Raw genomic sequence first — 114,906 nt, 5'->3', positions numbered from 1 at the left:
TAAAGTTGAAGGAAATGGAGAAGCGAGCCTTGCCTAACCATCCTGCAAGTATAAAAAAAAAATCTAAATACATTTAATTGTTTACTCACCATTAACTCAGACAATGCGTGACAAATGTGCCAAGGATCTATACTGTGTAGGATAATGCGGTGCACATTCTTGTTTTTTTGTTTATTGCTGTTTTCACATTACTGTACTGAGCAGCCAGAACAGGAACATGTTTGTCGTTTTCACCACTCTACTTTCACTATGTCACAATAAGTTCTATTTCTGGTTCCAGCACACGCAGCACTTTTTTTTTCTTTCTTTTTTTTAATCACTGGCAACCCTTGTACCCATGGTGTGGCAATGGTCGCCAGTGAAGTTCCTCCACATTACTCGTGTAGGCCTATCTTAACCTGACCCACTTTCGTCCATTGCTATGTATTCCACATAGTGTTGTGTTTCATTCTAGATTTAATATACAGGTACATTAAATGCTAATTTTGTCAAACCATTTGATGTGTACGATTCACCTGAGGAATCTTCTAATTAATGTTTGAAGTTCTTTGATAGATATAGTAGTTTTCAAGTGTCACAAAGAAACACAAAAGGACTGATTTTATGTGTGTGTTAAAAATGCAGATTTTGATTACCTGTTAATCGCAAATTGGTCTCAAGGTTTCGTCCTCTTATGAACTGTACATAGTTCCATTAAAGCATTTAGTTTTGGCAGTAAGGCCAAACCAAACGTAAATAAAGACAAGACTGAGGATGAAAATAGCCGCCGCCTCAGGGGGAATTCCGACAGAGCGATTTAAAAGTCACTGTAAGAAGAAAACGTTGTAAAGTCATTGGCTGCCATTGTAGCGCAGGGGGGAGCAGGGAGGCCCTCGTTTGGCCAGGTCACCAACCCTTGACCTCTGTCCTCGACCCTGGAATCTGTGACATCTGTCAGCTTTTTCCCGCCTTCTTCCACACCCCTCCCCCCCTGCGCTGTCAAAGGAATTTGATTACGGCGGGGTTGAGGGGCGGGGGAAGAATGTGACTTCCTAAAGTAACAGAAAAAAAGCAGGGGTGGGGAGCCTTTTTTAAGTCCTCTGAAGGCTGTACTACTACATTTTGTTAATCTAATAACAGAATTGCCAAGGTCGTTTTTGACTTATTGTTCCGAAATCAATTTTTTTTTTGTTGTTGCTATAAATTGTTTGTTTTTTTTCATGTTTTCCAGAAACATTCAGATATGACGTTGCTATTAGGCCAATGATTTATGTTTTTTTTTTTTTTTTTTACAGGTATGTTCATCCCAAATTTAATGTGTCTGTTAATAAGCTCCATAAGCCGCACTTCCACTCATATGTAACAGTAGGGCAAATTGACCAAATAACCGCCCCCAAACTGAGCTAGGCTAGATGAAAATCTTGAACATTATAACGCAAAGGCACCATCATCCAGAAACACCCACATCAATATCATGTCAAAGCCAAAAGGTAAACAGAGCTGCACTGAATTATGTTGGATGCGTAGATAAGAGTTGGCTGACAGCATTAGCTTCTGATAAGCGGCACATACTCGATCGCTCACTGTTGAAACGGTGGCAGGCGAGGGGGAAATATTTATTTGGTCCATATGAATGCTATAATGATATGAAGTGCTTGAAAATGCTTTTATTGTCTTCATGGGCGCTGACGTTTTGTCCACTCTGAGCTCCGCTCTATAAGTAGAAGCCTCTGTCGTTAAAAGTAGTAGCGGCCGTTGTAGTCTACCCCTGGTTGTCATGGTAACAAAAACCATACTCGCCATTGGCTCGGCAGTACATGAGGTAGGGGGGTGTAGCGATGCTGACTTGTATGAGGCAGGGACAGTCCCTTCAAACAAAATATGATATATTTGACCAAGCAGCAAATGTGCTAACTTATAAATAGCATGCAGTTGAAAGCATAATGCCATATCACATGGTAGCAACACCATGTGCTTTGTTTTAATCCCTTTGCAGCAGCACAATATACAGTACACCCACTGGAACCCACGAGACATTTCAAAAGGTACGCTTGTACAATTTTATCAGGTCTAATACACCAATTTACTGCTTTTCTATAATAATGCTCATAGAGGTAGTAATTTCTCATATTAATATGGGTTGTTTTCTATTATTATTATAAGTAGTAGTATTAGTAGTAGCAGCAGCAGAGTTGTGCGAAAGTCCTCCGAAAATGACTTTTGCTACTTTGTCGTTATTATTCTTTGAGCTTTCCCGTAGTTAGGTTTTCCACACGTCTGCAAAATTTGGTGAATATTTACAGTATGTGCGATACGCCTTGGTAGAACCCACTGGGATTTTTTCCCCAAGCTCCTGAATCCAGTTTCACGTAATAACATGAAATCTGATAGACATGGTTATCATGTGTAAATCCACAAAAAAAAAAAAAAAGCCTCAAGAATTCATGCCTAGAAGAACAGAACAGGAAGTCTGCCATTTTGGTTTGACAGGGCCATTATTGACTTATTTTTGACATTTTTTGTGTGCTGTCCAAAAAAAGGATTTGGGCACAAGATTTTATCAGGTCAGTTTACAATGGTGGTCTGTTTCTACAGTGGCGACATAACTTTAACTTTCATGGAATAGTGCTGTTACTAATCTATGCTATTTGTGGGATATTATGAATAGCTGCCTCCAATAGCAAAAAAATAATAATAAAAAAATAAAACTACAAACGACCCCTCCCCACCAACAATTATAATGACCTAACAACCAAGAATAAATTTAGCTCTTAAAAATGATAGTTTCTCTACTCTATTGAGTCCCATTAAAAATCACCTTTTGCGTGCCAATAGATAGGCACAGAGGCTTAGTTCATTTGAATTTACAACGTCCATCAAGCGCTCTCTTTCGGGCCACATAAGGCCCACGAGCCGTACATTCCTTATACTTGAACAAAACAATGCAAATGAGCTCCCTTCAAAACAGCTCGTTATGTAAGAAGTGCGCTTGTTTGCCACAAACCTTTCTTCTTCCTTTGCTATTGTAAAATCATCCGGCTATTTTTTCCCCGCACTCGGCTTGGCTTTGTGTGGAAAACGAGCGCGTGTGCGCTATGACATAACAGTGCGCCACAGAAACCATGTCTAGCCGCTGGAGATGGGAGCAGCGGGGGGAGGGGAACTGTCGTACATTGTGTACACAAAGCTCACTCTCTGCTCATTCTCCAATGACTGTCGTACACGCACACACACACTGAATGTCGTACAGGCCCACTCTCATTGCACTCGAAATAGAGGCAACCCAACCCAATGTCAATGGACGCAATGAGGAACAGATATCCCCACACTGGATTTTCCCCATCTCCCCCCACGCCTTCCTGGCCTAATAGCTCCATAACTGCCAAGCACCTCCCTTCCCCCACCCTTACATATCACCATTGCTCCTCAGTGCTGTCTAGAGAGGTCATGTGACCTTCATCAGCTTCCCCTCGGTGGGGGAGGGGAGGCACATTGAACCTGTTCTTTGTTAAGAGGTCAGCCCCAGACTCTGGCAGGAAGTGCTCCAACCGTAAGCCACCTAATAGAGGCGCACGCCACATGTTTGTCGGATGGGGGAGGTGCGTCTAGGCTGATTCTCTAGCAAATGTGTCGATTTGGAGCAGTCATGCATGCAAGTGAAGTAATAAAAGTTTGATCGTTTCATAAAGCGAGTGTCAAAACAAAATGATGATGTAAAATGTCAAGCAAATGATTCATTTACTTTAGGAAAATTGGCATTTTCCAGAGGTCAAAGCACAGCAGAATGTGAATATTTAAATAATGATAATAATAATAAAATTGTCACATCAAGTGCAGCGCGGTGCTAAGAGGATGTCTGCTATGGTTTATGTAAGTGCTTTAAATTTAAATAACTATGACTTATTTATTGTAATGAGAATGAAACAAAAAAATATTGTCGACCCCCCCAATTTAATCAATTTAATTAAAAAATATATATTCAATTTAATTTATAAATACACGGACTGGACCTTTCAGAAAATCATTTCATAGAGCCTATAAATATACCTAATGAGGTGGCTGTTTTTAATTTCTATTTCCCCCATTGCTGGTGGCCACCAAACTCATCTATTTACTATATTTAGTGAATATTTTTGCTCCACTTAATGGAAAAATACAGGGTGTAACTCTTCAGCAGACATCAGTACGCTTGTATTCTGGAAACAGGAGGTCACAGAGTGCTAAAACGTGTGTGTGCATTTCCGTTTTAAGCGTGTGTGACACCAAAAGGCCCTTGAGTGAATGCCAGGCGGAATTATTGTAGGTCTTAGGTGGCATTGTCACCATGGTTGCCATCTCATATTTTGTATAGTGCTGTTGGTTGCAGAACTGCCTGTGGCTTAGTGCAAACAATAGAGAAGAGCTGTAATGTGTTCCACTCCCACTCAAGTTGACATAATGTCCCCCCCCCCACCCAGTTTTGTCATGTGACAACATTCCAGACTAAGATGACAATCCCCGTAGGATTAAGAAACTGAAGTTGATCTCTGCTTTTTGAGAAGATAGAAGTACATGTCCTCCAAAGCACACTGCCAGGCCCCTTGCAGTTTGGAGCGTGGACAAGAAACAACTTTATTGCCAAAGTACTACAATTAACCAGAGAATCAGTAACCACAAGACAATCTTCATTGAATTAAATAAATCGCTGGATAGGATTCATCAACAAACGACATCATTACATAAGATGTAAGACAAGTGTTTTGTCTGTACTCACAGCAGCCATTTTGAAGTTGGAATGTCCAATGTCACACACATTAACCACAAAGTAGGAGAAACCATTGCGAACTGGTGGTCAAAATATCATGTCTGACAACCCCCATCTCATTCCATTCGAGCTGCTCATCCTTCGAGGGAATTACAATTATGTCATGTGGTATTAAAACATTAGCATTGAGCATTTGTTGTAGAATGACTATAAATAGATCTGTGGATAAAAAAATCCATGCTATTGGACTGAAGCATGGGCTAGGAAAAATAACTCATCTGCCTCAAAACTGGCGTGTATATTGTCCTTAGAATGAGTTGTAATATGTTATGAAATAGCAATGCCATCACACTTTATTAGCATTTGTTGTTGTAAAATGAGCGTTGGGCCTTCACAAACAGGACCATATTTCAAATTGATTGAGAAATGAATGATGATTCAGATTCCGTTACACGTCAGAAAACAGACAAAATGTTGATAATTGTTTTTCAAAGTAAAAAGCAGACATCTGCTAATGTTATTTTTTCATTCAAAACGAAAATAATCAATATGCTTTTTAATGGACAACTACAGAAATCGGGCAATAGCTACTGATGAAAGGACAATTAAAATTTTAGTATTAAGTTAACACTTTATTTTACGTTTAGTTTGAAAGTGTTATTCACTATCTGCCAAACTGCATTCGTCTCAAATTATCGCTCGTGGACCAAGCAAAACCTTAAAATTGTCCTAACAGTGGTTCATATCTTGAAAAACGTATAAGGTTCTCGTCTTTCAAGGCACCACTGTATTTACAGCTTATATTTATACAGCAGCCATTTTGATATGATATGGGCAATGGCAAGAAAAACAAGACTTCTCGATGCGACATACAATGCAAATGTGGCGATCTTGTTGCGCCCGTATTGTCGTAATTACGGTAACCAAAGGAATGTGTCACACTAGTGTAGAGCCGTAATGATGTCAACTTGTTATTTACTTTCCAAATCTGAATGACTGGGCAAGGCGAAAGGAGAATTAATCAAGCGCCGGGTTGACCAGGCAGGCGAAAAAGAGGAGCCGCGCGCATGGGGGGAGGGGAACTTCGCCTCGCGGCCTGGTAACATGCTCGCTTGTACTGTATAGCCCGTGACACTGTAGCATTACACTCAACCCCAAATTTACACGGCGACATTTAACACTTTGGTCTATTTTGCGTGTGTGGAGCAGTAAATGCGAATGCCGTTTCGAGCCCACGTACGCACGAGTGTCTTTGTGGCGAAGTAAGCAGCCGCATTGAAAGCTTGAGGCTTGTTTCATAAAAAAAAACACAAGACGGCCAAAAATGGCCGCTGTGAGAGATAAGAGGTGTAAAATGGCAGACAGACGTAATTAATTAGCCTATTGGCTCCGTATATGCACGTTCAATATTCAGGTTTAAGGTCAGTTAGAAGCAAGCTCCCATCCCCCAACATCTCTCGCTCTCGCTCCCTCTCTTGTTGTATTCGAAGGTCTCTCTACCACTGGCGTTGAGCGCCTGCTTGCTGCTGTCTCTTTTCGAGTCCCCCCCTCCCCCCTGTCCTCAGTGAACGGCGAACTCCTCCGTAGTAGCCCGCAGTGGCGACACGCTAACTCGGCTTTTATTATTATTTTTTCTTTACGCCCCCCTCCCCCCCACCACCGGGGACGTAGCCGATTTGCCCCCCATCCCCCCCACCCCGAAAAAAAAAATACACCAGCGGTCGGAATTTGAAATATGACGCTGAGTAAAATGGGAGGAAAGTCGTCGCTAGCTTGTTGAAGTTGGAGAATCTCCTTGTGGAAGAGGAAGAGGCGGCGGCGGCGGTGGACACCACGAGTTCACTCTCGTAATATCGAAAGGTAGGCTTTCAAGTTGCTATTTAAAATAAAATACAAACTATAACGTGGGGTCACGTTTATTGTTGTTGTGAGGAAGAAACGGGTGCTTATGGCGCTGAACGTGTATGTGTGTGAGAAGGGGGGGGGGCTACCGGCTCATATCCCCATTGACTCCACACGTGTGTTGAAATTCCTGCCTGTCCCCCTTTAATTCCCCTAATTTTCCATCTTCATTAGCCCCGTGTTTCTCCATGTTTATAACTGTTTACCCGTGGGGATATTTACACATGTTTCTGATCCTCCCTTAAAGCACAAAAACAAGTTTATAACACTTTTTGGTCAACTGACAAGAATAAGTAATTATCTTAAAATTAACAACTCTACACCTTCTTTTTACTAGCCAACTGCTGCTTTCTTTGTTGTCCTATAATTTTGAAGTATAGTAAATATTTATATTGCGATGCAGACTTGGGAGACAGTTGAGTGGGGGAGGGGAATGCCATTCAACTGTACTATAGGTTGCTTCTCGGTTTTCAAGAAACTGTTCATGTTACTGTACATACATCTAATGTTACTCCTCCCAAATGACTGGGTGTAAAGGCACCAGTGGTTCCAGTTAAAATAAATAAACAAACACATTCTACGTATGAACCCTTAATCGGACCAATACGTCTCACTGGAGCCATACAAATCCTCTTATTTAACGTAAAACTGAGCTTATTATAATCTGCATTTCATATTTATGAGATCAAGTATGTGCAGAAGCAGTCAGTACATTCTGAGGCTCAGTCAATACATGGTAAGCAATATCACATAATGAAGGCAAATGATTTAAATGTAATGGATAAGTCTGATTGGGCCTTGCAACCATGTTAGCAGTAAAATAGTCACAAACAGTTGATATAGTCCATCTAACCCAAGCCTTCTTTCTACTACCAATCTCACCCAAGCCCCCAAAAAACATTGAATCAATTCGAAGGGAAATCGTGTTTACATGCAGTCAATAATTGGGTAAAGGTCAAAATTCCGGTTTCTGAAACAACACCCGTCTACATGCTTGAGCGGACAGAATAACTCCCGTATACATGGTCATTGTGCACAATTGGAATACCTCGTTCAAAAGCGCGACACGCGGACGTCATTGCGCAAAGAGATGTCACTTCCGCAAATAGACGTCATTTCCGCTTTTAACTCTCTATGTCCAATAAAAGACATATTTATGTCACTCATCACGCCAAATGAAGTAGCCTTTCCTCCTCGCTCCAAAAGTGTGGTTCTTTGTTGCATCATCTGTGGCATTTTTGCCATAAAGACAGAAAATAAAATGAAAATGCTCCAGAGAAAGCAATATATTCAAATGATGCTTGTTTAGCGGGTGGGATGGCGCTGCGCATACAAGTCGTTCCTGTACTCCGAAGACAAAGATTTCTTGCAAATCGAGCATGTGCAGATGCCCCCGTTCAATCGAGTTACTCTGAATGTGTTTGTATGAACAAATGCTCCGGTTACAAAAGGGGTTTTAAAAAACCCGCATAAGAGCATAATTGGGGTTTTGCGCGTTTTCCCCTGAAATATTGCCAATATTTAGGTTTTGAAATTATTGGCTGCATGTAAACGTACTCCGTGTGAATCCAGTTTAGCCAAACCACTGTCCTACTTTGCCATCGTGTTCACCAGCTTTCTCACCAAAGTTGAGCATTTGCCATGAACCCTCAATTGCGGTCATTTTAAGAAACTGTTTTAGTGCCAGCCGTTAAAAGAACAATAGTGTTTTACGACCAACTTGCCACTACTCTAATGTTCCCATTCACCAATTGTGTTAGTGTGTACATTGAATGTCATTAATGCCCTTCATTGAGGGATAGATGGGTTGTTCATGTTAATGTTGGCGTAGTGTCTTCAGCTTGTGTCATTTCCCCAAAATCATAGATTTAGAACTGCTTTGTTTGGATGTTTTTTTTCTGTGGACCCTTACATTTTGTACAGTTATATCAAAGTCTGAGCTGTGTGGCGATGATACCAAATATTACAATATACTTTAGTGTAGAAACAAACTGAAGACATCTTCTGATAGAATATAGACGCTTGTCATTTGGCCAAGCCATTCAAATCTGCTGGGAGACTATGAGCCAATTCACCTAAGAGACAGAAGCAAATCCATTGGTTCATTTTATAGGACTCCATGTTGAAAACAGCAATATATCCTGTGCAAAAATAGGGCAAGGAAGTCCCGAGAAAGCCAGCGATGACCCTCTGCTGCTGCAATGCCTGTATCAAGCTGTCCAAATATTTTTGTTGCAATATTTACTTATGATAGGCCATTGGGGGCGGGGGGGCTTTTTTCTCCCTCCAAAAGGGACATGCAGTGCGCATGGGCCTCCCGCCAACTGGCAGGCTCAGCGGTTACTCTGAAATAACGTCCTTACAAGTACTGGTCAGTGGAAGGCTATAATGATTATTTATTTACGCTTAATTTAGATTTAGTGTGGCTGTGTTTATAGTCTTTGAACCGTCCGTCTTTTACCTGGAGTAGATACTGTGTCGATGAAATGCAAATAATAATTTGCCGTATGGAGTAGTTGAGGTTGGTGGAAGAGAGTGAGTGATCCAGGCTTTGCTGTGGAATATCCAGAAGGTTGGATGCTGGCTTCTGTTTTTGATCTAATGTTCCTTAAAAGTTTGACATTTCCTCAACAGGTTTTAGTTGGTGATCATGTAGATATTGAGCTGTCCAGTGGAAACCTCTTAAGTCCAAATATGGTCATTTTCATATTTTTACACAAATCAATACTAATGGTCGGTCAGTCCCCACATGTCAATTATTGTTTAAAATTATTTATCAAACTAGAATGTTGAAAATGGCTTGAAGACATATTTGTTACTTTCTTGGACATTTCAACTGTCAAAAAAATGTTGTATCTTGTAACTCCACATTTCTTTGAGTTCATGGGATTCTTGCAGTATTAAAGCAGCACTAAGGAACTTTGTTAAGTATTAAAACCTTTTTTCTTGTCTTGCCATTGTAATAAATTTGCCATTTTTTGTAGTTAATTAAGTTAGCATTTCAATATGATGATGATGGAAGGCGTTATATTATTGTTGGTCCACAACAGCATATGTTAGCAATATATAATAGCAACTTTACCAATGCCATTTTTGGGCACTCAAGCAAGATGGCGTAATTTTGATTTCCTGATGAGTAGTTTTTTTTGTTTTGTTTTTTTAACTCTTTGACTGCCAGACGTTTTCAGAAACGGGTTGTCGCCAGTGCCAGCCGATTTAAGCATTTTGACTGATCTTTCAAGGTCCTCAGAAAATGTTGTGTTTGGACTATGGAAACACACATACTACCAAAGTTTGTTCGTTCTTCAGTAATCAACAATAGAAAATGGTTACTTTCACCGAAATTCTCTGTTTTGAAACAAAAAGCGGAGAAAAAGAGCTTTTTGTGAAACAATGTTATTTCATGCACTCTAGTGAATTGTACACTTCTTTTTGTCCATGAATGATGCCACAAACACCTAAATAGTGCTTTACTTCTGTAATACACCACCACCAACAATGAAAAAGTGTTTTTAGTTTGCAAAATACGTTTATTTCCATTCAACAGTGTAACAATTTGACAAAACAATTTCACAAACTATTTACAAATGTGTGCAACTGTGGTACTACTTACAATTATGTGGATGTTACAAATACAGTTTTTCTTTTTATAACCCTCTCCTGCGTGCAAGGAGAGGGAGCAGGATTCGCACAACAGATTAGTTTCACTTTCGCTTTGTCCGTTTCGCGTGCAGACGTTACACTTTCTTGACGGCCTTTTTTTCCGGGGAATAAATAGCAAGTAGCAGACTGTACACACTCCTCCGATGAATATGCATTGGACTCGGGGCACATAGCCGCCGCGTCAGCGCTTCCAACTTCGGCGTCAACCTCGGAGTCACCACCATCATCATCATCGATGATGATCATCGTCGTCATTAATGTGCTCTTTATCGTTGGTCGATGTCTTTGAAAAAACGGCTCGACCGTGAGCTGCTTTCAAGCGGCCGCCATTATGGCTTCTTCAGCCAATGTCCCCTCAACACTCTAGCCCCGCCTCACGTCTTCTACTGACGCCCACCCAATCTTGTCAAAAGAGAGTCATCGCTGCCCTCTAGGGGCCAAAAATAGTCATTAGGCAAAACAGACTTTCTGGAAACTTTCACCACAGATGCGGAAGGGTTCCCTCTACCCGTTTCAAAAAAAAAAAAAAATGGGTGGACGTCTTTTAACGTCTTTGGCGCTCCTCCGTAGGTTTTTGCAGAACGTCATTTAACGTCTTTGGCAGTAAAAGAGTTAAGAAATGAGGACTCCACCCAACAGTGACTGTTTTACCTATCATTTTCAGGGCATGCCAAAATGTATTTGATTACACATTTTACTTGAAATATCAAAACTCTATCGACTACCGACACCTAACAGGAGTTGATGAACTGTGCAGTTTGTTAAAGAAGAGTTGTTTTAAGGTTACGTGTATGCTATGATACAGATTGTCCTCTGTGGTTTTGGCAAGTCTCTTTTTTCAACACAAAGAATAACAGGCAATGCCCGCAATAAGCATGATTTGTGGGTTGTTGGCGTTGACACTTTGGAGAACAGTTCCGGCATGACTTTTACTCTTTGGCATGTCCTTCGACAGCTTATGTGTAATATGTAAATGAAGTGATTTGGTAATTTATGTATCGCTGCTGGACATGTTTTAGCGTTGGTTAATGTAAACTTTGCTGGTGAAGCATTACACCATAAACACTCGACTACAATGGTTAATCAATTAACTTGATTACAAAACAAGTTCAAAAGCAAAGTCTCTACCTCAGTTTCGTAGGGGTCGTTTTTCCCATGTGGAATAATCTTACCACAGTCTTACGCACCACCCCATTTAAAAATAAATTGGTGCAGTTGTGGTGAGTCAGGAGGAAAGAGTCTGTTAAAGACAGAATGTCCAAAGTTTTGAGATCCTTTCACACTTAACAAGAAACATAAGTGCAATGTGTGCCACAACAGCATGTCTACGATTGCCAACAGAAGGTAACAATTATCAAATTTAATATAGCTAGTTAAAACATACAGTAATGCCCCTGAAAGAGGTCAAGTATAGACACAGCCACTAGTGCACTGGCAATCACTTTATTGAAGCAACAGCAAGAAAACAAACATAACAAGAACATTCCTGAGCTTCTATGGCCACAACTCACATCTAGTAAGTCAGTTGCAGACCAACCCAGTTAACAGCTATCTGACTCACACTCATTTGCTGATGCCCACGTCACTCACCAGGACATGTGCCGCCTTTTAAAGCCATACACAATCAAAGTCACAGCTACTAGAGAAGAATGTGAGAATGATGACTCTTAGAGGACAAAAATAATACCTGCACCTTACATGCATATTATTATTTAATAATGCAAAATCAGTTTTTATTGGACTACTTGATTTAGTTATTGGTTTAATTGGTAGAATATTCGAGTCTAAAACGTCAATAGCTGCAGCCAGTTGCCGCCATTATTTTATCTGTGACATACTGGCACATACTCAGACGAACATTCATGCGCAGGGCTCTTTGTTTTCACAGAGCACCGTTCTCAGCTTTTACATGCACACATTCATACTACTACTGTCCAAAACCTTTCACTTCGTGACGCATTTTGAAATGTTTCCATTTGCTGTCCCCAGAAATATGTTCAGTTGTCATGTAACTGCTAAAGCAATGCCAAAACCGACACTGTGATTAATTTGTTTTCAAATTAAAACAGTGCCAAGAAATCGATAAAAGTAGTAGATTGTAAATAATACAGATTGTTGAGACGTTAACAATGAAGGTGTGGGCACAGATTGCTTTTAAGAAAGCAGTGGAATGATAAAAGAAAGCGATATGCAGGATATGGAAAAATTGTGGCTTAGGAACGAATTGAGTGATCTGAAGTGTACAGTAACTAGGGCAAAGCTTTGGCATGTGTTTTTTCCCCCCCAACATGTAATCAACAGGATCTTGTAGTGTATTCTGAGTCTTGTAGAAAAGCCACCGGATGTATTTCTGGGACCTGCATTTCTAACCAACTCTGACGCTGCCCTAACTTAGCCGTTAGAGGTTGGTTGATGGTTGATGCTGGGATTTAGACCTTGACAGTAACACTGGCCAATAATCCTACGACATCGATTCTCAGTGTTATGTTTGAATTGTACCTACAGGCAAAACTCCAGTTTCGTTTGTCACTGTCTAAAGAAATTTATGGTAAAGGATAAATAGATATCCAATTTTTGGTTGTGGACAAACAAGGCAATACACTTCGCAAAAATGTTTATGAAAATAATTCACTATCCCCTAACTTTCTCAAAATACAAAATCAGATAATTTATTTAAAATGTGTGTGTGTCTGTGTTGTAAAAAGCTGTTCTTGCACGCCACAAAGACATTTTTTTTAAACGTTATATCACTGGGGGAACAGCTGCATGACGATGACTGAACTAAAGTCCCAGAGAGAACTGGCCCAAGGGCAGGGCCCGTAAAGGACTCCACGGTGGAGAGCTGACTCATGATTACTGAAACAATCACTTAAATATGTATTAGCAAAGTAAGAATTTAACCAGTTATGAGCTGAAGCAGAGATGCCAAGACAGTTATGCAAGCTATTAAGTAAATTGGCATGGTTGATGGCTTGAGATGCAGCAGTTGAATGGAGTGGTAGAATGTAGGGGAGTTGCCGCTAATGGAGAGAAGGCTTGGATGCAGGATGAGGAAATATTTGTGAGTACAGTAATCCCCACTCCACTCCAGGGGTTACGGTCCAGACAAGCCCCCACACCCCACAACCAAAAAGAAGTGAAAATCCGCAAAATATGCATACCCTGTTTAAATACACCCCGGGGCATGTTTTTGTATCATTTACAGGGTTGGGTGTCTCTACCGTCTTCTTAAAACCCTGGTTTTCAACGACACTGTACATCCGAAAGCCCTTACATATGAACGCGGTCAGAGACTTGGCGGCAGTTTGCAGGCAAATTTACAGGAGAATCCAAAATGACCCCAAACAGATTTAAAAGTAAAAGGGCGGCACTCGTTTCATTCAAGCTGTTGCTGCTTGCTTTTTGTTGTCATGTTGTTGTTCGGTTGAATGCAAATTTTGTCCATACAACGCGAATAATATGCAAAGCGTCCCTCACTGGCCAGGAGGCGAATTGATCGAATCGATTCTGAGGTTTTGCTGAATTGTGGGGGGAATTTGCTGAATCAATATTGATTTGTAAGGGTGATGTTCCACAGCCTAGCGTGTTTGAAGATGGGACATCGTAGTCAGGCTCCGGAAAATTAAGCCTTTCTTTGTTTTATTGTTCCCATTTCCTTTGTGCTTTTATCGTATTTGTAGATGGACTTGCATGTTTTGCAAGTGACTGTGCTGCTCTTTTGTGTGTGTAAAATATTCCCACACATTTGTAACATAGAACAGCCATAGCCCTTCCTAAGTTCATACACAGGTGTTATGACGCCATGCCTGTGTTTATTTTCAGTTGTCTCGGCAAAATGTCTTGTAAGACAACCAACAGTCCCGTTGCAACACACATCATTGGTTCGTGCGTGTTGTGATATGGAAAAAGTTGCCATTATTACAAACCTGTTGCTCACGTATTATTGGACATAACATTTTGGCAACGACGATAGAGCTTTAATCGACACCACTACCCCCGATCCTCACCGCCAATGACGTGGTCCCGCTGGCATGAATATTTTAAGACTAGTGGCAACTGGCTATAGAAAAAAATAGCTGAAACCAGCTATTCTTCTCATCCACAACCAGCTTATTTTCATCTTACTTTTGGACCCGAACAGATGTAGGAAGATTGTGTGGCCTTTTTGGTTGGCTAGTTCGCTGCTTCACAGACTTTTGTAGTTCAGCAATGGCAGCTGATTGGCGAGTCGTAATTCTTTTGTATTTGGCCAATTGGAAGTTGAAATGCCAAAAGCGTGATCAAATAAATCCTGTGCAAAATGTTAAGACAACAATAATATATACTGATTTTAAATAAGTTTTAACGTAAACGTTACATTTATATGATACCTTGATTTCACAATTTAGCTTATTCTCAATGATTCTTTTTTTTTTTAATGATGAATTCATTGAATTAATTAGTTTTATTGTCCAGTCCTACTGTGCAGTTATCAGTCTTTGTCCTGTGGTTCACGTGGTTGAGTTGATGCTAGTAGCGTGGATTGCTACTCAACGACCTGGTAAAAACAATCCAGGGTGTCATCATCTACAATTCGCTCAAAGACATATCGAACATTATAAAAAAAAAAATCTAAAATAGATGGCTCTGTTATCAGTTTAAAAATGTACAGTATGACTTGAGATTTTCTCTTATGCCTTATTGAAAAATGCTAACTAATTTAAATAAATTCTTGTAGTGCCTTTACATGACTGTTTTGTGCTTTAGTTTTTTCATAAGATCCCAAATGAGATGTAATTTTGCAAGGATATTTTAACTGAGACGAGTACGGATAATTTTCAGCAGATAACCTCTACATGGAGTTTGACACGTCTTAGATCTTGGATGATCACTCCGTGTGCGATATTTGGTAACTGCTTCTCTAGAGGGAGAGAAGACAGACTGCTGTTAAAAAGTGACATGGAGGATTAATGTTGGTTGATTCCATTTTAGACTCAATTACAGTTCAGTCTTTACCATATGCGATTGTGCCTCGATAATCTCTTAGTATGAGTTGTAACATTCACTGTTTTTTCAGTAGCACATAGTCTGTGATTCTTATCTCGCAAACCTCTTCATACCAAAAATGTTCTTGCCCCACAAAGAGGTGACAGAACGTTACTGCTGTAACAATACCGGTTACAATACTGGATCAATGCTTGCCTAAAACAGAGTCCCAGAATAGAATGGAAAAGGGTAGCTCAAACACAACCTAGGCGGAGCTAACAAAGTTCTTTACAGCATGTTGTAGTAATTAATATACTGAATGGAATTATGTTGCCATTGGTGCTTTCTGTATAAACAAGCATAACAATGGGAGATATTGCAATATTACACCAAAGTCTCTGAGGCAAAAAATGTTCCCTTTTTTTAAAAGCCAGACAATATGTAGACATCTAATTTTCATTTTTGTCCTTGGCTGTCCTAAAAGTATATTTTCTGCCTATTTTTTCCTCCTCACACATCCAATCATCGATTGCATTCAAATGAGTAGAATGACCATGAGCATATCTCAAAATAATTGCTTTTTCTCTTCTTTTCAAATGAAACCATAGTTCAAAAAGAAATGAAGGCATAATTGTGGAAAATTGTTTGTGATTGTAGAAAGTTGAATATTTTATTTTTGGGAACAGCTGCTTGTAGTGACTTTTTTTACTGAATGGGATTAGATATCAATGGAAACACCAATTACATGATCACTATATAGCACATCATTATCTTTATAGCGATGCACTAAAAATGTGGTCACCGAAGCACCACAGCCAAAAATGCACTGTTCGAAAATGTGTTGACTGAAATTTTTTGTCAAAAGACTTTGTCAGTTACTACGTTCACTTACAGGCAATAACCCTCTTAAAACACGAATATTGGCAATATTCTGGTTTTATTAATATGCTCTTATTCAGGTTTTTAATAACCCGAATAAGAGCCCTGGGTTACTCCTTTTTATAACCGGAATTCTTGCTCATATAAACGCATTCGGAATTTCTCGAATGATTGGGACAATGTTTTTCCCTGTGCGCATGCTCGCTATTTTCTTCTGCGTGTTCTTTTCTTCTTCTTCTTTGCTGATTTAATTCGCAAGGAAAATTGGTCTATGTAGTCACAACTTGTATGCGCCGCTCCGTCCTACTTGCTAAAGGATACATTGATTTCTTCACTGCGTTTTCATTATTTTGGGTCTCTACGGCGAAAACGGCACAGTTTGTGCCTGTATACACATGCAGTAAATACAAGTATATAAGTCCGTGCTTCTGGCGTGTAACCCACCGGAAATACTCAATCTTCCTTGATATGACTACATAGTGAATATTACCGCAAAGGTGGTAGTGAGACTCTGTAGACAAGGTCGATTAGTCTATGTCAGGAAAAAAAATCTGATCAAGCTTACCTAGATGTGTAACAGAATTTCAGATGCAACAGAGGTGAAGTTTTAGTCTAATAGTGGGATGAGTACAAAGAAGGAAAAGCAAATGTTCTAAAGCACTGGTTCTCAGCCCCGGTCCTCAAGTACTGTACCCCTATCCAGCCTGTTTTCCATGACTCTCCAGCCAACACAGCTGAGGATCGTTATCAGGCTTCATGCAGAGCTTGCTGATTAGCTGACCGTTTGAAACACCTGTGTTGCTTGTAGGAGACATGGAAAACAGGCTGGATAGGGGGTACTCAAGAACTGCGGCTGAGAACCACTGTTCTAAAGAATACCACAACAGCTGTCAAACATGGTATACGTTGTGTTGTGTGATGGGTATGTCGAGCTGCCAACAGGCGGACTTGCTCGCCTTATAGTAACGACGTGACAACCGATAAAAGTGGTAAAATGGATTCTGAAGTGTCCTGGGTTTGCTATCTCCTCTGGTTAAGCAAAAGTAGGCAGCGTAGTGCTTCATTGTATGGATGAACAATGTCAAAATCTCAAAATGTACACGCTAAGCAACCCAAGACGACCTCCTCAAGAAACAAATTAAATAAATCTTGCTTTTCCTTTTGTGGAGACAAGATCTCAGTTTGCGCCTAGCAGTGCAGTTTGCCAAGCATGTTTTTATAAGCTGCCAAAAACCCCCACATCTATACTGTTTTTTGGCACCTGTTCATTGGCGTACAAAGCGCTTCTGATACGAGCTGCAGTCTGATGATTGGTTGACGGAGAATAACCTCTGTGCGACAATCGAAATGGAATAGGAAGAAAACAACTAACAGAGCTTGCCTTCTTCATGTTATAAATAGCCTCTTGCCAAGAGGAAATAACCAAAAATGTTGGATGTCTTCCATTGTTGTCCTCTGTTTACTGCCTTTTTTTTTTTTGATTGAATTTGTTGGCGGGTTCCACTGTGTTGAGCTGCTGTGATGTCACAATATTTTTGTGTCTAACCGACCCCACAATGGAAACGCAAGCCACATTGGAGTGTACCTTCTTAAGTGTGCAGTGGCTCGTTGAACTGCAGCACTAAGTGAGAACATGGCTAGAGGAGTCCCTTAATCATCAGCCTTTCAAGGAAGGAAAATACAGCAGTACCTTCACTTACAAGTTTTGGGAGGTACGAGACATAAAAAGTTGAGTTAAGAGAGCCAGATTGTGGCAGGTAACCATACAAAAACAACAGATGGTGAAGTTTTTTTTAAAGGCCAAGTACTTCACACTCTCTATTGCCACTACCAGATGAAGTTTATTGTAAATCAAAACAAAACTTAACTTTACCTCATGAAAGTCAGCTAGTTTCATGCTAAAACACAATGCAAAATGCCATAGAGGCTATTACAATTAGCGTTAATATTGCAGTAGTTATAAGCCTTTAAGCAATGGGTATTTGAACACAAACAGGGCAGTGTCGCATGTAGACAGAAAATATGGCAATACTCACAGGCATATCATCGCTGTCCTGTGAAAAACACTTATGTCCATAAATAAATAAAAAGGTTTTTGGGATGTCTGCATTCAGTTTCATCCCATAAATGTAAATATATAAATATATATTTAAAAAAAGACAAAAGCAAAACAAGTGTTTTTCACAGGACAGCGATATGTTCTTTATTCACCACGAACATTAAAACATTTTGTTGATCTGATCTGAGGCTGTGAGTGAAACAGTTGATTAGCATTTCCTTTAATTTCAATTGCTCAAGATGATTTGAGATGAGTTTTGAGTTATGAGCAATCGCTTAAACTCCTAAGTCGAGACGTACTTTTGTGAATTCCCTTTTTTTTTTATCAGCGAATTTACTTTTTTTTTTATGCATGTTTGTTTATTTACATTTGAGCTTATGAAACAGAGGGCTGTATCTCAAAATGTCTTTGACTTTGAAACAGTGAGCTGTTCTTTTAAGCCTCCTTGACTTTGGCAGAAACACTTAGCCTCTACACCCTGGTTTTGTTTGAATTTCATTGAATGCGGAAGATGGAGAAAAGTAGCCCAAATTGTAAAACTGTCCAAATACTTAGCGACCTGACAATATTCCTGTCTGTAGCTTATAGCAGGCTATATTAAATTGATAAAATGTCTTATGAGTGGGTAAAACTCAAACGCTCAACCCAAGGAGTAACTTAAGTTTTACAATAGGGCTGGACGATATCGGAAAATCATGCGATATAGTTGCCGAATATAACGATATTATTGGGATATTTAACATGTACCAAAATAAATTACATTTTTATTATCTAATTAAATAATTACATTATTTTATGCAGCAAAATAAGCAAACTCAATATATTCTTAGTTAATTAATTGTAATAACCTCTCGATAATGTTCAACTATTGGATGTCGGTGCACATTTTAGTTAGCGTCTGACTGGTCAAATTCAGATAGAAACATCAAATTCCATATGAAACTTATTGCATTACATATACTCAAGACGGTTTTTAATCACAAAGAAGTGCACACCAATCGGTGTTTGTTTAACATGACAACAGCTTTTTGGAGCATGAAAACTCATCTCCAAATCATAATTTTTGAAAACAATATTATTTCCGCTGCTATTTTCGTCCACAAAGACGAAAAGGCCATTGTTGTATAAAAGTACTGAGATATAAATAATTCATTTTTTAAATGTGCCATCTTCATTAATGATCATATAACGTACTTATTTTCTTTGAAGATTCCATTGGAATCGGTGCATTAATGTGAGGATTTTCTCCCACCCCCCGAGCAGCAATCGGAAAGTTCTGCTGCATTTGTTGCATGCACCAAAAGTGAGATTATGTGGGTGTAGTATTAGCATCGCACTGTACGAATACCAGGCATGATTGAATGAAGATGATTATTTCAGTTTGACCTCGATGTCCGATGGAAGTGAAGCTCGAGGAGTGCGGGGGCTGCTTCGGGTGGCATGAGCAGCTGTTGACAGAGAAGCGAGATCTTCCGGTTGCCATAGTAACATTTGTAATGCCCACACTGCTGTGCGTGTCGCCGTGTTTATAGCTTATTTGTGCAGCCCTCATGATGCCGAAAAAAAAAATAATTGCCCGGCCCAAGCTTTTGTGTTGACGACTTGCCACCTCAAGGACAGTGTTTTTTTCTTTTTTGCTTTGCACTTGGGAATATGTGTGTACTAAAAGACATGGCTGCAAGGAACTCATGTTTTCCGTCATATAGAGAAAACCTTGCTTGCGACAGACCCATTTATAACATTTCCTTTTGAAAAAGTGATGGTTTCACTTCCTGTCAGTAGTGAGGTTTGCATCATCACTGTCGGTTCTCTACATACGCTTGCCGTATCACAGATGCGCCTTCTTCTTTGGTACATTACACAACATAAAGAAACTGTCATATTGTCTTACGGCAGCCTAGATTTGATGCTACCTTATGTTTCCTCTACTATCTTGTCCATGTACAAAAAGCAAGTGATGGCTACCATGTTGAGCTAGAATCTGCTCTATTCGGCTTGTATTGTCATTAAGATGGAAGATGATGTATTGTATTATGTATTGCGTTGCACGGAGGCGCTGTCTGTGTCCCGCAATCTCCCCCACACACACCACACGCACAATATATTCATTGCCACCCACCCCCACGCTGTCGTACACACTTGCAGGGCCTCCCTTATCTTACTCCCAACAGCATCCATATCAGGCTGTTTGACTAATAGATGGGATAAGGTTGGAAATGGGGGAGCTGGACAACTCATGCAATATATTGTTTAAGCTTAGTTTTGTACATTGGTACCTTGAAGGTTGAACACCCTTAAGGTCGTTTTGAGTTGAACCCAAATTTTCTGGAAAATTACGCTCTTAACGTCATACACATTTTGGACATTGATCACTCATAATGCGTGACCTCCGCGGATCTCAATCGACTTAATATCAGCCAGAATTAAACGATTAATTTTGCATGTGTTTTTTTTTTTTCTTCAGAAAATAATAGAACAGATCAGAAATGAGCAGAAAGTGATAATGAAAGAAGTTATTATCGGAAGTTACCTTTTTTAAAGATTGTTTCGATGCCATGCCAATCAGAGATTGTTGTGGGTGGTTGACCAAAATTGTTGTATTTTGTTAGGCATTGTTTAGCGCTGTTACTTGGGCCTTAACAACAACCTCACAATGCAATACATATCGTGATACAGCGGTCGTGATATGATACATATCACGATACTCATGTATCCCGAAACATGCCCTTCAAGGCGATACGTATCTTGATTATTTTTATTTTTTTAAATCTTACATGACATACATTTTTATGAAAACAGTCATATAAATGATATTTTATTATGCTGGATGGCAAACATTTTGTCTTCTTTTATTGCTAGCAGCGTTTCCGTCTTAGCACCAGCACACCATGCCTGGTGGAAGTGTGTGCACACTGCATTGCAAGGAGCAGCTTTCAGAGACATGCCGCAAAACGAATGAATAAATGTGCAATATTGATTGTGACACCTCCGTAGCAATACGAGTATTGTCAAGAGACCCGCAATGACATACACCACTATGAATTTTTTGAGCACACCTTTTGAGCTACTTGTCTTGGTTTTTGTTTTCTACTTCCTGTTTTTGTTCTCCTCCCTTTTGGCTTCTTGAAAACAAAGGACCTTTGTTTTGCAATTCTTCAGCTACGACTTGGTTTGAATCCTATTTGTTTGACATTGTAAAAGAAGGCACACTTGAGTTGTAATGTAGACTGTAATGTTGGCTAGTGACTGCTCACACCAGCCTTGGAATGGTAAAATGTCATATGCTTGTGGTTGATTTCTTTTTATACCAGCGTAACAATGTTTAAAAATGAGATGTGTAAGCACCATACACATCTTTATTAACCCTCCTCATTAGTCATAAAAATTAATGTGTATAGTGTTCGACCTTTTTGAGGTACTACTACTACTGAGTCAGAGCACTATAACTGAGAACTTGCTGGCGATTAATCCCCCGGGGCCATTTGCTCAATGTCAAAACATTTTTATGCATTGCCCCCCCCCATTTGAGTGAGAGAAATGGTGTAGGTGTCTGACATGGAAATGAGTCGTTATACTATGGATGTATGTATCTGCAACAGAAGTTTGTCTCTGAAGTCTGGTTTGTTAAAGGAAAAAAAGCAATGTCGACATGAGTCAGGTTGAAGGCAATTTAAAGTTAGGCACTCTGCAATACGACTGTTGAAATGAGGCAACCATAATGGCTCCTTGCTTGATAGCACTGCACCACACAAAACTAGTCTAGAGCTGCACTGTATGTTAATGTTTTATTTTATTTTTTTATTGTTATTATTATTTAAACAGTGTTCTTTCATATAGACCAGCGTTTCCCACAGAATTGGATTCGCCCATTGGTGACGGCATAGGCTCTTTTTGTGTGACCATACCATATCCTCATTTACAGGCATATCATTCATCAGAGAAAGCTATCTCATGTTCAAATCTGTCCTACTGTCGCTTCTTTGCAAGCTTGTTTCCGACCAGCGGCATAAGCGAATCACATGATCTTTTGCATTGCTAATCGGGTGTGAGATACTTGGCACATTTGAAGTCATTAATGTGGTCGTTTGGAACACAGCTTCCAAGAGGGGTGCTGATTTGTGAATGTAGTCCATAGATCAGGATCCAAGTATGGAGTGAATTGATGAATAGCAGCCATGTTTTCAACGCATCAACAATCTTTTTTTTTTTTGCTTTTTATGTTCAACAGGCAATCAACTGAACTACCAGCTTGTATCCTCTTTAAAATATTCTCGTATGTTTAAAAAAATACTTATTTTCCTGTTTCCATCAAGCGTTACAGTTCTGATCAGTAGTCATGCAGTGAGTGCTCTATGCATTTTTTTTCAACGTAAATAGTCCTAAGAATGTTCAATTTGTTTGCCGTCTTACCAGTGTCGTACGGATGGAAGCGCAAGCCTGATCAGGGGTTACCAAAACGAACTATAATGTGGCAAACTAAACTGTACTGTAGAGCTTTGTGTGGCTTTGTATTTTTGGGCTGTATGGCACTGAATCAGGGATACAGAGAATTCACGAGGAGTCTTTGAACAGCACTAGGCTATTGATGTTTGGTTTCTGCAGTGATTATCAAGCAACTCCAGTAAGCAAAGTGGAAGTTTGCTACTCTGCTAAAATGCTCCCATGCGATCGAGCCTTCCGTGATGAATCCTTTCAGCGATCCTAGTTGTTTGTCACCATCCCCCATTCGTTGAGCAGTAAGTACACACTCCCATACGCAACAACAGCATTTTCAGTTATTTGTTGAAAGAGAAAGGGCTCATCTAAGCTTTGTTTTACAGAAGATCTACTGAAAATGGGGCTTTGGATCACTATAACCTGGTTGACAAGCAGCTTGTGATGCCGGTGTTAGTGTGGTGATCTATTTCTTAAAGTAGCTCTAGGTTTGAGGGCCACTGGTTCGCCTGGGCGGGCGGCCAGGGAAAGATCTGTAGTCTGTAGCTTTGCAACTGATCATCAGCAGGTAATATCATTATCCGTCATGACTTAAAGGAATGTTAACCGGTGGGTAATTTGCTGACCTACATTGCTGGCGCTGAGTGACTCAGAGACAGACAGGCACACGTCAGATCAGGAAACACACCACAGAAATTGGCAGTGACAGTTGTGGCTGAAACCAGTTTTGTTTTTTGTTTTCAAATTCATGATCCGGAAATAGTGCAGTGTTTATCCTCCGGTCTTTGGATATAAATTGAATGGTCCTCAGTGTTATCAGTTTCCACCTGTGTTTTCCTGCCGTATGTCAGATGGGGGGAAAAACACACTATGAAGTGCACAAATTGTTGTTGTAATTACCTTTTTTAGGATCATTATTTATCACCCTGCCCCCATTCCACCATTCCTCTCTCGCTTCTGCTTCCCCTCCCCCACACTCCCCAGCCAACTCCCCCCTCCCCCGCTCAAGACTGCAGCCTAACCAGAAGCTTCAAAGGCGGGTTTTACTCAGCAGAGCAGTTCAAGAGAAAATGGCTGCTGTATCCAGGTCTTGTTTGCACATCTGTCAGGAGGTGACTGTTCAGGAGAAAATGGGGTCCCTGGTATGCTGGTTTTCAGCGGCATTCTTTTCACAGACCTGCATGTGCTGGAGATGGCTGCTTTTTGTTTTGTACATTTAAATCAACATCCCATTCGTTAAATGACTGATATTTTCCAGTGATTTTAAGTGACACTTGGAGCTGTTTTGTTTAATCTGAGAAGTCATACGGTTATATACAAGCCTTCATTTTGACAAATATGTGAATTAAATGAATGCTTGACTCTACATAATGTACAGCAATGCATAAATTTGGACCTTAAGCTACCTAATAGCCTATTGTCTATTTTTAGACTGCCATAAATGCAGCATTATTGAGGCTTCAGTGGCTTTATTGCAAAAGATGTCTTGGCATACAGCTCATTTTCCATAAATGTTAACGTTATGCCATTTTTAACACCTCGCCTTTCCGTACATGATTCATATAAAGCCAAAGGGAAAGTGGGGGGGATGGGAAATTGCAGTTATGCTCAAAACTGCAAAGAGCGCATCCTCATATCACACATTTGTCCAGAGATGTTTTTTGGTGGTGGGCAGTTGCGTGCCATGTGTTTATTTTGGGTTGCATATGCAGGATATCCTGTCATTTACGCTATCTATTTCACAGCTGTATTGGCTATTATGTGTGCATATTGGACCACAAATACTAGACATGAGCATTTGACTAAATTGATGAAATCTCCTGTGTGGATGCTGTGTTTTATGCCCAATTCACACTGACTGGAATGGAATGGATGCGGAGCGGCATCCGTACGGACGCCGCAAGGAATAGAAAGCATTTGAATCTGTGCGTCAATTCACACCAGCTGCAGTGCTGTGCGTATGCAGTGCGGATCTGATGCGAAGCTGCGTAAAGTTTCCGCAAGGTTTCTATTTTTTACGGATTACGCAAGCGGATTTTCATGAAGCTGAAGAAATTACACGAATCGAACAGGAAGTCAGGCGTCTGCAACAAGGTAGATCCGATATATTTCAAAATAAAACTGTTTGCCGTTTTTGGGACGGGTGTTGTGCAATTTAAAAGTACGCACAATTCTTTGGTGCATCATATGCTGTAATAACTGTCCTGCGGGTCTTGACAATATATCAAAAGTATTGGAATTAATTCAGACAAATTGTTATGGAAGTGAATTGCTGTAGGTCCAAGCTCTTTTTTTTTAGCCTGTCTGTCTGTTTATTCATTAATATGTCATCTTTAACCACATTTGAAAAAGGCTAACACTTCATTGTGGTCTAAGGATATCCGATTTCCTTGTATTGCTGCCATGACCATATCGGAATCGGAAAGAAAAAATAGGAATTGTGTCACTTGAATGTTTTCGTTTTGAATTTGAATTAGTAAAGATCGACATTTAAAAATGGGAAGCATGAGTGTGCGAGTATGTTGAAGTATAAAAAAAAATATCCAGCAGAAGTATCCTCATAGACACAGACAAAAGGAATCCAAAAGTGGATAATATTTGTGTACAATTATGTTTTTTTACGTTGTGCCATCTACATCAAACTCTTTCATTTTTTAAAGGTCATTTTAAAAGGCGATAGTTTTGGTTTTCTAACATTATGTTTTTGTAGAGAAAAATTTCAATAGAATAAATCGAAAATTTCCCTTCCAAATGTTCATGTACACATGAAACAACAACTTCAAGTTGGCGTGTTGGAAACGTACCTGAACGACAGTGAAGATAATGCTTTTGCTTCCTATGCTTACTCATGACACTGATGTTGTTTGGTGTGACTGAGCTTGAGTCCAGTATGGGCAGACATTAGCGTTCCCATGACAACAAGGTTAACAAGTTCTACGCGAGTGAGGAGTTACTTGCATAAAGATAACGTTTATAGGCGGTGGCAGTTTCACGAGCAGTGGTTTGGGTGTATCGTTCACTTAAAAAAAAAAAACATTTTTACCACAAATGAGGTGATTACCGTTAACTAAAAGTCACATTTTGCCCACACCTGCAACACCTTACTCTTGGCCAATTTTAAAAATAGCAACGAGAGAGAGCCACACACAGGACAGTGAAAGAGCTTGATGATAGATTTATAAGCTTCTAACTATCGCTTAAAAGGATTGCTCTTAAACTGGTGGAAACAGATCTGTATCTCTTTTTATTTTTTGCCCTGTAGACTGTTTCCGTCCTTTTTTTCCTCCGCAAGTTCAAGTGTTACCAGAACACTGACAAGCTAAGCAGAGAGCCTTTCATAGTCTACTCATCACTTGACTGTGGAGAAACCTTCAAGCTTTTTGTCAGCTACGGAGGCCCAGGTAGTAATGTAACAGATCAGAGCCCGTCTGATTGATGCTGATGCCCTTTCTCCATCTCTAGCGGGGACTAAACCCCTTCAGGCTTCCTGGGAATTAAGTGTGCAGTTTGGTTTGTTGTTGTTGCTGTTGTTGTGACTGCACTTTCATGAGGCTACCCCCTCAAGTGTAAGCTAATCGGTTGTATGGTCAAATCAGGACACAGTAGCTAAGGCTCATGAGTGTTTTTGTTTCCAAAGCAGAGGAGAGCAGAGACATTTTGGCTTTTTGAATTAATTTGTTCAAGCAAGTGACGAGTCTGTGAGAAGTGAGAGGTGTGGTGATAATACCGTCTTACAAATGCTGTAAGTCTCTTCTGCTTTTCTTCTTTTGTAATGTGCTGGACATTTTTAATCAGCTGCTTCCTTTTAGTAGCTCAATTTGTCCCACTGGGAGATAGGAGCAACAAAACACATTATGCCTGCATGAATTAAGAATGTTAGTTTAATTACAGAACCTCTGCTGTGGTACATTAAGGTGAAGTCCCATAACAAAGATTATAGCAAGGTGAAAGAGTTAATAATTCCTTTTGAGGAACTCTCTCACCCCTTCTGGCTGTGCGCTCTTTGGTAATTGGGACAACACTGTTGTCTGTATTTTGCTCCATCGCTCTTGTTGCTATGTTACCAAAGGGGAATTGAAGTGGCCAATTCAAGTTGGACAATCATACATGCCTCATACCTGATGCAACATTGATTCCTCTTTGTGAATACGCTTTGATTTCTCTATTTTGTAGCAAAAATCTGAGTGTTCCTGACTCATTCCGGGTGCTATGGACTTTGTGTCCCCCTCTCTTTTTAAAAAAACAAAACACAACCTACTTGTGTGCTTATAGTACAGTCAAATTCCACAGCCACTTGACCCACGTTGGTGTCAAGAAATCCAGCAGAAATTGTGTGTTGCTTCATATAAATATTTTAGTTATTTTTTCGATCTTGTGTTAGTCCTGGTATTTAGCGCCTTATCACGGCTCTTTTGCCTTCACGAGGTGCATCACGTGGATTTCTGTGTGGAAAACCAAGCATGTTTATTCCAGCAATGGTAAGAAAATATGAACCATGTCTGCACATGGTCATCTGGCAGATCGTTGACATTCTTTCTGTTTGTGTGGAAAAGATAAAGAGATGCGTTGCTGCAATGATGTGAGTGCTGAGACGTAATATTAATCCTGCGTCTATTTTTGTATCTCTCTCCAGGAGTGAGCCGAGCCTTCCAGCAGACCTCCACTGTTTCTTTGGGCTAAAATGAGTATTACCAGTGACGAAGTGAACTTCTTGGTCTACAGATACCTCCAAGAATCAGGTTGGACTTGAAAAGCATGGATTGATACAATTGCAAAATGCTGTCTTTACTGAACTGATTTTTTAAAAAAATGGTGTAATTTTGTCTCTATCGTTACATTAAAATGGGTCGCCAAACTATAGTTTTGAACACATCACTATCATCTTCTCTTTCAAGTGTCGTCAGGCTGGGGCACACCATAGCACGGTTGTAGCATGTGCGTTTACTACACCGCCACTGTGTACTGTGGAGTCGCATTACTTAGATATGAGAAACTCTACACGCACGCTGCAAAGTGATATCGCCAACTACTGGCCCAGCATGTGCATTAAAGCCTTTTCATTTATTACGAATCCATGGCAATACTGCTGCCTGCCTTTTTAAAAACAACACAAAAGGTGGTAGTTGTGTCAACCAAGGTAGTACGTAATACAGGAGGAAAGAGTCCATTAAAGAATATCCAAAGTTTGCGATCATTTCACAATGATTAAACAAGATAAGGCGTAATGTGGACCTCAACAGCTTTTCAATGATCAACAATACAGGGTAATGATCACAACACATACTGAGTTGCTCACCACGCAGACTGACTAACGGTTTAGGCTAAACCGTTTAGCCAACCAACTCTGCAATCATTCACTGACACCCATGTCACTCACCTGGCCAGGCCCCACCTTTTAAAGCAATACACACCTACAATCAAGGTCCTACAGTAGAATGTGAGGACACCAACCCTAAAGGGTTGAAAATATCTGCATATCACTTTCATATCCTAACACCCCACATAATATACTGTATAGCTTTATGCTATGTGACTTGTGTTGGATCACATAATATCTTTGGAGGGGATTTTATTGAAAGAAAAAATCATTTTGAAATGTCAGTATATGTGTCAATCATGCATAGGATATAGGCATATTATTAAATATTTGTTTTGAAATGTCAGTACACATTTCAGTCCTGCATACAATCTGGGCAGATGATTGAAATCTATGCTACTGTGTTTTATTATGAGCTTTTTGTGCAGATTCTGTGGGTAATTTTAGTTTAGTTTAGCAAATCAGTCCATTGGGGATGACATTTGCAGCAACAAAGGTGTCTTTAGACTCTTAACTAGGTTGTGTGGTGAGCATAGTGGGCTGATTCACAGCTGTCATAATAAGAATAATCTGCCGCATAAATTTTCATTAAAAAAATAACTTCTGAATAAAATCCCCTTGTTTGTCTGTAATGTAAACAGTTTTATAATGAAAGCAAAAGAGGAAGTGAACATGTCAGCGAGATTCAGTTAGCCTTCAGAGGTTGGCCTCGCTCAGCAGGACATGACTGCAGTGCACTTTAGCACCTCTCCAAATAAGGTTAATCTCTGGTGTGACTTGGCGTGAGAGGTGCCTTTTCAAATTTGTATGCCGTGCATAACAAAAATCTGTGTGCTTTGGTGTAGTCAAACACAAATGTTAAGAAAAAGCTCTGTTAGCCTTCATGACCGCAGCCCAAAAGAAATCTGTAAATGCTCTAAATAGGTCCATAGAAATTCACATTCTCAGTGACTGTGAGATGTCATATGTGTTATGTAACTAGGTCTGAAGGAGGACGGGACTGATATATGATTTTGTTTTCAGGTTTCTCCCACTCAGCATTCACCTTTGGCATCGAGAGCCACATAAGCCAGTCCAACATCAATGGAACGCTAGTGCCCCCTGCAGCTCTCATCTCCATCCTGCAGAAAGGGCTCCAGTATGTGGAGGCAGAGATTAGCATCAATGAGGTGAGGTGATCTTTGCTGTAGCTTCCTACTGGAAAGTCATGCAATGAGTCTCGCTCACAACGCTTTGCGGTATTCATTCACAGGACGGAACGGTCTTTGACGGCCGGCCGATCGAGTCGCTTTCGCTCATTGACGCCGTGATGCCCGACGTGGTGCAGACGCGGCAGCAGGCCTTCCGCGACAAGCTGGCCCAGCAACAGGCCACCTGCACCATGTCGGCATCCACCTCTGGCAACCAGTCCAACGCGCCAAAGAACGGTGATGCCACCGTCAACGGGGAGGAGAACGGCACCCACAACATGAGTATGTTGAAGACCCCCGAAAGCTGTGTTTCTACTCATCAGTTTGGTTGGTTGACAAAGAACGGCTATGACTGTCTCAATTGTGCAAGTATGGTGATTTACGGAGATGAATGCACTTTCGTTTTTGTTGCTTATGTATAAATGATGTTGTGTTTTAAGCTGTTGGCAAGCGACATGCGGTCATGCTATTTCTGTAGCTGACACAGCTAACAGCCATCTCGATTACACAGCAGAAATACAATCCTTATCAGGTGTACCGTGCCAATTCAACCATGCTGCCTGCTGGAAATATGTCGTTGTTTGACTTAATCGTGCTTTCGTCCTTATTTTAATGGACCGTATACAAAAAACCTTCCATTCAATCGTGCGCTAAGATAAAAGGAGATTGAGGTTACTCTCCTTATCTATATTTTTGGATGGATGCTGCGTTATCTACCGGCTCACCAGTTCCTCTGCTTCAGAAATACAAGAGTGGCGAATAATAAGATCCTCGCAGAAATGTGCTATAGTTGGCGCTTTGCAGCATATGATGTGTTAGTGAAACCTGAGAGGTGTGGATCAGATGGATTGCGAGGGAGAGAGAGGATGTTTGTGTCAACATGGACTCAGGGGATTTAATTTCAAGGTACAAAGGAAGTTTAGATGTAAGTGAGGCTTTACTGTCTTTGTGTTAAAACTCAGGTTGTTTTAAGGCTAAATCCTTCAAATCGACATGAAATGACAATTCCGTGCTGATGTGCCGGTACAAATAATATATATATTTATATAGTTTTAAAAAGCATGAACTTTAACCAAAAAATAAATAAATTGTATTTTTACGTTCCATGTGTTGACGTGTGTTCTCAGATAACCATTGTGAGCCGATGGAGATGGATGTGGACGTTGAGATACCCGCCAGCAAAGCCACAGTGCTGCGAGGTCACGAGTCAGAAGTGTTCATCTGTGCCTGGAACCCTGTCAGTGATCTGCTGGCCTCAGGGTAAGCTGTAAGGCCCTTGTGTGACAATGCGTATGTGTGTGTGTGTGACGAAGCTGACCTGAATTTGGGGGGGGGGGTAGCAGATGAATAACACGTATTCACTGTTTACACCAATAGTGTGAAACTTACAGCCTGGAGCTGCAAGAACATTTGATGTGACATTTCTAATAACTTTACAATGGCGTGATTACTGTGAGAAATTAATGAAAAAGAAGGTACTACGGATGAGGCACGAGTGACGTAAAGTCGAAACGACGTAGGTCGCGTGCAACGTAGATTGAGGACGCCCTGTATTTTATTGTGCATTTAGAACAGATATAATGTGTGGTTAGTTTACAATTTATCGCAAATAGTTATGGAAATCATGTGATTAATTATGATTGCAATTTGTAATCAAATGACAACCCTAAAAAAAAAAGTGTGTGTGTGATGTGGGCATTAAATTATTATTAAATTTATATTAAAAACAGCATTAAAAGGCATTAAACTTGACTTGCAGGAACTTGCAGAACGCCCCTTGATAGGAAAATGCTGGTTTACATGATGAACCCTTACAGTTTTGTTATTCCGTTCAGTTCGGGGGACTCCACCGCCAGAATCTGGAACCTCAACGAGAACAACAACTCCAACTCCACCCAGCTGGTGCTGCGCCATTGTATCCGAGAAGGTGGGCAGGACGTCCCCAGCAACAAAGACGTCACCTCACTAGACTGGAATGTAGGTTCCTGCTCCTACACACACACACACACACATCTGTCATCCTCTTCTTCTTTCTAAACAGATTTCTGTATTAACCACTTCATCTTTCCATCCGACAGAGCGACGGGACGCTCCTGGCGACGGGCTCGTATGACGGTTTTGCCAGGATATGGACGAAGGACGGTGTGTGCGCTACTGCTGGGCCATTAACCCTGCTATTAAGTTGCTGGTGGTATTAGGAATGATGTTTCTGAAATAACACAACATTGCTGCCATCCATTAGGAAATCTGGCGAGCACCTTGGGACAGCACAAGGGGCCCATATTTGCACTCAAGTGGAACAAGAAGGGGAACTCCATTCTCAGTGCTGGTGTAGATAAGGTATTGAATGATGATAATTGGGTTTCACTAGTTCTAAAGCATAAGCATGTTTTATGTAGGGATGCACCGGTACCTCTTTTTTTCAAAAGAACAAATACTCAGATTAGAATATGCTGCTGATAGTTGATAACGGCATCACATTTTGCATCAGCAATGAAAATGTTTTATTTCAATGATCACCAGCTATTTTTTCTTGAACATGGCGTAGTCCAGTACATGTTTTACTTAAATGAAGCCTGTCTGTATAAGGTTTTTGCAGGTCTTTAAAAAGTCTTAAAAGTCATTGAATCTAAAAACAAGACCTTAATTGGCCATAAAATGTGTTAAATCAATATATCAAAAATGTTTAAAAAACAAACACATAAGTAGGATTTTATTATTGTAAATGGTTTCACATCTCAAAAAATAAATTAAAATTCTAATTATTATTTTTTTTTTACGTTTACATGGTAAGGCTTTGAGGACCATACAGTGTATTGTAGACGAAAAGTACTTTATAAGTGCACTCCATTTACCACTTAATTCCTCTTGTGGTAACATTACGCAATCCCAACAGCGGAACCAACAAAACAGTGATGTGGTTTTAGTCAAGACTCTTAAGAGCAAATGCACATTATTTATGTACAGTAGCAACTTTGGACAACATCGGACAGTGGAAAGTTCATCTTTATTATTATGTTGTTTTGTTTTTTTAGTCTTACAAAGTCTTAAATCTAACTTGCCTTAAAGTGTAGGAAACCTGCTGTAACACAAGGGCTGTGTCCGAATGTCCACCCTCGTCCCCTAAACCCTCAGTAGAGCACTATATAGGGAGTAGGGTGCACATTCCGACACAGCCAAGGTGTTTATGTGGTGTCTCAGTCTGACCACTAGGGGCACTATTTGAAGGAGTACAGAGACATGCTTGTGAAATATCAACTGAATGGTTCGAGCATATTTACTAGGGATGTAACGATAACAATAGCAATATCGTGATATCGCAATATTAAAACTGTCACAATATATCGTCGTCGTCATGTCACGATATTAAAAGCAGCACATCTGTTAAAAAAGTCGGGTTGGATTCCATTTGTGCAGTTCTAGCACCCTTTGGTGGCAAAGTTTAATTTTCACAAGGCATGTTTTGGCCCTTCTACGTTTAAAATCCTCGCTAATTGTCAGAGTCAATATGTGGAGGAACTCAATGTTTGCTTGCATTAGCAAGAAAGTGCCTCAATATATGTATTATATGTATTTTTTATATATATATGTAATATTTATAATATTTTTCATTGCTTGTAATGTAGCCTACAAAAGCACAATATTGTGTGTTTTTTGTATGAGCTCTTTTTTTTTTAACAATATTGTGACCTTTTTTTGTATCGCCAACTTCCCCACAATATTGTGATAATATCGAATAGTGATCTTTGGATATCGTTACATCCCTAATTTTTCCACACCAATTTCTGCTGCTTCATTTTGATATGCTAAACTTGCTGTTCCCAGACGACAATCATATGGGACGCGCACACAGGAGAAGCCAAACAGCAGTTCCCCTTCCATTCAGGTGACGTGTGTTCAGTCGCGCATGCGGCACAACACGAAAAGACACCAGCAGCACTTTTTAATGAGCATAATGTTGATTGTGACGTCCCGCAGCTCCGGCTCTGGATGTGGACTGGCAGAACAACACCACCTTTGCCTCGTGCAGCACCGACATGTGCATCCACGTGTGTCGCCTTGGCAGCGACCGGCCGCTCAAGACCTTCCAGGGTCACACTGTAAGACTGCTCATATAACATCCTCGGGGAGCCACCATAATGATGTTAATAATGTTTTTTTTTTTTTTTTTAGAATGAAGTTAACGCCATTAAATGGGATCCATCGGGAATGCTCCTCGCCTCCTGCTCAGACGACATGACCTTAAAGGTGATTTGAAGACAAACCACACGCCCGACCGGGGGAGGGCACTTGGTGTTCACATCTCCTCCCTCTGTCCCCGTTCCAGATCTGGAGTATGAAACAGGAGTCGTGCGTCCACGACCTGCAGGCTCACAGTAAAGAGATCTACACCATCAAGTGGAGTCCGACCGGGCCCGGCACGAGCAATCCCAACTCCAACATCATGCTCGCCAGGTGGGAAAGAGCTCAAACACAAATTCGTCTTCAAAGCAACGCGTGACAGTGCTTTTAACTGTCGATGACCCGCGATGGTGCACACCAAAGGAATGCACTGACAAGCTTATAACTCACACAGGAAGTAAAACTGTGATTGTCAGCACTCTGATGCAACTTCCTCATCTCAAGTAAACCAGCAGCAAAGTTAAACGCACCATATAGTTTCGAGTTTATTTGTTTCACTTTTGCTATAAGAAAGTAAGATAAGAAAAAAAAAACGTATTTATTGTTGGCCCGCAGCGCGTCGTTTGACTCGACGGTGCGCCTGTGGGACGTGGAGCGAGGGGTCTGCATCCACACGCTGACCAAGCACCAGGAGCCCGTGTACAGCGTGGCCTTCAGCCCGGACGGCAAGCACCTGGCCAGCGGCTCCTTCGATAAGTGCGTGCACATTTGGAACACCACGGTGAGTCTCGGCCTCGGCCGTCATCTCCTCAAGGCTGACCAGAAAGCCTTGTCTCATTCCGAGTTGGCTCTCATTGTTGTCCTTTCAGACCGGGGCCTTGGTGCACAGCTACAGAGGTACAGGTGGGATCTTTGAAGTGTGCTGGAATAGCACCGGGGACAAAGTTGGTGCCAGTGCATCAGACGGCTCAGTAAGTGCCCACACAGTCGGAATATCTACAGTACTTGTTTACAAGTGATAGTGGAGTAACATATGTAGTTCATTGACAAAAGTATTGGGCGTTCCATCAAGAGGAAGTGAAAATAACAGATGAGTTGCTTCACTCACTCCGTCTTGAAAAATTCAATTTGATGTTTTTGTGCTCAGTCCAAAACGATAACAGTGTTGCTTTGGCGCCATCTGGTGGCATCTTGGTGCCAAGGAAGTGTGTTGAAGTGAGTGGAGGAGTTTCACTCAATGTTTGCACCATCTTGTAACGCCTATAAGAAGGGCTGAACAATTTAATCACATTTATATTAACATCAAAATGGAGAAGAATGCTGTCGCATTTAATTCAATTCATGTTGGTTGTCTTATTTCAAGTATATATTTATATTTTAATTACTTATTAATATAGTGTCTTAGTAAGTTCAGGCCTAAACAAAGTGCAGTCCACATGTCTACATATCATCAGTTCATGAAACATGAAAAATTAAAGTAATAAAACCGCATATATTTTTGCATTATTGTTGTTATATGACTGGCGTTCACGCCACACTTTCATCAATTTATTGCCTTTGTTCGTTAAAAAAACGGTACATGGGAAACAATAATTGCAAATATTAAAGGGATACTTGACTCATTGAGCCATTTTCAGCAGTAAAAAGTTAATATTTTGTCTAGAATGAATTTGATGACTTTATTATTTTCCATGCACAATTAATATCTTTAAAACTTATTTTTCCACTTGCTGTCAACTGTTGATGACATCACCAGTGCTGAGGAAGTAGGTAACGACCAATCATGGCTCACCTGTTTTCTGGGTTTGGTCAGCTTGTCGACAGCAAGTGGAAAAATTAGTTTTGAAAGTATTAATTGTACATGAATTTTTTTAAGTCAAATTAATTCTGGAAAAAATATAAACTTTTTACTGCTGAAAATGGCTCATTGAGTCAAGTGTCTCTTATTAGTTTTTATTTTTATTCTTTTGCCCTAATCTGTAGGCAGTTACAAACCTTTTGGGGTGCCAATTATGTGTAGATTTTTTATAATGGGGGGGGGGGGGGTGTTACTTGACTAGTGTGTTTGTTTAGGTGAGTGATAGGTGTTCTGACTCCTCACCATAGAAACAGAAATCCATCCTAAACAGATGACTCGCTGTACTTCATCAATGTGTGCTTGCATATCAGGCACAAATTTTCAATACGGTTAAAGATGTGGAAATTTACATTACACGAGTCAACAATCTTTTCCCCGCTGCAGGTATGTGTCCTGGACCTGCGGAAATAGCGGAGTTGGCCGGCGAATCGTTGGAATGTGCAGCAGACTGCCTTCTTTAGACATCAGCAAATGCTCTCGTTGCTCCTGGAGGGGGGGCGTGGCACGTCGGCGGAGTTAAATACAAACAAAGCTCGCAGCGGCAACAACAATTCAAAAACAGACAAGGGAAGGACCGACCTACCACCCGCGTGGGGGGGGGGTCGGCGCACCTTCAAGCCGTCAAGAGTCGGCGCGTGTTGACGGCCAGCCCGGATGGAGGCCAGCAAAGACAACATGGGAGCTACCGCCGACTCCCTGCGCTGTACGAGGTATCTCGTCAGGAAGCGCTGCCATTGCCCCCCCCCCCTCCTCCCTCCCCCCCGAAGCGGGAAGGACGACTTAACTGAGACGCACGCCACTGACGGAAAGAAGGCTTGTAGAATTCCTCCCAGCAACTCAGCGGAGACTCGACGAGGGTCGGCAACCGCAGCCGAGCCTGGCTTCCGATGGGGGGGGGGCTCGACTAAAGACCCCCGCCGAGATGGACTTGAAAGTTGAAAGTGCGAAAAAGGTGTAGTGTGCTGTTCCTGGATGACAGTCCACCAAGAAAAGAACCTCCCAAACCGGCCCAATTTGCTCAGTAATTGGAAAAAAAAACAACACGGACAAAAAAAAAAGTGTGATAGTGTGCTTTACAAAGAGAATTTTTGCCCTTTTTTGGATGTACATGTAAAGAATGTAAAGATATGTAAATTAGATTAATACACAGACTTATATACTGTGTATATATGTTTATATACAGTCCACCTTATTGACGTCACGTTAGGGGCTCACCAATGGCGAGAGCGGTCTTTGCTGACGGGCCGCAACGAGCGAGCCCGCTTTTTAATTCAAAACCTCTTTTTCCAGTCAAGGCACAAACGGCAAAATTGATGGAATCATCATCATCATCATCGTCTTCATCTTGGGTCGCTCGGTTGCGTCTTCATGTTGTGCGTCGAATGGGCTTAACAAAGCCACACCCACCAAATTATAACTCAGTTACACAAGCGGGTTAGCATTTATACATTTTTGTTTTGGGGCATTTTGTTTTCCTGAGCTAATTCTGCTGAACCATCCAAATCTGAATTCAGTCCAATTTTTTTTTTGTGTGTGGTTCAAACACTTTTCTTGTAATATTTTCAACTAATCACACCCTGCCTGCCCTTTTGTTCTGCTTCCTTTCCCTTACATCAATTTGCACTCAAACAATGTGAAGTGCTTTTTTTTTTTTACCCTCATAGTGGCTTCTGCAAATGTTTTTTTTTTTTTCGTTCCTGGAAGTGAAAGGCAGACAGACTTTTTTTTCTGTAAGCCCCTCCCCCCTTTTTCAACATTTTTCAGTCAGATGTCACAATAGGATGTCAACGGGTGGTGGTCCATCGTTTTTCTGACTTTTTCAGAGCCATTATTGTCTGTGTCAGACTGAGAAATTGGGCTGTGGGTTTGGTGGCCAATGTGGATGAAACATTGTGAAAGCTACTATTACTCTCTGGCGCACCCTGGTTGGTCCAGGGTGTGGTCACCTGTTTCAAAACAAAACATTCAAGTCGTTTAGTGTCTCAAATAAATCACTCTATTTTGATATCAGAACACCTGTGCGTTCACTTGTCATTTCTTTGACTAGTTTTTTTTTTTTTAATCTAATTTTAAAGTGGAAATGTGTCCATTAAGGGGATGATTTACTAAATCCACCCTATACACAATGCTCAGGTTTTTTTTTTTCTTGCAAAATTCCAGGTATGTTTTGTGTGACAACACTTGCGTGGTTTGTCTAGTTTAGAAGATACTGTACTTATTTTTACTTAACGGGAACTTCACATCTCATGGATTATTTTTTTTACTTACTATTGCAACTTTATTTATATATTTATATATTTTTGCAAGATTAACACTTCTGAACAACTTCTTAAAAAAACAAAACAATTTAAAGCTTACTAATATTGTAACTTATATTTTATTTACCATTCTTGTGACCATTGATGTAAAATACGTTTTTATTCTGGTATGTTTTCATTTTTGGTAAAGTATTTTTACTTTATTTTAATCTCACCATTCACATAGTTTTTGTTACTCCTTTACATGATCAGGATTTTTCGGCCAATAACTATATATATAATTATTATTATTATTTACAGTCGCCCACCACCTAATGTCTTATTTTGTGGAGCCAATCAATGACGTCATTGATTGATCAGGCAAATAAAGACATTACAGCCGATCTCCCATTTTGTATAGAATGCTAAATACCGCCCAATCCAGCCAATCAGATGGGTGTAGTTTTGTGATACAGTATCACAGTTCATAGTTTAAGATGGCCTCATGACATTACAACTTTAATATCGTAAATATTATAGTTACTAGTTATGATTTTGTATTCTTGTAAAATTTTGAATATTGTTCATTCATATATATTAAAACTTGACCGTGCTCTTGCACAACATACTTCAGTCACCACTTGAACAAGTACTAAATGGGTTTGATATTTAATAAGAATAAAAGTGTAAAAACACCGGAATTGGCAGGAGGCAATACAGTCAAGTCCCTAAAAAAAAAAAAAAACTACAAAAGCATAAAAGCCCTCCAACTCTTAGCTGTGAGTCACCATGGAGAACAACATGTTTGTCATGTTCTCAAGGTTACGGTTAGTGGCCACACAAGGGAATTAGAAAATGAGTCGTGACACAGATACTAAACAGATCTACTGTTTTTTTGTCATTATTATTTTTTTTTTTACCAGCAAGAGTAGTTTAGAGCGATGTGACGTTGGCTAGTGCTTTCCTGACGTCCCCAAGGATTCCTCATCAGCATCTATATCGCCATAGTCGGGTAGCTCGCTGGATATGTGGATTTCAACTGTGCTAGATTCTGAACCTAGCGAGACAAAACAGGGGAGGGGGCACTGTATTACTTATTTGCTTTAAATGTGTTTATTCCTCTATTGCGAATGCATACTGGGAAATAGTGTGGGAGGTCATGACATTTTCTTTGAATGCATTGTCGATGCATCCGGCTCACAAAATGTCACGATATTTCCCGTCTATGCTACGAATAGGGGAGAAAAACTGAACACAAATTTAACACAAAATAGTAAAAATGGTTAATGCCACACATAACTTGAGACATTTGCATAGTAAGTGTCAATCGATGTTTTAAAATAAGTCTTTATTTGTGGTCATACATTTGAAATACATCAATCATCATGTGCGGACAATTTGAAAGCTTACAGACTTTAGTGAAGAAGACAGCAGATCGTGTCAGTAAAAGAACCGCAAGGAAAAGTGAGGCAAAAGGCAAGTTGAAAACACTAAATGTTGCATACATGTAGTATGTTGTAAGAAACAAAAGAATAAGCAAAGCAAAGTAGAGTGTTCAAGTCCAATGACAATTCCGATGAGAAATGGCAAAGAATTACTGTCACTAAAGAAGAAATAAGGGAGTCATTTTTTACTTCTTATAGCTGTTAAAAGGGGACGTTTGTAATGCTAACCACAAAATAAATAAATAAATCACTTTTTTTTGTTGTTGCCACATTTGCCATATGTTTTGCATGACTTATTAGGTGTCAATCATTCGTTTTTGCAAAATCACTCACACTTCAAAGAAATTTAACACTTAATGAGCCTTTTTCTGGAATAACAAGGTGTGCACAAAACAATAGACGTGTGTAGCTCACTTTTGGGGGTGATTCAGCACCCCTAAAGTAAATCCAAGCACCCCCAACATTTGAGAGATCTTAAGATTTTATTTACTGTAGCCTATGTCCTTTTTTTTTCTTTTTTTTTTACAAGCTAGAAATGTAAAGTTTTAAACCCATACTGTACTTGACAGAAATGTAGTATTTTATCAACAAAAATACAGTACCCCTCTTTTCAGTGAGTGAATCTGCGGCACTCCCCTCTTGCAGATTCCGATTCAAGGATTCCCAGCATGTGTATACAGTATATTATTTTATTTTTTTGTGGAATACACATACACATTCTTCTGTTTGTGTGTCTGTGTTTAAAAAAAAATACAAACACATCTATTTTTCCCCATTGCATTTCAATGGCCATCAATCATATGTGGATTTCCGCTATTCGCTATCCCGATTAGCTATAACAAATTATCACTAGCAGGCATCATTTCTGCTACATTTGACTGTATGTCACTTTTTATGTCATTAGGGAGAAGTTAGCTAACAGGAAATGTGACACGGTCAGACAGTATGCCATGCTAACGTGTTGCTATTAAAGCTAAAATGTTACTATACTAACTGACTGAGTTTCACAACAAGCATTCGCGGTTCACATTCATATCTATATACAACTTAAAGTGCCAGGGGAAAGTCCACACACTATAATTCAAACCTAAAACATCTCGTCTATGAGGCAGACGTGCTAACCACTAGCGACAAGCTAACGTCTAGCTCACCATGCCCGCCTTCCATGATTTCACATGGGGAAATAAATTGCTTGGAAACGGGATTGAATCAATCAGATGAATTAGTTCAACACGTGCTGGTGTCATTAAATTGGCGCCCGCATAATTGCTTCAACATGTCTTCCTCCGGAACTGAAGGACATCACGTTGGCTGTCCTAGTGACGACTTTGGCGACAAGGAATACAATGGGGCAAGAGATGAATAAGAGGAGACATTGTGGTGGTGTGGGGGGGGTTAGTTAGTAACAATCTGGAGAAAATCCTCCAGTGTCAGACTGTAGATCGACTTTGCATGCATCGCTGGACCGGAACGCAATGGAATCATCTGTGTTAGATTGTTAATAATGATCTTGAGCTGCTGTATGTCTCTGTGTCTACCCCCCCCCCCCCCCCCCCCCAACAAAACAGGAAATGAAAAGCTTGGGACAATGATCCAAAGGGTGGTGCAAGAGCTATTGTTTTTATCAAACACTGTATTTTGGTTTCATTGCTACCTATGAGATGCGCCAGAAAGGTTCCAGGACAGGCATCACGGAAGGTTTATTTTAAATTGAAACACATTTTTAAAATCCAAAATGTATTTTTATAAAGCACTCTATAACTATGAAATTATTAAATAGAAAGTAAAGAACATTTTTGCCCACATTTTTTGCTTCAATTCCATGGACATTTCACTCATTCTGATATTTGTTCCTTGACCACCTGGGGGCAGTATAATACAAAAACAGAGACACCCACAAAGAAGAGATTCACAACAAACTCAATGGATGCCTGTAAGTATTGTTGCATTATCTGTCTATGTATTGCTCCACTGTTCATGTAAAAAAATAAAATATTTTTTTAAATCAAATGTATTGCTCAAGTTAAAGGGTTGTAATTAACACCACAACACCAATGCTATTTGCTAGCCCCTATGGCATTTTGCATTGTTTGTTAGCGTTAAGCTAACTGGACTTTCCCAAGGTTGAGAAAGGAATTTTTAGTTGTACAGCGCAGATGATTGTAAATGATTTGGTCTTGATGACATTTGAACCATAATGGGACCGTCAACCCCACTCCAGAATCAATGATGATCCAGTTCAGGGGTCATCAAGATGGTGCCTGAACTCACTAATAAGATTTATATTCTTTTTATGTTGATATTGTAAAGAAGTACAATAGAATAGCGCCACTTGTCAGTTAGCTGCAGCTATTTTTTTGTGGTTTCTTTTCATTCTTAAATCACACAGAAATTATAGTATTTTAATTAAAGAAAATGGCGTAGTTCAAAGGTCAGTATCGTAGCGGCCTTACTAATGGTGTTAGTGAATGAGAAGTGAACTGAACCGTGGATTAACAAACAATTCTACAGGATATGACACGTACTCCAAGCTTTATTCTCATTATCTCCAGCAGGGGGCAGCAACAGTACTGCTAAAAAAAACGTGATCACAGTGTTCAGAGTGCTGCATAAATAAAAGCTCACATTTTAGGATCTTGCACCAAATAAAATAAGCAGTCCATTCATCCCTCATCACCAGCCCTCATACATGGGCGAGCTATTGGCGGCGCCACGAGGCCAATTACCTTCTGAGAGGACGCTGATGGCGTCGGACTGCGGCTGCCCGTTGCCGTTCATGTTTTTCTTGGCCTCCTGCACGTGACTCTGGTAGAGCAAGGCCGTGCCCACCAGGGAGTTGTGCCCCCCCGCGTTGGCCACTGACGTGGAGGCCGACTCCCAGGCCAGCTCCCTCCGCCCGCGCGGGCTCAGGTCCACGTCGAAACCAGTCCAGCCGTGGAAGGCCAGCGTGTTGAGGAAGGCCTGCATGGGGTTCAAAATCCCCTGAGATGCAAACGACAACGAAGTGAGGACACTCGACTTCACGTTTGGTCAATGGACAGGATATTTCCTCAAATAAGGGCCCCCGCGCTTCTATTTGAATAAATAAACGCCGCACCTCAAATAGACCCTTTTGGTCACATTGTTCATATTGTTGTCATACAAGTCTATTGTGTGTTTCTCAAATACTGGCCCTTTTCCAAATAAATTTAAATAGATCGTTGTAAGCATTAAGGGACCAGAAAAGAAGTTATTTTATTCATTATGTATTTTTTTTATTTAATCAGTCAATTAATCTGCTATTGAAATTTTATTCTGGCAAAAATCAGAATTGGCCTCAGTCTAAAAAAATCCTAATCAGTCGGGCAGTAGCGATGATACTTGAAATTTAAAGAAGCAGTACAGATGATGGATAGATATGTATTTGTGGAAACAGTTACTTATAAAAAAATAAATACACCTTTAAATCATTCACTGCCATTGACGGCTATATACGTCAAAAAAATCATTTGAACTATTTCTATTAGTTTAGCTTTTTTTTCCCACTTTTGTTAACAAGAGTATGAAAACCTAGGATTTTTTTAATTGTACATTTAGAACAGATATAAAATTTGTGATTAATCGCGAGTTAACTAGTGAAGTCATGCGATTAATTACAATGAAAAAATGTAATCGCCTGTCACCCCTAATTTTTAATAAGCTTCTTTAAAAAAAAAAAAAAAAAAAAGAATTAATGGCAGTGAATGAGTTAACAGCCACTATTTGAGGAACGAGTGTGCTTTTAATGTTACCATGATAAACCACGTGATGAGGGCAGCGTTTCTGATATTTCTGAGGCTGCTGTCGTCGATGTTCCCCTGCATCTCCAGGTAGAAGAGGAGGCCCTCGTTAATGATGTTGGGAATCCAGCTGGTGCGTCACGGCAATATGATTATCACATAAACATACATTAACGCATCATCACGATAACAGCATGCTGAAGTGAAGAAGGCTAAAAAAACCTACCAAATAAAGAACACCAACATAATTTTAAAGAAGCGTATTTTGATGGCGTTAGCCAGCCGCCGCTCGTTTTCCGTGTAGATCCCTTGACGTCCTTTTAGCAACGATGTCACTAAAAGAAGAAGAAGAAGAAGATGTCTTTTTGTATATTTAAGTGAAATATTTCCGAAGAATCTGACCTGCGGATGTGGTCCGGTTGAAGAAGATGGGATTGGCCACGAGGACCAACAACATGGGGGCGTACGTGGTGACGTAGTGAGGGATGGCGTGCTGGAAGCCTTGTTCACAGCTGAACAAATATCAACGACACACACAAAACATGTTCAACAAAGATCACAGGACATTTTCAGAGTATTTGAATTCATGCAGGCGGCCATCTTAGCAGGGGCATCCGTCTCATCGGAGGCAATGGAAAGCACAAACAGCTAGCTTAGCATCGCCGTAAACACAAAAGCTCAAAAGGAGCTTCATATCAACGAAAAATGATTTCCTCTAAAATCTTTTAAATGTCTTGAAAGAATGAAAAAGCTGATAAGGGTCTTACTTGGAAATGGAGGGGTAGTAGAGCATGGCCACGCCCTCGATACACAGCAGCAAGGCCAGACCCCATGTGATCATGTGATACAGGATAATGGTGCTGAGGGAGAAAGGGAACCAGTCATGAGACCGCGCTCACCACCGCAGCTCTTTGTCCTCGGGCCCGGTTTGATAATAAATCTCCTCTTAACTACTTCAAGCATGACTCCCTACTACGCACGAAGCAAAGAATTACTTTCAGTCAATGCAACATTAAAAGCCAAGGGGCTTCCATCCATTTCTGAAATTCTTCTCAAATTCTTCTCAAATTCTGCGTTTACAGATCAACCATCAAGCAAATGGGCCGCAACTGAATGAAAAATTTGATATCGTACTGTATATGCAAGATCTAAATGGTAACCAGACACGAATATACTGTACACCAGGGGTGCTCAAGTCCGGTCCTCGAGAACCCCTATCCAGCCTGTTTTCCCATGTTTCCCTCCTGCAGCACAGCTGAATCTAATGATCGGCTAATCAGCAAGCTTTGCAGAAGCCTGATGACGATCCTGACCATGAATCAGGTGTGTTAGTGGAGAGAAACATGGAAAACAGGCTGGATTGGGGCTCTCGAGGACCCAACTTGAGCACCCCTGCTGCATACGATATACTGCACTATAGATGTATAAATAGTCTTTTCGTAGAATAAAAAAAATAATAATCACAACACAATCTCATGTTAAATGGGAGTCAACACAGTCATATCACTGTTAAAGCGCCTCTGATTAACCCCAAATAAACTTCAGATGTTCTAGTAGACTTTCTAGTGGAATCCTGAAAGTTTTGCGCCAACACTGACTTTAATGTGGAGCTGTTCAGAACTCTCTCCACCTTGACTAAGGTCCCAGTTCCATGTGAAGAAAAAGAACCCCCGAAGCATGATGCTACCAGCACGTTTCACCGTAGGTATGCTTTTAAGCTTTATTTTTTTTTTAATGATTAAAACATACATATTAACTCATTCACTGCCATTGATGGCTATAGACGTCAAAAATTCATTTGAACTATTTCTATTAATTAATTAAAACAATTCCCACATTGTTAACAAGAATCTAAAAACCTAGAAAAAAAATGTGTTGTACATTTTGAACAGATATAAAATTTGTAGTTAATCATGACTTAACTGTTGAAGTCATGCGATTAATTACAACTAAAAATGTTAATCACCTGACGTGATAAAAAAGAAAAGAAAAGATTATTAAAAATTAGGGGCATCAGGCGATTAATTTTTTTAATTGTAATTAATTGCATGACTTCACTAGTTAACTCACGAATAATCTGAAATTCTATATCTGTTCTAAATGTACAATATTTGTTTCCCTCGGTTTTAATACTCTTAACAAAAGTGATTTTTTTTTTAACTAATAGAAATGAATTTTTGACGTCTATAGCCGTCAATGGCAGTGAATGAGTTAAAGTTCAACCTTTGTTTCACCGGCCCATAACATTTTTGCATCTGGGAAACTTGAAGTGTGTTTTTGCAAAATGTAGCTAAACTTAAATGTTGTTCTTAGTAGCATAAACCTTTTTTCTTGCCACCGTGACCGCAGCTCGGACATAAGAAGACGGATCACTGTTAAGGTTGATGTTTTTTGTGGTGATGGTGGCAAAAGGTAGACCCGAATGTAGGGAAACAGATTTTTTTTTTTCACAAAACAAAAAGTCAAACAAGGGAGTTGGAAAAATTTAAATGCTAAACTAACAAAGTGATAAAACAAGCAAGGCACAAAGTAACAAACAACACAGCAAAATCTTGAAAATGATCTGACAACCAGACAGACTGAAAGAAGAAAAAAAAAAAGACAAGACACACCTGGACAAGACATAAGTGGCTGGAGGGAGCTGATTGGTTGACAGAAGACAAAATGGAAATGAAAACCTAACCAGCGAGACGACATGAAACGAATGAAATGTCATTTAAACAACAAGCTCCTTCAATCTTCAACCAAGCTCACACTTTGTACTTAACAATGCAACTATAAAATTGTCATAAAAAGCCTACCAGAACAACCGGAGCTGCATTTGGGGTTAATCAGAGGCACTCTCGTAAATAGTGGCAGTTGTGTGGTGACTCCCACTTAAGGTGAGCTTCCATGCGATTGCTTAATTCTGAACAAAATCTAGTTACGAGAGGGTGTGCACACTTGTGCAACCACATTATCTCAGCCTAATTAAGCGAATCCCATAAATATGTTAAGGATTGTTGGGCTACAAGTAGGCTTATCTTTGGCTTGTTTTGTTTGACCCGTAACTTCATTTCACGACTAATTCAAACATCAAAACATTCTGCTGACACGAGACAAGTCTGGTGCTATTTTTTTTTACACATTCCAAACGTTTGAGTTTGAAAAATCAACCATTTTTTTCCACAACAACATCAAAGGACTCAAACGCGACGATGTGGAAAAGATGACACGGCTGACCATCAAGCGCTACTGCATTTGCACAACTTCAAATCTACTACACACATGCATAATTATTTATTGTTAAAAAAAAGAATAAAAAAAAAAGTTCATGCGTCACCTGATTCCTGCAGACGTCTTGACCACCAGGAAGACGTCGACGGCGTAACAAAACGTCCACCAGAACGAAGCGCTGTAGAACAACTGGATCCACATCTGGGGGGGAAAAAACGTCAGCGAGCGTCTTTAACCAACTGCCATCTTGTTTTGCGGACGACTTAACTGCGCTGCCGAGACAGAAGACGTCCGGCCAAGTTTCGGTGCTGTTGGCCACGGAGATCTGTTCCACCGTGTTGGGGAGGCCCACCCACAGAGAAGACCTCAAAATGATGCCTGGGGGAGGTAACACGCAGGTCATGTAACTTCACCAACCAGCAAGAGATTATGAAGTAACCTCGAACTGAGCCAAATTAATGTTAAGTCAGTCGAATAGTGAATTAATAGAATTGGTGTATATTGTATTTCCTCTATTACTTTAATAGACGATGTGGAAACGGCACAGATTGAATCAATAAAAGCCACACCTCAAATACACATCTTATTTCCCCTTAGCTAGGATCGATAAGCTTATGTGCTGCAGTCGTCGTCTCAATACATTACGCTGCCTAAAGAGCAGACATGGCATCTGTAAAGCTGACATTTATGGCAGGCTAATGCTGTAAAAGTAAATTTACACAAATAAATGCCATACCTCAAACTTTGTTTTTATTTATTTATTTTTTACCTTCAGTTAATTACAGCCAAAATATAATAACACTTTTCTGTATGATGCAGAACAATTGTATGCAACTATCATTTCCAACTAAAACATTAAAAATCAATTAGAAAAAAACGATTTTGAAGCAAATCAACTTAAAAACCGTGGGCAGTATTTTATTTTGAAATGGCTTGGTCAGAACCAACAAAAAGCCAACAAATGGTCACAATAACGCCTAGGGGTTAAATAACCCAAAGTAGTAACGAGTAAAAGAAAAGTCACTTTAATTAAGGGTTAAAAAAAAAACGCCGAAAAGTGCGCGACGCGCATGCGTAATTTGTACCCAGCAGCACTCAAATCGTCACCTGTGCATCCCAAAATGTCGCACAGGCTGATGATGAAGAGTATCCGCGATGAGGACGCGGGTCTGGGCAGCGGGTACTGGCCGAGCCTCCTGTAGCCTTTCCTCTTGGGCAGGATCTGCAGCACGGTGAAGAGCACACTCACGGCCGCGCTGGATACCGTCAGAACTCCGAAAAGGAGCGGCTGGAAGGTGACCACCAGCTCGGTGGCGCCGTCCCGGTTCGAGCAGCAGAACGTCTCCAGCCGCGGGGACGCCATGACGGAGTGCGCGTACAAGCCACCCAGTCGGCCCGGCTCGCTTCGAACAGACACGCAGGAAAAAAGGGGGAGGAAATAAAGGGAGTCCGCTTAGCCCAATTCTTTGACTGATCACATGGTGGCTACATCATGTGCTTTCGTTTAATCCCCCTGCAACTGCGCTTCAAGTATGATAGCAGCACATGGGTGGATGATGTGAGGTGACTTTTTCACCTACTTTAGAGGACACTTCATTAGGTACGCCTGCACAATTGAATGCAAGATTTTTTTTTAAACAAATGCCTCCCCTTATTTCATATTTAAGTCATTTTATTGAATCACTCATAAGTTCACAACTGACTCTTGTTTTTTGTTGTTTCTAAAGGGGGAAGCCACCTAAGGCCATGTTATTTGTTTGTTTGAGGCTAAATTATGGGGTGAATGCCACGGACTTCCGGGTTTTACACATTAGCGCCGTTTCAGGCCACTGCTGGCCGCGTTCCAACACTCGCACCCCCACCCCTGCGCACCCCAACCGCGCGCTCCCGCTCAGGGCATCGCGTCTATCTGAAACGCTTCGGACACTGAGACAGACACAACACACTCGCAGCCTCGCACCCGCCGACGGGAACGAGCAACCGAGAGCAACAAAGGTGGGAGCACAAGTACTGGAACGCGGCCCACACGTCGCAAACCGGAAACGGAAACAAAGTTGATGGGTGAAACCCAGAAGTCAGAAGTCCCGCCTCCTCCGTGGAATATAGTCCATTAGTGTGTTTTTTTTGGAGACAACGAAAGGACAGCGCTGCAAGTGGTAGATAAAGCCTCCTCCCAAAAATCTACCCTGCTACTCTGGCTACCTCATTTTGAGAGTCATGCTGGGTGCACTTTTGCACTTAGCACAACACAACAATAGTCAAATCAACACACACATATGATGGTGAACTAATGTGCATTTGTCATGTTACAAGTTGGAGAGCAGTCAAGTCTAAATCCACGGTATTCGTGCACAATGGGCTGTCTGTGCAGCTCATTAGCGCCGGCGTCATGTGACCTCTTGATAAGAACAACGGTGGACCCCACCACAGTCTGTGTTTGGATAAGTTGAACTGTCTGCATGACTACAGTCAGGATATAGGCTACACGCTACACACATTTCATGTTAAGTTCAACTTGTTCCAGACACTGGCCATCTCTCTCTCTTTGCAAAAAAATATATTTCAGCCCATGGAGTAGTTGAAAGGGCAAAAATGGCATATTACCAAATTCATGATTGGTTGAATGATTATGCATCCACAGTCCTCTATCCATATAAACTCATAAGGCACAAATCCAATGTGATGACAAGTTGACAGTATCAAGAAATTCTGCTCCACTTTCAAGTCAAATTTCAGAATTTTAACATAATTCCTTGCTAATTAAAACAAAAATCAATTAACATTACGGAATTGAATTCCTTGCAATTTAAATGTTTTTTTTGTTAACTTGTTGACAATGGTTCCTAGGTTCCATTCAGGACCCCCGTTTTTTTTTTTTAAATTAAGTATTGTTTTGTATTGTAATTCTTCGTGTAAAATTGTTTTTAATTTAAAAAATAAGAGTTTTATTTTTTTCATTTCTTGTACTGCATATTATTGCAGCAGTATTTTCATAAAATCACAATTTTCCTGTAACAGTGCAATTTTATTCTAGTAAAACGTTTGACTGGTTTTCTCACCATAATACAAAATCCTTACAAAATTTGGGATTTTTTTTCAGCCCCCCCTGTAAAATCTGGAGTTTTTTTTTAAAATGTAAAATTGCTTTTATTTTATTCTCTAAGTAAAATAGTATTGTTTTTCTCTGTGAATATATTTTATTGTCAGAAATGTATACTTAGCTTTTTTGTTGCATTGAACCTTAAGTCACTTTATTCTTTAGTTTTGTCTTTTCTCATTAAATAACGATGGCATGAATGTAACAAAATTTCCCTTGGACTGGACTTTATTCTGGGGAAATGATCAATTTTGCATGTAGTGTTAAATTGTAATGGTTGCTAAAGTGCGATTTTGTTTACATTGTTCTCATATTTTGACCAGCCTTTGTTCTGAAAAAAAAAAAAAACTTTTCTCATCATAATGAATGTTTTTGTTGAGCAGTTAACACTTCATTTTATTGTCTTTGATTTTGATCCCAACATATTTTGTCTTGTCAAAAAATGAGTCATGAGTCCTTTAACATTTTTTTTTTTTGTACTTCCAGGTGTTTAAAAGAGGGAAAAAAACCACACCCACCAACATTCCAGTCAGGTCCACCAGACTCCTCCCATCTTTTTCTGCACATCTTGGGAGTCAAATATCAACACAAATATTCCAACTTGCCCAACAGGCCTCCCTCTTACAGTATTTGTGGCACCTCCATTGGCTGAGACACACCCACAACACTGAGGCCACCCGCTTCCTGGAGTGCAAATAGCTGCTCTCAACAGGAAATGACATCACAGCGCTTTTGTATGCCCAAAACCCAACGAGCAGCAGATGTGTTTCAAACGTGTTTTGAGCAGCAGGGCAAAGCGGAGCGAACGAAGAATGTCAGGACATGAAGAGAGTCAAACCCGACCTTGTGTTTTCTTCTCCAATCCTCTGATGAGTGGTGAGTGACACACATGAGCTGCCTTTTGTTTATTGCAACATGTGATGTGAACGTTGTCTGCACAGATGTGGAAGCAGACTGGACTCCAATTCATGATGCTGCTTCCAATGGACGCACGCTGACATTGCAAAAGCTCATTGCTCAGGTGACCCGAACTTTCAAATACGTCACTTTCAAACCTCCTGAGCTTTTTAAACATCAACAGGGGTCATCAAGTAATGCACAACTACATGTTGCATAACATGGAGTATTTTTTACTTTTTTTGTAGATGATTGTTGGGACTGGGGAGCACGTTTAACTGCTGAATTCGAAAAGTACCAAAACTACAAAAACACAAAAATAGCAAATGAGACAGGCTTGTGGAATTATAAAAAAAAAAGATGCTTGAACTTTTTTTTTTCTACCAATAACTGAAAAATAGGGCTTGCAAAATCATTCACCCCCTTTTCTCTCAGTGCAGCCAACTGACTCCAGAAGTACCCTGATGAGTTGTGAATAGGTCTGATGTTGACCTAAATGGCTGCTGCTGATAAATAGTCCACTTGTATGTAATCGAGTCTCAGCACACTGTATTAATGAAAAACAAAAAAAGTGTGGACAGCAGATAATATTGTGACATAGCTTTCAGCTGGATGTCAGAGATACATTATGAGAATAATGTTGTCACATAGCAAGAAATAAAGTTTTACGTTTTAAGACAAAAAAAAAATCTAATGCCATGAGAACGTCTTGATATTTTTGCAAAACTGATGTAATTTAATGGAGGGAAAAAATACTGAGAATAAATGTGGACATTTTTGTGTCGTAATATTGCAAGGAAAAAAATGGGGATAGTTCTAGAAAAAAGATGTAATGTTTTGAGAAAACATCATTTTTCAAGAAAAGAGCTAATTATTTGATAAGTCAATAAATGAATATTTTTTTTCTGATCATTTATTTTCCTAACTTTTGAAAGTGTTGTCCTATTTTGACAAGAATATAGATGTAATATCAAAAAATAAGAAATAAAGTTATTTCCTTAGTGCAACCCCCCCCCCGGTAATATTCTGACAATAGTCCTATTGTCAGAAAAAATAATCCTATATACAGCATAAGGAATGCTTTTTAAATCGGTAAATTTTGAGAAAAGCAGTCATTTTATGAGAAAAGGATGACTTTTACAAATAAATTTTTTTTTCAAGAAATTATTTTAAAAAAGTCATTAATTTTATAAATAAATGTGTAATTTTATGTTTTTTTTGCAATAATTTATTTCCATATACAAAATAAATTAGCCAGACTATTGCATAATAATAATAATAATAATAATGATACAATTGTATTTGTAATACACTTTACATTTCATTTCAAAACAGCTACAGTGTCAGGTAAACAAAATTAATAAAAAATAAAATAAATAAATAAAACACAAGTTAACTCATTCAATGCCATTGACGGCTATAGACGTAAAAAAATTTGTTAACAAGAGTATGAAAACCTAGAATTTTTGGTATTTTATTACATTTAGAACAGATATAACATTTGTGATTAATCGTGAGTTAACTAGTAAAGTTATGCATGCAATTAATATGATTAGAAAATGTAATCGCCTGACGCCCCTAATTTTTAATAATCTTTTTTTTTTTTTTTTTAAATCGCATCAATCGATTACATTTTTTAATTGTAATTAATCGTATGACTTCAATTGTTAACTCACGATTAATCATGCATTTGATATCTGTTCTAAATGTAAAATAAAATTAAAAAAATCTCGTTTTTCATAATCTTGTTAACAAAAGTGGAAATTTGTTTAAATTACTAGAAATAGTTGAAATTAATTTTTGACGTCTATAGCCGTCAATGGCAGTGAATGAGTTAAAAAGTGTAGGTTTGTAATCACCGTCAACAAATTATAAAACATATAAAATTTAAAAGGCCTTCTGAAATAAGTATGTCTTTAGATCTTTTTTAAAGGCCTCTCCGCTTGCATGACAATTTCTTAACGTCAGTAAAATCAAAATAATGTTGCAAGAACATTTGAGAATAAAGTTATATTTAAAAATGAAAATACAGTAAAATCAAACTTGGGATATTTTGAGGAATAAGTCTTAATTCTACGAAACTAGTAGTAATGTAAAAAATATTATTACTTTGTTGCTCCCCCCTCCCCTTCCCCCCAGGCTGTTGTTTTACTCATAAGGAGTTTGTCCAACATGTCTGGGTGAGCGCGTGCAGGAAGTGATGCCATCGAAAGGTCACCTGGTGTTGTTGTCGTTGAACAGGGTGCGTGTGTGAACCTGAGCACGTTGGACCAGGTCTCCCCCCTCCATGGAGCATGTACACAGGGCCATGCAGCCTGCGCCAAGTTGCTGCTACAACATGGCGCTAATGTCAGTATGACATCATTTTCCTGATTTTTTACATAAGTCAATTTTGTGTTTAGTGCATAGTAAGCATACTCACTTGTAGAGCCGGGGGGTGTGATTATCAGCTAATTTTACAATTAAAAGGTCAATTTCTGTTAAACATCCTTTTAGCTATTAAAGTCTTAATGTGAGGGAATGTATTTTTGCGTAACCAGGTAAACAGTGTGACACTAGACGGACGAACGGCGCTGTCGGAAGCGTGCGGCCGGGGTCATGTGACCTGTGTGTCGCTGCTCCTTCGACATGGAGCGAGGCCTCTGGGGAGCAGCGCGTCCAGCTCCCCGATGCATGCGGCCGCAGCCAAAGGTGAGACGTCACCACATGTCCGAAGTGCTGCAAATGCTATTGTGACCATTTTCACACAGGTTACCCAGAATGCATTGAGTCCCTCGTGCAGCACGGCGCCGACTTGGACCATAACATGGATCAGTCTGGCACCCCGCTCCATGTGGCCTGCTCCAATCAGCAGCTGACTGCTGTGAAGAAACTGCTTCAACTCGGTAAACATCCTGATTGCTTAACTATGGCTGACATTGCATCGGTGCGTTAGCGTGGAATAAAATGAAATTGTCTCAGCTATGGCCTTATATAATCTCTATGTATGTATTTTAGCAATAACCTAGAAAAAAAAGGGACCCGTGATAGCGCTGTGGGGAACACCTAAAGTAGTGTTTTTTTCTCAAGATCAGCAAAAATAGGCTTAAAAAAATGGAAAAACAAACACAACTAAAAAAAAAAAAAATTTTTAGAAAAAAATTAAATAGTTTTTTCTCAAGATCTGCAAATATAGGCTTTAAAAAATGAAACCCCAAAGAAACAACTTTTAATTTTTTTTATTCATTTTTGGAAAAAAAAAATAAACTAGTGTTTTTTTTCAAGATCAGCAAAAATAGGCTTAAAAAACGAAAAACAAAACAGGAAAAAACACTTTTTAAAAAATTTTATTTGAGAAAAAAATTAACTAGTGGGTTTTCCTCAAGATCAGCAAAAATAGGCTTCAAAAATGAACCATCCCCCCCCCAAAAAAAACTTTTAAAAACTTTTTTATTAATTTTAGAATTTTTTTTTTGTTGTTTCTTAAGATCAGTAAAAAAACGCTTTAAAAAACCCACTTTTTAAAATAAATAAATAATAATTTTAGAATTTTTTTAACTAGTGTTGTTATTAAAGATCAGCAAAAATATGCTTCAAAAATGAAAAAAAAACACTTATAAAAGGAATTTTAGAAAAAAAATTAACAAGTGGGTTTTCTCAAAATCAGCAAAATTAGGTTTAAAATGAAAAAAAAAACTTTTTTAACTACTACAGTAGTGTTTTTTTTCTCAAGATCAGCAAAAATAGGCTTAAAAATGAATAAAAAAGTAACAAAAAAACACTTTTGACTTTAAAAAACAAAAAAACAAAACCACAAGAATCAAATACCTCTCTCCTGTCAAAGGTGCAAGTGTAAACACTTTTAGGTCCGGCGAGTCTCCTCTGCACGTTGCCGCCCGTGCGTCCAGTCCCGAGCTGGTATCGGTTCTGCTGGAGCACGGGGCCGACGCCTCCCTGCGGAACCCGGAAGGCAAACGGCCCGTGGACCTGGCGGCCCCCGACAGCGCGGCGGAGAAGCTGCTAAGACAAAGCGCAGGTATTCCAAAACAAATTCCTCAGTGTGAGTAAGAGTTATTACTGCATAAGGCAAATTTATGCTCACTCTTGGGGGACCGCCCGCCCGACTTCAGGAGTCCCGCAGCTGATGCACCTGTGCCGCCTCCACATCAGGACCACTTTAGGCAAACACAGGCTGCGCTCCATCATTCACCTCCACCTGCCCACAGTACTCAAAAACTATCTTTTGTGGAAAACCTGAGCATTTATTCACTATCCAGGAAATCCAGTTTAAGGTCCATGTACTAGTAATCGCTTTGTCACCACTAGTAAGACAATGTATTGCTAGTACTAGTAGTATGACTGTATTTACTAGTGCCACTTTTGGCCTACTAGTACACAATTAAACATTACTAATATTAGAATACAATGCTCTGCTGCACGAGTGCAGCCAGCAGTTTAAGTAATATTGTTTAATTGTTGGCCTAAAGTAGCACTAGTACAAAAAATATCGCTGAATTTTCTTACTAGTGAGGACGGCAAGTGTACTAGTACAGACCCTCAGCAGGATAATAACGACAACATGGAATAAACACTTTTTTAAAATAAGCTTCCCTATTTAAGGGAGGCTGCAGCAGTTCTCTACTTTGCCAACAGAGGGAGCGCTTGCATAATCATTGAGTGCAAATTTGACTTTGAAAGGATGTTCAACTGGGAATCCAAAGTCACATGAAGGTCAACGTTGATTCTGATCTCCAGCATGTTGTATTCATGAGCTGGCACACTTTTTTTTCCTTCTTCACTTTCATCTCCGCTTGTTGATGTTCCAAATATATCTCTTTTTTTTTTTTTGCCTCCCCAACTAGGGCTTGCGTGAGCCTTTCAAGCTGAATTGACATTTTAGGCAGCAACATTGAGGCCATAAGTGTACTTTCATCTAAAACGGATCACTCTGATATAAAATGTATAGAATTAGAGAGGTTGATTGAATTATTTTTATTTTATACTATCTTACTATATAAAACCTCTCAGACCCCGAAATGATTAAAAACTGGTTGCTTTATTGTCTTCACACAGTAGATATGATTGCCTTGAGAATAAAGTCATAATAGCAGCATGGTGGTTCTGTCTTGAATCTTTGCCCTGGCCTTCCTGTGTGAGCTTTGCTTGCAATAAAGTCTGAATTTTACACAAAAATATCAGTTATTTATTTATTTAAATATACTACTACTACTACTATTAGAAGAAAATATAACTAATGAGGACAAAGTAAATTAACTATATTGAACATTCTAAAAAAGTAAACATTTTGTGAGAATACAGTGGTAACATTACAAGAATACTTTTATGACAAAATTGTAATAAAAATGTTTTTTTTTTAAAGAATTTATGAGAAAATTTCTCAATTTTTATTTTAAATATTATAAAAACCTAATTAATCTTAATGAAAAAAAGGTATAATGTGAGGGGAAAAAAATCTGAAATTTATGAGAGAGAATAAATCTTACTTAAATATTGCAAAACTGACAGTTCGCTACAGTTGCATTTTGCCCCGTGAAGCTAAATAAGGTAGCCAAAATATTACAAACAGCTCTCATTTATGATACAGTACAGTTGTAAACCTCTGCAAAATACAGCTACATTAACCCCCCCATTTTTTTGTTTTAAATATGATCTTCTGCATGATGCACACACAAACATTGAAGTAGACCTATCAGACAGACAACATAGAAATAACAGGGGATTCAGGATGGTGCCTTGGGGAACAACAAAATTAATATCTTGACCAAAAATGTCCAGAAGCTGAATTGAATACAAAGTGAGAAATATGTTGGGTCAATTAGTTTGTGTACTTCATAAATTGACACGTGGGAATATTCAGAATATTTAGTACACTAGTACTATGGCGCTCTTCACAGCACACATCCTAGGAATCTTTCTGTATTGCAATCATTTTGTCAGAAGGACTACCGGTAGTCCAAAATCCAATCTGAAACTATATGACACATTTGGTTGCGGGAATTGCTGCCAAAGGAGGCCATACCAGACAAGGGGTAACTTTTACCTCCATGTTCTGTTCTGTGCTATTTTCAATAAAAAATATGAAAAGTTGAAGCATTTGGTTTATTCTTGTGACTTTGTTGAAGATCAGACCACATTTAAAGACCCATTTATAAAGAAATTCCAACGGCTTCACATACTATCCCATCCTCCCACATTTCACCAACTCCAGAGCATCCTTCTATTTAAATGCAGCACTCAATTCATTTTCTATTGATCCTTTCTCCCAATTTGGCTGAACGAGTACATACTGAATGGCCGGAGGTCACGCTAACATTGATGCAGCTTTGATTTGATGTAAAATCAATGTAATCGAGGGGCTTGCGGGTCCTAATTCTGCCAGCGGAGAGACGCAGCATGGAATTAATGATGGCGGAGTAATCATGGGGCCGTGAATGCGTGTATAGGAAAGTCCTCATCAAAACAGCTTCAAGGCTGTTGACATCAGTTATGAGTACTAGAGTGAAATTAAATACAAATAATGTTGACAACATTGATGAGATTGGTAGTTATCTGCGATTTTTTTATTTTTATTTTGAGAAAAATCTTTAAAAAATAAAAATAAAAAAATTCTGAGAGAAATATGTAATATAACAGATTTGCAACTATGAGATTGGAAATTTTCTGAGAATGCTTGTAATTTTGCCAATTTTATTTTTGTCCATGTAATTATGCCAATTTTATTTTTTTTTTTAATGTGGGAGCAAAAACAATTAGTAATTGTATGAGAAAAGATGTGATGCGATGGGAACATGAATCAGTTTGAGAAATAATTAGGATTATTTTGTGGGGGGGGGGGGGGGTAAATCACATTACGAGTTTTTTTTTAAATTAAAAATTTATTTTAGTAAGTGTATTTGTAAATGACAATTTTGTTAAGATTGTTTTTGTTAAATAAAATGTAATGATTTTTAGTAATCTACAACGATATTTGTAATTTTATAATTTTATGGGTAACATCTTTCATTTTATGAGAAACATGTTTGAGAACAAATGTGTAATATCTTTTTTTAAATAATCTAGATTAAAAAAAAAGTTTATCTTCATGATGATTTTTGTTTTAAATTGTAGTCACAATGCTTCAAGTGTTGCCATGTAATATCGTTATATAATAATTTTACAAATGTCTATCATTACGTAACATTATCAGCATCAGCATTATCAGCGCAAAAAAAAAAGTCAAATTGACCAAGTTGGTCCCTTTTTGAGTCATAACTCAGTTATTGTTCAACCAAGTGTTTTTTTTATAATGTTTAAAGCAATGACACATTCTTAAAACTGCTTAGTCAAAAATAACCCGATTTAAAAAAAAAGATAAGAAAAAGAGCACCAACCCAACAAACATGTGTCATAAATAACAACTTTGGTGAAAAAAAAAAGACAAAAAGAAAATAAAGCAACGACCCAACAAACAACCCAATTTTTTGGGGTTGTTTAGTACAAAGGGTTTTTTTTGGTACCAAGTTGGGCCAAATTGAACCAAGTAGGGTCTGTCAAATTTTTTACCAAAATTGGGCTATTTTTAACCCAGCAGCTTTAAGAGTGCTCATTTCAGGTTATGCATGTGCAAAAGTTGCCAACAATCTCAAGTGTTCAAACTCAAAAGTAGGTTAGAGCAGGCAGTCTCGCAGGCCCCCCCCCGCGAACAAGTTCGTAGTAATCGACAGCATTAGCGTGCTCATTATTGCCGGGAATCATTCCACTCATCAGTGGAGCGTGTTTGGACAACACACGTTGATAACTAAACTGGGATGGTTGCTGGTCACGTGGCGTCCTGATTGCTTTGGCGCGGATCTCGTTGCAGATAAGGTGGATTGTCAATAATCTACAAGGGGCCACCGCGCACCCTCGCCTGTGAGCTCGCTACTAATTGCTTGTGTATTTTTAGTGGGCCGACGCTGGCTAATTAAAAGCAATGGAGACCCACAGCTCTCCTGCGGCTCTGGCTCCACCGTGTTTTCAATTAGACACATGCGTGAAGAAATACTATTTAAAAAAAATAAATAAAAAGTTTATAAGATTGTGCTAAGGCAGGGGTGTCGTACATACGGCCCGCGGGCCGGATCTGGCCCGAGAGACAATTTTGGAAAGTACTTTTTTTTTTTATGTTGGACCAATTAATTAGCAGGCCACAATCAATCATAAATTCGTAATTTCACAAACAGCCCTCAGATGAGCAATGCAATTTGTACATGGAAACGTCCTGAATGTCATTATTTTACACACAACCTAAAGTTACGATTTGTTAAAAAAAAAATTTTTTTCATCATAGACCGACATAAACGTGTTAAATATGACACATTCAATTACTGTTAACACAAATACATATGACTACGCCACACAATGCATTCTGGGAACAATATATATGCAAAACAGGTAGATTTAACACATCCAGAACTCATACAAAGTGTTGTTGCGTTCCATTTGTATTTGTGTAATTTTTTTGGGGAACGATAACGATTATAGTTGAGCTCCATAATTTAGGACTGACCCACAAATTTGGCATTTGTTTTTTTAAGTTATATACCATTATTTTACCGATCCTGCCCACTTGGTAATATATTTTCCTCCATGCGGCCCCTGAGCTAATATGAGTTTGACACCCCTGTGCTAAGGTATGGTAAAAGGTATTTTATAGTAAGGTTAGTAGTGATAATTTTTTGGGGCAAGTTTGACTTGCAAAAATTACTTGTTTATTTCATATCTGCCACAGAGTATCATATAAAATATTGTACAATATGATCACAAAAATAAATCTTTCCACCATATTTTTCCAATAAATATTATTTTCTAGCGTCAAAAAGATGCTGCCATTTTTTAAAAAGTGTCTTTTGTTCTTTGTCGAGGGGCAGCGTAAAATGCGGCCCTCAATTTGGCTCTGAAAGGGGGGAGGGGTTCTTTGTCACCGTGCAGTGGTCAAGAGAGCTGCTGGGTCGTCAGCAGGCGGATGCAGTACAGGTTGAGCACCAGCAGAATCAGGACCAAGCAGACCAGGATCTTCTGGACCCGCATACACATGTTCAAGCTCTGCTCCAGTCGGCAGTTGGAGGCCGTCAATCGCATCAGCTGGTGGGAGAGGAAAAACGAGACTTACGGGATTTCGAAAAACCTGAACGGGACGCTGTTCCGGTGAGTGACGTGGGCGTCAAGCAAATGAGCATGTAGCAGGGCGGGAAAAGTGTGAGCTTGTTAGTTATCTTTTACATTACCTCTAATAGGGAAAACATTTTCATGACTCTGGAAAAGATGATTTTCAGTCCCATTATTTTGAATTGGGGAGAAAAAAAAACTGCTACTAAATCCTGAAAGGTTCCACCGCATTTTGAGATTATTCCTGCATAAAGTTCAGAAGGCGTCAATGTCTGACCCAAAGAGCCCAAAACTGTATAAAAAGAAGTCACACGCAGGTAGCGCGCAGAGTTGGCAAGCATTTAGCTTAGCACAGACTGGAAAAGCAGCGGACTGGATGCCAGTTTGCATTCCAAGAAGCAAAAAGGCCAAATTGTGCCGAGGAACAAGACTCATGTCCTGCATAAAAAGTCAATTAGAATTGAGTTTATCAGGGCCTCCACTTGCCCCGATATTGATCTGTAGAATCAATTAAGGAGATCTTTGGAGGGAGTCAGTCACATTGTCTCGCTTGTCCACGTGCTAAGCTAAAAGCTAAAGGTGAATAGGGTAAATCGGCAAACTGGAACTTGCAGCTTCTTCCCAGGAAAGCGACTTCAATCAGACAATACTTACTAAGGTGTCATTCGGAGCTTGGTAGCCTATCTGTGGAACATGCTATGAAAATACAAACAAACAGTCACGTTTTGGTGCCTACACAAAAGCCATAACATTAGGTACACCCTCCCAACCTAATGCTGCTCAGTGTAAGAGATGGAACGTAAATAATGGCTTTGCAAAGATAATAAAGCTGAATTTTGATTGACAGTCAGTGATCACCTGTACATTATTATGTGTATTAACTCCACAACTACAGATTGATTTGTTTTCTTTTTTTCTTATGATAAGCACATAACAGGAAATGGAACTGAATGCAATGTGGGAAACCGCGTCTTGACGCTCCATCCGTCATTTGCCATTTACAGTTAAGGATGAGTAAACACTGGCTATTTAAAAAATATATTTTTTTACTATTAACAGTAGTGAATTCATTTTTATTTTAGTGTGAGCGTTACAAATGGTACTTTGCCCGCAAAGAATTAATAATGGAAATGCAAATGAACTAATTGAATGGACCGTGTTCAACATTTGTGATTTAACTGTATTTACTTGGTGAAATTATATGATTAAACTTTTTTTTTCTATTCTATTATTTTTGTTTCTTTTTAAATGTTATTTATTTATTTGTCTGTATGATACACAATTATTGTACATTATTTTTTATTTATTGAATACATACCCCCACACTGTATTATTACATAAAAAATATTTAATTTAATTAATGTAATTTATTTTTCTTGAATTTATGAATTTGAATTTAATTACAATTTATTATATCGATCTTTAGGTATGAGCGAGTACCAATACCAGGTATCGCTGTGGCTGTTAAATGATTAGGAACTTGAAATTTGAAGAATAGCAAATTGTCATTACTTTCATGCAATTTTAAGGAAAAATACAATACTGATATATAGATAAATAGGTCTGCCTTTAAAATGTTCTGTCATTGTTTTTTTTTTTTATGTACCTAAAGCTTTCTTTAAAATATATATATTTTTTGTGGTATCAACAGCTGAGTACGGTGCGTGAGGAAAAAATGGTATTGAATATACCTACTGATTATAATCCCTCAAGGGAAAAATTCAAATTGTACTCAGCTATATATTTATTGTTGCACATTACACTACACACAAAGTAAAAGGGGAGCACAAACAGTGCTTGAGGTGAGGTGTGGATGTTGCCTTGCTCAAAGGCACCTTGACGTTAGCCAGGAAGCAGACTAATAGAACTAATAGGACTAATAAACATATGTCTGCAGCAAGACTTGAACAGTGACCCTCTGGTTTCAAAGTCAAAGTCCTTCCAAATGAGCTACCGTATTTAGCGACTTATTAGAAGTACTTGTGTACCAATATAATATTTGTACTGTATATTAATAATTACCGCTGTGTTTATATCCTTGCTGCTTCCTAGATCTCCACCATCCCTTTGAGGGATCACTGCTGGTTTGATGCTTTCTACAACATGGCAGCGCAACCTGCACGACCAAAAAAAGAAAAAGAAAAAAAACTTAAATGACACAACCGGGTAATACATGAACAAATAGGACCACAAACAGCACCTGTGCTCCATGATTTTTGTTTTTTGCACTTCTTTCCAGAACTGCGCCAGTTCTTGAGCTCCTACATTGTCCATCTCGGCCGCCATCACCAAGAAGCGATCCTGGGGGGACGCCTGAGACCCTGGGCAAAAATGCAAGCAAACCTTTTAAAGTGTGAAGGCCTTAAGAGGCAGAGGATGTTTTTTCCTGCCGCTGTGGGCCCGTCAATCAAAACAAAACGAGGGTTTGTTGATGATGTCTGGTGTGATGGGAGTTGTCCACACTTCAGCGGAAGTCTTGTTCACGGAACAAAAATGGCAGGGCACTTAAGAAGGGCAAGCGATGAGATCATTTGGAAGCAGTACACTTGGAAGAGTACCTCCATGCAGAGACACAACTATTTCGATTGAGGCGCCGGGTTCACAGGTGCTGCTGCTCGGCTTCACCCGGTACTTTTCCGGTGCGGTGGTCCGAACCTGTACAAGAACATCCATTAGAACGAGAACTGTTTTGTGACTACTTAAGGAAATGAAAGCAGACGGAGAATGGTTAGCGCCCGCTAGAAAGAAAAATAGCAATCTAGTATTGTACTGTATAAAAATAGTAATGTTTTTACTATAAGTCAATGGGCATTGTGATACTCCTTCTGGTATGCGCAACTTGGCCACCAGGAGGCAGTATAGCGTACACATAATGCACAGGAGTGGATTTTCACTCCCACAGAAAAAAAACATCCCAGTCCCACACTACAGTTTATTTACATAATTTTTTTTTTTTTAAATCCTGTTTTGTGTTAAAATATGTTTACAATGTGTTTTTTACCCTGGAGAACCCACGGGATCAAATTTGGCCCCTATAAATTCTGCTACTCAAATAACAGACTTTTTTTTTGGTTTTGTTTGTTTTTTACAAATTTCAAACAAAATACAAACTTCAAAAGTCCGGAGTGCCACTTCTGACCCCTGCATGGGGCCATCTAGTGGATGAATATTGCACTTACATGAGCCAGAGTGGTGGTGACAAGATGGCTAAAATGCAACAAATAAAACAAATAAATTATATTGTTCAATGTAGCTGTGTATTTGATTGATTATTTTCTTAAATTCTAAATAGTTTACTGACACTTTTTGTTATTCTGATTTTTCGAAATGGTACCCCTAAATCCCAAAGGGTCAAATTTTGCCCTAATCCTAAATTAGGGAATAAAGGGTTAAAATTGAAAAAAACATATATTTTGGTGTTCAGTGAACTTATAGCAGTCATTTAATGTATAATTCATAATTTTCCAAAGAAGAAAAGAGTTCTTGGGTTCTCCAGGGTTAAATATGATCTGTTTAAAGCCTGTACTAGAGGGAAAATGTACAAAGAAATAGGTTGTACTGTACACAGTTAGATTTCCACTTATTGCGGAGCGAATGTAAAACCTATCCTCCATGATAAACTGGGGTTCCCCGTAACCCGTTTTTGCACGGATGCGCTCACCTTAAAGGCCAATGGGTTTTTTGTCACATTGCTCAGGATAATGAGGCTTTTCTTCTCTGTATCTCCACAACCAAAACTGAGCTCATCTGCTGGGCTGCAAAATGAGGAAACAAAGTAAGAAAAAGGCATACAAATAAAGATTGGAAATTGACTCATTCAAGAGAGTTGAATCCAGGTCGTGCTGACATACAACAAAGGAGAGCCCATATTATCACCACCGTCCATTCCAATTGTAGTATCACAAAAACAACGCGCAGTCTCAGTCACCGCAATAGTCACGTTAGAAAAAGGTCACACAGCAAGTAGAGTCAGCAATATGAATTCATTCGGACTCAATTTAAATGGATGCACTGCACTAATGCATTTTTATAGACTGCATAGTGATGTATGTAAGGAACCTCAAACAACACTTCTCAGGTCATACAATTTAGAGTTAGAACATGGATTTTTTTGTTGCATAAAATATCAATAGATGAACTTTTTGCCTTTTCTTTGGCTCGTCATTGTCTTTTTTTTTTTTTCCCCAAAGAAGTAACATCATTAAAACATTTAATGTAAATTACCACTGAGCTCATACAATTAACAATTCAAGTATTTTTTTTTTCTTTGCGAAAAATGTGTCCTGTTGCACAAAATTGAAACTGCCATTATGGATGGAATCATTTTTTTATGGGATGTCAGCATACAACAACCAGTGTTCAGTTCAGCGATTATATCAAAGGATGAGCTTTTTCTTCATCTTTTTTTGGGACACTTATCCCAAAAGAAGGTAAGTGAAAATAATACTTGGGGGGAGCTGTTTTTAGTATGCACAAAGCGCGTCTGCAATTTTTAGGGGGGAGGGGGGCAATTTTTTTTTTAAAAAATAAGCTAAGTGGAATGCTTTCCATTTGGTTTTCAAGCTAAGTAAAACACATACGCGTGCAATGACACAATGCATAACTCATGAGACCTCAGTTCAGACAGCACCAAAGATGAGTCAGTTTGGCTTTTTCTTTGGCTCTTTGTCACCATTACTCCAAAAGAAGTGCCTTGAAGCCTCATCAAGTTGAGAGAAAGTGAGAGGAGCAGGATGAACAGGGAAGTTGCGCGATGTAAGCAGACTCAAATTCAAAGCCGCAAGACTCCAGTGCCGCCATTTGCTTTAAAAAAAACAAAAAAACCTCTAAATTCTAAATGTGTGATGTGCAACTTTCAATCACCCTTATTCTCTGAGTTATTAAACTTCGGAATATTTTGTTGCTTTTAATGTAATTTTACCAGCGGAGTGACAGTTGAGAATGCCAAAAGCCGACGTACAGCAGCTTGACTGTCATTGCGGAATGAAATGTGTCCCACCTTACAGGTTCTGGCACGTTTAGTATTGTAGTTGCAAAACTGCATTGCGTATATAGTGAAAGTGCTTTGTAAAATGTTGCCGTCTCAAATATCCCGTCACGTTACACGAGCTCATTCATACAACAGCTCACTCCGCCAGGCTTTCACAGTCGACTCCCTTACAGGAATTACACACCATTCATCTGATGGAAACAGGAAAGAGCTCATTTGGGAAAATCTGTAACAAGACGCCCACACGGTCATTATCTTATAAACACACAATGCTATAAAACACTTTACTGCACTCTGCAGGGAGGAAATAAATCAAATACATCCTCTGACTTCTGTCAAGGCAGCTTTGGTGCATTTAGCGGAAGAGGAAGTGCTTCTTCTTTTTCATGTCTGTGTGTTATTTGCCCAGAGTACTAAAAAAAAAAGAATCTCAAAAGTTGAGCGCGACTTGGTCAAAACAGGCGATCAAAGCATCCCCGCCCTCCTCTCTCCGGGGAAGCCCCCGGCCTTGAATTAAATAAGTAATACGGCTCCGAAACATTGTAGCGTTTAAGGCTTATTGCAACGTGTTTATTGGCGGGATTCGCAGCCTTGAGCTGTCACAGTCCTCACATCAAAGCGGCCGCGCACGGGGAAACAGACCTTGACGGCGTACTCCGACAAATATATGCTCACCTCAAATGATGCACTAGTAATTTGAGGACACCTGGCCAATTGCATCTACGGGAAGTAGAAATTGGAGTGAGGAGTTCTGCGGGATTTTTGTGCGTGTAGATTTATCCTAGAATAACATGAGAGAAATTCTTCCTGCTTTATGCACTTGGAACTATGTTGTAAGATCTAGTGGGCTATAAGTGGAATATTTCAGTAACTACCATTTTGCCATCATAGTGCAAAGGGCTCAGTTAATGACCAATCACGGATCACCTGTTTTCTGAAGCTGAGCAAGAGATTGGCTGTTAGCTGAGTCCTAAGCAGCATCTGTGATGTCATTTTCAGTCCATAGCAAGTGGCAAAATGAGATGGACAAAAATGGGTGGATTTTACTGATTTAACTTGTATTTTTATTTTTTTATTTTTTTTTATGAGTGTACTGTGTCAGCTGGATAATTTAATTTCCCATTGGGATTATTAAACTACATATCTACCTACCTACCTATCTAACACAGTATTAAATGAGAATGTCGTGTTTAGACTAAAGGGGCTGCATAGAATTTTCAGATTGAATTTCCCTTTAAAGCATTAGCCCTTTTGCTTTGAACCTTTTGTGTACTTTTTTTTTTTTTTTTTTGCCAGCCCGTTGCACCTTTTGAGGTTGCATCAGAGCTGTAACATAATCTGGACGGCACCTCCATCACATTTGTCTGGCACTGTTCTGTTGAAATTGTGGCTGTCTTACTAACTATTTAATACGTCATCCCAGACTGCATTGAATGTTCTGATTGCGAGATGCGGTGCCAGCGTGAAAGTTCACTGTTGCGACAATATCCCGCTTCATTGCGTTCAGTATAACAGCAACATATGTTATGATCTTTTATGGCTCAATGCAGCAGTAAATCAACTTAATAGCTTTCTACACAAGTCGTCTGTCGCTCCAGATTTTTCTTCCAATACCAAAGTCTGTGTTGAAATGGAGTAGTTTTTCCACACATGCCATTTCAGCTTTTCTGGCAGTGTTTTGGTCAAAATGTCTTCCGGGACATACGGTGGTGTTGTTCATCATAGTGAAGGTCATACCAACCACATATTGAAGTGTATGACAAACCTGGCAATTAGTTAAGTGTGGAGGCCACTAATTGTGAAATAACACAAGGATGCAATTCTAGGGGAGAAATAATTCTGTTTGTATGACTGAGGGCAGTGAGTACCTGATGTCCAATAAGGTGCCTTTGAATGTTGTCAAAGGCTTCCTGGCTCCTTTGATACGGCTCTCTCCCTTTTCGTTATCTTCCAGGAAATTCACCTGCAAAAAAAAATAAGACTCGTAATTAAAAAGGAAACGCAGAGCAGCAACAACCTTGTAGCATTGTTTAACCCCTGGCTTCCACATGCGGTTGACATATCGGGTAATGAAAAGGCAATCATTGCGTCAGTTGATACTTTCTTGGAAGCCCCCACCCTGGAAGGCCCCTGACCCTTGTTCTCATTTAAGGGAATCATAATCAACAAACATCACATCCATTGAAGAATGCAGAACTAAGATAAACCTCAAGACTTGTGACTTGAAATAGGAAAGACCAAAACACGCGCACTTTGACCTAGATCGTCCTCCCCCCAAAAAACATCATGACAGGATGTTAATTTTGAAGATGTTTGCAAAAAGTAACTGCAAGAGAAAGCTGATGGGAGGTGGGGTTGGTAGGTCACGGGTGGTCAGGGAGTTTTTATTGCGTTCACGTGGTTAGAATGGGTAAGCAAAGGTGAGAGACTCTGCATGTGATGGGAAAGTGAGTGACTCACAGGGGAAGTGTGTGTTTGTGATTCAAACAAGTTGAAATTATTGTTTACACAAGAATGAAGACATCGAGATAACCAGCTGCTAAGAAAAAACTCAATTTATTCATCATTATCATTTTAAAGTGCAAACTTGACAAATTGCAACAGGAATTAAAAAGTGTAGATTCAATGTAACACATTCCTGTGTTAGTGAAATTTACAGACGATAATCAAAATACATTAGCATTAGTATTACATAGTTGCTACTATATTTGTAAAACAAATACAAATTCTGATTCCCTCTCATTAAAAAGAAAATAAATCAAAATCGTAATAAAAACAATTACAAATGTAGAGGATGATTTGCAACTGTTGATTGCTGGAAATGCTTGAAGGTTGTAGGAAATATCAGGGCGGGTGAAATGCTGCTTATGTGCCTCTACAGTGCATTTGGATCGGGAACAAGGCAGGAGTCACCACTCGATTAGTGCTTATCAGCGTTGGGGACGATGCACAGAGGGCGTTTGTTTTGAGGCTTTGCCTCTGAGGCATTTGGGTTTAATTTAGTGCGCCACACTTTTGACTTGGTCTACTGTTTTAAAACAGTAACTCATTTAGTACTTATATGGGACATTTGAGGGAGAAATGTTGTGGAATGTTTGATTGGAGTGATGGTTGGTGTTGACATGAGTGCCTTTTGGTGATAGTGCAAAAAAAAAAAATGAACAGGCAAAAAGTCCTGTAGCCTTCATCTCGTCATGAAAAAAGGTCAGAAATGTCACTTTGCTGAAATGGTGAAACTCTGAAATGTAGAGGGTCATATAGAAATGTCGCATCCAAGACGGAGTCAAAAGGGCTGACAGTGATGCAGCCCACACGAGCACACCTGCCTTGGCAGCCTGCAGAAATCTCCCACAGTGTGAACGCCGTATGTGGGTGCAGTGATCCTTTGCTGCATCACCACCTCCAGCCCTTGTTTCAAAAAAGAGAGAGAGGCAATTAGCTTCCAAGACATCAAGTACCGTGCCTGCCACCGGGATCCCATGCGATCTCGTCTTGAAGAAAAACAGATGGTAGGCGAGAGCCCCTTTCAGACTGGCTGCTATATGAGAGCATAGGACGGCCACGGCGAGTGTTTTTTTCCTTCTTACTTTTCCACCAAGAGGAAACAGGATATTGTAAAACTTCCTCTGTGCTATAATGAATGATTTGAATGGGAAGGGGAAAAGCACCACGGGCAAACGACAAACGGTCTTGCCTGAATGCTCTGTGACGTCACACGATTTACAGAGATGAGACCTCACTTCAGTTTGATCAGGGTTGACCTGATCTACCACCATACAATGAAGAACGGAACTGAACATAATCACATGGTGGAAATGAGAAATTAGTTCTTTGGTAGGAGACCACGTTCAGAGTAGGGCTCATCTTGGACCTGAATCCATTTAAACCTGGACTTTTGCATTTATTTTTGAGACTTTACAAGCTTTTATCTGTTCTTGGTCCGGACCTGGTCGCAAACTGCCTTCGTCTTATTCTTGACTGTCTTAACCAGTCAAAGTCTTGGTCTCTTCTGATCAAAGGCTTGCTTTTGACTTAGTCTTCTCAAAGTGCTGGTAACGTCTGAAAGTAGTACTCTTGGCTTGGTCAATATTCTTCAAAGTCTTGGTTTAAATTTCAAGCCCTCAAAACCTTGGCCTTGCCAAGTATTGGTCTTGACGTGGTTTTAGGCCCTCAAGGTCTTGGTCTTAACCCTCTCTCAATGTCTCTCAACTCTGTCTCAGGCCCTCAAAACTTTGGTCTAGAGTTGGTCTTGGCACCTCAGAGTCTTGGTCTTAACTCCGTCTCAATGCCTCAAAATGTTGGCTTTAACTCCATCAGAAGCCCATTAAGTCAATCAAAGTGTTGGTCTTAACACATTAAGATTTCTCTTAACTTTTCCTCAAGAACTGAAAACCTTGGTCCGGACTTGGCATTGCAAAGTCTTGGTCTTGACTTGGTCTCAGCCTCTCGAAGTGTTGGTCTTAATTGTGTCTCAATGCCTCAAGGTCTTTGTCCTAACCTTGATGTTGACTTGGTCATCTCCCCTCAGTCTTGGTCGTGTCTTGGTCTCTTCTTCCACAACCACTTTTGACAATGAGAATGACATATGGGTTATATGCCACGGAGGAGACGGGACTTGTGACTTCCGTGTGTCACACACTTGCACTGTTTGCGGTTCTGCCCTTGTGTCCCTCAGTTGCGTGTTCCGGTCGATGGGTTCGAGTGTATAGTGTGTCTGTCTCAGTTCTTCGAAGCATTTCAGAGAGCTGAGACGCCATGTGCGCTTGCGCCCCCATTAGAGGAAGCGTGCGGTTGGGGGGGGGGCTTTGTTGGAGGCGCGGGTGTTGGGACGTGTCCCGTGCGTCGCAACAGTGGCCGGAAACGGCGTCAGTGTATGATTTACGGAAATCTGAAGTCCGTGGCATCTACCCCAATGAACTGAAATTTACTGCTTGGTTGAAACCTCTCACTGTACTTTCATGCAAATGTAACCCAGTCTAATGGAAACTGTCTGATTGCGAAATCCAGCTCTTTTTGGTGCAAGGAAGAAGGCCAACTTAAAAGTTCAGTTTTCCCAGCACATATACAAGCATACTTTTCAATAAAGCTAATGACTACTTTACATCTCTCTTTGCTAAACTCAATCTGTTGTGCATGATCAACATGGTATTACAATGCTTTCACTTGTTTATCTGGAATTCAAAGGTTGTGGGATTTTATGTTTCAGCCGCTACGGTTTCAGTTACCCACAAGCGATGTTGGCGGCCAACAGAAATAGTTGACGTGCTTGTAGGCTCGTACAAAATGTGGGTCAAGCCCAAGTTGATGTGGCCCTCAACACTGAGCCGCATTAAATAACCCCAGAGCAAATGGAACATCAAATGGCTGTGTGATAGTGATGAACTTGCTGCCGGCCATCGATTTCATGCAGGCTTATTTTGCGAGACAAACCAAATCGATTCTGAGAGTTGTGGTTGGTGATTTGCAGTCCAAACTGCAACATGGGTGAAGTACAGTGAGGTCACAATGTGGAGGAGGTGGACAGAGGATGTACATGTATTCCCTCTAAAACCATTTAAGTTTAGTGAACATCCAGTTATGCGGGTGGCCAAACAGTATTACATCAGGCTTGACTGGCCCGTACAAGTACGGATGTGAGATAGTGAGAGAAGCTTTGACATCGATACAATCAAAGATGTTGAAAGTGACCTTCATGAGTGGGAGCTTCCAAATCTGAATATTACATAATAAGTCATCTCCGCAGAGAAAATCTGATTACATGCTGTAATCCCGGACTCACCCTTTGAATATGTTAGAGAATAAAGATTATCCAGCTTCTTTGGAATAATTAACAGTGAGAACAACCACATACTACACTGTATTTCCTCAAATGGTGAACGCCTCCTCTCTCATCTACAAGATGCCCCAATTAGTCAATCATATCACTTAAAAACCAACACACACTTCTTTCAAATAGAAACCTCCTTTTATCGTCAGAAACAAAAATGTTCCGTTACTATAAAATTAAGTCTGTCCACAGACACAATTGTATACATTTAAACTCTGTTGCTAACCAAAACAGCATCACCTAAGGCACATAAAAGTTTTCTCATACTGTATAAATTAAAGTGTGGAGAGTAACTGCGTGGTGTAAGTTCCTCACACAGTACTGATATAACTTGTGTGGAGATGAGTTAACTCATTCACTGCCATTGACGGCTATAAACGTAAAAAAATCATTTGAACTATTTCTATTAGTTTAACATTTTCTCCACACTTTTGTTAACCAGAGTATGAAAGCCTAGAATTTTTTTTTTATTGTACATTTAGAACATATAAAATTTGTGATTAATCGTGAGTTAACTAGTGAAGTTATGCGATTAATTATAATTAAAAATTGTAATCGCCTGACTAGATGATTGTTAAAAATTAGGGGTGTCACCCGATTATTTTTTTTTTATGGTAATTAATCGCATTACTTCAATAGTTAACTCACGATTAATCACAAATTTTATATGTTCTAAATGTACAATAAAAAAAAATTAACAAAAGTAGAAAAAAATGTTAAACTAATAGAAATAGTTAAAATTATTTTTTGACGTTTATAACTGTCAATGGCAGTAAATGAGTTAATGACAATTAGTGCTAATAATAGACTATTATTATTTAATATCAGCCATGATCTGCGCTAAAATGGCAGGTGAAGGGGAGAAGAAATACCTTTTTGGGTTTGGTAGCAACCTCTGAGTTGAAGCTGGACTCGAGGCCATCTTTGCTATCCAGCACGCTCTCTTTGCTCTCAATCTCTTTGCTCTCGCTCTCGTCCTCGCTGACGATGGGTCCATTGTCGCTCATGGGCGTCTGGAAGTCGTCGTCGGGGAGGGGAGGGTAGCTGTACTTGAACGGGTCCTGCAATGGGCCCAGAGAGCTCGTGTCAACAGCTGAAGTCGTTTTGAAGACACACGGTCAATGGAGCATTTAATGCATTATGATATATACATCTAAACAAAATAATAAATCTAATACAAGGGGGGGAAATACAACGTACCATTCCACCCATGTGCGGCGGTAGGTACTCCGGGTCGATGTACGACTGGAGTTCAGATCTAGATGCAAATTTAAGCTTGCTGATGGCCTCCGGACCCAACCACGTTTTCACAATCTTCCATGCGGCTAGATGAGGGAGAGCGAGAGTGACAGGTAGGTTTTAGGATGAGAAAGTCGAGTTTAGAATGCCACTGAGACGCCGGGGCTGACTCTCACCATTCATGATCCAAGGCATCTCCACAATAATCATCTTGGCTGAAATCACACAATAATTCAATTTTAGTTCAATATAAAAAAAGGGGATGGGAAGAATGAAAAAAAAAAAGAAAAGTTTTTGGGGTCATGGTTTTACTTACAGAGCAATTTGGGATAATATACTTTGAAGCAATTTACAACATACTTCACAAAGTCCATGTCCTGCAACAAAGTGAAGACTTTAATCATCTTTATATGGCATCATAAAAGCTTCTTTTGAATTAGCACATGTATGCACACTCACACCTTTATATTGGGTATCTAATGAATGTAAAAATAAATACATTGATTTGTCTGACAAGAGTAATTTTGTGTGCAAAACATAACCGCTTTATCCTTGAATGGAGAAATAATTGTAGTAAAGTTGTCTTCATGAATATAATATAATGCAGAAGTCTTCATTTTTATGAGAAAAATATTTGTTGTTTCTTTTAGGGTTGTGTGGCAATTTTGCCATTGACTTTATCTTGTGATGTTTAAAGAAAAATATAATTGAACATAATTTTGTATTTTCAGTGTGGGTCTAACACTTTAAATATATAATATACATTTGTTGTAATTTTGGGTAGCGATTTTTGCAGAAACAATTTCACATTTTAGCTCATCTTCCGACACTGTAAAGACCACACGCACTTTATCGATTAATTACAAACATAAATGGCAGAATAATCGACTTGGCTGCGAGTCTGAAGGAGCCTATGATGGATATTCAGCGTAGCGTTTCGCGTTGACTGCAATCATCACAGCAACAGATTTATCAATAGAAGCAAGCAAGCCCTGCGCCCTGACTGGGCTCCATAATTGGCAGGAGTCCTCATTGCTATGCAGGCGACGCGCTCCTCGGCCTTAACAAGATCATACTGAACTGCGACGCTCCAGCTCCCGCTGAGGCTCTGCTTTCCGATCGGATTTTCTAAACTCCTCATTTTATATGCACGTTATGTAGCCGTTTCTTCTGTTTCTCTTTCTATGCATCTTGCTGGTTTAGGCCTGAAACTCGTCTGTTCGCTGGAGAGCTGCGTGAAGGAGCTCACGTCTGTGACACGGCGCGTCCATGGATTAGAAAGCCCTTTTGAATTGACCAACGGGATTTAAAGGTTATTTTAATCTCCAAAGAGTAAAACCACTGAAGAAAGTCAGTCCCTGCGAGTACAGAGGAGGCAATGAAATGATGACTTTACAGCATTTTAGATTGAACCCATTTCCTGCAATCTGAATGAAACTTCTATGACAAAGAAAACTTACAATATTGGCCAGGCCAGACTCTGACATGTCAAAAATGACTGTCAGGGGCATCCCGGGTTCTTTCTTGACATTTCGCTCCAGCCAGAAAGCCACATACTTTTTCTTGTCAATGATTGTTTTTGCATCCTTTACATGCAGTTTTACCTTAAACCAGACTGGGGAAGAGTAAGCAGAGGTCAACATTATTGTCAATGATTTGCATGTAATAGGATATCTTTTTGCTATTCCAACAAAAGGGTGAAAGGGCAAAGGGAAACAGCTCAAGTCTCATACATACAGAGCTTGTTGCCCTCTTTGTCAAATCCATGGAGGAACACCGCCCCGGTCTCAAACATCCATCTGGGAATGGAACTCTCCGAGACATCTGAGGCAGAAAACAAGCCTGTTAACTACTCTACAAATGTGGATCATGTAAGGAAAGCGCATTGCCTCAACTGCTTGAATGCACTGGTCGTCATCCTGAAAATTTTTAAAGGGGTGTGTACCTTCAACGTGTACAGAAAAAGAATTAAAACTAGTCTGACAAGTTGCCTTCATTGTAATGACAACAAGTGTTTGATTTCAAGCGAAAGTAACACTCATTTACAGAGGACGAAAGGAAGCATGACATCCAACCTCTGTGACACTGATCTTTATATCAGATTCCCTTAAAACAACTGTCTGACAAATTTCATTTGCTGGGACTTCCCGAGAGCAAAGAAAAATGTCAGGATATTTGAACAGCGAGTTTTGTTGTTAGAGGTGGCCCATTCATGATGTTTAACGCACAATGGCACGCTTGTGTGTATGGGCTCAGCCCCGAGAAGCAGCGAGAAAGGCGCTGATCTGACAACCACAGAACCCGGCGACATCAACAGCTCCATTGACAGGGACGGTTGATCTTGAGCACTTGTTGATATCAGCTGCTGACGTATAAAGTTCAAACCACTGTGACATGGCATTTATGCTGTAATTAACCCCTAAACATTAAATGCTATGTTAATCCAGAGGGTTCGTGAGGACAGGTATTAAGCACACATACGGAAATACAGCAATGATGTGACCTATTAGTACTCACCATTTACACCATACTCTTTTCTCCATTGTAAACTCTCATCAATCATTTTCAAGGCGTCGTCCACCACGTAGAGTCGCCACATCAAGTAGCCTTCCACCATGGAGTTGTCCTTCTGCAGTCTGTCCACATCTCTTTGGTCATATTTGTGTGATGAATCTGACATTTAAATGGACATTTTTAACTACACAAGCTGAGTTAGTGATCTGGCAGATAATGCACAAAGGTAATTAAGAACAAAGCATACATTAGTCTAGTGACTCCCAGTGCATCGTGAGGAGGTAAGACAATTACGGAATGTACTTTGCGTACAACGTTGTTCACCTATTTATGCGCTTGCAGTGGACGGCAAAAGGCACAAAACATTTTTTTTTTTTGCTCAATAAAAGTGCGGAAAACGTGTAAAGCCAAGCGGCATCTCCCTATTAAAGGGGCCATTTCAGTTTTAATACATTCACACTTAATTTAGTATGAGCATGTGGTGGTTATATGATTTTAAGCGCTTTGTTCTGGCCCTCAAAGGTTCTGTGTGTTTATAGAGTTACAGTAAATGCATTGCGGCTAGTATGAAATGTAGATGGAATGAAGTAAGGGCGTATGGCCACTTTTAGCTGTTTATCTGAAGCTTATCTGGACCATTCGTCATGATGCTATCACTATGGCTTTTTGTCATGGTTACATCGTAGGCACTTAAGTGCGGATATTTCACATGTAATAGCTGGTCTGTGTATAAAACAAGTGTAACATAATGGTGGAACTACAAACATCATCACTTCCTTCTTACCTTTGATGAATTCATTCTTGAATCTCTCTCGCGTCTGCTCAATTTTGTCTTCAATGCCCTGCCACATGAGTTTAAGGAAGTTTACACACACGTTTAAGAAACAAAACAACATCGGTGACTGCGCTCCATTTTTACATTTCAGTATTAGAATACCTGATCCCCTTGGTGTTGTTCAACTTCAGCCATGTTCAACTGTCACCGGCTTCTTTCCTTTCCTTCTGATAGTTCCTCGTTAGCTCGTCCGCTACCTAGCTCCAGTTTGGGTGAATCACTGTAAAGTGGGAAACTGACGCCCCGTCGAAGCCATTTTGGCTCAGCTCGTTGGCCACTCCTCTCTGCTTTGTTGTTGTTTTGGAACAGGATAAAGGAAGGATGGAGTGTGTAGTCGTAATGCGTAGTCGTGTTCGATGTCTTTCTTTTTTAAGGCGTGAAATAAATCGCTTACGCGGCGCATACGTTTTAGCCAGGTCACGGACGCTAAACAGTTAGCTTAAGACTGAACGCACCGCTGTTGACAAAACGCAACTCCCACAATGCACTTCGACTGACGTAACGTGCTACTTCCGGGTTGGCGCGCGTTTTTGAGCGACAAAAACACGATAAAAAGTCGTAAACACGCGAATTGCATTTTAAATGTAGTAATAATTGCACCACAAATGCACCTTGTTGTCGTTTAAAAGCATAATGAAGGGTGTCACTTCGACTTCGAACCAACTCTCGTTCCGTGGTAAGATAATCACGTTTCATCACTGCTTAAATGACAACCGAGTGACAAGCGAGTTGACGTTCCGTGGCTTTTCCTTCCAACCGGAGCAAGAAGCTTTCCTCCAGGCAGCAGAAGGAGCGGCTGTCATTAGCCACAAAAGCGCAGCACGCGTGGACACCTTCATAAAGTCGAAAAGCGTCTTGTGCGTTCAGAGGAGGACCATCGCTCCGTTTGTCCTTGTGGCAAAAAAGAACAAGAAGGCGGATTTCTTTCTGTATAAACTTTTCACTCTGACTGGTGCAAACCAGCTGGAAAACTGCATTGAGTTCTCCCTTCCTCATAAGCTAAGTGGGGACATTTGCATCCTCCAGGGGCCCATAGTGTTGTGGACACATGCTGATGCTGTGTTTCATGTATCAAGGGAGTCAGGAGGGGTCAAACAGGTGCCCCTCCAGCTGTCCCACTGTCTTATCGGCGAGCTCCCCCTCCAAAAGAGACAAGTGTTCATACTGGGACAACAACAACATTGCTCCACTCAACCAACAGTGGCCTATTTGCTTGGGACCGGTCACACCTTCGACGGTGCTGTGATTTTACCTCACCCTTATATTTGCATCACTAAGTGCATCTCTGTGCTGTCAGCCCACCAAGCAGGTGATGTGGTGCGGTGCACTGTGGTTGCAGCCACTTCCAATCAGCAACTGGTTTATCTGGAGAACGGCGTGGTGAAGGACACATGCACACTCCCGTTCGAAAAACCTGAAAATATACAGATGGTCGACACGGGAAGAAATGGAGTCATCTTTGTTGTATCTTTCGACCAAGGCCATGTGTGTGCTGTGTGGAAGGATACATTTCAAGTATGTATGAGCAGAATTGTATTCCTTCAAGATATCTAGTGTAGGGTGGCCAAAACTGGCTTCAGCTCACTCATGACACTAATGAGGACAATTAGAAAAAGAGATTGATGGCTAATGATCCCATTACCCATCTTGTACTTAACACTGATGTTGCTTGTTTTTTTTTTTATTTTAGTGTGTCATTGCAGCATTGTTTTAAATTTCCCACTACTCTCAGCATTAACACACAGCTTGTCTGAATTTTGTTTTGCAGATAGCCGCCCAGTGGTCAAATGTGACCTCTGTGCATGTGGATGACTATCTTGGATGCGGTACAGAGCAGTTATTGTTGGTATTTAAGGATGGCTGTCTATCGGGGCAGCCGCTGGAACATTTTATTATCACTGACCTCTGCGGGATCTCCTATTCTGTAAGGAAAAAGTACTCACTGCTTAAAGAGATACATGCATTTTTATTTCCTGCAATTTATAAGAGCTCCCAGTAGGGCTGAATTAGTTCAAAAGAAACAAAAAAAAAAGTCACTTAACTTTATGTATATGTAATGTCAAAATGTTGCAATTTCAGCGTGGCGAGCACAGTGGCGCAATAGTGAAGACGTCCCCTCCACCAGAGAACCACCTCCTCACAATTCAAGCTTTAGAGTCCAGACTGCAGGTGACATCTGAAAACAGTGCTGAAGTTGCATCACAACATCACGTTTTCCTAACACTGACCCATGTCTTTTGACTTCCTCTGTCATGTGACTGTCATCTGTCTCTCAGAGCGGACTGAGTGCGCTGCAAGAGCTTCAAGGAGAAGTGAGAGTGAAGGACAGAGTTCTGCAGCAGTCTGTGCGAGCGCTCGCTGATGTGGTCCACCATCGACAGCCAAATCTCACACAGCCTGAGCAGGTACTAAACAGGTGTGCGTAGGATCATCGTGTAGGGCTGTCACTATGGAATGCTTTTAGAGTCGATTATCATATTAATTATAGGAATGTTTGATACCAATTTATTTTTTTCAGACCTACACAAGGACGAGCACTCAACTCTTTTTAGTAGTCACCAGTACCTAGTATTGATTTGGTACATGAAAAAAAATAAAATAATAACAATGGCAGATAATTAAAAAAAAGACATGCACTGTATATCCCAACCATTTTTCCTTAGAGCCGCATACAATTAAGGCCAATTTCCTATTATTCTCATTTGTAGTTATCACAAGTACCGATAATGTGAGATAAGACCATGTATCAGCCTGATCCGATACTTGGTAGTCATCTATCCCTAATCATTTATTTCATTTGTGTCAAAAATACGGCCCGCGGGCTGGATTAGGCCCACAAAGGGGGTTTAATCCGGCTGGCGAGATATGCACTTGTAAAAAGAAAAAAAATAATAAAGCGTAATGTTGGACCAATTAATATGAAGGCTAAAATCAAAACATAAATTTGTAATTTCACAAGCAATCCTCAGATGATCAATGCAACTTATACACGAAATTGACCCGAATGTCATTATTTTACACCCAACCTTACGCCCAATTCACACCGACTACGGAACGGACGTGGAACGTTTTCCGTATGTCCGCCGCAAGGAATAGAAAGCATTTGAGTCTGCGTGTCAATTCAAAGCAGCTGCGGTGCGTTATGCGGTGCGGAAGTGAATGCTTCGCTGCAGAAGGTTTCCGCAAGCTTTCTATTAACAAATCAACAACAATTAAGCAATAGCACACAAGAGGGAGCAATGTACAGTACTTGCCCCCCAATTTTTTTTTTTTTACTGTGATTAATGTGAAGGGCTACTAGTTGATTACACTTGAGGCTACTTCAAGTTTAGCTTAAAAACTACACGCCAGTTACAGGTTATTCATATTATGCAAATAACACTGATTTTTATAATAGATTAAACTATAATTTTTTTCTCATAAATTTTGATTTAGTTACTGGTTTGACCTGTATGTAATATGTAAAAAAAAATGTTGATCATTGTTTTCCAAGGTCAAAGCGGAGGATTGCAAATGATCATCAGTCTGCTTTCATGAAGGACTTTCAGAAATATTACTGTTAAGAGGCTGAAATCAGAGGATTTTCATTATTTTAAGTTAAACGGTGGCTCTAAACCAGTGTTGCGCAACCACCATTCTGCAGCCTGGTACTGGTATGGCCCATTTGGTACGGAGCCCCAGTGAGATTGTGCTCCCTCCCGCCTTCCCCCTTTAAGTCATCCCACTAAGTCTTGTTTAAAGCAACATTGGAGAAAATATTGATTCTTACTTACACACAAGGGTCACCACTTGTGTACCTTAATAATCTTTTGTTGACATCCAAACTCCAAAGCGCCATCGCCGTCAAGCTTGTCACACACTTGTCGTCGGTCATTATCGTCTTTCTTTCCAGGAAGGACTCGTCTCTCTTTGGGAGAGTGATGACGAGTCAAAGGACGAGGCCGCCGATGACAAGACCCGAGTCATGCCAGCGGTGCCCTGCAGACCTCACGTTGACAAGCTGTGGCATCGCGTCGTCGACGGACGAATGGTGGTGGGAGTGGTACTTGCTGCCGACAGCTCAGTGTAATTTAATTTCATCGTCAAATATGATCATATCGGGGACATATTGATTATTGTTGTAGGTTGCTGTTCTGTGTCATATTGACAGTTTTGACTATTTTTAGGGACGTTCGATACTGAGTATCAAAATCTGTAGTACTTTTTAAATACAGTATTTTGACCAGTTTGCCCAATATAATGCTAGCTGAAGTTGTAAAATAAACATAGCATAAGTCTTACTTGTTAATTGCCCGCAGTCTAATGTGAATATGAGCCAAATGCAGGTGGTTGCCACGGCAACGCCCCCCCCCCCCCCCTGAAATAACCTGACATTCTCCTTTTGTGGGAGCAATCTGATATCTCCCACCACCTGTTCCAGCGCATGTAGAGAAAAACTATTGCCTCAGGAGTCATTGCAATTTCTGATGTATTCTCACCATCTGGAATGTTGTTGTTAATCACATACTTGTATTTCTACACACACATCTGTGCTACTGTCCCTATGATGTCAATGGTCCTTTAAGCGTTGCGCTATTTTTGTTCCAGACCAGCGGTCGGTACGAGCTTATCCATCTTGACAGAGGCGGGCCACGGCTCCACGCCCGCAGTCATCCAAACCCAAAGCCAAGTGTTGTGGCTCCCCGCACTCGGTCCCCCCGCCTCCTCCTCTTCCTCCTCCTCGGCCGCCACCTTCCCAGAGCCGGCAGCCAAAAGAAGCAAGCGGCACGACGCAGGCGGCCCGAATGATCTCAACACGGCCAGACTCGCCGTGACTGCCGTAACCAGGCTGGCACCTCTGCTGAACTCTGGCCGTGTCAAATGCAATGTCATGCTCCATTACGCCCCGAGACGAGACGCTTCAGTCCTCGCCAGCGTACCGACACCGACTGTCCTGCATTGTGGTCAAGTCACTGTGGACATCCACGCAGACTTCAAAATCCAACTGTTGAACAACCCTGAGATTACAACAGGTAAATTGCAGTGAGACTTCAGTTTACATTGAAAAGCAAACAAAATAACACCGTTCTAATTTATTTCCCATTTATTTAGAATTTATAAAGTTTAAATTCAGTGCGGATAGTAATACAAGTGGAACCTTGACCTACAGTTTCTCAAATTAATTTGCCCCAATGAAATAAATAAAAATCGACGTTAAAACACTTCCGGTGAGATGACTGAACAAAGCCATTACAGGGGGTGATTTCATTGTGTAGTTCAAACTTTTTTTTTTGTTGTTTTTTCTTTCAAGTACTGTATCTGTACTAGAATAATGTGTAATTGCACATCCCGACAGTAGGTGGCAATGGCACTCAGTGTCAGAGAGTGTGGAAGGAGCATTAGCTCATCTGCAGAGGTGTACTTACAACATTTTGTAGACAAATTATATTATTTGTAGTCACGACTTGGAGAATTGGGGAGGGGCGAAATGTTTTCTTCTTCCTTTGGGGGTGGGGGGGGGACATAAAAAATAATTGAGAAGCACTGCATTGAGGATATACTGATTGTTGTAAAATTAAGACTTAATTCTTGGAAAATTAGAGCTTGTAATTGGCTTACAATTATTATTATTTTTTGTAATATTGTGACTATTTTCATAAATTACTTAAAAAAAATTACATATTTTGGATTTATTATTGTCGAATTACACTTTATATTACGACTTAATTCTCATGAAATAACTTATTGCAAAATTGTGACCATTCTTGTCAAATGCCTCTCATTATTTTATATATCTATAAAAAGATAATTACAATTTAGAAGCTATATATACTCAGTTATAAGATTTCAACTTTTCATAGAAATAAGTCATGGTCATAAAATTACTTACTTTGTGGACATTGTAGACTTCATTATTTTGAAATTACAGGTACTCTACTTGCATTATCAATTTATTCTTGTGCAATACGTTTTGTACAGTGCCATTGCGAGTTTGTTTTCATCTCATAGTATTCGCGCACTACGGTGCCTCAGAGAGACCACGCTTCGCAAGCCTCCTGCCTCCATTTACTAGTTTTCTCCTTCGGGTAGTAGAAAGATGGCGGCAAAACATGTCAGCCTCATGTAAAGTGCGGGCACGACCTATGTCATATAATTAGCCTAATAGTGATATAAAAAGCTAAAATTATATAAAAACATGTATGCTGATGTGATAGAATTTTTTTGGGGGGAGTGCGACCTCAAAATAAGTTTTACACACTGTCTCTTTATTGTCATAAAATGTCAACTTATAACTACTTCATTGCTAAGATAGTGTGTTTTGGTCTTGTGAAAGGGCACATTTAAATCCAACTTTATTATAGTTTCATGTTGACCATGACCTTCCCCCCCCCCCCCCCCAGACGAGGCTCAGGAGGACTTTCTGTGTCTGTTGGCGTTGCTCGATCGCTGGGTCTTCATCATAGATTCTCCTCATCATAGCTTGGGCGATATTGACGGCTGGCTGCAGAGGCGAGTGGGCTGTAAGAGGGTAGAAGTGAGCCCTCAGCATCGACTGTTCGCTTCTCAAGGACTCTCTGCGCTCTCGCTGCTGTGCTGGCGTGGCATCAGTCCTTTCCAGGGGGAACTGGCAGTCCACTCGAGGTGAGAAGGATGCATTTGTAGTGCCAAAAGCAGAGCACTCTGCCAAGCAAGGAGTTTGTATCAATTTAGGAAAAGTGCAACTTCGGAACACTTGTGTGTTGTTCGTGTTTTATTGTTTTGTAAAATAAATGGGGAAAAAGTAACCAAAGAACTAATTTTCGAAGTAGATATATGGGCTGTGATCCATCTTTTTCCCCCATATACCCATTTTTTTGTTTTCAAAGTTTCATAGCCCACATAAAATACAAACTTAGTGGTTTGTATCTGAGTTTAACATCAATTCTTCTTTTTTTGCAGCCACTTGCAGATGCTTCGGCATCTGGATGCCCTGCTAGGTTACCTCCCAGCATCCTGCTCCATCCAGCCCATCCGCGGCCTAAGAGGAGAGGGGTCATCTGAGATACTGGCTTTGGCTTTGGAGAAGGAAGTGGCGACCCTACGGGAGTTTGCGTCGCCGCTTTTGCGTGGGGAGCAGGAAGGCGAGGAGAAGGCCACAGGGCCCAAAGAGACCCCCGCGCCGGGCACGCCGGAGGGGCTGCAGAGGTGTCGGCTCGCCTGGCAACGGGACGTGGAGAGGAGTGTACGGAATTTAAACCCACGGGTGGATGTGAGTAGCTACCGTAAGTTTATTCAAAAGCTGACTGATGCGCAGCTTGATGTGGATTTAGCAGCTCTCATGGAGTCTCAGATGAAATAATACTATTACACCTGAAAAAAAAAAAAATCTAATTTGGCCTCCAAGAGCAAACTGATGCTGACTTGGTTACATTCTATTGTCGCATCCTGTCTCTGCTTGAGCATATTTCCACTTGATCGCCTCCGAGGTGCCATCGCTTCAATCTGCTGCGCTGTGCTCGTCTTAATCCTCCAGACTTTGTGTCCTCACACTATTTGTTGATGCTCTCTAGTTTCACCCCGAAGTGAGAAATGTCGGGGGAGGAGGGGGGGGGATCACGCAAGGGAAAGCTTTTACTAGTTCTTTCACCTCACGGTTCACTCGCTTTCTTCCTGGGACATGATGCAGTTTCTCATACGACGCTGCTGTGAAAATGTCACAATTGCACAAGATGTCTTGACCTAACCAGAAATGAGTCATTTGAAAACTGTACAGTATATGTCTGTTTTTTTCTCTACCCAAGCCTCATGTTACACTATTTGTTCTACATGGCCGAAAATTTGATTCAGTACCTTCGCAATTGAATGATGTCTAATACAAGAGCTGCATCAATAAAGTCATATTTTGCCAATTGATTTGTCATAAGAAATTGAGGAAAATAGTAGAGACACTATTTCTTTTTCATCTAGTTGGTGAGAAAATGCTGTGACTGGCACGGAAACAGGAGTTCAGAACATTCACAAATGTTGTTTTATTCAGAAAAAAAAATGAGACCTTACAATTATAGGATATTTAGTGTGTCTAAGGCAGGGGTGGCCAAGTTCGGTCCTCGAGAGCCACTATCCAGCCTGTTTTCCATGTTTCTCTCCACTATCACACCTGATTCATGATCGGATCGTTATCATGGTTCTGCAAAGCGTCTTGATGAGCTGATCATTAGATTCAGCTGGGCTGAAGAAGGGAGACATGGAAAACAGGTTGGACAGTGGCTCTCGAGGACCGAACTTGGCCACCCCTGGTCTAAGGCTAGCTTTTACTTTTCCCTTCTCAGATATACTGACGCAAATGTGCTACATCACCTGTGTGACACGTCGTTACACAATAAATATTGTATAGTTGATAAAGTCTCATTTATTACCTCAGCTTGAAGCCCGGAAGAACAACAGAATTGTTGTGAAAATGTCACACACGTGACGGGAGAACGGCCCAATTAATAATTTTCCCTTTCATCATAAGCATTTTACCCAGATGGACTCCAGCTCCCTGCAACCATGAACAAAATAAGCAGACTAGGAAACTGATAAATGACTTGCCATCCGTAGAATGAGCAATTTGCTAGTTGTTGGATGAATTAACCAAAAACAGCACTCTCTATGATGCCATGCAGTTTCACTGCAAACCGCAACTACGTAAAAACTCAAACTCAAGAATAATGACCCTTGTATATTTTCCATTAAATAAATAATGTGCATCGGAGCACATAGTTATTTAAAATTAATAATGGGTCAATGCATGGCCTCTTGTACCCAGGCTGATGTGCTAATAATAGCAGCTTTCCATCCCTACATGCACAGCATGTCTGTAGTTGATATTTATTGGAATAGTGATGGTAAAAAATCAAATAAGGCGCTTATTTCAATAGCGCTACCATGATAATATTTCCGATCTGAGCACGCCGTGAACTTGAAGCATCTTTTGATACCCGATTTGTAGTTGTACATCAAATGCACCCAAGCTACAAATTATCTCCTTCAATGTGAGCCAGACTATTTGATTCGTTCAGTGCACGAGAAGAGGCGAGAGTTGTGTCAGGACAACCCGTCGCAGCTTCATAACAACACACCTGCTCACAGTCGCCAGAGCATCTGACGGTTCCTGGCAAAGAAGATCATCACCATGCTCGAGCAATCCCCCAACTCACACAGTTGGATCTGTGTGATTTGTGTTTATTTTTCCTCCTCGTTCCCAAGCTCAAGGGGGCTTCATCAAGGGGGTCTGTTTTAAAGTGAGATGATGATGAAGGATGTTAAAAGAATGGAGTGTTGTAGAGGAGGCTGGGAAAGTATGTTTGACTCCAGGGGGCAAACCTTGTAGTTGAGACTTGAAGTACATCACTTGTGTAATCAGCCCCCGAAACCTTATGTCTATTCTTTTCTCATCTTAACACACTTTCCTTGCAGATACAAAAACAGTTGATGCTATAACAATGACTGTTGTAATTTGGAATTTGCATTATGATATAAGAGTAGTGCAAGTCTGATCTTCACAGTAATAGAGCCTTGGTGTTTATTATGGGCGTGCTAGGAAATCGGGCAGAGAAATGTTTTTTCTGTAATTAAGTAATCGAAATTAACACGTTTATAATGTTTGCATATTCTTATAGAAGAAATAAATGTTCAACTGGATGTAATCATTTTCCAACGGCAGTTTATTTTAAATTTACTGCAATGTTCATGTCTAGCCATAATCGTGTTCCGCTTAAATAACGTACCAGCGCTATAAACAATTTGCTCTCACTCTCGGCTTGGCCTTCCTGATTGGGTGCAGTTGCCATGGCAACTCTCATTTCTCGCCTCTCAGTGCTCACAAAGCCCTCCCTACACCTCCATAAACGAGCGAAGTTGTTTCGATCCCGAACGCAATTAGGAACGGCAACTAATATTTCTTTCATGTGCTGTCGTACGGCGTAATGACTCCCCGCTTTACATAATTCAAACATTATTAATGGGCTGTTATGTAAGGTTGGAATTGATGGGATTTCTACACGAGGATTAGTGTTATTGATTAGTGTACAATTCCTGTGATTTGGGCTGGATGACTCATGCAGACTTGCATACTTATCTACTAAAAAAGCTCGTATTTACGGTTTGGCTCTAGGAAGTTAATCTCCTTCTAAAGAGCTGCACTCACCTGTCTCATTATTCGTCGTATATGCTGTATAATCATGGCTTTTGGCTAAACACATAGCATATTTATGAGCCTTTTACATCAAATGGGCTTTCTGCTGTTTATGCAACCATACACAGGGATTTTCCATTCAGTTAGTACTTGAGCCAGCAAAATGGTGAAGGTCCATTATCATGCATTGGAGGAAATCCACTGTCAGATAATATCCACACTACCCCAGGCCACGCAGTCATCCATGGCCAGTGTCATCACCTCGCTGAGATGAGACTTTTTATCTGACCTGCAATCGGGCCAAAGCAGCATTTGTCTGTTATTTTCTTCATGGAGGAGAATAGATCTAATATGACAGAAAACCGATATAAAGTGCAGATTTCTTTTGTCATAAATGTGTACGGTTGAGCTGACCTTCTAGGAAGCAAGAGAAAATGAAGCAAATGTGGTGCAGTTATGTTTATTGATGTTCAGGCTGATAAATAAATAGTTTCAATAGTAGCATTCAAAGAAAGTTCCTTAGGTCCATTAGCAGTTCTATAGAATGCGTGTTAGGCGGTTTCAGCGTCGTCCTTCCGCCCACTGCCGCGGCTGTCTGCAATACTGTACTCTATGTCTCCATCCGATATGTCAAAAGGTACACAACCGTTGCAAGACAGTTATACAGATACGTCATTTATTTTTCAATTGACCCTTCAGTTATAGTTCATTGGACTAACGCTACGGAGAAAAAAAAGAAGATATCTGATGTATCTACTTGGAATATGTTACACTCAAAATGTTCACTGTCTTTGAAACTGTAAAGTAGTTTGTCAGAGTTACGAAAATGTTTTCAGTTTAAGATTCAAAGTAGAAACTTGGTTCCTCCCTGGGATCCAAACTTACAAAAATACACTGTACAGCATTGACCCAACGTTGACATGTACACATGAATCAACAACAAATGGTGTGCCTGCTTAGTGATCAGCGAATGAGTATTTTACACTCACTGACAAGAGCACAATAAAAACTGTCCCAGGAGCCAACACAGGGCTAAAATTTGGGAAACCCTGCTTTTATACATTGTGTCCCAAAAGTCACTCTAGCACAGGGCTCAGCAACGTTTACTGTCAAAAGAGCCAAATAAATAACAAAAAATCTGTCTGGAGCTGCAAAATATTTCAACATTGTGATGAACAAAACAGTGTGTTAGTGTTAGTTTAATGTAATGAGGGCCCAAGAGCAAATTAGAGCTGCACCATAACATGATAATTCAATACATACAGATTTATTTTCTTCTACCTTTTCGTCTTCTGTTTTTGGATTTTTGTTTTGTTGTTGTTCTCATTTTTCGTAATTCATATTCACACATTTTGAGACTTTTCTGCCTTTTTGTTGAATTTCTGACAATTTTATGGACATTGTGTTAATTTTCTGCCTCTGTTCCATTTTTGGTGACATTTTATGGATATTTTTTGATTTTTTTTCCTGCCTTTTGTGTTATCAATTCTCTGACATTTTATGGTAATTTTCAAGATTTCTTCTTTTGTTTTTAGACATTTTATAATTACTTCTTGAACCTTTTTCTTTTCTGCGTTACTAAAAAAAAAATAAAAAATTCTGACTTTTTTAAATTTATTTTTTTACATTTTATGGTAATTTTCTGCCTTCTTTTGCTTTTGAATATTTTCTTTTCTGACTTTTTTTTAATTAAATTCTCGTGACATTTTTGACAATTTATGGACATTTTATGGCAATTTTCTGCTTTTCCACTTTTTGGACATTATGTGGTCACTTTTTGGAATTTGTGTGTGTGCAATTTTTAATCATTTTTAATACATTTAATCTCTGTTTTTTGACAACTTTAAAATGTGTTTAATAATTATTTAATATTGTTATTTAATAATTAATTCATTTATATAATATTTGATCTAAAGACAAACAAACCTGTTAAAACATGAATTTTTATTTTATTTTATAGAGGTCCACAGGAGAGAGACTAAAGAGCCACATGTGAATCCAGAGCCGCAGGTTGCAGACCCCTGCTCTAGCACTTCCTATGTTCTAATAACTTTTGGTTATCAATCGGATAATGTGAGGTCATCAGCATTTGATAGCTTATTGCGTTGCAGTTTTTATAACCGTATCATTCCTTTGCCTGTGTCAAGTTTTTCTATCCTCAACTGAAGTTCACCGGTCTGAGAAGTTTAATGGCCATCACACTGCTCGAACACAATTTATGCTAGCCACGGCAAGTTCCTCAAAACAGGATCTGTTCTTGATAAACTGCGCAGCAGAAGGCTTACTACTACTTCCACCACTAATGAAAACTCTTAGAGCAGGCATTTGCGCAAAGCCAGCGAAAGTCTATCTGGAGGACTGCATAGCACTGAACTGCAGTTGAGGACAGAAAAGCATCTTGCCAGGTGGCAATTTTGCAATGCACTTCAATGTCAATTGGCGAGCCATGGCCAAGGGAAAGCTTACAATAACTACAAAACCTAAAATCACGCATGCTGATGGCCTCAAATAAGACAAAAAAAAAAACTGCGTGTACTTGTATAGTGACTTTTGGTGGCACCCTGTATCGTGAAAAAAAAAAAAAACACATGGTTATCTGTTGACTGTTCAAAACTTACTGCACTTTGAGGTTGGCTGATGAAAAGGAAGGGACAAAAATCCCATTCTCACCAACCATAAAGTTCGCTCTTTTTTTTTTTTTTTTTAAAGCCCTCCAATCTTTTTGGAATTTTTTTTTAAGCATACTTTGTTTTGTTTCTCTCAATGATGATGTCACACTATTATGTAACCACAATTTACATCCTGAGGTGCAGACACAAGACAGATCAGGATAGACCATATAGTTCCACGATGAATAGAACTCATACTGCTTAATAGGGAAGTATATTAGAAAGATTTTTTTTTTTTTACCAGGTATGACCCCTTTCAATCAAGAGATCCTTAAATTATTAGAAATGCACACCCCGGATATCCGAATTCTGCATGTGCTTTTTGCTTCTTCCATATAATCCATCTTTATCGCTTTACAGTATATTGTCTTTAAAGGAAGTGTTGTGATCGTAGTACAATATAAAACAAATCCCTTTGATAAGAAGTTCCTCCCGTGGCAAGCTGGAGAAGTCTCAGAGGCTCAAACTAAGCTATCGCACGATTACAAATAGTATCTTGGCTTCCGTAATTGAACAGACCTCAAGGCAAAGATGGGTTAGAAAAAGATTTGGTCCACCGTAACCGGAATGCTACTTAACCTTGAGTTTTCCCTCCCGTCTTCCTAATTCAGTATTTGCAGCCGTACAACCTGAACATTCCCATAAAATTCACAAACATTGAACATTATCCCTGAAAGAACATCACTTGGCATTGCTCCTCAACGATCTTATCCAAGTCTGATGAGAAACAAGCAGGATAGCCAGTCGTTACTTTTTGTCGATGTCCTCGTGCCTGATGATCTTGTAGGTGATCCAGTAAAAGACGTTGAAGATGAGGAAGGCCAATGGGAAGGCAGCTCGAGAGATGGTGTCTATCCTCTTGGCTCGGTCCACAAACTTCTTCTTCATGTTGTCAATGTCTTTGGGGACGGACGGCGGAGGGTTAGCGGCCGGAGCGGCGTTCTTAACAGCTGAGCCGTCCTTAGTTGGCAGACATTGGTTTATATTGTAGCCAGCGAAATTAAAGCGTCCGTCACGCATGTCTTCGTCCTGAAAAAACACATGTGGACATATTAAGCCACGGATGGCATAAAAGAGGGATGTTAGGACAAGTTTAAACTGAATATTTTCCTTGCCGCATGAATGTTGACCTTGTTTAGGCAACAAACTACAGTACTTGAAACTAAACCTAGCGGCTCACCGTCTTGCCTTAAATGCTCCAAGATGCGAAAGGTCAATCAGTTACACTCAATGGACCAAATGATAAATTGTTTTTACATATCACATTGGTCACTTCAATCAACATTTTTGCAGCTTCTTTGTACGAATATTCTAGTGACTCATCGGAACCAACTTACACACGTGGACAGTTGCAGTTCATTGGTCTCCCAATTCAAAAATAATGTTTAATTTTCAATACATTTTTATTTTGTGTTATTTTTGTAAGTTTTAAGTGATTTTTTTTTCATTATAAAGAACCCCTACTGTAATGACAAATTTGCTCCATATGATTTATTTGGTTGTTACTAACATTTCTATGACATTCATTTTTCAAAAATCATTTCCAGTTTAATACATTTTGTCGAAACATTATATTTACGTACACCGCCATTGTTGTTTACGTGCCAAATCCATTCTGCTAGTGACGTAGAATGGCGGCTGGCTCTCTGCCGAGCAATTCGAAACGGATATAAAGGAAGTGAGGTAAGCCTTGTAGCGTTCCTAAAGAAACAACATGCGATCGGGAGAGTGGGGGAGGGTGACTCTCACGATCGCATGTTGTTTCTTTAAGAACACTACGAGGCTTACCTCGCTTTCTTTATATCCGTTTTGCATTGCTCGGCAGCCAGGCAGCCGCCATTTTACAGTGCAGAATGTGTTTGGCATGTAAACAACAATGCCGGCATAGGCTAGGTACGTACAAATAAAGTTTCTACAAAATGTATTAAACTGGAAATTATTTTTGAAAAATGAATCTCATAGTTATGTACATAATTTCATGAAATTATGAGACTATACTGTTTGCAATTTCCAACAAATTTTGTCACTTTACTTCTTCAGGCTTCATTGGATTAAATCCCCAAATACCAAAAGTAAACATAACCGAAATCCAAATGTTGTCGAGCAATTTCACTGTTGACAATACTTTTCTTATCTCCATACCCGCAATGTGCCTCCACAAACTTCACGTAAACAGCGAGGTTGAGAAAAGTCTACCTTGTGATTCTTCCTTTGTCTTCGCCTCAAGCGGAGGAACTCTTTCTGTTGCCTGGAGACGAAATTAACCCCGGCATATTCGAGTAATGCCGCAAATACAAAGAGCAGACACACCGCCATCCAGATATCAATGGCTTTCACATAGGAGACCTGCAAGCAGCGGGAAACATTTTTTTATTAGATCTTCTCCAGTCAGCCAGCGGATCAATTGCGTTTTGCACTTTGGCATAAAAATAATTCCACCAAGCATGCTTTCCTAACTAAATCGCACCAGATGATAGACTTTACATTTTCCTGTTTATATACACTAACTAGAGCTGTGGCTCAGTGGCACTGTTGTTTGTATGGCAATAAACATGTTGGGGAGATAATAACCGCCTCGGCTACAAACACTCGCTAGATATTGATACCATCTTGTCATCATCGCGCGGAAGATGAAAGCTTTATGTCAGCGTCACCTCGCTCCTTCCGTGACTGGCGATTTAGCATGTGGAACGCAACGGCTCTGCTTTATGAGGCCACTCGAGCGTGCCGAGTTACTGTTTTCACGAGTGGCGGCTCTCTAAGGCCTCATTTTAAATATTTATCAGCGCACGCGTCTTTCATGTTGGAGACTGTGACGTGTTTGATGAGCCGTCCCCGCTTATACAAAGACTAATCACTTCATGTATCCTCAATATGGGCCTTCCTTATGCATTTACTGTGAGCAGCATTGAACGCTTTGCAGGCGTTCTTAGAAGTGAGATATGCATTAGTCATCAGCAGAATAGTCTTTAAAAGCCTGCCTTCAGTCAAGTTGGAGAACTTTGTGATCTCTCAACACACTTAGCTTGAAAAAGTACAAAGTGAAGAGTGCGTCGAGAGGCACTTGATAGAAACTGCGCAGGTAACTGCGAGTGCGTCGGCGATTAAGGTGACTTTCTCATTAGCTGCACTTTTTGTAAAGTTGCACTAACTTCCATTGTGATTTCCATTTGGGGTGGTCGATTGTTCTTGTGCTCAACTCATGCTGGCTCAGACTGAAGAGAACGGCAATGCCAGCCTAAAAGCCTCATTAAGGCAAATCCACATTACCACGGGTGTATTCAGTCATTTGGAGGCCCAACGCAAATCAAGGCCCTCCACAGCCAAACTAGAATATGTTTCTCAAAAACAAAACTGTAACCTGAGTAAATCATCTAATTAGATGGTAACTTGTAATTGGTAAGAACTAGGGGTGTCAAAATTAGTGTGTTAATTTTGAGTTAATTTAAAGTTCCTTTAATGCCACAAATTTTTCGAAAGCACGATTAATGACCGCCCCTTACTTGGAAAGCCTGTACTAGGGGAATTCCAGTCGCAACGCAGCAGACACGTCCACGTCAAAATTAATAATAATGTGTATATTTGTGGTGACTGGGGTCAAGTTGTATTTTACAATTCAAAAAATTAGCAGAATTTCACACGTTACTTTATGTTAAAGATTAGACAGCTCTGAATGTGAAAAGAAAAATACACTCAGCTGTCGCCAACGTCTTACAGATGCAATTATGCCATCTAGTGGCAGAAAAATGACAACACAAATCAATATCACACTTTTTTACAGTTCTGTACATCTTTTTAATTTTAACTCTATTTTATGCATTATGATGAAATTACTGTATCGACAACTAAAACATGCAGCCTTATTTTTGTTAGTTTAACATTTGCCCCCACTTTTATTTTAACAAGAGCAACTTTTTTTTTATTGTACATTTAGATCAGATATAAAATTAGCGATTAATCGTGAGTTAACTATTGAGAAATGTGATTAATTGCAACAATAATAATAATCGCTTGACACCTAAGAAGAACATGAATCAACATTTAGTACAGTGATGAAAAGCATCACTCATGTCACTTGCCATCGCTACTGCATCTACCTCAGCTGACACAGACAGCAGACGGCAAGAGCGTCTGGTTCTTTAAACACATTGTGTATCATTGCCTTCTCTTTTTCGCTTGATTTACTTCACAGCGCTTCAACACGTTTGTTTTCCCAGTTAGAAAATGGAAAAGTCCATTGCATGAGAAGCAAAGGGGAGCACTCAAAACCATCATGATATATTAAGCATTTTCATATGTTTTTAAGCATGTGATGCTGTAAATCTGGCAAAAGTATAAGTGGATTTTTTGTCAAATGCTCATATTTGACCTTTGTATTAAAAAAAAAAATGTACTTGAGAGTGGGGGTTGTGAGGTAATTTGTGTACGTATATTCCCATTAATGCATGTCATGATAATCCACCAAAGTTGAATTGAAAGCAACATGACTTCTTATTAGGGATATAAGAATAACGGCAATATTGAGATATTAAAATATTTTATATTTTCTGCGTCATGTCACAATATTAAAAGCAGCACAGCAGTTAAAAATTTCCATTTTTGTAGTTTAAGCACCCTCTAGTGGTTAGTTCATTAGTGCTGTTTAATTTTCATTAGGCATGTTTTGGCACTTACATTTAAGACTCACTCTAATAATCAAATGAAGGGAAACATAACACAATGAGTTCCTCAACAAGTTGACTTGATTCACAATGTGTACGTGCCTCAATATTAAGTGTGATTGTAGGTCATTTATGTGCATTGAGATTAATGAAGTTAACTAATTTGCTCCCAACAACACATAGACGTTCTATTTTAAATGTTTTAAGTGTCCCAAAGACGTATTTATATGTTTTATGTTTTTTTTTAAAATGCTAGAGCATACAGAAGGCTTTGATGCAGTTGCTGTACTGCAGAGAACGGGTGAAGCAATGGTAGTAATTACAAAAAAAGAGTATAAGAGATCAACCAGGGCCATGTTGCAAGCAAGCTGATTTCCCCACAGTTCTAAACAGATTTGTGAATAATGATGAAAGATAGCTATATTCTAATGCTAATTGCTGCAAATCAGAAACAGATAGAAATATACTTTTTTTTCCTGATGGAAGAAGAGACTCTAATCTTTCTTTTGGTAGGTTCCATGTTTTTATAGCAATAGAACACAATATTCTGTGGGCCTTGCAAAATCTGTCAAAATCCAGTAAAACACCCGGGAGCGAAAGGGGTTGCTTCAGTAAAAATGGCTGGATGTGAATGAGTTAATGTTACATGTACTATTTGAACTATACAGTATGTATAATTATGACCTCAGCTAATTAGCATTGTGTAGACGAGACATTTCAAATAAAATGACTGACCAATCCTATTTCTTTGTCACTGATGTTTTGTACAAAAGCACGACATTGTGCTTTTTTTCTTCTTCTTTTTTTACTCCAATATGAGCTTTTTATACAGTATCATAAGCTTTTTTATTTTTTTTTATTTTTTACATATCACCAATAATGTGATAATTCTCGTATCGTGAGGTTCATTTCGTGATATTAGCCTATTGTGACGTTTGGATATCATTATATCCCTACTTCTTATTGTAGTTGAAAACATTTCATCCTCATTTCAACTTTCATCCAACTTGGTGGGGAAGTGGAGCACGAGCCTTTGGAGAACTCGTTACATCCTGGAGAAGATCCCAATCAGATGTGGATGAAGCTGTTTCCCCCCCATTGGTTAAGACCGACAGCATGTTTGGAAGCTCCATTGAGAGGCATCACAGATACAGTGAAAAAAGGTGTGAAACTTCAAGTATTGTTTTTTTTTTTTTTTTTTTTTTTACTCCTCACACCTGCACACTTTCCCAGAATAAAGACAAGTGTGTTCTCTTTCATTTTCTAAGAAAAGAAGACTTGTCCCGATGCTACCACATTATAGTCTACTTATTTATAGCTAAAAAGTTGGACAATACTGCACAAAAAGTGCAGCAAGTACCAGATAATGGCGAGACATAGTTCAAGTTATTATTGTACACTATACTGTATATATGTTTGAAAGGAGATTCCGTGTTAGAAGACCTCATACACCGCATTTTTTCCTCGAAGAACTACTCTTGGCGGTTCGCCACGTTTAATCCAGCATTTTTTTTTTTCATTACTGCTACCTCTTACCTTTGGAAGAGAAGCCCTGGAGCCGGAGCTTTGCGTGGTCATGGTGAGCACCGTGGTGATACCAAGTGCCACTCGGGCAGGGGCGGCATCCATGTTGATCCAAAAGGACACCCATGAGAGGATGACAATGAGGAGGGAGGGGATGTACATCTGGATCAGGTAGTAGCCCATCTGACGCTCCAGATGGAATTTCACCTCAATGCAGGTGAATTTGCCTGTTGAGAAATGATCAAACTCGGTTCTGATGCCACATCACTGGGTCGAGTCGTTTCGTATAGAGCACGGTAGCATCCACTGACCCGTGTTGTAGTGCTTGGTGCAGTAGCCCAGCTCCTTCTCCTCCCTCATGATGAACTGAGGCAGCGTCAGACCGTCCGACACCTGCACGGCGCCGTTCTCCAGCCACTCGAAGATCAGGTCGTTCATGGTGTAGCCGACTGCAAGGGAGGATTTACAGACGAGCGTCAGTATTTGCTTATTGTCGATCACATTCTTTTGGATGATCGAAAATATCATTCTTGAATCACATCTTGGGAAACTCAAAGTTAATCCGTAAAACCAAGTGGATGCTTACAACTCTCCAGTTGCATTGTACACGTTTGGACATCCATGGGGAAGTTCTTCAGATCCATCGGGCAGGACAGGATCAGAGTCAGCCTGCGATGTCAATGAGACACGTCACAACAAATGAAGAGACACGAGCATTACGTGGAGGTAAAGCGATAGCCGTATTCTCGTCTCCTGTGCGCTCCACTGGGATACATCAGCAAGGATTCACTCCAGCGGCTTCCAATCACACTTTCATTACGGCAACTTATTGTCTCGCCGATGCATTCGGGCGCCCACTGGGCCCCCCGCCATCTTTCCCCGCCGCGAACAGCGATGGAGGCTAACCAACTTTCATCTCTGGCGTCGACCCGCTCCGCCACTAACACCTGAGCACCACTCAGCCCCGAGCAGCCTTCGTAATAGACTTTCAGTTCTGTGTCGAGAAGATTGAATTCGGCTCATGTCGGACGTTATATTGAAATGGAATGAAATATTTTCATACATGTGCTGGGTTTTGCTCGACTATTTGGACTTAATTAAACTTCCCAATTTGACTTCCAACTCTTTCGGAGTCCTCAGATCCATGCGAACCCGGCATGAAGTCCCAATTTTTTCTTTAATCTTTTGATCCCTAACAAACCCCTTCGAGATTACCGTGCGCTCTTTCCATCAGAAGTCTTTTATTAAAAATCTACATGCAGTGAATTATGGAATGTCAAAGGGGGCTATCACAATGGGATCCAATCTAATTTAAACTGTGTCCCTACAACCTTTCATGTTAAAGAAGAGGAAATGAGCTAATATTCACTTTTCATAGTTAGATTCAGAAGACGGCTAACTATATAAAAATAAAACCGTATTTTTAAGTTGTTTTATGGAAAAATATAAACTACTATACTGTACCGCTAATGATTTACTTCCAAGCCTTAACAACAACAATAATAATAATAATACAGGTTTACAATAGTGTGTTCTCTGCAGCCCCACTAGTCTAAATACGGTATTCTGGTTAATATTGCGTTGGTGGAATATGAGTTAAACAGCAAAATCCAGCCGTATTTATCCATCTCAGGGGGCGGCCATTTTGCCACTTGCTGTCGACTGAAGATGACATCACAGTTGCTCAGGCAACGGCCAATCACAGGACACCCGTTTTCTGAAGATGAGCTGTGATTTGGTTGTTACCTGAGACCTGGGCAACTGTGATGTCATTTTCACTTGACAGCAAGTGGTAAAATGGCCGCCTTCTTTTATTGATAAAAAAAATAAAAAAATGGCTGCCCCCTGAAATGGATAAAAAAACGGCTGGATTTTGCAGCGTAACTCATATTCCAAAAATGAGATATTAATCAGAAGGTCATGTTTAGACCAGTGAGGTCACACATAACATATTATTGTCAAGATATGCTTAAGGTTGACAGTTGTGCTGGGCTGGGTGTGTTAAGTGGAACTGGACATGCTAATGCCTGCTAATTTGTTGACAGAATTGCTACAGCTGTTTTAAGAATGCAATAGGTTACGATTTCTGTGTTGAAGGGTTATCACTCCATTTTTGGAGGTCATCTAGCGATCTTCTGTTATTCCACCATCTTTATTATATCGAGTGATCATCTTTCACCTGATACTGTAGAGGACGTTCCCATTTTTGAAGATCCTCAGCAGCTTGTTGTCTGTGGTGACGTCATGGAAGTTGGCGCCCTTCTCATTGGCGAAGAAGAGGTCGGGCTTCCAGATGGAGTCCAGCATGGACGGGTCCAGGTCCAGGGAGGAGTCCGGGTATTTGCTGTACGCCAGTCGGGGGTCGTTCCACTTCTGCCGCAGGAAGATATTCACTCTGTAATCCTGCAGACACGACAAGCGGCTTTGCATATTTTTGTGGTGCAGCTAGTGGGCTTATGGGAGCGGGAGCGCGATGGTGACACAAAGTCAGTCATCTGCATTGTTTTTTTGAATACAATATCTCCTCTTTTTTTGTGTGTTTTGAGAAATTGCCATAAAAAAACATTGCTGGGAAATATCACAGACAACAGTAGCCTCCGCGAAGTGATCATTGGTGAGGAAAATTGGATCCAAATTAACAATACGTTTTGGCAGTCTGACTGATTTGACTTTGGCAAGGATATTAAGCCAAATCATTAATATTCTTGTTATGATAAAGATGAATCAATCGTGCATTTTCACAAGATCGATTTGACGTCAGTCGTTGGATAAAGCAAAACGTGACTACCGATACTTGGCTGATCTGAATCACCTTCAACATCTTGTATCATGCATGCTTAATCAATAGGTATTTAGTTTGGATAAAAATGAGTTATCCATTCAATTTGGATGATCAGTTGGAATTGATTAGTAGCCAAATAAAGTGTTTGAACAAGGAACATCTTGACCTTAACATTAGGGATAGTTCAAATCAATATGATAAGACATTTCAAGCTTGCTATAAATAAAGTAGCATTCGCCTTCAGATCCATGCCAATCTATAGGGTTCTTTCTTTGTTGCAATTTAGAGATGAATTTAAATTCTGGCATTGGACATTGAAGAGGATCTTCTGCCCAGATTTAGTCATAACTGTTTTAATTTACTTATTTCCTCAATAGACCATTTGTCTGTGGTCGAAGTCAATGTGTATTGCAGAATGCTGTAAAAGTCTTATCTCATGTCTGGTGAACGCTGGGGGCTGTTTCCTGGGGGCTTGGGGGTTTTGTGGTACTGCCCTTTAAGATAGTATAAGAATGCTGTGAGTCCGCTGTAACTTCGCACTAGTGAGAGGCTGCCATTTTAAGGAAACTCACTTGTGCCCGGAATATTCTGTAGAAATAAAAGCTTCGAAGTGACTGTTCATCGATCTCCAGCCTGCATTCGGATAACCAACATTCTCACTACCCGAAAGAAAACGAACACGCGGAAGAAAAATATTTTTTTCTTCAACAACCTCTACCCTTGTGATCTAAAAATCAATAAGGTTCTTGCTTTGACATGAAAAATAATAGTTAAAGTAAATGTTTTCAAGATCAACATCAACCTGTGCCCTTACCGAAAAGTAATTTACTCTGACATTTGATATTAGCCTCCACCCTCTATATTATACCGTATATCCTTTAACATCTGTTCTTTTTCTTGCAGCGATATTGACATATTTTGCCTGAAGGTTTAAAGTTCAGTTTAAATTCTGCTCAGTAGAGCAGAGAAAACAACTGGTAGCTTTTGACCAGATTAAATTCAAACTACCTCTGCACTTCCTGGGTCATCGATCCTTCAAAATCAATAGTTTTATTGTTTTGCTACATTGGGAAACACGCCTAAAAGTTCAATTCTGTCCTGTAGAGCACTGCTCGACGTATTTATCTATCTGACATTTAACCTCAGCTACCGAGGCTAAACTGGGATATACAGTATGTGAGCTACTGTTTATGATCACTTGTGGGCTTGTTTTGACGCAGAAGAAAGAAAAAGCCTTGAAGTTAATTACAGTTAAATGAATTTAATCTTGAGGCTACGACCTGGTCGATTTCTAAAAAAAGAGCAAATACTGACTGACTTCTGAATATAGTCAATTTGTGTCTCGTGTCATTCCAAATCAATTTTGCTCTAAATCCTCCGTGAATTGCCACCTGTCGTATCTGTCACTTCGCGGGAGGCTACGACAATTTGTTGCAATCAATTGACATGAAGACAGCAAACAATCTCACATGCTAACGACACCAATCAAAAGAAAAATGGCAACCCAATGATTAAACGACAACATATGATAGACTGTAAATGAATGAGGAGTGAAAATGAATCCACACAACCCAGTTGTCTTTGCCAAATATTTTTAATATGTTGCCTATTATAAAGCGGTGGCGTTCCAATTTGTAACAACTTTTCTCATTAAGTGCAATCATGAAGGAGCCATAATAGAAAGCAAATGATGTGTTTATTAGATACGGCGCGCCGAGAGCAGCAAAGCTCGGAGCATGTGTCACCGCAATGACACGCTCTTATGTTGTTTGACATTTCATCAGCGTGTTGGCGCCTTTGCGAGCGTTCGCGCCCGTGTCGGAATGCATGTAATTGCCAGCCCGTGTGCAAATTAACATCCTCCATTCACGATCTAAGTGGTGATTAGCGGCCATTATCAAGCCTTTGGTGGTGTGTTGCCGTGCGGCCTCGCAGGTTTTTGTTATTTTTATCCTGTTAGCAGCGGGGATATTTTAGCATATCAGCGCTTTTGGAAGCTCCAGCCGCCACCCGCCGTTTTTGGCTGGCCTTATGGAAATATACCAGCTGGGGTTTACTGTATGAATTATTAACTTGGATTAATGAGGGAAAAAAGGGGGGAATTATGGTAGCTCAAAGCAAAATGTGTCATTTATATTCGCTGCATGATCGGCCAACAGACTCTTTTCATGGCAAAAAACAAAGGACAGTGTAATCTTAAAGATCTGACACAATCTGTAACAGATTTTTTTTTTATCCAAAATTATGGAAATAGAAATTTATGTTCTAGCATTAAACTGTCTTCTAGTAATATTGCCATATTCAGCCATCAATTTTGTGTGCGGTTTATCCTCACTGGGGTCCTGGCTCAACTGGAACGTATTCCTGATGACGATGCTAGAGGTGAGGTACATCCTGAAGTGGTTGTCAGCTAGCCAATGATTCCAATTTTATAAAATTTACAATAACAGTAGTGACTTAGCTTTCTTAGCAAAGGCTCCATGTACGTTCTTCTACTTTTCTTCTCTTAAGACCCCTTGTTGCATCTGTGCCATGCTGCCTGGCGAAAATACCAAAACTTAGTCTAGCCTGCCCCTGCGCAGACTTACACCGCGCCACATGCCAGATTTGCACTGGGCGTGAAAATAGAGGCAATTGTGTCCCAAAAAAGCCAAAGAAAAAACTAAACATGCAAGTTCATGTTTTGATGTTTTTGTGTGTTGTAATGGTTTGCTGACATAAATGTTGTAAAAAGTCAAAGAAAAAGAAAAAATGTATTTATTTAATTGATGCTCACTGAACTGTCGTCTGCTGTTATTTCTTGTTTGGACTGGATATCTTTTTGGATAAAGTTGGCAAAAAAGTCAAAGAAAGAAGTAAACCATGCAAGTTAATACTGGGATTAACTGCTTGTATTCCCACACGTCTCTCGTTATCATTTTTATATCATTTGGAGTGAGAGGAAGTACAGTACATGCCTTGAGATACGAGTGACTAGGCTTACAAGTTTTTCGAGATACAAGCCGTCGTTCAGACGATTATTTTCTATTGACTTGCGAAGAAAAGTTTGGGATATAAACACTGTCAGACTAAACATAAAGAGTACCAACAAACAATCACACAACTTTGCCTTAATAAATCGAGTTTAGCTTCATGCTAACAAACAATGTATAATCCTGTAGATACGCTAAGCAATAGAATCTGTGTTGCGGTAGTTACAACCCTTCAAGCAACGGACATTTAAACACAAAGAATTGAGCAAAACACGTTGATAGACAATATAACAATACTTATTGGCATGTTATTATTATAAACTTTATTCCTTAAAATGATTAATATTACTGAAGTTTATGAGTAGTTGTGAAACTCTTCTTCATGTGTGTCTTTGTCTGTATTATACTGCCCCCAAGTGGCCAAGATGCGCACATCAGAAGCAGCAGCACAATGTCCAGTGAATTGAAGCAGAAATATTTTCAAATTTAAATGATGTTTTTATAAAGTGCATTATTAAATAGTAGTGTTTTACACTGGAACAAATTCATGCCATTTCCATTCAATTTTAATGGTGAAAGATGATTAAATATTCAGATGTTTTGAGTTGCGTTAGTATATTTTAGTATTTCAAGGCACCACTGTATTATAATTTGTGAGAGGATGAAACAAATATAAACAAAAAGGTGATGACTTCACTCAGTGTTTCCGAGCCCTCCACTCACCATGGTAGTTTCCGCTATAGAACCGAAGCTGTTGATAAATATGTTGCAGGTAACGTTAACGGGCGGACCTGCAGGTTGAGGGACAGATAACACATTCACTCACACTTGTGCACAGTACAGCAGCCGCAATGCCGGAGAACTCACCATGGTCGTCTCCGTGACCGAGCCGAAGCTGTTGATAAAAATATTGCATGTAACGTTTACGGGGGGGGGGGACCTGTGGAATGGAATGACAATGACACCATCTAATGAAGTCCAATGAGAGCTGGTTCAACTTTTTTTTGTAGCTAGTAACACATGGTTGACTTCCATGAGGTTCCATGTGTTTCTTAATACATTACAAGGGGGGGAATAATATCTGAATTGTGATTGGGTTATTTTAGTCAATATTGTGATTACAGTTTAATATGTGATTGTTTTTTTTTTTTCAAGGTATATACTTCTAATGTATTTGCACAAACACAAGCAATCTGTATTACTTTAAACAAATATCAAGTTTATGATACTGTTTTGATTTTATAGGTTAGCCTTATGCTATAATAAAGGCAAACAAACCATGAATTAATATGAAAGAAAGTTCTTTATTTACTCAAGTAAAACAGTTGGGTTAAAAATAACCCAATTATGGTTACAACGAAATAAAATAAAAATTGTACCGATCCCGCTACTTGAGTCTATTTCACCCACACTTTGGGTTGTTTTGTATCAAGACAACCCAATTTTTGGTTGGTTTATAACTTTTTTTTTTCACCAAGAAATTTGGGTCGAATTGACCCAAGTATAGTGGTTCGGTCCAATTTTTGACCAAAATAGGGTTATTTTTGACCTAGCAGTTTTAAGAGTATGCCACTGACTTGCAGTCTTTGAAGCGTTTATTGCAACAACTTTTTTGATTTGAATTTGATTAATTGCTAAGTATGTAGTAGCCAATTGTGGAGATAAACTTTAGGATCAATCCGTTTTTCACAATTTCAGTTTTCCTGATTTTTCTTCTTCCGGCAGACCTAAAACATAGCTCAGTAATGTGCTTTGGATTCCGGCATGAGTTTGGATAAATTTTACGCAATTGTTGTTTTGACACAAAATAATTCTTTAAGTTTGTTTAGTTTTGTCCCCAAAAAATAATGAGATTTGAAATTTGGGTCAAATTGACCCATGAGTAGCTGGTTGTTCTCATTTTTGGCCAATATTGAGTTAACTTTACCCCATCAGTTAAAAGAGTGAACACCGCAAAAAAAGGCATTTTGCCCATCTTTCCCTTAGAACGCCTCGTTGTCAGCCATGAGTGCATACACTTCACGCAGGGAAAGGCGGGAAAGCGAGGAAGGTTTTTCGGTCTGACTTGACAGGGGCTTTTCATTGGTGTAGCGACTTCAGAGCGCCTTGCTGTCGTGGCGTGCTAAAGCCCTGTGACGGCGGGAAGATCTATTCCTGCGGCTGCAGGCTTTAACATATGGACATACATTTTATGTAGACATATTTTTTGGCCTCAAACATTTAGGCATTCGCAGGTTAAAGGGTGATACTAGACAAAGCAGCATCCATTTTTCAAAACAGCTCTTATATTGGACCTCATTAGATTGGTTCCCGATGTACCTAATGTTGTGGCCAGGGAGTGTACAGTAATGCTTTGATGGACATTTTTTAATGTGCAAAAGTGCTCATAAAAAATGCAAAGACTCTGAATGTCCTAATTTCTTTCACAACTCCAAAATTAAGCGAGCAGTCGTTTGACAAGACTTTGCCCTCAATCTTGTCTGAGCGCCAAAACGCTTCCCTTGCAGTCTTCAATCAGATCACTCTCTAGCATGGCTCCGATGAGTCTCCTCGCCAGGCATTCTAGCGTTTGCCATTTCAAGTCCCAGCAAACCTTCCGCCAGGCGCAAAGTGAAGTTGTCAGCCTTCGCGGCTGCCCTTTTCCCCCACGCTTTCCTCATCAATATTGCATCAGACGCTGTATTAATATTTGCCCCGCTTTGTTGTCAGCTGACTAAGACTTAACGGGCCGAGCAGGAAAATAAAAGCAGCTCACAACAATGTCAGCAAAAGGAAATCTAGGCCATCCTTCAGCAATGCAACACGCTCGTCAAGGTGTGACAAGCACTGAGCGCAAATTGCTTCATACGGAAAAGGTGGGTTTTGGATTCAACAGCAACAGTTTTTTTACCCATTTTTTTTAAATTTTTATCTACAAATAGTTGTATTTTATTTTATTTTTACAAGAATAATTACTTTTTTCAAAAGATGTTAAATGTTATGAAATTAAATCAGAAAATTAGGAGAAAAAATTATTTGATTTTTTATTTTAATTTGATTTTTTTAAGGAAAATATCATATATTGCTAAGATGAAATTGTTAAGTTTCCAAATAATGTTGGAAGTTTGCTAGAATAAAGTTGCAATATAATATGAAAAAAAAGTCGCCATACTATGTCAATAAAAATGTAAATAGTAATATTGTTTATAAAATATAATATAACGTCCTCATACAAGATTTTTATTTTTTAAGGGAAAAAATATTTTTCAGGAAATAATTTTATAAGAATAAAGTTATTTTGAGAAAAAATATGAGCAAAAAGAAAGCAATCAAAATGTCAATCTTATAAGAATAAATTTGTACTTTTTCTAGAAAATAATAAAATGTATGCTATCAAATTCATTGATTATGGAAAAATAATCTCAATTTCTATTATAACATAATATTCTGAGAATAATTGTTTGAATATCAGAAAAAAGATTAAATATTTCAAGAAAAATAACGTCTTAAGATGATTATTATTTTGGTTTACTAAGTGTTTTTTTTCCACTGTAATGTATTACAATGTATTGACAATGCTTTTCATGTTTTTGTTTTTAAATATGATCAAATTTGAACTTTATCCTCATACTCGTCCAACTTTATTCTGGTAAAGATTCACCATGTAATATTATATCTTTATTATAAAATTACTTTATTTTCCCCGTAATATTGCAGCTTGTATTTAAATCAACCATTTTCCTTGTAATATTTTGACTTTATTGACTTTTATGTCTATAAAAATGTCTTAATAATATTTCAACTTTTTTCCTTAACTTTATTCAAATTATTCTATTGTCATCAAGTAGAACCTCACCACCCACCCCACCCATTTTCAGTGTGGTGACGGTACACCTTCATACTGACTAATGATAATTGGAAACAAACAAAAAAACTTGTATATTCAATCTCTTGCAGCTCCATTTGACTCCAATTAAAAACTATAGGAAGCCCCTCCCCCCCAAAACAGCTGGACTCATCCCTGCCCACCAGAGGCGTCTTGTAGCGAGTCGGCCTCTCCTTATGTTTCCAGTGACAGATGCTGTTTGTGTCTCCGCAGCATCCCCAAACCACAAGACGGCAAGCCCGCAGCCTTGCCACGGGGGCACCATCCATCACTTGGACCTGTCAGGTTGACACCCCCCTGCCTGCCGCTCATCAAGACCTCCCTGCGGACTGTGGTATTTACACGCCTCCTCTCATTTGTTTGTATTGTATTTGTGCACATGTGAGGATGAGATGATGGGGGTGGGGGGACTTGCAGCGGTGGGGTGAGAGGTTATAGACACTTCATTAGGGTACATCTGAAAATAATACGAATCATTAATAATTTGATTGACGCTGTCACTCTTTATTGTGGTTGGATTTGTACTCTCTCACTGAGCACTCACTGGGCGTTTACAGATACCAGGTATCTGTACTTATTTCAAGGTATCGGCTGCAGGATCGGTTGAAAGGACTTTTTTATGCCGCTGGATTGTTTCTTTTTATTTATTTATTTATTTAAATGCATTTTATTTATATATGTGTAATATGTTTGTGTTATAGTTCTACATCATTTGACTACCACCACTCTAATGAACATTTTGAAGTTGAAAAAAGGGCCACGCCTACTTGTAGACTTCCCATCATGATGTCTTTCTATGTTGTATTTCCTAACTCTGCCAAACCAAGCAACTATAATGGAAAAACTGACAATGAATATTTTATTTCCGAAACCGACATGTGCCTTTTCACTTTTTCCTGCAGTTACCGTCACCTGCATTGAAGCCAATCACGAGCCCGTACGGATTTACGTCATCACAAAGTTGTAACGTACGTCCTCAAACATGTCTGCCCCCACCCATCATTTCTGGTCACAGATTTATATATGAAAGGACGGTCAATAGGCCCCTTATGGCTGAAGCCAGAGGGCAGCCATCTTACGTTGCCATTTGCCACTTGTTACTGACAACTTCTGTATTTTTATTTTTTAATTTATTTTTTTTTTACTAGAAACACTTATCTGTGCGTGTTTTATGCTAGGATCCCTGTACGGAGTAATTAGAATCTCTCAAAAAGCATCGACCATTCAAATTATATTATCAGAATTTTGTGAATTGCGACTCACAGAGGTTTGTTTATATTTCGTAGCAATTTTTTTTTCCTGATGGGCTTTACTTTCATTTGGTTCTGACAACATGATGCAGACGAATCTTTACGTAGCACCCAGAGATACACCTTATAAGAGAAAATGTAAAATTATTGTTCTTAGCTATAAAATGTACACAGTAAATTCTGTAGAATAAATTTATTAATTTAATTTAACTCTATTTCGATAGGGACCAAATAGACTGTTTTAGAGTAGGCTAAGATTTACACTAGGAAAAGAGTGAGATAAATAATTGGAAAAAAATAAAAAGTCACTCTAGGGTTGAGGAACGAACTCACACGACCTTCAGCTTGGGAGACTGCCACATTATCACCTGAGCTATACCCCTCATACTGTTAACTTGTCTCCAAGAAAACAAATGCATATTTTTTGGTCTCTTGGAGTTATGGAAGAGTCCAGCTGACATGAGTGATATACAAACACACAGCAGGAGCTGCGTGGCTCAGGGAGTAGATCGGCGGTTTCCCAAACTGAAGGTTGTGAGTTCATTCCTCCACCCTTGAGTGACTTGTATTTACTTTCCCAATTCTTTACTCTCTCCCAAGTGTAAGTATTACTCTAAAAATGAGTCTATTTGGCCCCACTCTAAATGTAGTCAATTTTACCCTTGGAAGAGAGTAAAATAATAATAATATTTTTTTTTTATTAAAGTCACTCAAGGGTTGAGGAACAAACCCACAACTTCAGTTTGGGAGACAGCCAATTTCGTGTCAGCTGGAATCTTCGGAAGACCAAGAGATCCTTTTAGATATAAGCAAACAGTGGGATAGCTCCGGTGGTAGTGTGGCAGTCTTCCAAGATAAAGGTCATGAGTTTCAATTTGTTCCTCATGTGAAGACGCCGCCGAGAAATCAATGTCTTCAAGTTAGGCGGGCTTAGTCAGTGGCAACGTAAAATGGCCACCGGTGGCTTCAATTCTCCCAACTTCGAGTAAGCGGCATTGTTAGTGTGAGTCCATTCATATTAATTTACGTTTTTGATTACCTTGCTGCTATATAGCTTTGACTATGATGATAATTGCATGAAACAGTCCAAGAGAGATAATGTCAGAAAACTCATTGGTGAGATTGGTGTTAGTGATCAGTTTTGCACATTATACAAAGAAGCCTCACTGATGTTAGCGCACATGTGGGTCGATAGGATATTGACAAAGAAGATACGACTTTGGGAAAACATGATTTGTCCCAGAACTAGGACTAAAGATTCATTCATTCGCCTCTTAAATAGTTAATTTGTAATATTTTAGAAGACCCTAATCCTAATCTATAGTTTTAACATAGATGGAACCTGAAGTTTAAAAAAAAAAAATACATTAAAAAGTCATATTACTCAATACACATAAAAGTGAAACGTCTGCTTTTGCATGTGTACCTAATGAAGTGGCCAGTGAGTGTCACAAGTCTATGGCTATTAGCAATCAATTAATCAATTAATGATCAATTAGCCTATAAGCGGTGCTTTCTAGTTTCTTATGGGCGTGTGTAAATTAATTCAATGAAGTCAAGATGAAGACAAACCTTTAAAATTGGGTCGTATTCGCGCGTCGTAACCTGACGTTCTGCCCATGAGCGAGTCCAGAAAGTCTGACGGAGACATGTTGGACGAGGACCGGGGGTCGTGTTCCTTGGCGTCCACGAGCCTGGACAACAATAAGTCACAAACACGGCGGGTATCGCGTACTGTCAAGGTGGGTGGGACCGTGCGTTAAAGCGCATTACGCGCAGTGTGATATCCTTGGAAATGCGCGTGACACAACATCGCGTCGTCAATGAAGTGAAATTATTGACAGATAAAAAAAAAAAATGGCTACAAGTGCGTGAAACTTGCGTCAAATTGCACAGCAGCCTACCTGAAGTTGAAGAGTAAAGCTCCCCAAATCATCACCAAGGAGGGACGCATTCCGGGTGCTGTCTTTTTTACTTCTTCCATCTGTCAGTGCTCACCCAAAAAGCGCTCTCCTCCCGCATGGCCAAGATCTCGCGTGGCGCATTCCACGGCATATTTTAATTGCATTCAACTCTTTTTCCAGGAAAAAAAGAAAAAAGATGGATAAAGAGGGTCGCAAGAAGCAGGAGACACGTTGGAGGAGCACTGACAGTGGCGGAACGGGTGGGTGTTTTTCCTCTTCTCCTTTTTACGCGCACGCGCACAAGTGGCTGACGTGCGTCGGGTCCCAATCTAACACGCACGGGCACGTTACTGTATTCTGTCAAATGTGTTATGTAACAAGATGTATCTATTTTGGATTCATGCGTTCTGATGCTTTGACTATTATGCACATTTTGAGACATACTTTGCTGGATTTTGCCAAAACAATCTGTGAGTAAGTGCAAATGTGGAGCACCTGTATCCTCTCCTCTCCTCTCCACAGTCCACACATATATAAACAAAGGGTGCAGCAGTCGGTGAGAGGCTGCACGGAGAGTATTTGGTGCCCCGGTTACCGTGGAAACAGATTCGCAGGCATATGATTGGAGACGCCGCAAAGGTTGGCCTCTCCGAGCGAGACGAGATGAAATGTGAGTGACAGACAGGGAGGAGGAGATCTCGTGTCGTCACCCCGAGATCAACACTTCCCATTGAGATCAATTACTATTCTAATCATCTGTTACCAGAGTGGCCGTCATAAAAGCTTTATTAGCCATGCTTTGAGTATAATATTTTGGCATTATTGGCTGTTGTGCAAGTGTAGGAAGAAGTTAACAGCTAGGAGCGGGCACATATCTGTACACACTAAAGAATGTTGGGTTGGTTTTCTAACCCATTTTATGAGTAGCTGTGGATTTTGAGGAGATTGGCTTACTTTTATCCAAGGTTGGGTTCATTATTTTGACCCAGCAGATTGAGTTCAAGATCAGATTTTGGCAAGCTGAAGAGCTAAAGCTGGTCACTATTTTTGGCAGTTTTTTTGTATGCTGATGTTGAAGTAAAATTAATACTTAGAAAATGGTGTGGGGGGGGGGGGGGGTAATGGGGGGTCAGACTTGGCTCTGTCGACCCCTTGCACTCAAAAAACATTTGCGTCAGAACCCAATTTGGGTTAAAAATGAACAGATGAGCTACTTGCAATATGACCCAACTTTCTGGTACAACCCAACCCAATTTTTGGGGCTGTTATGTACAAAACAACACAATTTTTGTGGTTACTTACACAAAGTACAAAACAACTTAATATTTGGGTTGGGGTTAGAAAGTTGGGTCAAATTGACCCAAGTAGTGGACTGGTCCATTTCTGACCCATATTGATTTTGCTTAACTGTTTTTAGAGTGAGTAGGGGAAAGTTGTCTTCTTCTTGGAAAATGTTCCGTGTTGTTTTTAACCACAGCTGTAGTAAGAGTCATAACCCATTTCTTGGCTAGCTTTAACTCACCAATATGAGTATTTTTTATTATTTTTTTAAATACCTCCTCAGCTCAAAATCTTGACCTAATGTATTGGGTCAAATCTTCAACCCAATGCCGGGTTTGAATAACCCAGCAAGGCTAAATCTCTTTTGGACCCAGCACTGAGTTATCTAGTTCACGCAATTTGGGTTATTTTGACCCCAGCGGTTTTACGAGTGCAATTTAGGATAACCTTTTACACTTCCCACTGAAACACCACTGAAATGCAGATTTCTTTTTTTTACTCATAGACCATATGCTTCTACTCATGCTACAATAACAGTTGGGCCAAATATAACCCAAATTATGTCAAAAAGGGACATACCCAACATTTTGGGTTAAATAACCCAACATAGTAACCCATAAAGTTGGGTCAAATGAATAACCCTCACAACAACCCTCAAAATTTAGCTGGTTTTGTACAAAATTATCAATTTGGGGCTTTCTACCACCAATTCTTTGGTTCAAATTGTTTAACCTAACATTTTGGACCAAATAAATACTACAATGATTTGGATGGGCCCCTCTTTCACCCCATTTGGGTTATTTTTGACCCAACGGTTATTAGCATGTATACTAAAAACTAAAATCAGTGTGTATGAGAGCATTTCTGTGAAGTACGTAATCCCGAATCATGTTAACCAGGAATCTCATTTCTCAAAACAAATGAAAAGAACCACTATTTCACTATAACGGGAGAAATTATTGTTTATAAGTTTGCACACTTAGAAAGAATCGAGCAGTGTCTAATTTTAGGTTGTTTTTAACGACGTCAGAAGCTAGAGTCAGTTTGGCCGGTTTGTTAGTGAGCATCTGGCTGTGAGTTGTGGGCTACAGCAGCTGCCTCTCGTCTTCTGTAGAGGACAAAAAATAGTCACACGCCAAATATTACAAGCTACAGTAGAAACCAATTGTGAGTTTTCGCAATCTATAATAGATGCTGTGACTTGGGCCCGCCGGTGTGGGAGTGGGCTGTGAAGTGACTCACTTGCGCTGTGGAAGGATATAACTAAAAAGTCTTGCAGTCGCTCCCTATGCACTCGCTCTCATGTGTGTAATGCGTGTGTAGTCGGGCGCTTCACACCGTGACACGCTCGGGGCCATATTGGCGTGTTGCTCGGTTACTGACCGGCTTCCTGATCATCATGTCCTTTAGAAGCCCGCGGAAAAGCCTCCTCTTTTAATGCTGAGGTCACCAGTGTCACATTGCATCGCATGGCGGCGGATATGCCGCATGCTTATATGTTTTATTTGTGTGTCGGCTCATATATTTTTGGGTGTCATCAGAAGCCTAAAGCGCGTTTAACTCTTTCAACACCGAATGCCTGCTATGTAATATTCATTCTGCATGTACTGTACTGTGAGAAAGTCATACACGGACATTACTGTATTGATCACCGTTTCTTTTATTTTATTGACAACCAGACGATCGACAAACGAGTTGGCTGATCAACCGATCATAATAACAAACTGAATGACTAACGTGCAGACGACATAAGAATAATCCACAAGACTCGTTCTACCAACTGAGCCACAGCCACCCAGAAATAGAAGACTAACACGCTGTTGTTGCCCTGCTGGTAGCTGGTGACACCAGCAAGACTCCAGCTGGTCACCAGTTGGTCACGGCTCCTAGCAGGACCCCAGCATGACCAGGATGCTGCTGTTGCAACAGTAAGACCAGCATGGAAAAAAAAAAAAAAAAAAAAGCCTCAGCGTAGACCAGCATGTGTTTTCATGCTGGTCTATGCTGATTTTTTTTTTTGTTGTTGTTGTTTTTAAATTTGACTGACCAGGTGATATGTCTAACTAGTGGCCAGATGACAAACATTTGTGTAGCTCAGGGATGGCCAATTAGCTGCCATCAACCACACTATTCTTTTTTCTTTTCTTTTCTTGTTTTTTTTTTTTTTTTTTTAAGTTATGGCCAATTAGCTGCCATCAACCACACTATTCTTTTTTCTTTTCTTTTCTTGTTTTTTTTTTTTTTTTTTTTTAAGTTATGGCCAATTAGCTGCCATCAACCACACTCTAGGTGACCACTTAATTAATAATAAATTTAAAAAAAAGTTGTTTTGAAAAACAAAACAAAACTGTTGGCATATTTTTTTTTAACCTGATAAATTATTCCAAAAATTCACTATAGGATTTTCTATGGAAAAAAATGGGCAGAAATACAAGGAAAAAAATCCTGGGTGGGGGGGGGGGGGGGGGGGGATGGGGCGGGGTGGTGACCTGAAAAAAAAATTACATATATCTGAGAATAAACAAACTGAACAGCAAGTATGCAGGGGTTGACTGTAGTTTTAAGTTGTAATATCATCATTCACCACTAGATGGCAGACATGACTTGCACTTACACTGCCCTATACTAAAATGTGAGTGGGGCAGTAGGCTTAATATTTTTTTCAAGATCTAGGATTATATGCTAGAAAAACAAAGGACCTCAATAATATAAAAAAAAAATGCACCAAATGAGTTGAGTGGTATTTTTTATGCTGGAGGGAGAAAAAAATACAGTATGTGGTTATTCAAAACTTCTGTTGTTGAATTGTTATACATACATTGAGAAATGTACTATGAAAAATGAAATATATTAAGAACACGTATTTTGCACATATGCATGTATTTTGTCCATATTTCAAACAGCCTTTTTGTCATACATCTGGTTAAGAAGTTCCCCTCAGTACCTCTGATAAAAAACTGTGGCCCCCCTCCTGTATTTAAGTTACACATTGCTGGTGTAGATTGACTGACTGACCAGCCAACCAATCAACAGTGACCAAAACAATACATGACCATATAGTAGGAACAAGCCTAAATAATGTTGCTAACAACAAGTATACAGTAGAGTACGCCTTTTTTCTATACAGGTATGTCATAATCTCTGACTTTTTCCAACAAAAAAAAGTAAGTGAAGCAAACTTGGCTGGCATAATGTGTCCTGATTTATGCGACTGATCTGTGGCAAAAAATAACCGCCGTGTCTTTTCTGCTTTCCACATTGTCTCCCAGCTGCAGCAGCTCTATAATGACGCCAGAGCAGAGCTTCTGGTGCCATTTTAATGGCACCGATGGCCATTAGTTTAATAAAGGGGAAACTTTAGGCCAGGTGGGTCACGCAATTAAAGGAGGAAAAGTCAAATCCGCGCATCATTAAGAGGAGAAGTATTGTCTCTTGTCTGGGAAAGGGGAGCCTTAAAGTGTCATTTATCCGCACAGTCGTTAAAATTACTGCCTCTTAACAAGGAGAGCCATTTTAAAGCTGCCCACGCGTACACACAAAATTAATGTTGTTATTCTGTGGGGGATTTAAGGTGTATTGTTTTCTAAGAAGGATGTCACGCTCAATTAATAACTCAAAATGCTGCCTCCAAATAATTTCCATCATTCAGCAAATAAAAAATAAATCACAGCCTTGCTTTGGTGCACACAGAGGGAAGTCGCTGACAAGTTCATGTTGCCTGGCTTGGCGGCTGTCATTGATCTCCTCGTGCCGGAAGAGCTCACCTGGAAGCTAACGTGCATCCGATGCATCTGACGTTCCGGTGCAGTGGATCCGAGACGACGGAATATCCACCGCCCCATCGATTCCTTATGTCTTTATTCTGCTCCCTCCGCACTAATTCCTCACACGAGGGCTGATCTCGGGCCTTGCACCGATTGCAGCGGAATAACTTGGAGCGCTTTCGATTGGCTGCCAACATGCCCGCTACAAGAATGCCAAGGCTTTAATGAGTGGATTCTTGAAGAGAAGGGAGGATTTTTTTTGTGGTAATTCTCTTGTGCCACAACACAATTATCATAATCCCTTCGTCGTCGCAAAAGCGAGCTCTTGGGTTGCTCGTATGTATCGGCGCGTGCTCTCGGCATTGAGCGCTTCAATTTGGACTGGCGCGCGCTCTAAATGCTAACCGGCATGCTTCTCCTTGAGCCTGCTCATCCCCAGCCTGAAGCTCTGTGCTCAAACTCGCCTGTCAGTCACAGCCCTTATGTCTCAGGGGAGGGGGGTGGGACTGATGCCCAGTCTACAACCCTCAACATGCGGCTGGAAATGTTCTGGAGCGATCATCCATCCTCTACTGTGGATGATCTAGCATTTCTTTCGATAATATATGCGAAGCTTACCTCTTCATTCTCCAAGGTAGTAACAGTGGGAAATTTAAAAGATAATTTCTTGAAGTTTATGAAGAATTTTGTTGTTTTGGTGACATCCACCTTTTATCAGGGCGGCATGGCTCATTGGTAGAGTGCTTGACTGCCAAACCAGAGGATGCAGGTTTGATCCTGTTGTGACCACATGGGAAGTTGAATGTAAAGCGCTTTGAGGGCCTTTTTACATGGAAAAGTGCTGTTAATGAATTACCATTCGACATTTTGATTTAGCCAAACAAGATTTGTGTAGCGTTTGATAACTGTGCACAATTTTAAAGAGTGAGAGGGACCCATACAAGTTTACATATTTTTTTAGATATCTTATGAAACAGTGTGGACTGACCAAAAATAAATAGATACATTTGCCAAATTGTGACTTATGAGGTTTCGGCCTGACGTCAGCGATAGCCATGTCACAATGAACGGTTTTTCAAATCAATACACATTAACCCAGAATTTCATGGATTTGGAATTACGTGCCGAAAACCTATCCGGGCTGGGTCAGCGGCACTGGCAAGTTGTGAAGAAGTCTAAAAGTTTTTGCCGTGCTTTTTTTTCTTTTGGCGTCCCACTCACTTTCATGATTGTTTCACAGCTATTACACTCCACTGGGCTAGACAAAGTTAAGGTATTCTTGTAGATGCACGCAGCTTGGAGCAGTTGAAAACCCGAGATTTGCGCCGTTGTGGGTGTGAACGCAGCTGACTTGATTCACCACCAATCGATTGGGTTCTTCTCATTCCCTTTAAAGTCAGCACGGTGAGCGAATGATGTAAAGTTGGATAGAGAAATCACTATTTTGGAAATAAAAAGATATAGCTAAAAAAAAGAAAGAACAATATAATTAATTTAATTATAAATAAAGATGTGTGCACATAAAAAAATATTAACAACAGTAAGTGTCCTCGATTGGATCATAGTAAAGCTCTGTTCTAATAAATAAATAAATAAATAACTGAATTTTAAAAAAAAAGTTTTCAAGTGATTGACAGGTGATTCTGGGTGGCATATGACAAGTTGGGTCGAACCATTCTGGTATGGGGGAGATGCTGGGTTTTTAGGATACTGAAATATAGTAGCCTACTGAATATAAATTTATTTTATGAACTAATATTTTTTTGAAATATTGACATATACTTTTAAAATAAATTTTAACATCTCACGCACCCTCTGTAGTGCCTTCACATACCCCCAGGGGTACACATACCCCCATTTGAGAACCACTGGTATAGTATACAGTCATAGTGCATTGTGTGGTCACTTGTGTGGTCACCACCTTATTGGCCAAATTAAAAAAATGGCACATGCCAACCAGGACAGGAGCAAGTCACACTAATCTTTATAGCCTACTTCATTCATATCCATTCATTTCACAATCACTGCTCTGTATTATATGTAAAATCCATTAAGAAAATCAAACTCTGCTGTAATGATGATTCATTTTGACATCCAATAGGAAGTCTGGTGCGCCATCCCCTGTTTCTCATGCAATGGCTTGCATCTTAAAGCCATGTTTACTGTTTCCGGCACGAGGGCTCATCTCACCGAGTGTCGTCTCTGGTGTTCCACGGCCGTCAGAATGATGCAAGATGTATCATTTGTCTTTCTTGGCGAGTTCACATCAGCTCGTCCTTTGAGAGGCGCTTACAGGAAGTATGCGAAGCCGCCATTTACACAGCGGAACAGCTTAGTGATTCCCTTTTCCCCTTTACATATGTATGGGGAACTTAATCTCCCGCACACAGAGGCACGCATCGAATATGAACGTGTGACAATGTGACAATGTGTTTGGATAGCTGGGGAGTGTCGTTCTCAGGCGGGCCTTTATCCTCCCATCACAAGGCGAAGAAGAAGAAAGATATGTTGTGCTTGCACAAACATGGCTTCACAAAAGTGATTAGCGCGCAGCCTGTCAGAAAGTGAAGAGCACGTGAAGACGACGGCCTGTCACGCTCGTGTGAAGCATCCTCTTCTATAGGAGGCACACTATTCTGGTCCGATGGTGAGGTGCTTTTAAAAATAGTTACCACCTACATGCGAAGGATGAGTAATCTCAGATCTTGGGTTTCGAAGGACTTTTGGTCGGACGTGCCATTAACTCATTCACTGCCATTGACGGCGAGAGACGTCAAAAATTAATTTGATCTATTTCTATTAGTTTAACATTTTTCCTACTTTTGTTAACAAGAGTTGTGAAAAGTTGTGAGAGTATTTTTTATAGTATTAGAACAGATATAGAATTTGTGATTGATCGTGAGTTAACTAGTTAAGTCATGCGATTAATTACGCCTTATACCCCTAATTTTTTAATAATTTTTCTTAAAAAGAAAAAGATTATTAAAAAAAAATATATATATATATATATATATATATATATATATATATATATATATACTTTTTTTTTTTTAAAGAAAAGATTATTAAAAATTAGGGGCGTCAGGATTTTATTAGTAATTAATCGCATGAAGTTAACTCACGACTAATCACAAATTTTATATCTGTTCTAAATGTACAAAAAAAATCTAGGTTTTCATACTCTTTTTAACAAAAGTGTGAAAAAAATGTTAAAATAATAGAAATTGTCCAAATTAATTTATGACGTCTATAACCGTCAATGGCAGTGAATGAGTTAAAGGGGAAGTCAAGCCCCCAAAAATGATTGACAATAATATGTTATGTGTGACCTCACTAGTCTAAACATGAAATTCTGATTAATATTACATTTGTGGAATATGAGTCGTGAAGCAAAATCCAGCCATTTTTATCCATTCTCAGGGGGCGGCCATTTTGCCACTTGCTGTCGACTGAAGATAACAGCTCGGCTTCATAACACAGGTGAGCTGTGATTGAACCCTGAGCAACATTGATGTCATCTTCAGTCGACAGCAAGTGGCAAAATGGCCGCCTCCTGAGATAAAAATGGCTTTATTTTGCTTCACAACTCATATTCCACAAATGTAATATTAATCAGAATTTCATGTTTAGACTAATGAGGTCACATATAACATATTATTGTCAATAAATGTTTAAGGTTGACTTCCACTTTAAGTTGCCACAAGTATGACATGAGTTATTCAGATTCAGTTTGGTTCGATGAACTAGTAAATGATTTAAATATAAAATATCCCCTAAAATTGAATTTCATTCCAAGTTTTCTTGTC

At 39.7% G+C, this 114,906-nt stretch overlaps 6 protein-coding genes across 11 annotated transcripts; 3 read left to right on the top strand and 3 right to left on the bottom strand.

Moving 5' to 3' along the window:
- The first annotated feature begins 5,678 nt into the window (after positions 1-5,678).
- Positions 5,679-37,127, top strand: tbl1x (transducin beta like 1 X-linked). Of its 2 annotated transcripts, none has more exons than XM_077580230.1 (15): positions 5,679-6,583; positions 27,259-27,364; positions 28,966-29,111; positions 29,195-29,459; positions 30,260-30,392; positions 30,968-31,109; positions 31,211-31,274; positions 31,375-31,472; positions 32,958-33,018; positions 33,111-33,232; positions 33,306-33,380; positions 33,460-33,587; positions 33,870-34,035; positions 34,124-34,225; positions 35,497-37,127. In XM_077580230.1, exons 2-15 carry the CDS (start codon positions 27,307-27,309, stop codon positions 35,521-35,523), a joined length of 1,587 nt encoding a protein of 528 aa, XP_077436356.1. In that variant the 5' UTR covers positions 5,679-6,583; positions 27,259-27,306; the 3' UTR covers positions 35,524-37,127. The 2 variants fall into 2 exon arrangements, with proteins under 2 accessions (XP_077436356.1, XP_077436358.1); XM_077580232.1 differs by having other exon boundaries at positions 5,681-6,583; positions 29,195-29,414.
- An 872-nt stretch (positions 37,128-37,999) lies between these two features.
- On the bottom strand, positions 38,000-47,131 carry gpr143 (G protein-coupled receptor 143). The gene is made up of 9 exons (XM_077580236.1): positions 46,876-47,131; positions 46,037-46,146; positions 45,875-45,969; positions 43,320-43,412; positions 42,955-43,064; positions 42,779-42,887; positions 42,565-42,682; positions 41,521-41,776; positions 38,000-38,406 (listed from the first exon to the last, which is right to left on the bottom strand). The coding sequence occupies exons 1-9, from the start codon at positions 47,129-47,131 to the stop codon at positions 38,303-38,305; spliced, it is 1,251 nt and encodes a 416-aa protein (XP_077436362.1). The 3' UTR covers positions 38,000-38,302.
- A 32-nt stretch (positions 47,132-47,163) lies between these two features.
- On the top strand, positions 47,164-54,851 carry LOC144060565 (ankyrin repeat and SOCS box protein 9-like). 2 transcript variants are annotated; one of them, XM_077580238.1, is made up of 8 exons: positions 47,164-47,368; positions 49,352-49,741; positions 49,807-49,886; positions 52,004-52,111; positions 52,303-52,453; positions 52,513-52,647; positions 53,586-53,777; positions 53,872-54,851. In XM_077580238.1, the coding sequence occupies exons 2-8, from the start codon at positions 49,627-49,629 to the stop codon at positions 53,997-53,999; spliced, it is 909 nt and encodes a 302-aa protein (XP_077436364.1). In that variant the 5' UTR covers positions 47,164-47,368; positions 49,352-49,626; the 3' UTR covers positions 54,000-54,851. The 2 variants fall into 2 exon arrangements, with proteins under 2 accessions (XP_077436364.1, XP_077436363.1); XM_077580237.1 differs by lacking the exon at positions 47,164-47,368 and adding an exon at positions 47,562-47,763.
- Positions 54,852-57,279: 2,428 nt separating this feature from the next.
- Positions 57,280-74,544, bottom strand: mospd2 (motile sperm domain containing 2). Of its 2 annotated transcripts, XM_077580228.1 has the most exons (16): positions 74,396-74,544; positions 74,243-74,300; positions 73,462-73,617; positions 72,682-72,768; positions 72,405-72,559; positions 71,261-71,321; positions 71,121-71,159; positions 70,906-71,030; positions 70,578-70,766; positions 65,747-65,841; positions 62,550-62,643; positions 61,447-61,543; positions 61,089-61,209; positions 60,911-61,004; positions 59,543-59,584; positions 57,280-58,864 (listed from the first exon to the last, which is right to left on the bottom strand). In XM_077580228.1, exons 1-16 carry the CDS (start codon positions 74,426-74,428, stop codon positions 58,715-58,717), a joined length of 1,596 nt encoding a protein of 531 aa, XP_077436354.1. In that variant the 5' UTR covers positions 74,429-74,544; the 3' UTR covers positions 57,280-58,714. The 2 variants fall into 2 exon arrangements, with proteins under 2 accessions (XP_077436354.1, XP_077436355.1); XM_077580229.1 differs by lacking the exon at positions 59,543-59,584.
- Positions 74,545-74,615: 71 nt separating this feature from the next.
- On the top strand, positions 74,616-82,161 carry fancb (FA complementation group B). The gene is made up of 8 exons (XM_077580227.1): positions 74,616-75,808; positions 76,062-76,217; positions 76,373-76,462; positions 76,570-76,698; positions 78,186-78,358; positions 78,881-79,305; positions 80,674-80,914; positions 81,212-82,161. The coding sequence occupies exons 1-8, from the start codon at positions 74,927-74,929 to the stop codon at positions 81,609-81,611; spliced, it is 2,496 nt and encodes an 831-aa protein (XP_077436353.1). The 5' UTR covers positions 74,616-74,926; the 3' UTR covers positions 81,612-82,161.
- Positions 82,162-84,872: 2,711 nt separating this feature from the next.
- On the bottom strand, positions 84,873-106,322 carry glra2 (glycine receptor, alpha 2). 3 transcript variants are annotated; one of them, XM_077580233.1, is made up of 9 exons: positions 106,056-106,322; positions 105,724-105,845; positions 99,760-99,827; positions 95,462-95,685; positions 93,869-93,951; positions 93,594-93,731; positions 93,295-93,509; positions 89,294-89,443; positions 84,873-88,126 (listed from the first exon to the last, which is right to left on the bottom strand). In XM_077580233.1, the coding sequence occupies exons 1-9, from the start codon at positions 106,133-106,135 to the stop codon at positions 87,845-87,847; spliced, it is 1,362 nt and encodes a 453-aa protein (XP_077436359.1). In that variant the 5' UTR covers positions 106,136-106,322; the 3' UTR covers positions 84,873-87,844. The 3 variants fall into 3 exon arrangements, with proteins under 3 accessions (XP_077436359.1, XP_077436360.1, XP_077436361.1); XM_077580234.1 differs by having other exon boundaries at positions 95,462-95,655; XM_077580235.1 differs by lacking the exon at positions 106,056-106,322 and having other exon boundaries at positions 99,760-99,787; positions 105,724-105,829.
- Positions 106,323-114,906: the final 8,584 nt, after the last annotated feature.

This window comes from Vanacampus margaritifer, chromosome 11 (assembly GCF_051991255.1).
Source record: "Vanacampus margaritifer isolate UIUO_Vmar chromosome 11, RoL_Vmar_1.0, whole genome shotgun sequence".
Classification (NCBI taxonomy): domain Eukaryota; kingdom Metazoa; phylum Chordata; class Actinopteri; order Syngnathiformes; family Syngnathidae; genus Vanacampus; species Vanacampus margaritifer.
Note: the sequence above shows the minus strand (reverse complement) of the source record. Positions and strands in the feature narration are given on the sequence as shown.

Excerpts from the sequence above, each read along its gene's own strand:
- tbl1x (XM_077580230.1), top strand. The coding sequence starts at position 27,307 with ATGAGTATTACCAGTGACGAAGTGAACTTCTTGGTCTACAGATACCTC. Across the intron at positions 31,110-31,210 it reads TCACCTCACTAGACTGGAAT|AGCGACGGGACGCTCCTGGC; the intron begins GTAGGTTCCTGC and ends TCCATCCGACAG. Across the intron at positions 31,275-31,374 it reads CAGGATATGGACGAAGGACG|GAAATCTGGCGAGCACCTTG; the intron begins GTGTGTGCGCTA and ends GCCATCCATTAG.
- gpr143 (XM_077580236.1), bottom strand. The coding sequence starts at position 47,131 with ATGGCGTCCCCGCGGCTGGAGACGTTCTGCTGCTCGAACCGGGACGGC. Across the intron at positions 46,147-46,875 it reads CGACATTTTGGGATGCACAG|GCATCATTTTGAGGTCTTCT; the intron begins GTGACGATTTGA and ends TACCTCCCCCAG. Across the intron at positions 42,888-42,954 it reads CAACCGGACCACATCCGCAG|TGACATCGTTGCTAAAAGGA; the intron begins GTCAGATTCTTC and ends TTCTTCTTTTAG.
- LOC144060565 (XM_077580238.1), top strand. The coding sequence starts at position 49,627 with ATGTGTTTCAAACGTGTTTTGAGCAGCAGGGCAAAGCGGAGCGAACGA. Across the intron at positions 49,887-52,003 it reads TGCAAAAGCTCATTGCTCAG|GGTGCGTGTGTGAACCTGAG; the intron begins GTGACCCGAACT and ends GTCGTTGAACAG. Across the intron at positions 52,112-52,302 it reads TGCTACAACATGGCGCTAAT|GTAAACAGTGTGACACTAGA; the intron begins GTCAGTATGACA and ends TTGCGTAACCAG.
- mospd2 (XM_077580228.1), bottom strand. The coding sequence starts at position 74,428 with ATGGCTGAAGTTGAACAACACCAAGGGGATCAG. Across the intron at positions 73,618-74,242 it reads CAAGAATGAATTCATCAAAG|ATTCATCACACAAATATGAC; the intron begins GTAAGAAGGAAG and ends TTTAAATGTCAG. Across the intron at positions 71,160-71,260 it reads ATATTATCCCAAATTGCTCT|CCAAGATGATTATTGTGGAG; the intron begins GTAAGTAAAACC and ends GTGTGATTTCAG.
- fancb (XM_077580227.1), top strand. The coding sequence starts at position 74,927 with ATGAAGGGTGTCACTTCGACTTCGAACCAACTCTCGTTCCGTGGTAAG. Across the intron at positions 76,463-76,569 it reads CTTTAGAGTCCAGACTGCAG|AGCGGACTGAGTGCGCTGCA; the intron begins GTGACATCTGAA and ends TCTGTCTCTCAG. Across the intron at positions 80,915-81,211 it reads GAACTGGCAGTCCACTCGAG|CCACTTGCAGATGCTTCGGC; the intron begins GTGAGAAGGATG and ends CTTTTTTTGCAG.
- glra2 (XM_077580233.1), bottom strand. The coding sequence starts at position 106,135 with ATGGAAGAAGTAAAAAAGACAGCACCCGGAATGCGTCCCTCCTTGGTG. Across the intron at positions 95,686-99,759 it reads CTATAGCGGAAACTACCATG|GATTACAGAGTGAATATCTT; the intron begins GTGAGTGGAGGG and ends TCGTGTCTGCAG. Across the intron at positions 89,444-93,294 it reads CCAGGGCTTCTCTTCCAAAG|GTCTCCTATGTGAAAGCCAT; the intron begins GTAAGAGGTAGC and ends CGCTGCTTGCAG.